This window comes from Megalops cyprinoides, chromosome 14, assembly GCF_013368585.1.
Source record: "Megalops cyprinoides isolate fMegCyp1 chromosome 14, fMegCyp1.pri, whole genome shotgun sequence".
In the NCBI taxonomy this organism is placed as follows: domain Eukaryota; kingdom Metazoa; phylum Chordata; class Actinopteri; order Elopiformes; family Megalopidae; genus Megalops; species Megalops cyprinoides.
The window spans coordinates 21047686-21191864 of NC_050596.1; the positions used below are offsets into that span (position 1 = coordinate 21047686).

Here is a 144179-nt window from a genome sequence, read left to right on the forward strand (position 1 = left end):
AATGCGTCACTCAGGGCTCGAGAAGTCCTTTTCAACCATCTCATCCCCAGCTGCAGCTGCGGGGCGATTAAAGAGAAAATCCGCTGTTTGATTTGAATGAGAGAGCTCGCTCGCGCCCTCTAACCACACCGGGGGGCTTAATTATGGAGGGCAGGGCAAATCTGGGCCTCATTCATGGGGCAGCTGTTGCACCCTGGGAGTTCCCTCTTTGAACAGGCCAAAAGGGAGGAGAGCAGGGCCGCGCAGAAAAGGTGCGATGGAAAGCAGATGTGACTTTGGCGCAGTTGCCTGATGGTATCTGTGGTGTTGAGTGAGAGAGGGAGGAAGGAAGGGGAGTGTGTGAGATAATGAAAGAGAGAGAGAGAGAGAGCAAGAGAGAGAGCAAGAGAGAGAGCAAGAGAGAGAGCAAGAGAGAGAGCAAGAGAGAGAGCAAGAGAGAGAGCAAGAGAGAGAGCAAGAGAGAGAGCAAGAGGGTAGCAGATGTCGTTCCTGTGTAGAGAGAGACAGAATTTGAGTGCCCCATCTTCACTTGCACTCCGGATATGGTCAAAGCAATGGGACAAAAAGAAAATAAAATTTTAGGATAGAAGGAAAGAGGGAGTCTGTTTTTTTCCTCTTTTTAAATGCCAGGTTACAAAATCCAGTCATAGAGATCAATAATCTGTTAACCAAACATTGCGTGCACTCAGCATCCCCTCAGAGATATGCCCCAAAGATACACAACATAAAATGTGTCGAGTATTGTGTATCTCCATTTTTTGTTTGGATTTAAAGCAATCCTGACACATAATGCTTCACCTTCACCATTTCCACCTTTTGGGTCCCCTACAGTACCTGTACCTTCGCCATGCAGTCTCACTCCCTACACCGTCATGCTGTGAATTAGCATCGACCCTGTGTCCTCTGTACCTGGGAACGTCCGTACCGGGGATTCATCATTAATTACCTGCAGCCTCAAATGCAGCCTCTGCGGTAATATCCCGTGATTAATAATACTGAGCCGTATTACCATCCCAGGGAGAGAGGAAACGCATTAACATAAATTAACATCATTTACCCCTCCATTCCGGGTGCAATTATCTTTTTTTCCATAAATCTTCATCCACTGTCCCTTGGTTGTAGAGGTACAGTGGGCCTGTGTTGATTTTATTCCCTCTCTGCTCTGAATGAATTCTAAGAGATTTGTTGCTCAGGCCAGCCAAAGCAATTTTGTCAGGGTGGTTTGTCCCAACAATCAGTCATCTCTGTTACAACAGTGGTTGATCCAGTGTCCTTCTTGTATACCATGTACAGAGCCTTTGTTATCAGCCTGGAAAAGTGAAGTGATCAGTGAGTTAGTTATTAAGGTGTGTCATTCAGCCCATTGACATTTGTTTTTAGTGCTTGGGTATGTCTGTGAAGGAGTTACAGTATTTTACCTCATTATTTATTTTACAGTACTTTACAGTACTTGTATATATCAGTAACAGACTTTAGTTTTCTGTAAACAGTGTTTAGTTAGACGTTCAAAGCATGGACATAGCATTTGAAATGTTAAATCAGTCCAAATACTTTTCTTTGGGTGGGGAAAAAAGTAAGAATCTAAGGTGCCCATTAAGAAAACAGGGTCAAACAAGCAGAACCAAAGTTTTGAGAAGTTCCTACTTTAAATGTACTCTAATTTCTACTCTAAATCAACCTGAACTATCTGACAGTAGAATTCAGCCCCGGCTGATGTACAGTGCCCTGCAGGCGGGGATGAAACGGTGATTAATTACTGTAATTACCAATGAAGAGTGATGATATGACTCTTTATTAGTTTAAAATCTCACAAAGCAGGAGGACGTCCTCTGCTCTCACGCTCGATTTAAAAAATGTTCATACTCCACGTGAGGTTTTCTTTTTCAGTGGCACAGAAAAGTCAATACACGATGGTGTACGGTGTAGAAAAAAATTACAGCGTAGAAATAATTACAGCTTACGCGATGCTCAAAGCGAGTCACGTTAAGACGTGGCTTGAGCGCAGCCGTCGTACAGTAGTCATTAGTTTGGGTTGCGTGTTTCTGTGGCTTCACTGCGTCGGCCGTGACATGCGAGCGTTCTCAGTAGATGACCAAAAACATAATCCACCCCTTCAGTCATTTGCTTAGAGCTCTCCTTTGAACTCTTACAGAGGAGGTGATTAGAACTTCTTAGTTCCACTTGTATAACCCGTCACATCCCATCGAGATCCCCTTGTGCAAAGCAGGAGCCCGTTTGCTGGGGGGACCATATCCCACGTGCGGAAGGAGAGGGGTATACATGTCTCCGCACTAATGGTTTGTCCATATCCACGGTGATGGAGATGGAAAAAGGCTTTCAGTGGAGCGATTACAGACGAATTCCATTTGTGGATGAGGCAGAGATCTCCTTTAAGGTGCCTTGCAGCTGACCTTCATCCCTCTTAATGCCTTGCATTGTACGCTTGCCCACAGATACGGCATGAAAGATGTACAGGTGATATTAATATTGCAGCATGTGAAATCTTTCTATATATACTGCTTTCATGGGGTCTTTCAGTCAATGTCCTCTTGGCAGAAAACATGGTGACATCTCTTGAATTCTGTTTGCAGTGTTTCTTACTACTGGTACAGCAGAGTAAAAAAGTCAGACCAATCCCATATAAAGCAACTTCATCTGGGGTGAATATGGCCAGGGTTTGTTGGGTTAAGCAGTGAGGAGTTTCATTTAAAGAACTTTTTTGGCTTAAATGATCAATGTCTTCAGGGAAATCAGCAGGGGTTGTAAGCAAGAGGCATTTGTCTGTGTTGTGTCAGCTCAGCTGACAAAGAAATGTCTGTCCTCACTTTCTGGTCACCCTCCCAAAACAAAAGCCAAGAAACAAACTGTGATTACTTGCCTCATGTACTGATGTACAGTGTAACCATCGACTAGTAAACAAGCCTTCTCTGAAAAATAAATTGCTTAAAGCTGAGGGTTCATTAAATTCAATCTGTCTGAACATTGTTCAGTCCATCTGTTTTTTTCCTATTTATTACACTGTGAATCTGAGTTGAACGTGGTAGTTTAGTGTTTACTAGTGCACATATATTTGCACATCTGGCATACAGTGATATAATGAGTACCTTTATACTGCAGGTACATTCCATCTAACCATCTAACCCATGATGTTTTCAACACACTGCTCTAACACTAGCTACAGTGTACAGTGGCATGCACCTCACACCCCCAAAAAAGGAGATTGGATGACAGGCCCTCGATTGGAGCTTCCATTCAGGGTTTTGAGTCTGCCATCATATGGCAGGTGTTTCAGGTAAGACCTGGCCAAATGTAAACAGGCCAATGGACTGATTTACATTGCAATTACAATGGCAGGTAGTAGTGCTCTGTGTGCGTGCTTGCGTGCGTGCGTGCGTAAGCATGCATGTGTGCCCAAGGGAACCAATCTGTCAACCCAAAGACATCCCATTAAGAGTCACAGTAAGGGTCCTGTTTGAAATGGGGTGGGAACGCAGGAGCAGTATATGAAAGGCAAATTCATACTCTCCCCACACCTTAATCCCCTGAGAGCCAGTGTCTTACAGCACAACGTATTAACACCACGGTTATCACACCAGGGCCACAAACAGCCCCTGATCACTCTCCACGGGGGGGCATTCATCAGTAAACATAACACCCCAAGGCACTCACTGATGATGCGTCAGACTCGGTGGACAAAAGTGACACCAGTAAAGGCTTACATTTCAAAGATGCCTAGGGCGGATCTATGACTTCAGTTGGAAGTACCAAATATTTATAAAGTAAATTTGCCTATTAAGGGTGCAGGTGGCTCCTGGGTACCTGTGACAGAACACCCCTTTAGGCCTCTTGCACTAAAGGGTGTTGTTTTATTTTTTTGTTTCTCTTCTTCACTCTTTTGTTTAACTCAAAGTGCCTTGTAAACCAAGGGCACTGAAAAGAACTTCTCTGTACAGTGTGTTTCTGTGACTGGGCAGGGCTGTGTTTTGCCTTGGGATTTCTGCCATGCTGATCTCTCTTTCTGGATAGAAACAAAGTCATGGTGGCTCTACCCTGCTGTAATCTTCTGTTTCCTGGAAACAGCAGTGTGGTGTACTGGTCAGGAGTAGGGCTTTCACAGGTTGCCAGTTCAATTCCCAGGCGGGGAACTACTGTTACACTAAAGTAAGGTACTCAACCCAAATTTCTCCAGTAACTGTCTAGCTGTAGAGGTCCCAAAGTGAGTTGTATCTTAAATTAAAAAGGAAAAAATGATCTCCTCCTTTTTGATTCCATTTTAAAACAAGTTGTAATTATGAACAACAGTGTGTATTTACACGTTACCCGTGGTTATCAGGATTGCATTCACCAAGTTAATCAATTTGCACTTCACCACAGATTTACAGAACAAGCCTAATTATCAACCTAACACCTCTAAGGAGTCAAACACTTTCAATTTATTGAAGTTTTAATCATGCATACTCTTAAACCATCTAAGAATTTCACATTATAGAGGATTAGTAGCAGTTGGAGACGCACTGCTCCACTAGAAATACCGTGATGGGTTTGACAAACAAAAAGCCTTTTGGGGAGAAAGGGCTCAGTCTAAAAGAAGAGACCAGAAAAACAAGTGGACTTGCCAATTCATTCCCCTTCGCACTCCAACGCTGAATCACCCACCGACTGGTAAACAACCAAGTTCTGAAAAACATACAAGAAGGCTGAGGATTCGTTCAGCACAAACAGTCAGGATGTTCTGTCTCTTCACTGGCATCAACAGGCTTAGCGCCATAAGCCATGTGAAGGTGCTCTGAATGTCAATGAACGGATATGAATTTCATTATAAAGCCTTATAGAGCACTTAATAATATTTGGCATGTCTACCTAAGCCCCTAGAAGTGTTATGCCATGTTTACATAAGTTTTCAAGATTGTGAGAGTGGAGTTTATTCATTTACACATGAGTGTGGTCTGAGGTGAGAAAATGGAAAAGAGCCTTGTTATCAGTCTAACACCTTTGCTTAAAAGCTCAAAAGCACATGGCAGTGGGAAACACGCACTTGATCTGTTCAGTTATCTCAAGAGTTCACTGTATATTGACTTACGTGTTAGAAATACGGAAAAGTGATCCCTGAGAAGTGGTGGGTTTGAAAAACAAAAGAAAAAAGAACCAAGGTAGATATGACAAAATGGTCTCTTTCCCAGTGAAGTGACCCAAACAAAATAGTTTTTGTCAACCTCCCGACCCCATTACGTTGACTCACCCAGCGACAGGTAAACAGCCCTTCTCAGAAAAACAGAATGCAAAAAAATGGAGGCTGTGCTAAATTCAAGTGGTACAACCTTTGACCAGCCTGTCTGGCCCCACAGATAGTGTTTTTCACAGTGAAACACAGCTGAACCAGTGAGCTTAGCACCCAAAGCTGTAAGTATCCAGACTGCATATTATGCAATCCTCTGGTCTTGATGGTATCGCTGCTGTTTTCTCTCTAAATATCTTTTAAGACATCACATCTCTCTAAGCCCTGTTGAGCACCTCTGTAATTCTATAGCCAAATTCCAAAAAACAAAGTAAAGCCCTTTGAAAAATTTTCTTTTATAAATTTAGCAGTTCACAGAGGCCATCTGAAGTGAAATGGTTCTCGTAAAAGCATACACTCAGGGAATGTTTTAGCTGGATGTACCAAGTTTTCATAAATCTGTGTTAAAAAACATGGTGTGAGTCTGGTAGACACAACAAAATACTCTACCTGGGGTTCATTTTCTCAGCAGCTTCACAGCAGAATAATGACCTGCTAAATGATGCCTGTAAGATATAATATTGATTACTGTGTCAAGAAAAGCCCTCCATATCTGGTCAGATAATCAGTTTGTTAAAATTTAGTCTACACTTTCACCAGTGTATCCTAAGCAAACATTTGGTTTCTGTTTTAACATATGTTTAATGGAGCATGTGCAAATAGCCAGATTCCATCCTGCAGCAGAATTATATCTGATAAACAGGTTGGTGAGTGAACAAATACCTTTATTTATTTATTTATTTATTTATTTTGTACCAAAGGGGACAAAAGGCAAAACTGCTTTGTGACGGTGCTAATATTCAATGTCCCTTCTGCAGCTGCATCCTCTAATATAAGGCTATGGTCCTCTTTTTAACAATTCCATCCTGACCATAGATATAGGTTATTCCCTTCAGGGAATGACATTTGATATGACCATGGTTCAAATTATTAATGTTCCTAATGCCTAGTTTGTTTTCCACTAGACACCAGTAACATTCAATAACTTGTCTCACAAGCCTAAAAATCTGCAACGGTCAGATAGTAAACCAATATTACTTCTTCCCCTGCTGCGGTTTTGTATTACAACCAGGAGAAAACTGGTGTTCATCCATGGGCTAGAAAAGTCAATAAATGCTTCATTTTAAGCCCTTTATAATTTGTATGTCTGTGCATCCAATATAGATGATGGTATAAATACATGTGCTGCTTAGCTTCCATGTGACGTACTCCAACAAGGAATGCATAGCCACTCCTGACACGCTGACAGCAGATAAAATGCGGTAGCGGCTGGGCCATGCCCCAGAGCTGAAGTGCTCTGAAGAGCAGCACGTGCTGACGCTGACAGATGCATGATATCGTATCAGTGACTCTTCCTGTTTTCGTTCAGTATCAGTCACATCTGAAAAACAGCCACGCTGTTCCCAGGACCACTGTGCAGGTCATAAGATCACATACGGTCATGCCATGTAAAACTCTGAGTACAAAGCAGCTTTAAACTTACCAGAAAAAAATAAATGTGTCCTTGCTTTCTCTTTCTCTTATACAGATCATAAACCCACACACAACCAATGGAGTGTAACTTAACAAAAATTATTTGAAAGAGGGAAAGAGTTCTTCAGTGAGGACGATCCAGTGCGGTGGTGTTACACTTCTACTTAGAGAGCTCCATTCCAACAACCAGAGGGACAGGGATCTCTGCCTGTAAACAAAGTGACATCAGCATAGATGGAAGGATCTTCAGCACAACTTTGATTGACCTGAAGCTGAAGGACTTAGAAAGTGTATCCATGTGGCAAAGCCTCCCTTAATAGAATTAAGTCCAGTGCAGCCAGGGAAAGACAGTCTTCGGCAGATAATTGACTTAATACTTAATGGCTCTGAGCCTTAAAAAGGGCCACTGATACTGTAGAGCAGCCAGCCGCGGTGCTGCTGTTTAAGGGAAAATGGAAATTGTCTCTGTGTTTAATGATTACAGGGCGCACACTGTAAAATGACAGCTGCCATGGCTTTCTGTTTTCTCACTGTGCTACTTTCCCTCTCCCTGCAATGTCTTTCTCATCGCTATCATTTTTCCATGTTACATCAAGTCATTTGCATGTGGTTAAAAAATAAAAGTGTCTGCAAACATCAAAATAGGGCTGTCAGCACTTCAGTCAACTGAAAACAACAGAGTGAGCTTAGGTAGTGCAGATGCCAACCTTTTTCACTCAGAAAGCCGTTGGGGCACGTTTGTTTTGGGGGCTGAACCATCACTTTTCCGTGCACACCTGACATGTTTCTCCAAAGTGCTTCACAGGAAAATTAAATGGCTTGCCTGATTTTGTTGGGCAACTAAAACTCTTAAATGTCTGTGCAGGATGCCGTTCTGCAATCTGTGGTCAGGAAATCAGAATTCTCTTTTTCATTGGTTCTCCTATATGTGCCTGCAGGAGAAGGCTCCCCAAATGAAAGAGTCATTGCCCCACCTCAGCCCCTAAGCCCTGGTAGCCACCGTACTTACCATGTCACAATATACATAGCAGCAATGTGGCATAGTGGTAAGGAGCAAGGTTTCGTAGGTGGGGCACTGCTGCTGTATCCTTGACCAAGGTACTCAAGCAGAACTGATTCCATAAATATCTGTTTGTGTCAATGCATGACAAGGACATTGATTTGGGCAAGGCCATCTTCCAGGCAAATAATGTAACATTGTGAATACATAACACCAGGTCCACATGCAGCCAACATGGAGGCTGGGTAATGAGAATCAGACATATCTTTGTTTGCCAAGTTCTCTACCAAAAACTTTATTTTTTGCACTGAAGCTCATTTGCGTGGAGGGGACGTGTTTCTTTCCCATGTCCTGTGAGCTGATGTACTGGGCAGGCTGATGAACAGAGGAGTGCTTTTAACCTGTCTTATCGAGGTTCAATATAAAAAAGCCCCTATTGTGAGTTGCACAGTGCTCCATGTGTTGTATTAGCTAGGCAAGGGATTCCATTTTCTTGGATGGGATTCTGTTTTGTTTCTTACGTAACTGCTGCATGCATAGACAGTGACTAAACGGACAGGTGATTGGATGATTGTATGCCAGCATCTTACAGTATTTGTCTTTGTGCGGTTAAATCTCTCTTGCATAGAGAGACAACCAGGGATTCGTGAGTGCTGAAAACTCTTTAATTGGGGCAGTGCAGAAGTCCCAGGCTAGTCTGAATCAAGTGTAACCTTTACCCTCTCTGCGCCGGTGGAGAGAGAGGGCAGACAGGGGAAAACAGATGCAGAGAATGGGTTGGGATTCTTTTCGCGTTTCTGACATTTGTTTTGAAGCCTGCTGTATTTGTTTATATGGTAGCTGTGTAATCAGCGACAGCCTAGGAGATGTGTAGGGATTAGCAGTTGGAGAGACTGCATTCCTAAAGGGAGTGGGGTGGGGTGGGGTGGGGTTCTGTAACACCGGCAAACGTGGGAGTGAAATGCGTCAGGGAAGAGCAATGTGACATTGTCTCAGATGCAACATACGTATTCGCTGTTACAGTTTGTACGCAAATGGCATGGTGTGGGGTGCTGTACCTGTAAAAACGGCTTTGTTAGTGTCTATGAAGACTGTCTGTATCTTCTGTTTATTGCACACTCAATGTCTTCTATAGGCTTAAGAGAAGTTTAATCCGGATGTTTGCCATGTATTCTATGATATCTACAATAGCAGAAAAATAAAATGATGTGGACATCTGCACATTTTAACCCTGTTACTTTTTCCCAACATAGGCTTCCTGTTTGGCTTTGCAGAGGAGAAAATAAACATCTCATCCTACACAGTGGACTGAAACCTGGTAACTAGAACATCAGCAACTAAGCCCAGGTAAACAAAGTTATTGAAGGAGAGAGGGTGCTGCGCTTTGTCGAGATCAGTGTGCCTTTTCCCTCACTCGTTTTGTTTTTCATAGGCAGCAACAAACCTGACAACACCTCTGCCTTTTGCTCCCCTCCACGGTTACCACGGCAACGACTGCAAACTTGTTCTGACTTGAGCATTCCTGAGGAGGTCTGGTTAAGAGGAAGAGTGTGTATAAGGAAGTGAGAGAGATAGAGTTGTATTGTACACTTTTGTTTTGGATTTAAAGACACATGTAAAGCTCAAAGTTTCCCCTTCACACTTGCACCTCTTGGATCCCCTACAATACCCCTGTCTCCCCCATGCAGTCTCACTTGCTACACCATCACACTGTGGAGAGGAGTCAACCCTGTGTGTTCTGTACCTAGGGACATCCCCTTCGGGGATTCGTCATTAATTACCTACTCAGCTTCTGCGGTAATGGCATGAGTACAAGTGAGAGAGAGGAATTATGGGTACATTTCAGGTGCAATGAAAGTTCATTCAACTGCCATCCTACCCCCCATCCCCCCCCCCCCCCCCCCCCACGAATGTATTTATTTATGCGAAGTATGTCCGAAGTATGTCACTACAACCCTTTTTCTCTGCCTGTTTTCACTACTCCTTGTTTGCTGACATGTCTTCTGTATCTATATTTCTTCTTCATGTTCTCTCTCTCCCTTACACCCAGCCTCTTTCTGGCACCCTCTCTCCCTCTTTCTCTCCTGCCGGCCATTGCAGATAAGACAGTTCTCTCCACTCAAAGGTCTCTTGTGTTTTGGCAAGTGCTACAATTGCTCACACATGCTCATTTAGCCAGGTCTCAGCTATTAATTCCTGAGACAAGTGTAGCAGGTAGACCTTAGATCGTTCTTGTGTTTGCTGTTTACTGATAGTGTTAAGGGAACAGGTTATAGCTTTAATTTTAAAAAATTAGCATCTTTTCTTAATCGTACAGAGAAACAATCGTTCATATCTTGTATACCCCTAGCATAAAACTCGTGACACCTACCCCTAGCACTTCCTTTCAGCCATGCACGCAACCACTGTTTTTTAAGTTCAACTACATAAGTGGATGTGGATGGACATGGACAAGCTTGTTCATACTGGCAGTTTCTAAACAAAAAACAGCTATTTTTAACCTCTCGTGAGATCATGCCTAATTTACTTGAGGTACTGTGACACACCAGCCTACACATCTGCTTATCAGTGCACTCAAGTGTTCACCTCACACCTTCAGGCTTAACAAACAAGGGTATTTTTTTACCGTTTACTTAAAACAGGAGTACTGTTGAATTGCACTGCCACCCCCTGGCGCTAATTTTAATTGCATTTTCTTTATTTATTTATTTTTCAGAAACATCTGTTTAATGTAATTCTGTAATACTGTTTACCTTAAGGGCTAAGTCATATGTCATAGTGTTTCCTAGGAACAGAAACATAGAAATTACCCCCCCCCCCCCATTCGCACACATATGTTGGAGTAGAACAAAGTAATGTGACATAAGCCATTGCTAAAGAGTTAAATCAATTAATATTGAATATCTTATTTTGATTTGGAGTTACTCTAATGAAACTTTTGTAATGGGGAGTCTTTATCGTTAATCATTAAAGGAAATTTTTCAATTTGAAGTTTTCAAATACAATTTAATGATATTTACAGATTTGGGTATAAGTTTCATACTGTTGGAAACGTAATTCTGCTGCACAATATTGAAAATACAATCAATGATATTAATGTTAAACAGAAAGCAACTGTTCATGTGTGTAGCAAGGTCAAATAAATATATAAATCTATAACTGAATAAAAGAAAAGGAATTTGATGTATGACATCACACATACATTTTAAAGGAAAAAAGGTTGTTGACATTAATACAAATGCTAATACTACAATTACTTGTGATGATGATGATGATGATGATGATGATGATGATGATGAAAATAATCATTGCCACATGACTCTGGGAGTGGGAGAGGATTATCTGTTTGTTTGAGCCAAGCCCCTTGTCTGAGCAGTCCTCCCTAGTCTGTTAATATTTTCCCATGTCTTACTGTGCTGTAGTGCCTGCTATTGCCAGCACTATCATTAGCCTGTAGCTAACTTCTACCACACTACCAAGCTGTCTACTTTACTAGCGAGAATGCTGACTAACCAGCAATATTTCATGCTCGCTTGATGTCTCCAGCAGTACCTACAAAATATGTTGCCTTTCTAGGAAAGGATTGTGCTGAAGTCCAAAGGAAACCAATTCGATATGGTCAGGCTGGTGATTTGCTCAAGCTACGTCTTCAAAACCTTGCCTGGAGCTGTTGCTGGTCTGCTCATGTTGTCCACTCTTGCTGGTGCTATTGATTAGTCCCAGTTTTAGTTGATGTGACCACATCTGTTTGACGTGGCAGGATTAATGTTTATTTCATTTTATTCTTGCACCTGAGGTGGAGCATCATTCACTGCACTGTTTTGTGGTTACCACGTGAATAAATTCCTTTGTGGTGAATAAGGTCCATATTGCGTTTATGTTTTGAGATTGGCTAAAAGTGCACAATTGATTGAATTGTGCCTTGCTAGCAGCAGGTAAAACCAAAAGGCCCCAACCACAAGAGGGCGCTCAGTCTCCCTTTAAAAACTCTAGTCATCCTGAATGTAACAATTCAAAAACTGCTCTAAGGGTTTTTAAGGTCACATAGTAGAACTTTTGTGAGTTTTTATCCTTAGTCACAAATTTTAGACTTTTTTTTAGACTTCCAGAAAATTTCTCAATATTTTCTCATGGTCTGTGATGGGATATTGGTATCACTGTTCATTAAATTGTGACAAAGCTTTTTTATTTGACGAACAAGGTGTCCTGTTGGAACAGAATTATCGGTTGAATAATTCTTGCTTCTGTCTTTGATTGGATTTAGGTTTCTGGACCATTGAATAAAATCCCAGAATTCCTGTGCTCTGAGAGAACCGCCAGACCCTTCAGACAGACAGACAGATAGATAGATTTTTACAAAGGCTCAGGAGAACCACATTCATATCACATAAGCTCTCAACGGAGAAGATCACAATATTGTCTTATACAGGAAAGGAAAACCATGCCCTGGAAAGCCCTGAAGCTAAAATGAAACATGGCTTTCTCAATGTCCTTCTAGGTGGGCCTAAATTTCCCCATTATCTGAATAGTACTGTGAACTTTACAATGAACTTTCCCAACCTTGACCATCCACCTTATCACATTCCTTGAGACTAGTATTCTGCAGTTCACACAAAAATAATACGTCATGCCACAGAACTACAGGAATGACAGTCTGTTCCCAACAATGGAACAGAACAGTAAACATTATGCTTGAGTAAGCAGATCAGATTGTATCCCTAATGAAGGCACAGAGGCCCAGCAGGTTGGTAGTCTGTTGGTGGTTTTAAATTATGTATATTATACTCCTGTGTACCTGCCAGTCAGTTGAATGTGACAAAAAAAAAGTTTTAAAATCTTTAAGCCTTACTTTATCTGTTGGAAAATAATCTGAATGATATTCACACAGAACACTTGTGAGAATCCAACTCTAGTCTGCTGCTGATTCAATAATGATAGATTACAGGTCTTACTACATGAGAATGCATGCACAGCCATTTATTTAATTACGTCTGTAAAGAAACAAAAAAGGATTTTTCCAAAAGGAAACTGTTCAGATTCCAGCTCTGCCAAATGTATGAATACAATAATAAAAAATAAAAAAAATAGCCACTCTGATTTACATTTTGTTTTTCCATCCTCTGAATTTCAGAAACCAGCACATCTTTTGTATTCGGGACTATAGTTTACTGATGTTTTTATTTTTACTGTCATTTACAGTATTGTTATCGTACTATTACTGTTATTTGTTTATTTATCCATAGGTCTGCACTACCCCTCCATAGGTATCTAAATACATTAATAAATTAGACTACTTCCATATCATTTAATCAAAAGCTTTAACTGGGAATCAAAATTCAGGGGCAAATGTCAGTTGTTAGCAATCAAGAAGATTCATTAGAGATATCGTTACACCATTCTAAGAAGAAGCGAACACAGGACTTCTACGACAAGGAAACAGTATCGTAAAACACAACAGAGAGCGTGCGGTGAACTTTCATTCCTCTGACAGTGTGACTACCGTAACATTTTTTAAACATGCGCATAAAGAGCGGTGGCTGTCTTGGCAAATCAAGGATAACAGGACCGTAAGTGAACGGGGCGTGCTGGACGGCAAATACCAGGGGGAGGAGAGAGCTTTGCAGCGAAACAGACGAGAAGATGGCTGGGAAGGCAGAACCTGAACGTCTGGTGTTTTACGTTAACGGGAAAAAAGTAAGTATTTTCTCCTAAACTGTACTTTTACTGAAACAAACTTATTGCAATTAGTAACCACGAGTGTGTGCAGTAATCAAGTGGTTGAGACTCAAACGGTTTGGAAGGAGGTGGTGTAGCTTGCTATGTCTACAAAATAAATAAATCAGCCACTAAATAAATAAATAAAACACTTCTGAACCGTTATGCAACATGTTCTCGGTATTTTCGATTGCTTCATGTCGCCATTGTTTTCATGACTGATTTGGAATTGATTGTATTCGTCGTTTTATTTCCTGTAAAAATGTAGGATCTGATAATTAACATCCATACGAATGGAATTGTGTTCAGTGACAGAATATTTGCTGTTAGCGCTTAGCGTTCCATATAAATCAGACACGAATAATTTTTTTTTTTGTTTGTCCTCTGACTTTATAGTGATTTTTTCACTCTGCTTTGTCTCTATGTCAGATTGTGGAGGAGAATGCGGATCCAGAAACTATGCTGCTGTCTTACCTCAGGGAAAAACGTATCCTCATTTGTTTGGGATAAATTTCACTTCAGGGAATGCATGCTCTACTGTCATACTAATACAATCTTGAGCACACGAGGTGCCTTCTACAGTTATTACGGGGAGTGCCATACTGTAGGTATTGATGGCCTCTGAGTAGGTATTCACGTATGGAGTTCTGCTGTCGAAGAATTGCATGTTTTATCAGGTGGTGCAGTGTCATGGAGCACATTGCAATCGACCTCTAAATGTGAAATTCATCTGAGCTGACTGGGCAGTAGACCTTGAGACTGATATACACTCTGGGGGCACAGCGGATATAGTCATAATTTAGGATGGTCTGAAAATTACCATGAGTGGCACTAGAAGAAGTTTTATAGAGCCCCACATACTTTGTCCAATACTGTCTGAAAACAATCACTGAAATGTAAACCTAATTTATCAGCTCTGCTCCTTCTTAATGTGAAATCTTCAAGTGGTTTACAGTGGGTGTTTCTTTTTTTTCCTGAGAAGAGTCTTAAGTTTGCTGTGTGACATGTATCTTTGCATGGCAGCAAAAGAGTGTTAAATTGTGCCATGGTCTAGCTTCTGGAAGACTCTCCCAGAGTTTGCAGCAAGCAGAACGGTCTGCAGAAAGCACTGTGCTTTTAGCAGGTACTGCAGGATGTCTCAGAGTGGAATTGCTTTGGTATATTTCAAACATGATTAACTGGTCTGTGTATAAAAGTTCACCAGATTACAGCTAAGAAAATAAATACTGCAATAGGAATGTTCCAGTTTAAGGTGTCCTTGACCCTCCTTCGCACCAGTTAGGCTGACCGGGACCAAGTATGGATGTGGAGGAGGAGGTTGTGGGGCCTGCACTGTGATGGTGTCCCGGTACCAGCCTTGGACCAAAAACATCATGTATCCTTTAATCACCAGCATCTGTGGGGTGATGTGTCAGGACATGTGTTAGATCAAAGCATAATATTCTCCATCTTTGAAGGAAAAATAATTAACTCATCAAGCTGTTCTAGATACATTTTCTTACATCACAGCAACGTGTTTGGTTTGTAATCTTGATAAGCAATCATTCCATTATGGGTTAAACTTTTCCCTTATTTCCTCAGACATGTAAATCATTACTCTAGCAATAAGTCTGAATACCAAAGCCACAGAACTGGAGGAGAGGTCAAAATAGATCTCCACTACTGCTCATTGACCTTACACAGTATCAGCACTGCACTGTGGTGGTTGTTGCACATTAAATTGTTAGACATTAAAGATGTGAATATGCTTTTGACCCATTTTCCTGCATTTACTTTGACCAGTAGGTGTGTCACTGTTATTGATGTTTGAGGTGGCTGTGCTGACATCACATATCTACCTGTCATTCCCTAAAATACCAAACCAAGGTATACCGTGCCTTACTGAAAACTATCATCTTAAAAACACTGGGGAGTGGGGTGGGTTATGGAGTGAAAGCCTAAGAAAAGTGTTTCATCAGACATTCTCATAAATTCCGTTTATAGATCAGGCTTGTATGCTACTTTTACTTGCCATGGGTTTGGTGCATTAACCTGAACACCCCCCTTCATACTGAATGGCATGATAAGTTAAACCTCTGTGGTAAGCTACAGATAATGTTTCAGAGAATGGCTCCCATTATCCAGAGGAGTTGTGATGCTAATTCTGCTTTTGATGTAGCAGTGACATCAAAGTAATGCTGAGCTGGACTTATGTGGGCTGCTCTAAAATGGACTGAGTTTCACTGATGTGGAATTTGGCTGGAATGGACTAGACTGGACTGGATAAGCCTGTTCAGTTTCCTTCACTTCACAGCCATTTTTCTGCCAATGCATGCCTGCTCCCGGTATGCCAGCTCCATGAGGCAGCGGTGACCACCGTGGAAGGCATCGGTAACACCCGGACCCGGATCCACCCCGTCCAGGTTGGCATTAGATGGCAACACTGGTGTGACATGGGCTCATACCCAGCCATATCTAGGAAGTGTTTTCACATTGTTGTTTCAGGTGCAGTTCCTGGTTGTGACCGGGAGTGGCACTGTTTTCACCCTTTTTTTGTTCATGTTTTGTTACTTCCCTGCTGTTGCAGGAACGCATAGCAAAAGCACACGGGTCTCAATGTGGGTTCTGCACCCCGGGGATGGTAATGTCCATGTACACCCTGCTCAGAAACCGCCCCCATCCAACCCTAGAGGATATCACTGAAGCTCTCGCAGGTACACCCCACCATAGGCCCATGCACGCTTCCAGCAGATGCCCCTCCAAGGTCACATCATAACCTTATTTTATCTGTCTTATTTGTTCAGGTAATCTGTGTCGATGCACTGGGTATCGCCCCATTATCGATGGCTGCAAAACATTCTGTGGGGTAAGAGTACCATTAAATATGATGCCCTGTAGGAGTAATATTAAATTAATGTTAAAATTAGGTTGTCACTTCTTTCTCATACATACATCCATATTCCATTATTTATATAATTAGTGTGGATATGAATAATAATAATAAAGAATTCATGGTCATAACCATTATGATTGTCTGGATTATGCACATTTTTGTACTAGGGCTTGTTGTAGAAGAAGTGTTGTACAAGAAGTGTAACTGCAAGTAATTGAAAAAAGGAGCACTTACCTGGAGTAAACATGAGATAATGAAGTTAGCAAGTGTAATACTATGGAAGAGACGCAGCCAAATTAAGTAAAAAGAAAACCAAGCTGTCCAGGCAGTTGGAGAATGAGTTGCAAAACATGCAACTATAAATCTCTTGTTTTTCCTCTTATCTTCAGAAAGGCCTGAGGTGAGTGTGTAGTCACATGTACATCAGCTATACATTGAGGTTGTGTTGAGTGAAATTGTAATTATCAGACAAACAAAAAGCCCTCAAATGAGATTACCTCATGTTATACGGTTTGACAGCCTTAGTATAAGCAAATTCACGTTGGCCTGAATACATATTTATAATACGATTAGATGTTTGGTGAAAGTGCAGTGAGAGCAACATTTCTGCAGTGGAACAAAGGCTGTCATTTCATTCCTTGCGTGAGCCAGACTGGTTAGATAATAGTTGAGCTCATAAATAGATTAAAGATAATAAAGTTGTTCCAAGCAGTAGGCTACTTGAAGTAATACTTTACAGTATAGAGTTAATATTTATCAAATATCCATATTGTTACCTTACACCTATATGTTGTCTTGGTAGATCTTTAAGACAAGACTGCTCCTGTGGTACCCTAACAGAAATTAATTTCTTAGAAAGGCCCTTTTGGTTGTTCTGTGAGATAATAAATCTCAGTTATTGTGTTTGTTTGACTGTACCAAGCATTGATGAGGCTCTTAAGTGCCAGTAACAGGGTCTGTGCGGAATGTCTTGTGTGGAATTTATTTAAGGTGGCAGTGTGGAGCAGTGGTAATGAGTAGGGCTTGTTACCAAAAGGTTGCTGGCTCAATTCCCCTTTAGGGCACTGCCATTGTAGGAAGGAAGGTATTTACCCCAAAACTGACTCAGTAAATATCCAGCGGTATAATGGATAATATGTAAAACTGTAACCTATGTCACTGCTCTGGGTAAGAAAGTCTACTAAATGACAATAATGTAATATACTTACTGACTTTTTTCCAGAATATGTAGCATTAAGTTCTTGACCCAATTAGTTAACGTAGTAAAAGTTAACAGCAAAATAAACTACCATAGCATTTAGGTCTCAGCACTGGGCTTCTAGACCGTACGCTCAAATTCCTGGCGGAATGAGACCCAGGAACGCATATTTCAAGTGACCTTTAATGAATTCATAGTTGTTCATAAACATTGATGCAGTTGGCTTTGATATAACCATATATTGCAGCATAAACAATATTACCTTTCATTTTTAACAGTTGGTCATTCAAAATCTGTTTTGACAAAACAAGTAAAGAATGGTTCATTGGACAATTTTCATTTCCCTCTCAGGCCTCTGACTGTTGCCAAAGCAATGGTAATGGGCTATGTTGTCTAAATGGGGACAAGACCGAGGAAGTTGAAGAAAATGTGAGTTAAGATGAACTTTTTTTTATCTGTTCTCATCTCTTGCTTTGATGATTGTCCATAGAATTGCCGTCGTTACTGACTTGGAGACCTTCAATGTAGCATAACAGTGTTAAGCTTCCCATGTCTGTTCTCTTTTTTTTTTGTTAGGCAGTTATATTCTTAATGATCCTAGCAGCTGAAATGTCAGTCTTGCCTACCAGCCATGTGTGTCAGATCTGCCTCATTCAGGCTGCTTTACACACTTCTTTTGACAGCTGTCCTTTTAATGGGGTGAAGTGTGCATGACATGCAGCACATGTTCATTCTGATGTGAAAGGTGAAGAGACCAATTGGCATTTTAACATGAATGTATGAATTTTGTAGTGAGATATTAATATATTAATAATAATAATAAATAATAATATTAATATTTCAGCCTCTCTGGTTCTTTTCCAGGGACATGCAGAGCTGTTTGACAGGGAGGACCTCTTACCTCTGGACTCCACTCAAGAGTTGATCTTTCCTCCAGAGCTCATTGTGAGATTTATTTCCTTGTTTTCTTTCTCTGAGTGACATATTAAACCAACAAGAGCAGGCAGAAGTCGCTGGGGCTGTGACTACTTTGGTGGATGCCCTTCACAGTGCGCTTTCACCACCTACTGGTAACACTAAGGTGCTGGTGCTACTGTAGTAAGCCACTAACTCAGTCAGTGAGTTGGGGAGTGACTGACTGAAACTCTTCAGTCATCTTTAGAGTTGAGTTATGAAGGCCAAAAAAAATTGCAAACCATCTATTGCTGATAAGGTTGACAGTGTTCTCAGGAGCTGGACAGAAATGTTTTGTGCTGGATCTCTTTATTGAGTTAAATCCCGCGTGCCAGCGTGAGATCTAACCACTCCTCCTATCCCTGCTAGATAATGGCAGAGACCCAGGAACGAAGGACTCAGACTTTCCGTGGAGAGAGGATCACATGGGTGTCGCCTGTGACCCTGGAGGAACTGGTCCAACTCAAGGCCAAACATCCCAGCGCCCCTTTAGTTATGGGAAACACTAACATTGGTAAGGACATGGTGAATGTCACAGATTCCCCCTTTCTGTTCTTGTTTGAAGAAAGAGTTTTTCAAAGGCGACATAATAATTTATCTTTCCCATAGTCTGTTAGTTTTGAACAAGCAATTTGAAAATGTCTTCTAAATTAATATTTGAGGTCAATAGAAAAATTGACCTCTTCATTCCTTTAAATCCCTTTTTAACTGTGTATTTTTGTGTTGCCATTTGCAAGGACCGGACATCAAATTCAAAGGCATCCTCCACCCTGTTATCATATCCCCCATCAGAGTCAGAGAGCTCTCTGAGGTTACCCAAACATCACGGGGTAAGAACTCCTTTTCCTCTGTTGCTTTGTCCCAGACTGGTTTCCACTGATCTCCAATCAGTTAACAGCACATCAATGCTGGAGACATTGTATTAGTAGTAATCAAGACACTGAACTCTCTATATTTAGATCTCTGTCACTGCCCTGTTGACTGTTGTTCTCTGGTGAGCCAGTACCAGAGTAACCAAAATACCGTACAGGGCTGCTGGTCTCTGAATAGTCATGAGCAGTTATAAGAGTGGCCATAACTATTTAGGAATGACTGAAAGGCAGCTTTTTGGGTTGGAATGAATGATGCTCTGGGATCTCATCTGAAATCATTTGAGAGCAAGGTAGCAGCTGTGGGATGTAGCATGTTTGACTCTAAATAGTCTTTAATTAGAATTCAGAATAGCCATTTTAGTACACAAGATAACCCATGTCTAAAAAATGGGTAATAAACATGTATGGCTCTAATTTATGTGACTCTTTAACAGGACCCTTAAACTGTAGTGACAGCAGCCACCCTGACCTTGGAGGGTCAGGTCCTCAGTTGAGTTATATCAAAGACCATTGAATTGGTATCCACTGCGGCAGTCAGAATTAAGGAACACACCCTTTGATTTAGGATTACATATATATCACGTCACTTCACACCACAGAAAATGGAATGTGTGATTTACACTGGTGTAATTCAGACTGATATATGCAACAGGTGTCTTGGGCAGATATGTACTACTGGAATCAATAACAGAGAAAACAAAACTCTGTGAGACCAGTTGATTAGAAATAATGAAGTAAAACATGTGAGTTCTGTAGCCGTGTGTACAGGATATGTGAGAGTCTGGTTGTCTGTTGCACAGGAGTGTGTATTGGAGCAGGTTGCAGTCTGTCTGCAGTGAAGGTTCTGTTGGAGGAGCTGGTCCAGCAGCTCCCTCTGGAGGAGACGGAAGTGTTCAGAGCCCTGCTCCAGCAGCTGGGGAACTTGGGGGGACAGCAGATTCGTAACGTGGCCGTAAGTCTGCTCTGTTTCTGAGAGTCTGCTGTATTGCTGAGAGTTTGCTGTGTTTCTAGGAGTGTCTGCTCCATTTCTGAGAGAAGGTGCTCTGTTTTGTAGTCTGCTCTGTTTTTAGGGGAGCATTCTGAGTTTGCTATATTTCTGAGATGTTGGAAATGTCAAGTGAAACTGAAGATGCAATATTAACTGGATGTTGAGAAACTCTGAAGTGCACAGAATTTCCCATAAACACGGTGTATGTTTACTGTGTGTAGGCTGGAAATAAGCTATTCGTGAGCTTTTTGTGTATGAAAGAGAAATTACATCAGAAGACTTACTCTGTGTGTCTGTGTTGTGTGTGTGTGTGTGTGTGTGCACGCATACACACGCATGTGCATGCGTGTATGTTCACGTGCATGTGTGCATGTGTTTGTATGCACATGGCTGCTTGAACATTTGTTAGTCTCTTGGAGGCAACATTGTCAGTGCCTATCCGAACTCGGACCTGAACCCTGTCCTCGCCGCTGGACACTGCACCCTCAGTGTTGTGTCAGAGGGTGAGTGACTTCGCACCTTTGGGTGTGTGTTCCATATATCTGGTGTTCAAGTTTCTGTAAAGCTCCGTCAAATCTCTTTTCAGCTGGCAAATAAGAGAGCATTCATCCACAGCAGAAACAGCTTGAATGGTCAGCAAAGTTATCACTTTACTTTAGTCTTCACATTGTGGCTGGAATGTGGTGGAATGCACCCCAGGGGAGACATTTTGGAAACAAGTGCATGCCAAGCCAGTGACGTTTCCAAAACAAAACACTTGGGGTTTTAGGGGATTTATTTTCAACATGTGTCCATAGATTCAAGATTATTTTTAACATTCTGTCATTTGCAACATTTTTAATGCTTGCTCCAAAAGCTAATATGCATTGTCTCTCTAACAGGAGGAAGGAAGGAGATTCCTGTGAATAAAGATTTCTTTGTTGGATTCGGCAAAACAGCTCTAAAGCCGGAGGAGATTGTCCTGTCTGTTTTCATTCCCTTTTCCAAACGAGTAAGATATGATTCTAAAAAAATCACAACGTGTTCATCACTGAAAATAATTTCAAGCTTCCTTGTTGCAATGAGGAAGTCTAGCAAAACACAGGGGCAGAAGTCAGGGAAGTGCTTTGCTATTGTTTGTGTGCAGCCAAAGAGAGAAAGACACTGGATGTTTTGTCTCCCTGCCACAGCTGAGTTGATCTAATTCAGTGTAAGACAAGCTGGATGGGGGTTTAATTTAAGCGTACAGTCTAAGGCAGGCATTGGCAACTGTGGTCCTGGAGTGCCGGAGATGTTTCTGGTTTTTTTTTCCATCCGAGCTCTTAACCACATAATTTTATTAGTTACTCTGCAATGTTAATGCAGATGACCATATGCTCAGGTCAGTTAACAATTTACCATTCAGACTGAATCACCTGCATTAATTTAACACGATCACTGATCCAATCAAGTCATTAAGAGTTTGTATGGATGAAAAACTGCAACCGTCTTTGACAGTGCTGGGCCAGGGTTGCCCATCTCTGGTAGAAGGAGAGAAACATTTTTGGCAGCATTGAGGCTGAAATGTTGATGTAATTTATCTAAACCTCATGAAGGTAATGAAATCTAGCCTGGTGTTACATCTGCACATCTGTACACATCTGTGCACACTGTGTGGGTAGACTGATTTCACGGTCAATTTGAGGACAAGTCAAGAGGTAGAGAGTGCATTGAAACAAATTACACAATCAATGTAAAAGGGCCCAATTAAGACATGACAGACTATGATGAGTGTAAATGCATTTGTCCGGGTGATATGATACATATTGTGTGAATTTTAAGGATGGAGTCTGATAGTTTTGGTCCTTGGCTCAGAACTCATTGTAAGCTGCTTGCTGTCTTTAAGGGGGAGTTTGTGAGAGCCTTTCGTCAGGCCCCCCGCAAGGAGAATGCACTGGCCACTGTGACCTCAGGCATTCGGGCCAAGTTCATTGTGGGCACCAGCAAGGTGGAAGACCTGAGTATCTACTTTGGCGGTCTGGGGCCATGCACTGTCGGGGCCACCAAAACCTGTCAGGAGCTGATTGGACGGTACTAACAGAAAGTTGCATATCAAAAGATTGAAATTGTTTTAGAATGATGGTGACACTATTTACACACTAATATTACCCATAACTACCTATTGTTAAGCAATCTCATACACATAGCAGCATTTCACTCTCTTTTGTTTTGCAGGCTCTGGAACGAGGAGACCCTGAACCATGCCTATAGGATCCTCCTGGAAGAGATTCCCCTTCCCCCCTCTGCCCCTGGTGGGAAGGTGGAGTTCCGCAGGGCCCTGACGCTCAGCTTCCTTTTCAAGTTCAACCTGGAGATGCAGAAGAAGCTTCGAGAGATGGTGTGTGTGTGTGTTGTTTGTGTGTGAGAGAGAGAGAATTTCTAATTTTTATTTTCAGATGTTTCTTTTAGCAGGGGTGGTATTGGGGCCATTCAACATTTATATCACTGTATTAGTGAAGAGCATCAAAATACGTTTGGATTTACTGTTCTCTGTTGTCAACTTTTAAACTGAGGGAAAGAAATGAGGGGTGAGAAGATGAGGTGAGAAGAACATAAAATCATTCACTGTGCATCCCATAGGTAAAAAAAAAGTTGCTGTATTACACATTCCCTTTTCTAGAATGTTTTTCTGGAGGACATACCTGGAGAAGTGTCAAGTGCTATGCGGCCCCTCCCCAGACAGCTACAGTCCAGTCTCCAGGAGTTCCAGGTCTGATAAAGCCTTCAATACCTCTTTTCCACTGTAGAGCTGGAACCAGGTTGGCTCACGCATTCTGTCCAGTTCCACTGTAAAGATGGAACCAGGTTCCATTATATTTATTGTGTTGACCTGTCAAGGAGCGTTAATGGTGAAAATACATTTTCAAGGTAGCTAAGGGCACTGTCAGCGAGCAACATACCAATAATGCTTTTGGAGGGATTGGGTCTAAACACTGAGAAGAGAAAGATGCAAGGAAGAAGAACCCTACAATCACAGTGTACAACCACAAGTAGTTAGCAGTAAGAGTAGTGTCCTCTTTTTTGTGGGAAATAATACTCCATCTTGGACTGTAGACAACATAGAGGCAGCCATCTCTGTCTGAGGTTGTGGATTTTAGCAGGACAAATCAAGTATGTGACAGTACCCTATGTTTGCTTTTCAGGAGGTGGCCCAGGGTCAGCATAGTCAGGATCCGGTGGGACGGCCAATCATGCACCGATCTGCCATCAGCCAGGCCACAGGGGAGGCAGTGTACTGTGACGACATCCCAAAATCCCAGGGGGAGCACTTCTTGGCAATAGTGACGAGCACAAGGGCTCATGCAAAGATCCTGTTAGTGCCCGAGATTCTATATCAGCTCTAGTTACATGTCTGTCTCTCTCTGTTAGACATCCCTTCATTGTAGGACCTCAGAAGTTACATTTGATTATTCATCTGTGCCAAGACTATTACTTGTTGAAGTTCCTGATAAATGTTCATTATTTCAGTATTAACACCCCCGGTTTCAGTATGACCCTCACTCTTTTTCTATAAATAGAGTCAGTGCAGTATGAAATTATTTTTCAAGCCTGTCACCAGATGAATATTCATGTTTTGACTGGACATTTTTTTTTGGGTTTAATGTTCCAAGTTGTGCTGTTTTAGGTCAAATGTCATTGCTGTTGTGTCCCTGAAGAAAAAATATTTTCCTTCACTTACTTCCTGAGCATAGAGTTTAACCTTATTCACTACAGTAACAATCTAGCTCAAAGGGTATCTGCCAAGCAGATGAATAACGTGGAGCTTAATGATATAGATATAGGTGTTGTAACAGAAACAGAAAGGCCAAACTGGACTACAGCCACTGATTGTTATGGTAAAAAAAAAAAAAAAAAAAAAACAACACATGGAAAGATAGTGGCTTCCTCCCCTTTTCTTGTAGCTCATCCGGTTTTGTTAGCCAGTGCTTATTATCTTATTCATACAGTCTTTTCTGGTAAGATATTACAGTATCTAGCTATAAGTGTGTTCATGAATATTGAAAACTCACGTAGAAATCTTCCACTAGTATTATTGATATTTCCTTATTATGTTTATTATCTTTTGGGCTTATTCATACAAATCCGGTCTCTCAAAACTGGAATTGTGTCCTGTTAGTGCTGCATTCCCTGCCAATTTACCCATTTACAGTGACCGCCGGCCAGATAAATGTCCTATTTCATGCCCAGACAATGCCAATTGGTACGCTGTCCAATTCACATGATCACAATTATTACGCGGCTCTCACCCCATCCTTCTGGCTTCTGTGTGGTAGTGTATCACTAGGGAAATTGCTCACTTTACCCCCAGCTGCAGTACATAGGAATAAGAATCAGCCTGAAGGAGCTGCCATCAGTCAGGAAATACCTTGTCACTCACCCTGCACTCTGTAAAGCTCAGCATTTGACCCATCACATTAACCACTTAGGGGAAAAACAATGATTCATTGATCAGTTCGTTAAAACTGGACAATGAGCAAAATTCAAACAGTGGGACCTTCGTTTTTCTCCCCCTGACAGAAACATAGATGCCAGTGAAGCTCTGAAACTGCCGGGGGTGGTCGACATTGTTACTGCCAAAGATATCCCGGGCAAGAAGTTCCGCACTTTCTCCGGCATCGACGAGGAGCTGCTGGCTGTGAAAGAAGTTAGTCTGACCATGTGACCTGAGTCTTGGCATTGCTTAGTCTACTCTTTCCAGCCCAAAAATCTCTCCGTCCTCCCTGACCTCCTGGCAGTTTTATAATCTGCAGCTCAACCTCGCTGTTTAATCACTCCTGCCAAGAAAAGCTAACCCATTGCTTTTTTCCAGAGGCTCATCTGCAGGCATGTGAGATGGATGTTGACACGTTCATGCTGTCTGCATCTTTCTCTTTATTATGAAAATGAAGTTATGGGAAATGGTGGTACATGACAGTACCTGTAATGAAATGTTTCATGGTGAGCAGTGTGCCCTGCAGCATTGCGTGATGCCTTTTGGTAGATGTAGTTTATCAGAGCTGGCTTCCTGTGGGCCATAGCCTGCCTGAGAATTGAATAATGACCGGTGTCTCCCTGTCCCTGTGCTCTTTAGGTGACGTGTGTGGGTCAGATGGTGTGTGCGATCATCGCAGACACCAAGCAGCATGCCAAAAGAGGGGCAGCTGCAGTCAAGATCACCTATGAGGATTTGCCGGACAGGGTCTTTACTGTGGAGGTCAGTGGGGCAGAGCTTCAGCTCAGCTTCAGAGACAAGGGATTTAGCCAGTTTCAATATACTGTATGTTCATTAGTTTGTAGGGTCAATATATTTGAACACACAACCAACAAATTATTTCTTCCAGATACAGATACTGCAGCCTCCTGCTGCTATGTCACGTGCATTATCTGAATTACTCCAAAATGTAACTGGTGTCTAACTGGACTCTAGGTTCAGAATTTTCTCCAAAGGAAAATATGTGTTTGGATATGAATCGGAATTATTGGATTACTGTGTTATGTTTAATGTGTTATGTTTCCATCTCTCTCTTTCTCTCTCTCTCTCTCTCTCTCTCTCTCTCTCTCTCTCTCTCTATTTTCTGTGTCTGTAGGAAGCCATAGAGAAAAAGTCTTACTTTGAGCCTCGGAGGGAAATAGAGAGTGGCTGTGTGACAGACGCCTTTGAGAAGGCTGACCACATACATGAGGGTTTGTGTACAATAATGTGGTTTGAGACATAGCATGTATATTTATTTCACACACTTCTATTACAAGACACATCTGAGGTACACACGCAGATCTGAGGTAATGTAAGTACCAAAAGTGTTTAATTGGCTGTGTCAAGCATTTATGAATGAGATTGTTATAACCATTGACTACTGCTTCAGTAATCCTGAGGACAGTCAACCCTCACCCAAACCGAGTTATACTATGTGAAACTACGATTGTGCCCACAAGTACAATTGTGCCCGCAGCTACTGTGTTTGGCATTCGACATTAAAAGCAGTGGATTGTGGGTAATGGCCGTGCATATGATGTTTCCTGTCCAATGTTCACTATTACCTCAGCAGCTTCACCCCAAAGAAACTGGGATGACCTCTGACTCCGTGAGCCGCATAACTTTTTAAGAGTCAATGGCTTGGCTGTTGCTTTGTCTATCCTAGTACACACTTGTCCTGGGCTTCCTTTTCAGAGAGTGCCTTTTCCTGTAAAGCATGTTTCAAGTTACTGTAGCATAATTTTGAGTTGGAATACTTTTTTGTTGCTGCTGTTCTCAAAGAACGGTCCTAGGTGCTCTTTAATAGCTTGATATGTCACTGTATGATTTGCTCCCCAGGGGAGATCCGGCTAGGTGGGCAGGAGCATTTCTACATGGAGACACAGACCGTGCTTGTTGTTCCATCTGGAGAGGAGAGAGAGATGAAGGTTTATCTGGCTACTCAACACCCCACCTATGCCCAGGTGATTAGTCCGCAGAGGAGTTAACTTCTCAGAATATCACTCCCCCACTGCTAAATTCTCAGAAGATCACTCCTCAACTGCCAAATTTTAACCTAAAGGCTTTCTCATAACGCCAGAAAGTTTTTTTGTTTCTTTCTAAAGTGCTGTCAGACCGAATGTGTTGTGGGTTAATTCAACCAAGACTTTAGACACTTCAGACACTTTAGACATTTCAAAGCCATGCCTTGCCATTATATCGTGACTGTAGTGTTCCTTTTTCCTTGTAGGAATCGATTGCCGAAACTCTGGGAATCCCCTCCAACCGCGTGTCCTGTCATGTGAAGAGATTAGGCGGAGGGTTTGGCGGCAAAGTTACAAAAGCTGCCATCTTGGCATCCATCACTGCTGTAGCAGCATGGAAGTATGTATGAAACAGCTGTGGCATGAAGTGAAAACACACTTATGTCCATGTTTAATTGTGACAAAATAGATGAGAGCAGATCTTGGGACGGTTTGTCCTCTCAGGGCTTCACAGTTGTCCTGAGATAACTGTACTTTAACAATTAATTACAGCTACAGAATGTTTTTTTTGCTGTCAGAATTCTGATCAGCTTTATCACCATAGCAACCCTAAGACCCATTTAGACCTTGCAACTGTTGGGATAAGAAGCTGTACCAGTTTGAAGGGGTGACTACCGTAGTCCTGGCACCAGCTGTGTCTTTCGGACAAAGGAGCTTAAAGTCCGACAATATTACTCATTTATATCCCGTATCCACCCCCCAAATACCCCATAATTGGTTGATGAATGCATGTATTTTTCCTATGAAAAGACTCATAATCTGTGCTGTGCCTCTTTAAACCTGTGCCTGGAAGGTAGCCATAACTGTGTCCTCAAATACTGCCCCCTATAGGACAGGAAAGTCAGTGCGCTGCGTATTGGAGAGGGGAGAGGACATGCTGATAACGGGGGCTCGGCATCCTGTCCTAGGAAAGTACAAGGTGGGTCCTCAGTTGTGACATAGCCAGGCCACATAGACATTGCATCATAGCATGTGATGCAGCAGTTACGAACTGGAGCATCACATGCTCCAACATCTCTTAAAACAGTTCTGTCAATGAGTATGAAAGTCAGGTAAATCAAGGTCAGTTTTTTTTTTTCTGTTTATCATATCATATATCAAGTTGGATGCAGAACTTGGAACAGTTTAACTTGTATGAGAAAACATGAATAAGTGACAGAGTTTAGTTGGATGTGCCAATCATGCAATAAGGGGAGGGGTTGTCTGGCTTCAGTTTCCAGTTGTTTGATATGGTATGGTACACTTTTCCTGAGTGTTATTTACATATAGAGCCATCCTAAATGTCTTTTTATAACAGTGTTTGCAATGCATTCATCATTCATTGAAGTCCTTGATGTTACTGGTTTTATGAGTATTTTGGTACAGCAAACCAAACACTTGCAAGGTTGCAGTTTGGCAGGACTTAAATTAGGTGTCCTTTTACTAGACGTTATGTGTTTGTGTTGAACATGTTCAGTAGTGCAACTGTATTTTTGGTTTTTTCAGGTGGGCTTCATGAATGACGGGAGCATAATAGCTGCGGACATTCAATATTATGCAAATGCTGGGAACACCGGTGATGAGTCCATTTTGGTAAGAGCAGTTTTATGAACAGTAGCACTTCTAGGATTACTCCAGTACTTTCTCTGCTTGAACAGAAGTATTTTTCACTTTGTTGTTAAAATGCATGTTGGGTGCATTGATGATCAAATACAATCCAGAGAAACTATTTGGAAGTCCCAGTCATACCTAAATTAGCCTTAAAAGGGTCATAAACTCGTTGAATGCATGGGCCAACCAAATGCATTATCTGGGTCAAATTTTCAGTGGACATTTTCATAAAGCCTCAGTTAATTTCAGTCTGGAATTATGTCCTAAATAACATGCTGAATGGGAAATGTAAGAACCACAGATCATTTTGACAGCCTACAGTAGGTATCCTTTTCTGTAAATCTGTTGTTTTTCCTTTTTATTCAAGTTTATTCTCTTCTGACAGTATATATGTATATATATATATATATCATACAAACTGTATGATGGCAGAAACCTTTTACTATGATATGTGTTTGTTTTTTTTGTTTGTTTGAAGGTGTGCATTCATTTACCTTGGTATTCATTTATTTTACGGTCCTCCACCAGGTGATTGAAAAGATTCTTCTCCACCTGGACAATGCTTACAACATTCCAAACCTTCGCGGTCGGTCTGCAGCCTGTAAGACAAACCTACCATCCAACACGGCCTTCCGTGGCTTTGGCGTGCCCCAGAGCATGCTGGTTACAGAGAACATGATCAACGACGTCGCCTTGGCACTGGGCCGCCCTGCTGAGGAGGTGAGGGGCACTCTGCATTTGGGAGTAACAGCCAATGTTCATTTAATGTTTAGGTCATTTACAGGAGTCCCTCGCCATTCACGAGGGACCCATTCCAGAGATGCCTGAGAATTTAGAAATCAGCAAGTAATGCTGTGGAATCTCACCTTCCAGAAACTTCAGTGATGAGGCAGAGTCAGAATGTTTATTCTGAAAGCTCTCAGGGGAAAAGTCATCCAACAGCTCACATAGAGAAGTCAGAGCAGTTCTACCTTTCATTAGAGTATATCACACTTTTTATGTCATTTCTAGGCAGTATTCTGGCAGGAAAGACATAATTGTGTTTTGAAACATTCAGTGGTTAACAGTTAAGTAAAAATGGGTTCAAATGGGAATAAGTTCTCCCCACATTCTTTTAAACTTGAGCCAGGTGAAATCATATCTATTGCTGGCCAGGCATGGCCTGTGTGCGCCTTAGACACAGACAGGCCAGAAACCAGTCAAGGCTGCGGAGCAGATATCTGCCTTACTCAAGCAAGATACAACATTTTAACTTTGCAGCGGAGTGTTTGCAAGGTGTTTTTTTAAAAAGTACATATTAGTGTATAACTTTTATACATGCAGGTAGAAACAAGGAGTACAAAATGACAGTACTAGACCCTGCCAGTAATAAAATCTTGCATGCCAAGGTGATTTATTCCCAGGACAAAACAACCACATTTTCGGTAGAAAAACAATGTTGCCTAGGAGCTCAGAGCTGGAAACGGGGAATGTTGTCTAGCATGAATATTTGAAACCACAATTCACAATTCTGCAGATGGAGAGGCTCTCCTGCAGTTGAAAGAGTAACAAAAACAAAACCTGAGTCTTTTGGAGTTGCACTCTAACTGACAGACAGTGACTGACAGACAAACGCACATGCACACTGTGGATTCTAGTGCTGCTTCCTCCATTTGGAGCCTGCAGCAACACTGAATGTGTTTTCATTTCTTCTCTGTGTCCGTTGGTCAAACTGTCTGTGAGTTAGCCTGTTGTTCTCTCTCTCTCTCACCTGCTGCAGATCCGTGAGATTAACATGTACAAGCAGGTGTCGCTGACCCACTACAAGCAGGAGTTTGACCCGGAGAACCTGCTGCGCTGCTGGAGCGAGTGCATGGAGAAATCTGCCTACCAGCACCGGCGCAAGGCTGTCACCCAGTTCAACCAGTGCAACCGGTGGAAGAAGAGGGGCATAGCCATCATCCCCATCAAGTACGGCATCGCTTTCGCAGAGGGCTTCCTCAATCAGGTGCATTTCCCAGTGATATTCATGACATTACATTATATTATTGGCATTTAGCAGAGGCTCTTATCCAGAGCGATTTAAATAGGTTACAATTTTAGACATATTACTCATTTATACAGCTGGATATTTACTGAGGCAATTCTGGGTTAAGTACCTTGCCCAAGGGTACAGCAGCAGTGCCCTAGCGGGGAATCAAACCAGCAACCTTGCGGTTATGAATCTTGCCTCTTACCACTATGCTGAACTGCTGCCTGTATTCAGCAAAATTCATGACTGTTATCAAGCAGGTGTGGTTGTATATGAAAATCATGTGAAGATGTTGATCTTTGTGCACCTAGATAAAAATGTGCTTTAGGTGCATGAAATAAAAAGATAAATGAGCAAAAAGGTAAACCATAAAAGTGGTTCGCCCATCAAAAACTGTTTATGCAACAAGCGATGTCTGGGAATTTCAGTGATAAGAAATGTTGCAAAAATAAAAAATGCAGATTTTACAGGTTCAGAAAAGGAAGTCCCAACCATGTGTGTTTTTGTATGTCACATATGTGTACTGAAGGCTGCAGCTTTGGTCCATATCTACACGGATGGTTCTGTGCTGGTGAGTCATGGAGGAGCTGAGATGGGTCAAGGGATCCATACCAAGATGCAGCAGGTACGGTGTGCTCGCTCTAATCTGTCCACTCTAATCCAGCACTATCAGCCTCCATCTACCCCTTGGAAGTCAACTTATGAAGTTTAACATGATTTGAATTCAAAATTGTGACAGAGATTGTCCCGCCTCCCCTTCCCACATTGCCTTGCGACAGGTGGCGTCCCGTGAACTCCGGATCCCAACCTCCCGGATCTACATCAATGAGACCAGCACCAATACTGTACCCAACACCTGCCCATCAGCAGCCTCCTTTGGCACCGACGCCAACGGGATGGCAGTCAAGGTATTGTCAGGGAGGAGAGGTGCCTGTGGGGGCAGGGCCTGAAGTGGGAATGGAGCATGTGGGCTGGACTGGTGCGGATTTCACTCTGTCGTTTAGTGCTCTGTTTTGTTGCCATGCAGTTTGCCTGTGAGACCCTGCGTCACAGGCTGGAGCCTGTCATCCGAGCAAACCCCAAAGGCACCTGGGAAAGCTGGGTATGGTAACCAGGCTGAATCTAGCATTGGGTGGAGTTTGGCACACTGTTATTCAAAATACCAATGTGTGCACCGCTTTAGAATGCATGTAGGCATTGAACACCTATACTTTATGAGCTCTGCTAGCCGCTGTTCTGAGTGCCTGTCTGTGGCCTGTCTTCTGTTGTCCCACAGGTTAAAACAGCCTTCTTCCAAAAGATCAGCCTCTCAGCAACTGGATACTACAGGTAGTCTGTGTCAAGGCGTTTAAGTGTAAATGAGTGCTCCATTTTCATTTTGTCAACAAAAGACGATTGCACCAGATGCTTATTTACGCAGAGTCCTCATGCATTTCAAAAATGCAAGGATCCTGACTCTGTGTTGTAGAAAGCTTGCTCGATGTACTGCATGAAGCTAGTTTAACCAAAAACTTTGAGTATTTGCATACTTGTGTACTTTTGACCTTGCATACAGACTGAAATCAGTGTTGCTCCACAGAGGTCATGACCTGTTCATGAACTGGCAGAAGCAAGAGGGACATCCCTATGCTTATTTCACCTATGGGGCCTGCTGCAGTGAGGTGGAGGTGGACCTCCTGACTGGAGACTACAGGGTAGTGTGTAGTCATCAATAGAATACTGGGCTTGTAATGTATGAGGTCACAGGTTCAAATCCCTTTTGGAACACTGTTGTTTGATCAAATCACTTAAAAGGCACCTGGAAAGGTTCTTTGAGAAAAAAAAATGGAAAAATGGAAAATTTTGTCAGATGATTCAAGCAATCAGTCACGTAAGACCTTTTACTTGGTCTGTGCTTGGTGTATCCAACCCGACACATTTCCTGAGGGTAATTTACTTATGCATGCTTTCTACATCCAGACATTTAAAATTGATTTTAAGCATGAATTACATATCTATGTTAAAAGGGAATGTGACAAAAAAACAGGGGCAGCTTCTCAGGAAAGAGGCCTGGGTGCCCTTTAGCCTGCCTCCTTCCTTCAGTAAAGTATTGAGTATCTAGCAGTATAAACAGTCAAAATGCTGTTTAAGCCATCCTGGATATAGGTTTGAGCTCAGCTAATAAAAATACAAAATTCGTTACACTCTAATAACACCATATATACATGAGTAAGTGGCCTTGGAAATCGGAACATTAATTGAGTTATTTGGTATGTGTCTATTCTTCCTGGTGTCCTGATTTGTCTTCATGTCCAGAATGTCAGGACTGACATTGTGATGGACATTGGGAGAAGTATTAACCCCTCCATTGACATCGGTCAGGTAAGCAAGCATTTCAGCAAATTGCATTCAAGTACTTTTTTAACAGATTCTTCCATTATAGACCTGTTGTGAATCTTAATTAATGATGAAGAAGAGTCCAATGTGAATAAACACTGTGTGGAGGAAGAGATGTTTTATTCAGCTCACGAATAAAGAATATATGTAAATGTGATATGTAAATGTGTAAGAACGACGTGACAACATCACCCTGAGAAATTTATTAATCGTTCTCTTCTGGTGTTCTGGCTGTTTTTTGTTGTTGTTGTGTCATTGTTCTTGTGGTTCATTATTGTGTTGACGTTGCTGTTGTGTTATGTTATGCATGTGGTGGTGTTGCTTTTGTGGCATGTCCTTGTGACGTTGTTGCCACTGTGTCTGTCAGATTGAGGGGGCATTCACTCAGGGCATGGGTCTCTACACCCTGGAGGAACTGAAATTCTCCCCCTCGGGCGTGCTGCACACCCGAGGCCCCGCCCAATACAAGATCCCCGCTGTGTGTGACGTTCCTCTCACGTTCAACGTCTACTTGTTGAAGGGGTCCAGCAACCCTCACGCCATCTACTCCTCCAAGGTGTGTGCGTGTGTCACATCTTCACTGTTGCAATGGAGCTTTAGGATGTGCCTTCAAAGAGAGTTACTCTTTTTGATTTCGTTTTACTGTCCTTTTAAATCCAGTGTTATAAAGTCATCGAATTAACTTTGATAGCTGTTCACTGACATGTGGTTTTGAAGCAAATGACCATGCACAACTTTTCCCCTGCACGTCTCAGTAGTGCATGATTCTGTCTCATGCTCCTTGTCAAATTCCCCATATGAGTTTATGGTCTTTTTCTGCTTATCTAATCTAGGTCATGTTAATATATAACCTCAGTGTTTTCCCACTTCAGAGATCAATTCAAACAGATTGATTAATCAGTAACCGTTTCCAGTTAGGTCACCGCATAATGGGATGCTGTTTGACTGCGTTTGGGAAACATTGGTACAATACTTTTATACTTGCAGTGTACATACTCTTACATTATTGAAGCACTTCAAGACAAGAGGCTTCCACAAGGATAGAAAAGCAGTCTCATCCGCACTTACTACGGGTGATGCCTTAAAACACTGCTATTAGCCTACAGAGCGGTGCAAGGAATGGTTCCTGCTTGTCTTCAACTGATAGTCAGACCAGACCCTACTGCTCCCCAACTGCCTCTTAGCTTAAGACCAATGAGGTCTCTGTTGTCCAGGTTTCTTCAAATAGTTATCAGCAGCATCTCAATAAATACTGCAACAGCTTGAGTCAGTCTCTGTAGAGTCTAAAAGTTGTAACCAGGACCTTGTGTCATGCCCTGCAGGGTATCGGGGAGCCCGTGGTATTCCTGGGGAGCTCCGTGTTCTTTGCTATCAAAGACGCGGTGGCAGCCGCACGCAGAGAGGCAGGGCTGAGCGGGCCCTTCATCCTGCACAGTCCTGCGACCCCAGAGAGGACCTTCATGGCCTGCGCCACCCCCTTTGCCCAGATGGTAGGTGCCGTGGTACTGGTGACACAGAGCACTGAGAGAAAAGTAAACACTAACAGTAACAGGCACTCTTCAGGGACTGTGGCTGCTTGGGTGGATACCCTTATTAGTGTCTTTCCATTTTTTATTTATTCTTGTGTACAAAACAGGGCAGTAACACAAAAAATGACATAATATAGCCTAGAGCATAACGAGGTAAACAGTAATGCTCTGAAACAAAATGCAAGAGAAATAAAAAACTGATCAATATATGAGGGAGATCAAAGGGACAAATAGATGAATGAAGCAGGTACACAATAATTACTGATGCTGTTGGATCTGCAGATAAATATAACAGATGTCATAGGTGAGGAACGAAACACAGAAGTTGTAGCAATTCTTACTGTTAAGATGTATTCCATCTGTGCTTGTTTGTGCTGTTCCAGGTACCAGCAAGTAAGCCAGGATCCTACCAGCCATGGGCCATCAATGTGTGACAAGGTCCATAATTACAGTCACAGTGCAGTAATCTGCCAGTCAACAGCTTTGGAATTTTAACATACATCACTGCTATAAATTGCCTTTCATTTTAAATTTTGCTTATCTGTAGTCACTGCATTGATGTAGTCTTTAGGTGAACAGAAGTTTGTTTACTTTGCAGAAGGATCCCAATGAATTGATTGAAGACTGAAACACAAACCTGGAAAGTCTGTAAAACTGTCATCCTAAATGTTGCTTGACTGTCTTATCTGGTATTCCTAAAAACAGCATGAACATAAACTATACTATTGTACTGTAGTTTGATCATCAGAATCAAAACAAAACTGATGTCTGTGTTATAACTATTATGAATATATAACCTATATGAAGGCCTAATCAATAAAGTTTTTCAATGAATGTGGAAGCTACTGACCCTAATGTTGAGAATCAAGTATAATGGATTATTTCAAACACATTTTCCCCCTCAGCAATTAAAACTGTATTTTATAAGCAATTACACTCAGTTCCAACTTTTTTACATTCAGATTTTATTGAACTTGTGGAAAAACAACAACAAGGCCAAACAGAGTCACAATTTCCATGAAATAAGTCACAAACTGTATTAAGGTATCAGTGCTAGTGCTATGCTTAGTGGGTATTGTCAATGTGTTCATATAAGGTACATGGTGGTATATGTGGTAAATTTTGATCCAGAAGTCCTTATAGACATGCCTCATTCAGCTGCCTCATCAAGCGCTGCTGCAAAGGTTTGTAAGGCTGTTTTGCGTTGGAGAGGAAATGGCTTGTCCCGAATCTCATACAGCTTTTGTGCAAGGCTAGCCAGCCTTTTTCTGTACTCCAGCTTTTTGTAATTCGCTTCAGGGACACCCTCAAAGCCATAAATGGCACCCCACCAAGCAGCAGCAATGACTGCAGTGGAGTCACTGTCTCCGCCATGGAAAAAGGCATGATGGGCCAGCTCAACCCAGGAGCTACCTGCGATCAGGAGTGCATCATAGGCAATCATGGGGGCATCGTGCCCACTGCTGCCCGCTATGCCGCTGTAGCTGAGGGACTTGTAGAACACGTCTCTCTCCTTCACTCCGTAGCTCTCAGGAAACTGTGGCTTGCTCTTTCCATCCAGTATCCCCCTCAGCTGCAGATAGTTTCTCCATGCAGTCTCAAAGTAGTCCCTGCAGCCATGGAAACAGAGTAGGTCAAACCTACTTTCTCACTAGCCTTACCCCCTCATCTTCCGGCCATGAAATATTTCATTTAAGATTCTGTGTATTGCCTGGTGCTGATGTCATGACCTATGATGGTGCTGAATTGTTCACCATTAATGGTTGTCCAGTTGCCCAGGGCCAATCAGACTTCAACTGCTCCTGACCAATAACTTGCCAGCAGTGACAGTGTTGCGGGGAGGGATGGGGGGCCTACATCGACTGGCTAGTGTCACACTTCTGTGAGGTATAGTTTTTTTCTGCCCTGTGTGCATCTCGCAGCTGCTTACCTGGGTCAAGCACCTTTCTCTACTGAGTCACTAGGGAAAAACCTCTCTCCGTTCATCAGTGATATCTACTACAACACTGCATCACTCATTTTTTACTTTGAGGTTAAGTGACATACATAAAGTTACAGGTGTTACAAGCCCCCTAGTTAGTTTTACAGCTAGCTCTTAAATAACATTGAACTAGCTCTGCTGGTTAATATAGCCAGCTTGTTACCTAATCATTACATCACTAGGCAGCCAGCTAGCTAGCTGTGTGTTACATCTAGCAAATTTTATTATTATTTTTTTAATCACAGGTGATGACTTTCAGCGAAAAGACATTAGGATGTACAACTGTGAAGTTGGATCTTCTAAAAACAAATGGAACCAATGTCACTGCCTGATCTGAATAATTTACCGTAGCGCGACGCAAAACAGCCAGCTGTTGCTATTGCTACATTTTCTCTCGGAAAAGGTGCAGTTTTTAACAGGTGTTTATTTTTGGCACCAACTGAAGCAGCACAAACTGAAGAGTCTCCAGTTTGGAACCAGATGTTGATTTGTTACAGTTACAGAAAACAGCACCTAGAAAGTCACGACAACCCTGGGAAGTCCAGTGAACCTCTGCACCAGGAGAATCATTCACAAAGGAAAGCAAACACACAGGCAATCAAACCTACGACAACAGTAATTTTTAGGCACGTTATATTACAGATAGACTATGCCATATCTGGGCAAATACAGAAAAAAATCTTAATGTTGAACCTTGATACTGTGGCTGTGATAGTTTAGCAAGACTGTTCTCCTGTTTATTTGTGCTCAGATGTTATCATTTAATGAGTCTCTCCCTCGGCCCACCTATTTACACTTTGTGCAAAGTATGTTTATAAAGGCCATGAAACAAAAACAAGCTCTCACCACTTCTCCAGGTTTTCTTCAACACAGTGTTCTGACTGCTTGATGTACTCCTTGGCCTTTTCCAATATATCGAGGAGGCCACGGCCCCACTCCAGCGGGGGCTTACCCCTCACAGCGTAGGCGGTGAAGAGGGCAGCAGCTAGGGCACCGAGATAGCCAGTGGGGTGGTGGTGGGTAATGCGTCCGCTCTCCACACTCACTGCTACCAGCAGGTCCTCCTGACTTGGCTCGGGGAACCTAAGGCCCACACACATGGCCCGCATGGCTGCCCCGCAGCCTCCGCCCCTGTGGTTGAAGGGGATCTTCCAGCCCCCCTCCACTTTTGGTCTCAGCAAATGCACAGAATTCATACAAGTTACCCCTACAAAAAGGGAGAGTTAGTGCAGCTGTTAAGGTTGGCAGAACTGAAAGAACGCAGTGTGAGACCTGAGAACCATTCAGAAAGAGACAGCAAAAGTAAAGGCACTGGCACATACACTACATGGACAAAAGTATTGACCTGACCATTACACCAACAGGGACTGTAATGACATTGTATTCAAATATATATATATATACTTTAATATGGAGTTGGCCCCCCTTTTGCAGCTCTTCTCTCTTCTTGGAAGGCTTTCCACAAGATTTTGGAGTGTTTCTGTGGGAATTTGTGCCCATTCATTCTGTAGAGCATTTATGAGGTCAGGCACTGACACTGTTGGACGAGAAGGCCTGGCTCGCAATCTACGTTCCAGTTCATCCCAAAGGTGCTCGATGGGGTTGAGGTCAGGGCTCTGTGCGGGCCAGTCAAGTTCTTCCACACCGAACTCATCAAACCATGTCTTTATAGTCCTTGCTTTGTGCACTGGGGCACAGTCATGTCGGTATAGAAAAGGGCCTTCCCCAAACTGTTGCCACAAAGTTGGAAGCATAGCACTGTCCAAAATGTCTTGGTATGCTGAAGCATTAAGATTGCCCTTCACTGGAGATAAGGGGCCTAGCCCAAACCCTGAAAAACAGGTGTGGCCACATACTTTTGTCCATATAGTGTACATACCCTAGGAATTCTTAAAGGAGGAACATGTCAGATCAGGTAGCATTTTGCACCTTCTGAAATGCTGCAAAGGTCTCAATCATGTGAATCAGTAGCACTAAGAAAAAGGCAGTACCTGGAGCCCTGCCATCCATGTCCCGCATGGAATCTTTGTATTTTTGGGCCAACATCTGGAACAGCTCGGAGATACTCGCCCCTTTCTTCATCTCTACCACTGCCTCCGCTGTGGCCAGGTGCATGACCGTGTCATCACTCACACAGAGTTTTGTGACGTTCAGTGACGTCAGGCCACCCATCAGAGCCAGCTCCTTATGGATCGTCTCCCCACTATTACAGAACTCCCAATCTCCATTGTGGTAACCCATGGCATCACCAGCTCCACTAAGAACCATGGAGGCCACATACCTTTGCTCCATCTCAGCCATAAAAAGTCAAATTTCTGTCAAAATAGGGATCTGAAAAGAGACAATATAATAGTTTCAGCCACTTCTGTAAACACCAACAGTGTACAGTTACTCAGCTACAAGAGCAAGCCAGGTTGTCTTCAGTCCTCAATTTAGCTTAATCCTCTGTAGAGCTGCCCGTAGAGCTGTCACTCCAACACACCAACGCCGGAAGTGAACGAGTGGCAAAGGATGGCGTGCCGTCTTGCCTTTGGCGGTTCGGGAACAGAATTCATTAAATATATCTGTTTTAATACATCTGACTCCAATTTTGTAATTGTTAACCTATTTTAATTTAGTAACCGGATTACTCAAATGCGCAGGAGGTCATGCTAACGAGTCTGCCCAAGCTGTACCAGTTTCCCCCCTATATACCTGGCCATAGAACGTGGTATCTGGACTTTGGTGCTGTTACAAAACATGATAACCTCTGAAACAACAGTGTAGTCACGATTCAGCAATTATAAATACTGCAAGTCTTGCGATAATCAGGGGGGTACGAAGGGGTACTAGCACGTGAGGAACACAAAGATAAGTGCATTCTTCACTGTCCACTTTTGCACCACATGCACCACTTTATTATGAATCCATCGTACCTCCCTGCTACATGTACCATTGACATGTGTGTGAAATTAGTTTTCAAATGACACAAAAAATGATTAGGTTGCACATGAGAATGACCATATTCCATATTCCATACTATTCCATACTGTCTGCTGCCTTGTTTAGAGTCCAGGATGCAGCTGCCCTTATATTGTTCTTCCTTTTAATTTTCCTGCCATATTTTGCTACCAACAATAATCTGAAGTTTAGTCTTATATTCTTACTTTTTTTCATTTTTTAGTCTATTTCCGTGTGTTTATCTTTTGATAAAATGCAAATGAGCTGTGCAAAGTGGATGGTGGCACAATCTCTCTCTACTGAATTTGCTTGGCCTGTGTACTGTGTCCCAACAGATGGCGTACCTTGACGGTTGTTTACACGTGTGTATCATATGCAAAATCTTTTATTTTCTCCTTGCTCTGATTTTTTTTTTCTTTTCTTTCTTAAAAAACTCAATATTCCATATGTGGAAACCAATGATCGGACTAACTGTGTCTGTGAACAGTTTTGAAACGAATCTAAAAAAGGAAGAAATGCACATATTTCGATGATGGAAAAGTAACTTGAATAAGAATGCTGTTGCTGCCCGATAGGCAGTTTGAGGGTTTTTCATAAACATATCAGGATTTTTGTCATGTGTAGTTTCACTATATGTTATCAAGACATGTTAATTTCAATATTCAGTTTAATTTCAATATTCATCAGCTTAGATTCCATAATGTCTGCTCTACTTCAATAATGGGAAGTCATTTTCATTACATTACCAACATTTGTTGGCATAGTTTTTTTAGACAGGGAACTGCCGTGTGAATCTGACAACCCTGCTGATAAAACCTGACAATCGATTGCACGTGCCTGACCTACGACACGCCCATCGTGACGTTACCGTGTACATTTTGCATTATAGGCTACTTTTACATTTTATATTTTAGTTTTACATTACAGCTTACATTTTACAATTTTCCACTTCAGCTGACGGCCGACATTTACAGTGTCATCAACTCCAACTGAAATATTTTACAACAGGCCAGCCTCACGTTTTCAGAGACAGTCGTCAGTCTACACACAAAGCTCATTCGATCTGCTTCGTTTGTTCCCTCGCAAACGAAGGAGTGGCAGGGAAGTGAAGTTGGTTTTATGTTGGACATTCACTACATACTCGCGTTCGATTTTAAGGGACCATCATCAAACTACCGATTTTTATATTTCTATATTTTTTATTATACACAAAATTCAAAGATGATCTTGGTTTCGGAGCTCTCTCACATGGATGGAAAGGTATTGAATTTTATGCATAATAAAAATTCACTTAAAATAGAAATACTTATGTTTGTCAAAATTCATTGGGTGTAGTAAGAGCTATATTGAATGTTCTTTAAAATACACCTAATTTCAGATCTCTATCTCATATGGATGGCTGAGCTATTGAATTTTGTGGATAATGGAAATAACTTAAAAATATGAATGTATATTTTTATCAAAATCCTTTTGGTGCAGTAAGAACAACATTGAGTGTTCTTTAAAATACTCTTGGTTTAAGATCTCTGTTTCATATGGATGGAAGATATTGCATTTTGTGTATAATAAAAATTCCTTAAAAATATACATGCTTCTTTTTTCAAAATCTATTATCCGTAGTATCAGCCATATTGTGTTCTTTAAAATATACCCACACACCCAAGACTGAACTTCGGTTGAGATGATCATCCGTAAAATGCCCAATATTATCGCTAGCCCAATTTAAATGAGCAGCACTTTTACGATGCTCCCTAAAGGAAATGAAGGAAGGAAGGAAATGATGCTAATCACCGCACAAATCAGAAAATGATCAAAATCGTAAATTCCCTGATGTAGTTAAGAACAGGAACGTTTGATTATTTCGATTATAGCAACTGTTTTTAAAAGTGTGATGACAATCAAAAAGCGAGTGTGTGACTAATGTCCAATATAAAACAAACTTTACTTCACTACGAGTGGCCTGGTCAAATCGTCAGAGTTTACAAGGCATTCAAGACGCTGAGCTAACCTGTTTATCTTAACAGCTAACTAACCACACTGAGACAAGCTTTACACGAGATGAAATGGCTGAACTTACCAAAACGTGTCACGAATCGAAACTGAACTGTGTTCCAAGGGAAAAACATCCAAAGGCAGCATTTATATACGTGATTATCATATCATATCAATAATTTGTGTTTAAAGTTTAACTGTAAAAGCAGCCTACTGTAATAACATCTTCATAGTACACATGCTGCTCCTCTCGTCTCTTTCCGGTAATTTAGTATAAAAATACTTAGGCTGGGTACTTAGGGTTAGGCTGCATGCCGCCACCTGCTGTAAAGGAGTGTAAACTGGGCTGAAGCGAGGAGGTGATGAACTAGCTTGCCCCAATCCTGCCGAATCAACCAGGTTTAAAATTCGTTTATACTTCTCGGTACCCTTTTGTACCTACTAACACTTTCAAACTGAAGCCTGTCTTTCGACCAATGTTTACACCTGTCTTTACAATACCTGCGTTTCCAGAACACAATACACAAACACAAATCAGACGTTTCCTAAATCCATTGTTTTGCCTTTTGTTGTAGTTGCTGAATGAGTGTTGGAATGAGACATTTACATTACGTTTACATTTTTGTCTTTTAGCAGTCTTGTCAAGATCACCTTACAAAGTGTGAGTACAAAGTGCATTGAATTCACTGTCTTGGCAATAACCAGGACACTGTGTGAAGTAAAATAACTGCAACAACACCACAGTTAGTGAATTTTGACTAAACTGCATTTGTTCTTAGTATTCTTTTTAAGATGCCTACCTCACTTTGAGAAAGTTGTTGTAAATAATTATGGTAAATGTCGTAAACAATTATAAAAACATTATAGAACAGCTTATGTGGTATGACCACCCTTGGCTTTCAAAACATCACTGATTCGCTTAGGTATATTTGTGCACAATTTTGTAAGGTACTTGGCAGGTAGGTTTTTCCAAGCATCTTGGAGAACTTGCCACAGTTCTTCTATGAATTTTGGCTGTTTCAATTCTTTCTGTCTCTCCATGTAATCCCAGACTGACTTGATGATGTTGAGATCAGGGCTTTGTGGGGACCACACCATCTGTTGCAGGACTCCTTGTTCCTCTTTTTGGTGAAGATAGTTTCTTATCACACTGTGTGTTTGGGGTCATTATCATACTGCAGAATGAATTTAGGACCAATCAGATGCCTCCCTGATGGCATTGTATGATGGAAAAGAATCTGCTTGTATTTCTCAGCATTGAGGAGGCCACTAATTATGACCAAATCCCCAACTCCATTTGCAGCAATGCAGCCCCAAACCTGCAAGGAAACTCCACCATGCTTTACTGTTGCCTGCAGACACTCATCCTTGTAGCATTCTCCAGCCCTTCAACGAACGAACTGCCTTCTTCTAGAGCCAAATATTTCAAATTTGGACTCATCGGTCCAGAGCACCTGCTGCCATTGTGCTGCATCTCAGGTCTTGTGCTTTCATGCATAGATGAGTTGTTTGGCTTTGTTTCCACATCTGAGGAATGGCTTTTTGGCTGCAAGTCTTTCCTTGAGACCACTTCTGACCAGACTTCTCCAGACTGTTAGATGGGTGTACCAGGTTCCCTGTGGTTGCTGCCAGCTCTGAGCTGATGGCACTGCTTGGCAGCTTCCGATTGTGGAGGGACGTCAACTTGATGTGCCTTTCATCTGCTGAACTAAGTTTCCTTGGCTGACCACTGTGTTTCTGGTCCTTAACCTTGCCTGTTTCTTTGTGCTTCTTCAGAAGAGCTTGGATAGCACATCTGGAAACATCTGTCTGCCTCGAAATTTCTGCCTGTGACAGACCTTGCTGATGCAGGATGACCACCTTGTGTCGTGTTTCTATGGTCACTCTTGTCATGGTGTAAGATTAGAAATCTGTTCTGCAACCTAACCTTTTCAGTATGGCTGATCCTCACCCAGTTTTATTCCCTCTACACAGGTGTTTCTGTTTCAGTTAATAATTGTGATTAAACCTGCGTATGTTGCTAATGATTACCACCTGTTTTGTTTAGTTGTTTGGTGTAGTTGTTTTATCATGCATTGGAGTATATGCCTACGAAAAAGGTTTGGAGGGTCTGGAAGGTTTTGTGTTAGTTTGCCACGTTCTTTCTTTATTTAGTCTTAGTCTTAGTGGCACATTACATCACTATTTTTAAAAGAAATGTTCGTAAATCTAAAATATGATATTTGTTATTGACCCACTAATGGAGAAGATAGAAAAGAACTACTTTAAGACAAATGTTTTGTGAAAAAGCTTACATATATATATATATATATATATATATATATATATAATGTGTGTGTGTGTGTGTGTATACTGTATGTATATATGTGTGTATATATATATATACACACACACACATATATATATAGAGGTGCCATGTGGTCCAGGTGTCAAGGCACTTGTCTCTTGTGAAAGCTGAGCCAACAACCCAGGTTCAGTCCCAACTGGATCATTAGCCAACAGTGATGCAGGAATGGAGCCAGTCTGTAGAGGTGGTGTGTTGGCAGGGTCCCATCTTGTCATTGCTCTCAGGCACCTACTAGTTGCTTAAATGGAGTGAAGGTGAGGGTTTAAAACCTGCAGCAGGCCTGTGTTACATGATGCATGATGCATATGAACACACTTTCAGTATATTGTGTACAAAGAAAGGTTTTTTTTTTTAAATGAAAGAAAATATTAAACAGATGAAGGATAATAAAATGCAAGACAGTAGAATGAAAGGGGCTCAGAGCTGATGCATGCCTTTCTTGACGTTGATAAAAAAAAATTTTGTAGTCGATATGTGCATCACATAGAATCTGTCATAGATACAATCCACTAAAAAGGAGCAAGCTGCTCAAAATCAATGTCATGAAGCTCACTTTACCCCCCTTTCAAAGATACAAAATGAATGCCTGAGTTGCATTGAGATCCCCATTCATGCGTTTTTTTTTTTTAATGTGAGCAGGATTCGCACTTTACTGAACACACATCTCTGGATAAATGGGTGAAGGCAGACTGTGTGAACTGAGGGCAGAGCACACACACTGTTGATGATTTAATTCATTGGCAGCATCCACATAGACATTGACCAGTCTGAGAAACATCTTTTTTCTAGTACCTACTTCTCACTTTACAGTGGAAAATGACAACTGCACTTGTTGCACAAATCTTGTTTTTCAAGGTTTGGATCAGTTTGAAGACAATACACGTTTCATTTAGTCCTTATTCCATTAATGCCAAAAGCAATGTGAGAGAGACAATTCAGGTCAAACACTTGTATTTAAAAGAGCTGAAACCTGCATTTTGTTGATTTATTATTTATTTATTTATATATGTATTTGTGTCAGAGTCAAAATACAATGTGCAGAAGCAAGCAAAAGTAAGAGATGTTTGCATGGAACACAATTGGAATGATGCTGGAATGATCAATAGCAAATGGCCAAAAAATGCAAACAAGCCTCAAACCACAGGCTAATCAATTTGGGTTTGACAAAGTTAAATGTCCTGCTTCAAATGGGTCACCATCCGGTTGCTGCCATCTCTGAATCACACGTTGATGGCCCACGGTTTGAAAGTTCCTGGCTCTGGAGTTGGAACCTTGGAGAGAAAGGACATAAAAAAGAACCTCAGCCAGTCAATAAAGCGCAGTAAGGCTGATGACTGATAACACCTCTGAGTACAGAATTATTACAGAGTTTTTAAAAAATGACAGTTGAAACATTTAATGAAAAGTCATAGAATGGAGGATAGATCAGAGTATGGGATTTAAGAACCAAATCACTCTCAGTATATTATATTTTTACACTGTCCTGTTTCAAAAGAGCCAGTGTGCCCGGTTTAAAAAGGGCCAAGGTTGCTTACCCCTAAAACAGGGTTTACAGTATGTTGTCTGTTGTTACTCATACATACACAGGTGTACTCTTAAAGCTTGCTATGGCCTTTTTTTGTTGTTGCTGAAAAATAAACAGGGTGGGGATTTGCAAATTTAGAGTAAATGCATAGAGATGAAAATTAGACAGTATCGATTATTTTGTGAAAATGTGCAAATGAGTAAAGTTAATGCCCCTTATGTGGAAAGTTTATACATTATTTGTATGTTCAAGCTTATTTGTGCATTGAAGGAAAACACTTACCCTGGGTTTTAATTGCTTAATTTAGAATTACTTAAGATGCCTTTAGAAGACTGCCCAAAAGACTAATCACAGAAATCTCTTTTGACCAGGGCTTGTGGTTCAAGTGTCAGGTGCTGTTGGTGGGGCAGTGGGCAGACGTACCATCTGGGTGAAGCGGTCCACGCAGGCCATGCGTATCCTCTCAGCGGTTGCCGGGGCATTCAGGGGGAAGCTGCTGCTCAGCCCGCTCTCTCTGCGGGCCGCCGCAATCGCCTCTTTGATAGCAAAGAAGATGGTACAGCCGAAGAACACAGGGGGCTCCCCAATCCCCTACAGGAACACAATCTCAGCATCAATATCCACCTCTTTAAAAGGTTAGCTATTGGTCCCATGTTACGCCTTAGAAAAATGACTCATAGTTCTGCTGCAAGGTATTCGGTTGCATGAAAGAATACAGACCAGCTTTACAAAGCTGATTCATAAATGCTTGATACAGTCACTCAGACACTTGCCCTGGGTTCTGTCCTATCATAGGATCATGCTGGGTTCCTTTTTACCCCTTCATGCAACCTTATTCTTGAGTGTTAACAGAGCAGTACAGTGTGATGAGTGTAATCCCTTGATACACTCACCTACGTATCTTTACACAAGTCCCACCAAGCAACAGCATTTAACGTGTGCCTGTTGGAACATAGGCAGGAACTAGGGCTATACTATATTCAACAGAAGCACCTTGATGACTGAGGCACATAGGAGCTCTCCTAGGGTCCTTTTAAAAGGTTGTTCATATCTTGCATTTACAGAGAAAGCAACATACAGACAAACTGGAATTCAAAAACATTGAGGGCATACTATAATTATACAGGCAAATTCCATTCCTATTCAATGTAAATTAATTTTTTAAGAGCCATTGTGGATAATTGTAGAATAAAATGCATATAAAATATCATAAAAGTAGTAGAATCAATATTATCATATATTGTTTGAATATGTTATATAATGCTTAAATATATTAAAGCACAGAAGTGCTCCGAATTTCCAGTTCCCTTTGGTCAGAGCTTACCTTGGAGGAGTAGATGGCATGGGGGTTCTGTGCGTTGGCCAGCAGGTGGATATTCATCTGGGGCGGGATGTCACACAGTGCTGGGATCTTGTACTGGGATGGCCCACGGGTCATCAGGCTGCCCTCAGGGGAGAACTGCAGCTCTTCGGTGGTGTAGAGGCCAATACCCTGTACAAAGCCACCCTCAATCTGAAAGCACACACATGAGGAGACTGTCCTTTTCAAGCCTTTTTTAAAAAAAATATTTGCCAAAGAAACATTTGAGGAATATTTGCAGAGCTACTTCCACGTGACTCCAATACTCCTGTCTTTTGTCATTTGATCTTGTGGCAGTTGGTATTATTGCTATATTACCTCTATAATTAAAAGCTAAATTGCAGCAGTAATGTAATGAACAGAATAAAAAAACAAACAATGACGACCCAATGTAGCAAATGTGATCCGATAGGCATAGCCCTATATAACATTTATATAATGAATTACTGTATATATCTTTTGTCTTAAGGCATATATGACTGCTGACACACCTGTCCCACATCAAGAGCTGGATTGAGGCTTCTCCCGACATCCATCACAATGTCAGTTCTTATGTTCTGCAACATAAATGGATACAGTTCACGGTACAGGTAAATGGGGAATACGGGACTACTATGATCTTTTCTCAGGTACATAGACTGGTGTAATACTTTATGGTCTCCTGTCAAACAGTCGATTTCCACTTCTGAGCAGCAAGCCCCAAAGGTGAAGTAGAAGTAGGCTCTCCCCTCGCTGTTCTCCCAGTCCACGTTTGTGTAAGGGCCCCTGCAATCAACATCACAATGGTACAATCCAAATTCCTGCTCCCCACGATTCTGTAATGACTATAAAAAGAATGTGCTGTGTTGCATCCTTTATTCTCCATTACAGGGTAATGCAAGGTCACTTACATGAAGAAGCCAGTCGCTGACAGGCTTATTCGCTGACAATAGGCCTCAACAATCTGTTGAAAAAAGAAGAAAGAAACTGTTGAAAGAAAGCACGTCCCCTAGTGTGTGTTTATGATGACAAAGCTGTATTTGGTGATCACGCAACTTGAGAATCGCTAATACCCAGGGCTAGTGATACACCAGAATTTAAACACCAGAGCCACACAGCCACACTCCGAGAATAGCTGTGTGTAATTACCAGTCGGGCCCATGTGTGTTTGGGATACTCTTTGATGACCGGCTCCAGTCGTTTCATGAGCTTTTCACAGGCGTCCTAAAATAAAGTGTCACCATTGTAAATATAACCATAAGAAATAAACAAAAAAGAAACAAAAATAATCAAAAGAAGAATTGATACAGTCTACTGCATTGCTTTTCTCTTTTTACGTCTCCCACCTCCCTCTTGTGACGGGTTAAAACACCCCATTTGCAATGTCAGGTAAGAGAAGCATCGAGAAAAGCAACAAGACCAATCTGTCAACACATTACATGCAGTGTGGCGGTGGATATGTGTGAACAGGAAGTGAGTTGTTCTTCAGGGGTACCACCTTCACAGCCATGCCCACAGCGTCCGTGCCGTAGGAGGCAGCAGATGGGGCAGCATTGGGGACATTCCCTGTGCACGTCTCTTTAATGTGGATTAAGGACATGGGCACCTTCAAGATGCGACTGGCAATCTGCATTAGACGGAGAAGAGGAAATTTCACACGTCTTTTTACCATCATTTTCACATTTGAAAATTTGTTCTTGTCCCTTTCAAATCATGCATAGCAAAACAGTGTATAAAATGCCTTTAGTACTGCCAAACGAAATGTAAATGTAAGTTATAGAAATGACCAAGATTGTCCTTACAATATAATAATGGATGGATGTTACAATAACTTGCAATCCTGATCGAAATTTATGCTGATCCAAATATATGCTGATTATAATCAATAACACAAATTATACACAAATTATATATCTACATTTTGGTGAGTTTCGCATGTTACAATTTGTTTTCCTGCCAACACAAATTGTATGAAAAATGTACTGTGTTTTAAATGCACACAACCAGCAATAGTAACAGACCCTGCACTGTGCTGGACAAAGCTGGATTGCTCACCTGCATAGCCTTTGTGTTCAGGCCCTGGCCCATCTCAGTGCCCCCGTGAGACACCAGCACTGAGCCATCCTTGAAGATGTTTACCAGTGCTGCACCCTGTGGGAGAGAAAGATGTTTGTTGTTAGCTAGGTCCTAAGTAGGTCCTGAGCTGAGAGGAGCAGTGTGACCTACTGTTCCCTGAAAGGGTAACTGGTTAGGGTCAGTAAAATTATGTGGTATCTATGTAAGTACTCGAAACTGATCCCTAGAGAATGTGATGGTTACCTATGCCAAGCAGACATCACGTACATGGCTAATTCAAGACCCATGTAGAAATTTGTGGTATGTGCAGTCAAGTACTTCCTCTAGTTGTAAATGCCTCGGCTGGTGTCACAACAGTAGGTGTCTTACAAAGCACTTGAAAAAAAAGCCTTTTAACCACATTAACACAAACATAATGGATAGAAAATGGCCACATCTGCATCACATTATAAAATAGCATTGAAAGTGGCAGAAGGGAGTAGTGTCTAAGGTCCTAGAAATGTTACAAATGGTTGCAGGTTCAAGTTCTACCATGGAGCTCTGCTGGTGTGACTTAAAACAAGGTTTGTAACCAGCATTGAATATTCTTAAATTCAGAAATTATTTAGCTGTCTAAGTGGATAATAATATAGTCATACTAATGAAAGAAGCATGATTTTTTACCTGGTTGTAGAACCACTTGGAGAATCCAACGCCAAATTTGATTGGCACAGCAGAAATTCCCCTCTTCTTCCAGCGGTTGTTGGCATTGAACTGGGCGATGGCCAGGCGGCGGTTGTTGTAGGCTGACTTTTCCAGACACTCCTCCCAGCAACGCACCATGTCACGGGGGGAGAAGATCTGTTTGTGGTGGCTGTAGGATGGCTCCTCCCTGTACATGTTAATGTCCCTCACCTACAGAGAAAGAGAGATTCAGGTTATACACTCCATTCAGCAGAAACTGGGCCTGCAGACATAGTGGCACATTGCACCCTGGACAAAGACATATTGTGTAAATTTCACCTAGGACCTTGAAACTGTGCCAAACAGATCAGCGTGAAACAGGGGTGTCTGTGCTCTGTTTAAGTTCCCTCTCTCATCTTTCACCTTTTCGGGTGGTAGGCCACACTTGATCGCCACCTCGTGAAGTACGCTCTCGATCATGGTCAGGCCCTGGGGACCTCCAAAGCCTCGGAACGCTGTGTAGGACGGCAGGTAGGTCTTGCACACCAGACCTCGCCCACGCAAGTTGGGGATCTTGTAGCCGTTGTCCAGGTGGAGCAGGGCTTTCTCCATTATCTGAACATAAAGGTCAGAAGTATCAAGTAATATGGTATATCTATCAACCTATCCATCTATTGCTGTATTTATATGACTGTTGAACTTACAAATGGAGACTCGTCCAAAGTGCACCCTCCGTTGCTGTACAAAGTCATGTCCACTGCCAATACTGTGCCATCATTCATAAATCCCACCTGAAACAAGACAGGGATTCGTTAAGAAAAAGGTAAAGATTAATAGAGTCTAAGCACTCCAAATCCCAGAAAGCCTTGCAGCTCCAACCTTGTACTTTCCCAGGAAAGGGTGTCGGCCGCTAGTAATCAACATGTCATCCCCACGGTCTAGAACACAGCGTACCGCACGCCCAGTCCTACAACAATGCAGACAAACATAAGTAAGCAGGAAATGCACAGCCTGTTTTCGGAGCCCAAAGGCAAATACTAAAGACTCACAAAAATGGCGCAGTGGAGCCAGACCAGTGTAGGGACATTTGCAGATTAGAACCTTTGGGGTAGCACTATTGTTAAGCAAAATACTTCAAGGACCTGAAATCTTAATTAAAATACCTAGCTGAATAAATATTTAATATGTAAAATGTAAGGTATGTAATTAAACCCTTGATAAGGGTGTCTCATGTAATGTTATGTAATATTCAGAGGTTTACTGAAGAAAATCACATCAGGTACCAAGCTTTTCCACTGGGAGGCACTGTTTCCCACAGAGTATAAATTGCATTTGGCCCCTGTGCCAAAGCTCACTGTGTTTCTTGTGACCAGAGCTGACTCAGATTGTGTTAAAAGACAAAAAAATAATTATAGTGTTAGTAATTTTAGCAAACATGTTTATTTATTTTACTTCTCATTAAGATTGGTATTATAGAGAAATACGGACACAAATAAGGAACTTGCCAGAAACATCATGGGTGCTGATTGGTCAGACTCTTACTTGTGTGCGGCAGTGGCCGTTATGGCGGAGAGGGAAGCGATTTTCATGACTTTGCCTCCAAAGCCACCTCCCAGTCTCTTCACGTGACAGGTGATCTTGTTGGAATCAACACCCAGCGTTATACCTACCACCTCCTGGTGAGAAACAACCAGAACAAAGTGAAAACATTATCTGATATGTTACCTGTTAACCTAAAGACCGGATAGCCTATGCCAGTACCGCAACACTGAGAAGTTAAAGCAAAAGGGCTAATACAGCTAAAAATTGTGGTCTCACAGATTTTTCTGTTCACACTGTAATATAATCTAGCTATCTAACTGAATATTTCTTATCAACAGATACAGTTGTATAATAATAATTTAAATTGATACTGCTATACCTTTTGTTCAATACTAATTTTCAGTGCAGTTTCTTTAAAAAGGGTGCGACAACAATTGCCTCTTATACCTGACTGAAAACTGCCATTTGAGGAAGGTATACAGAATCCTGCTAACATTTCAGTTCTTTATGACTTCTCCCTTGAGTAGATCTGACCTACGATAGGACCTGACCTGAGTGAAAGCTGCATGCTGGCTGGATGCGTACAGGTCCATCTCCCCATCCTCTCCTCGGGGGATAGCAATGACCCCCTGTGTTTCCATGTAGAAGTGCTCTTGACCCCCCATGTAGATCTCACCTGCGCCAAAAACCAAGAGGGACCCCAACCAGTTATGGACAACCCGGGACATCTGAGGCATCAATCTGGCAAAGTGGTTATCAGGGCATACAATCAGGAATTTACAATGGTAAATATGTGACCCTGCTATTAAACTACCCATGACCAGGAATCCTTCAGTAAATATTCAGATGTATATGTATATTTATACATTGTAACTTCATAAGAGATGTCAGTTCAGTAGACTCATAACAATAAACAAGGACCTACATAATGCGGGCTAAACCTGACTCCATCCAAATCAATGAAAGGCAGCAAAGGAAGTTAGTGGTTGGATGAACTGTTCTAAGCATTTCTGCTGTATAAATCAGCCATCAGCTTACCCTGTGTTTGGTACATTCCACTAAACACTTAGCCTGGCATATGTTTGAAAATACTTCTTGATTACTTCAGGAGGATGTCAAAATTCAAAATTAATTTCACGCTCCATTTTCAATCTACATTACAATTCTTGATGAGACCACAAATAATTATCTAGAGAACATCCTTAAGCAATATTTAAGAAATTCATCCTTTGTTCACTTGAATGCACAGCTCTGCTGATATATTATCTTCTGTCTAACCTTCAAGAATGCGGTCCACTTTCTCAAAGGCCTCTTCCACATTGCCCCTCTCCAGTTTCCTCTTTGGGTTGAAGAAAGACTCATGCTGAATAGCCTCCTGAATCATGGCCAAAAGACAACAAAGGACTACTTGAGTATTAAGTTGTGGTATTTTTACTGGTAGTAGCTGGATGTACAGTATTGCAGATATAATAACTGGACTTACAACTGCTACAAAAATCTCTGTGTTCTGAAAGAGTGAAGAGTAAAATGGCTATGCAAAAACTGTGGATTTAAAGTTGAGGAAACAGATGATGGTTATTTGATATCAATAGGTTGACGCACTGGACCATAACAACAACAAAGGTTCAACAGTGATATTAAGATGAAGACTGTGCTGTGCATGCTTCCATAATACTGTATGTGATTGCAACCAAGAAACCATCAAACTTTTTAAGGTAGAGACTGTGAATCAATAGAGCCCAATATCTAGAGCCGCTCCTGCAACATCATCACTACTGATAGAAGGTCTGTGTAAATGGATTACGTGCAAAGGCACATAGGTGACAGGTGTGTACCTCAATGGTGAAGAAGACTGGGGACAGGTCCTCGTAGGTGATTTGGACTTTCTCCGCCGCCCTTTTGGCCTGCTCCCTGGTTTCTGCCACAACTGCACCAATGATCTGCCCCACACAGATGGCCTACACAGGGAAATAGGTGGAGAAAGGAAAGTTAGTGGTGAAATGGAGACACATCTGTGTGTAGATACTAAAGGACACCTATGACTTTTTTCTGAAAATGATCATGTAACAGGTATGCTTAATTGGAGCTGAAATTTAAATTACATGTTCTCTGAAAAAAGTCAATGGATATTTAATAAAATTACCCAAGGAATAGTGTATGGTTGGGTGTACTAAAGATAGACTTAGTCAATGGCCCTTAAAATGTATCAGAATGAATTTATACATGCTTGGTACATCTCACTGTTCACAGTCCCTTGATTTCACATTCAAACAAAACAATCTTTTGAATCTTTTGTATTTTACTGGCTATAATTGAACATTGGCTTTCAGCTGACTTTTTCATGAACTCAAAGAAGTTATGTTGTTTTGTGCTTCACTTCCAAAAAGAAATGACCTTGTTCCTGTCCAACTTCTGCCAGACACGAAACGATTTGTTCATATGGACAGGGAGTGTGCATCACAACACCAGAGACTCATTCCAGAGTGAGTGTTTGAAAATATCACCAAGAACAGATCGCTGTCTCTTTTCTGTCTAAGCTGATGAATCATCTTCTCCCACTGAATTCACTGTTCATGCTTCATGGTGTATGGCATTGCACTGGAGATTTGTTAAATACAGAGCGCCCACAGGCATCAGTGCTGTACCGAGTGTGTTTCTGCATGTGCATGCGCATATTTCCGTGTGTATGCATGCCATATGGAGTCCTGGTAATATGTGCATGTTCTGTATTTCACTGTTAGTGATGGTTACATGTATCTGTACAGCCTGGTACTTGTAATTCTTGGCAATTGTTCAAATACAATAAAAATTTCAATCCATATATATATATATATATATATATTTTTTTTTTTTTTAATATACAATAAATATATTTTATTTATTATATATCCATGCATATTGGGTAGGGTATGTGTCCCATGTGTAGGAAATGTGTTTTTTTTCCTTGTCCAGGGACTCATAGCTAAAAGTACCATACCAGGGAAAGTGTTTCTCATATCTGAGAAATTCCAAATACAAGGTTTGTATATATGGCCTCATTTAATCTCACTTAAATGCAAGGGCTTAGTGTGTTTGAAAGGGAAGAGGAAACATTGAGGTTTGGGCTGCCTTTAAAGCGCATCTGGAAAGGATTTTCAGTGAACACAGTGTCTTGTGCCATGCAATGATACAATGTGGGCCCTGAACCCAACAGCTATTTTTTTTTTCAAAATTCTGATTCTATCATTTAACAAACAACCAGCCTTATCAAGAACTGAACAGACTTAATTCAAGACTTGCAACTGCTTTGCTGACCTTTTTGCTCCTTTGCAGTAAAACATCATTACTGCAGGAGACTCTTGCTTAATGACTCAGCCAGGCAGTCGGTAAGTGAGTGAGTCAGACCGCTTCGCAGTTAAGAAGTGCCACTCGCCTGCCAGACTGTGAAACAGCTGTAGCTTGAGCACTTATGGCAAGTAGATATCAGGCCTAATGGTCACTGCTTACACACTAGCCCATACAAGAGGATCATGGGTGGGGAGGCAGTGCCATACCTCCTCCTCGGCAAAGAGCTCCTCGGGGTCATTGAACCACAGCCTCCGGTTCTGACCAGGGACGTCACGAGCCGACACGAAGGTGATCACTCCGGGCATGCCCAGAGCCTCAGAGTCATCAATGGAGCTGTGATTTACACCCAGAAATTAAAATGACAAGACACGTCAATGATCCACTGTAAAACACAGGCATCGCTTAAAGATGAGGTCAGTCCCTTTTATGCTCTTGTTCTTTTATGCTCCTTTTATGAACCAAAAAGAGCTGAACATTTTAATGGGTTAGACCTGAGGCCTTCATTCATTATGTGCAATAGATTACATGCAGGGGTGACACTCACATGATTTTGGCATGTGCTCTGGTGCTGGTCACCATGAACAAGAAGAGCTCATCTTGGGTGGTGGGCAGGTCATCGTAGTATTTCGCCTCTCCTGTGGCCTGCTGGAATGAGGAATGGTGCACTTTGGGACGGCCCACTGGGTCTTCAGGGGACTGGCTCTCAGAAACCAGCTGAAGAGGGAGCCAACACATGTGGTAAGGTGAAACTCTAAGAAGAACTCTGACCTGGTCATATGAGTTTTTTTCTAAAAACTGTCTGCAACCTCCACACTAAGCCTATTTTTATGAACAATAAATTTATTTGGGACAAAATGATATTGTGGGTGGTGGAAGGGCGTTTGGATCAACACACCTGATAAGATTGGTGTCCCTGTGGCACCTCATTCTTGAAAGGTTTCAGTGCGCTGAGGTACTCCAGGGGCAGGTCACTGACCCCAACACCCTGCAGGATAAATACAGAGCTACAGTCACCTTCACACACTGGCTTTGGCAGGCACATCAGACACGCATTGTTCTTGTCATTTATGTGAACAGGATCACATGTTCAGAGTTAACTTTCACAGTGAAAGTGTTTGGTTTGGACTTACAAAGCAGTTATAAAATCAGCCCTACAAGGGCCATTTGCTTGGCACTTTCCTTGAAATGTGCACCCAACTGCTACTTTTACTAAGGCTAATTTTCAACTTCTTGCCAGTGTATTTACAGTTTATGTCAAGATTAAATTCCATATGAATCTTACATGATGATTGTAAAGTAATGTAACCCTTGATGTCCTTTAGGGCCCTGATTGGCCTTACACTTCCTGTGTCCCTGCTTATCACCATACCCTCTGTCTCAGCTCCTGTAGGACCTGCATGTAGAACTTGAAGAGGAAGCTAAGGATCAGGGTCTTGCGGAATTCCACCCTCCCACCATGAGCAGAGGGAGACAGGGCAACCTCATCTCCAAGCAACTGGCATGCCTCCCCCAGTAGATCCTCGTCCCAAGCCCTGAGGGACCAAATGCAGGTGTTTTGATGGAATGTATGTAATGTAACAAACGTCCTCACCCAGGCATAGGCATTAACATAGCAATCAGCAGTAAAGCATCACATAAATAGGCATGCTAGGGGAGGCAGTGCAGCATAGTGGTTAAGGAATAGGACTCGTAACTGAAAGGTTGCTGGTTCAATTCCCTGCTGGGGCACTGCTGCTGTACCCTTGGGCAAGGTGTTGAACCCACAATCGATTCAGTAAACATCTAGCTCTAAAAATGGATCGTAAAAAACTGTAACTAATATAAGTTGCTCTGGATAAGAGTGTATGCTAAATGCCAATAATGTAATGTAATAATCCCTCAGGCACAAACCCAGGCATTACTTGGGATGGCACAGGACAGCATCACAACGTGTTAAATAAACATGATCATCCTGGTACTTTCAGTAACTCAACAGTGAGCAGCAAAGTGTTACAATGTGTTCCATAAACACAATATCCTGATGATTATCACTTACAGTAAGTCAGTGATAAGCAGCAAAGCATGACAACATGTTTAATAACAATGATCAATGAGTCGCTTACAGTAACTCATGGTAATGCAGCACAGCATCACAATATATTTTTAGAACATAATCTCCAAGTCCCTTACAGCAAGTCACTCTCTTTTTCAAAACAGACAAGGTCCAAAGTAAAAGCAACACTTTCATAAAGCATACAATACACAGTGAGGGTGATGGTAGCTCATGCTTCAAGGATAGGAGAGATAAGCTGTTATCTGGATTCATTTTTGGCATTAAAATCCAAAGCATGCACTGGAAGATAATCATTTTACTTATTTAATCAGGAAGTAAAATCATTTATAAACATTTCAAAATCTTTCTAATGCATTGTGTTTGTTGGTGTCTTTTGTGTTCCAGGACCTTTTGGCCTTGTAATGAAAGGCTCCCCTTCCATACTGCCAACACGAATAATAATCCTTCATCCATTCATCCATTCAGTAATCCATTTATGGCTCCTTTTTTATGGAATTTGTGTAGCATATCCTCCTCAAATGCAAAGCAGAGATGTTCCCTCTGGGACTTCCTGAATCCAGCGCTCTATCCTCCGCTCCACACCACAGAATAAATCTCTCTTTCTACTTTTATCTCTAGCATCAGATCTGCATGTCATCATGAGCAAACACTTCCTGGAGATGTTACTGTATTTCTCATTCGCAAATGCAATCAATCAAGATACTGGGATGGAAAATAAATCCAACATTTTGAAAGCAGGAGGGGTTTCTCTGCTGAGTTTTGCTGATGTCATTTCTGTTGTTATAAGGACCAAAATTTCAAGTGCCATTATCAGTAAGTCTGCAGCCATCAGTTGATACACTGATACACATTGGTAGGAAGAGAAATTTTGTGAGAATGGGGGGGCTCATACCGGCCAATGAGCTCCTCACAAGTGTGTCTGGTCCTGACCAGCGTGGGTCCCACACCTCCATAGTAGATGTTCAGGGACTTCACCACATCCGTGTCTTCCCTGAACACTACTTTCATCCCGGCATTGACGATAGAGAAGGCAAACTCCCTGCGCTGGGCCTGACGGAAGGCGGAGACAAACTCCCACTGTGGGAACACAAGACAAAAGGGAGATGTCACAGCACGCTCCTCAGGGGATCCCCATTTTAAAAGGCATCTTGGCTGTTCTATATAAGAAAAAAAAAAAAACAAAACTCTGGGAACATCTTGGCAGGATGTTCCAAACTTTCATAAATTAGTCCCATGAGGGCAAGTTATATTGTGTGTGCTTAGCATGTTCAGCTAAGCACTTGTCCTGGGCTTCAACTTCCAATGTCTTACTGATTTTATCTAATTTCAAGTTCCTGTTAGATATACATATAACAAGAAGGTTAAGCCACACACATTTCCAAATGACCAACCCTCGAAGGCTTTTAATAGTTTCATTGTTTGAAATGTTTAGTCAACTGTTGTGTTGAGTGAGCCCTTGATCCTCATTATCATGTAGTAATGTACCCTTTCTGGTCAAGTTTAAAATAGAATTCTGGGTAAAGCCCACCCTGTGACTACCGTACATCATATAATATGACCTAGGTCTGGCAGAATAAAGCATGAGTGGAGAAATATAGGTAAAAAGACCATATAACGGTGGTATATTGTACAGTATACCATGGATATGCAAGAATAACATGATGTTTGTCTCACTGGTTTGGAGTGGGGGATGTGGACAGAGAGGAGGACTTCATCGGGCCTAAGACAGGTCTTCCCCAAGCCTGTGAAGAACTCCTCATTCAGAGGGACCTCTCTTGTCCCACCTGCAAATGGCGGAGGACACACAGTTATACACAAAATAAACCCACAATAAGGAGAGTTCCTGGCGAGAAAGCAAGCCAAGGAATGCTGTCATTGGAGGACAAGTTAAAACAGCACGGAAAAATGCTGAACACTGTGTGAGCCTTGATACAAATGCACAGAAGTGAAATCTGTGTGTGTGATACCAATTTAATAAGCACACAAGCTGTGAGGTGTTGCACAATGGAATGTGAACAATGGTGCACTCTGAGGGACAAAAATATGCAAGTCATGTACCCAGTGCATTGATTCATTCCCAGGTTAGCCACAGCTGATTGTGCGGAGTGAGGTGATTACATTACCTTTAGAAATGACCAGCAGGCTACAGTCCGCAGCAGCCAGGATGCTGTTGAGATCGTACTTAGGGTTGGCACTCAATATGTTGCCCCCGATGGTCTGGTAATAACAGTGTGAGAGATATCAATAACTTATGAGACTAATGGGGTTATTATGATTATTTCATGAGCCCATGCCCATCCTGATTAATTTTTTAATCACTGCATGTCAACCTCTCAGATGATGGTCATTAAGTAAGCATTGGTTCATAGTTTCAGATCAGCTTTCTCAGACAGATCTTGGCCTGTTCTCGTAATCTATGACTATGACCCTTTTGAGGAGGGCTTCTCAGCTGGAAAACTAACTGAAGGTCAGTAGTCAGCATGGCCTGTTATTTTTACATTATACAATAGTGCATATTGGGTACCAGAATCCCTCTGATAACATTCCTAGGACAGATATAAATTTCATTATTTATTTAGCTGATGCCATTTTCTGAGGTGACATGCATAGCATTCATTTTGACCATTATCAGTTTTGTTCTGCTGGATGCTTGCTGAAGCAATGCCCTGAATTCCTCATGTTGTCACATGACTGAGCGATGAAGCGGGAGACAGAGGAGTGTGTCACTGAACTCACCGCCATGTTGCGGATTTGTTTCCCGGCCAAGCAGCGGAGGGTCTGCAGCAGGGCCTGGTAAACCTTACTCTTCTCCTGATCCAGCTCCTGCACCGCCCTCTCCAGCTCGTCCTTCACTGTGGACAGGCTGCAAGCTGCCCCCACGGTCACACCTGCACATGATGACACAAGACGGCAATAAGGTCACTGGGCGTGCCAATCACATAACGTGTGGACAAGTCAATCTCATTTATGACCTTAATTATGGTCTTGCATATATGTTGCTGTTATGAATAACAGGGCCTTTTGAAGGGAAGACATACTGTAGATAAGTGGACCCCTGAAATTATTCCAATTGGTTTGACTTTGTTCTCTGGAAAAAAAAAGTTGTTAGTATTTCATTAACAAACCCAGGTAATGTGCTTGTTCAAAGTAGCAATCATGCATTAATTAGATGCCCTTAATTTGGCAGCATTAAAAATGCTTTGTACGTCCAAAAAACAGTGTTTCTGGGTTTATTCCTTCTTAATGCCTGAATTTCAGTTCCCTTAGCCAGATTTGTTAGTACTGCATTTATGTCCCTTTTGTTTTGGCCTAAACTGACAAAAGACACATGGAAATGATATCTAAAGCTCATATCTCAGAACTGGAAAATATCAAGCCCTCTATGATTTTAAAAAGTCTTTCTCAGATTTAGCTCATGTAATGAGGCAGTGAGAGGGAGAGAGAGAAAAAAACGACAATGTTACATAACATGCTTTTTGCATACAGCCTGAAATATGCGTCAGACATGTTCCACCTACACATTCTGGACAAGCCACAGCAGTGCTGAAAGGGGAGGGGAGGGCCGCTGACGTTAGCATGCAAAATCTGTCAGCAAGCCATGTACAACCAGCACTGAGAGCAGACTGAGCAGGGGAGACAAACCGACAAGTCTTTGCCTGTGCACAATCTGTAACGCAAAACTCTTTGAATATATTTTCTAATGAGCACTGAACAACACTAAAAAGAAGGGAAACTGGATAGTTGTTAAATGGAAAAAACCAAACCTTGGACTTAATGAGACAATCCTTGGGACAGCGCTGAATTTCTCATCATAAGGGTCAAGTAATGCAATGCTGCGTCCTTGTGTACTGGATGCCCTGTTCAGATTCTTACATATACAGTGATATGTGAATTGCCTTGCAGTGAGTCATAGAGCTGACGCCTAAACTCACCGCTCTTTCCCCTCTTTATTGCGCGCAGTTCCAGAACTCTCCCAGGCGAGATGACCACTGAGTGATGCACCCCCTTCAGCATCATATTAGGGCCTTTGGACGTAAAACGTGGACACAAATGGATGAGTAGATAATACTTTTCAAGCCTTATCGCTGTTGAACTGGCTGGTGATACATCTCAATTACATTCATCTAGACATGTGGAGCCTCACATTGGATGCTGAAGTTTCCATGGAAAGAAGAGGAAACAACTTTGTTGCTGTGCAAGGATCATCTGAGCAGATTTTGCTTTTTTTCAATTCACTGGTGGTGCAAGGGGAGAAAGACACTTGACTGAGACAGTAGTTTCTTTATACTGGAAGGGGCAAAATGGAAGCTCTATTCACGCACCCACAGTCGTGTTTCCCACCACCAACGGTGCGTCAGGGTGTGCCGCTTTGAGCTCCAACAGGTCAGACAGGTCCCCTGGGGAGATCCATGTGACCCTGTCGCTTTGGAAATACAGACGGCTGCCATCTTTTCTCTGTGCCATGAGCTGTTGAACAGAAACAGATAAGGGGATGTCTTTGACTCCAGGTCGCCAAGACAAGCTAATATGTGAACAATGAGGAATACTGGATTTCGGGAAGATTGCTCACCATCAGCTCAGGGGGAAAAATTAGGTCCTGGGAGGGGTCGTGGGGCAAGACATCGTCCAGGCAGAATAACTCATCTGAAATCTGTGGTAGCAGGAGAATCACAGGTCTCATGAGAATACTTACAGCACATTTTTAAAATGTACTTAGGGATAAGGAGTGACTGGAAGAGGCAAGAATGCCATAGCTTAGCATTTGCATTTTTCCATTCATCAAACGTCCCTACCCACCTTTTGATTTACAAACAACGTTTTATCAAAAACCTTAAAAGTCACTACAGGCTCTTATCGAAAAATTATCAGTAGTGTGACTCCAACAGTTTGACTCTAACTCTAAAATTGTACAAGTACATCTAATTAGTGTTCACTGAAAAGATCCATGAACATTTGATAACAGATTCCAGGGAAAGTCCTACCAAACACACACTAAATCAAGAGCCCTTACATGGCTGATTTGTATATGTTCAAATCCAGGTATTGTCATGCCTGAGTTTTATTTTCTCGCACAGCTGCTCTTTGTGCCTTTGAGACATGAGAGGATGACCAAAGTCTGACTCACGTCGGCATCCTCGCCCTCGTCCTGGTGCGTAGTGCCGTTCTCCATGCAGCACTTTTTGACTCCCTCCCCATTCTGGCAGCAGTCTGAAGCCTGGGGGATAAACATTTGCGGAGAGTAGGGAGGGAGGTGGGGCATCGTAATCGAAAAGAAAAGTACAAACAAAACTGCATTACACGTCAACCACAGCTGAAAAAGCAAACAGTCGATCGAGAGCCATGCGGCTCACATCAGGGTTACGCAAGCAAACTTGATGTCACTCACACCGCAGAATGTCTTGAACCCATCAATGATTGGTCTGTAACCGGTACAGCGGCAGAGGTTCCCTAGAGGAAAAAGAGAAGGAGATGAGAGTTTCCACAAAGACAATTTACAGTGTCCGTTTCAAAGATGACTGTAATCGGGCACCCATCCCAGATAGAAAATGAGGATTTGGCTGACATCATTTCCACTTAGAGGAAATCATCCCAAAAACATCTGATACAAAGCCTATTGGCTATTGGTAGATCTTAGCAAGTGGGTGGGTTAAACAGTTATGTTTTATGTTTATGTTTTTCCTTTTCAGGAATAATGTGTGTGTGGTGTCAAGATGTTGTCACTAGCTTTCTGCTAATGTCTCTGTTGTTGCCCCTGGTGTTCAACAGCGATGAGTGAGATGATGGCTTCTACATTGCATTACATTCATTTAGCAGACACTCTCATCCAGAGAGACTTCCAGCACAAGATAACTTGTCTAACCATCCAAAGTATATGAGCAACAGTGCTAGAATTGATTAAAAGCAGACCAGCAAGTGTAAGCACAGCAACATCTTACCCCCCAGGGCCTCCTGGATGTCCTCTACAGTGGGCTGGGGGCGGTTCCTGAGCAGGGTGTACATGGACATCACCATCCCCGGGGTGCAGAACCCACACTGAGATCCGTGTGCCTTAGCTATGCGCTCCTGAAGCAACATGAAAGCATGTGAGTATCCAGCCACAGAGAGGATGCTGGGGCACACAGCTGCACCCAGGCCCACCCCCCTCTTCCCTTACCTGCACTGGATGTAGTTTGGTCTTAGTGCTGCCGATCCCTTCCACTGTCACCACAGCCATGCCGTGCAGGGTACAGATGGGCAGCAGGCAGGCGTTCACTGAGTAGTGACTGGGGGACACAGTCAAGGAAGTGCAGTAGTCAATAAGAAATAGTATAAACATGAACCGGAAAGAATGGGGACAGTGCAGCATAGTGGTTAAGGAGCAAAAAAAAAAAACTGTAAACAATGTAAGTCCCTCTGAATAAGAGTGTCTGCTTGGTGCCAATAATGTAATTTAATGTAAGACTCTGAACAGTTCTTCGTGCGGTCTTCATATTCTCTCCATATGTCCTCTCTCTCCCATTTTCCAAAGTTGTTGGTTAAATGGTGAAGGATACAGAACTGTGTCCTGGAGTGGGTCATACCGGGACACCATCACGGTGCAGGCCCCACACCCCCCACTTCCACAGCCATACTTGGTACCGGTGAGGCGCACTGTACAGAAGGAGTGTTAACATGACACAGCAGGTCACCCATCATAAGGCACGATATACCCAGAGCTAGAATTCTGCCCAGCTTAGCACGAGTTCAACAAAAAATTACAGTTCTTTTTCAAATTCAAGCTGTAATCATGCATATTCAGGAAGGTATCATAGTGAAGCGCTGACCCAACCCTGACCCAACCCTTTAATTTCATGTCTGCCATGTATTTTAACATGGATCGATAATCGATCACCAAGGAACTCGTTTCCCAACATTTTTGCCAGCAGGCAAAGACGCCCGGCTATGATCTGCCATAACGTCATCTGTCACACCCTGAAAAGTCTTGTGATCTCCTGTCTGTAATAACACAAAGATTGATGTTTACACAAGCCTCAGTGCTCGCACGCCTTTATTGTGCTCAATCGGTTTGCTGAGGCTTGTTTGTTCTGTGTCCTCCTCTGTGGCCTTGCAGCTCTGTGTGTCTCTGTCTCTATGCGCTCCTTGTTCATTTTATCTGAATAGAACAGTTCTTGGCCCGCTCTTACTATCATGGTGTTCAACACAGCTAAAAACGTCACGCACCCTATTTTCTGTCAAAATCTGTTTGGTTGAAAAACTAAAACTTCTTTCTAATTTACATGGAGGTGTTAACACTCTGCTTGTTTAGTGTGTAGAGTGTAACCCAGGTGAAACAAAATCAGTATGTTGACTTCAATCTTGGATACGTGAAATTTATATTACTCTTCTGCGTTGAAATATAGACTCTTCCACAGAAACAGATTGGGCCTTTAAGGCGACCTTGTATTACCATGAAGAGGATCTGAACCATGACACCATCTGACGTGTATGAGCCTTGATAATTTTTATTTTTTTCACACTTTGCTTCAAGTGATGTGAATGTCACCAAAATGACTGAATGTGAAATAATCTTGCTGTAAAATAGAAAATGGCAGTAAAAAATATAATGTTTTCACCGTTTTTACACAGACCTTGAAAATGTACACAAAGAGCAGTTAACGGTGGCAGGATTCACAGCACAGCTGCTTGCCTTTGTGTTTGTTCTGTAACTAAGCTGAACCTTGCATCGTGTATCATGTGATCCTTACCAACTGGCTGAAACTAGGTGAGACAAAACAAACTGTTCTGCTGTGAGAGATTCTCATGCCAATTCAGCAGTCTTTGTTATTGTTAACTTTTTTCACTGGCTTGCAGCAATAAATAATAATAATGAAAAACCAGATGATTTTGAATTGTATTTCCTTTTCCTTTCCCAATAACTGCAAGCCTGGACTGGCCTGAGCACAGAAAACATCAAGATGCTTCTGTTTATGAATTGGTACCTTTCCTCCTGAGATAGTTGAGGAGCATTTCTTCAGGGTCTGCATTCTTTTCAGTGATCTGCAATGCAAACAAAATCACCAGCACTTAAAGGCACCTGGGATGTTCACAGAAAATCAAACCCAGGAAAAATGTTTGGTTATACATATCAAGCATTTGTGCATCAGCAATGTAAGGACCACTATTCTGCAGCGTGCTTGGTAAATCCAAAGACAACATTTTCTCAAGGGTTAGCTTTGTGACTTTTCAAGGAGACTTTAAATTAATTTCAAGGTCTAATTAGATGTACATCTTAATGATAATTGTAATGTAAAGCTCTGAAAAACAAACTTGCATGTCTGTTAAAGTGCTCTCATTCTCTTTTGCACAGCTGGTGTCATGCTGCTTTGCCCTGGCTAAGATTTACAGGGAAAGCATTAAGAATCATTTCTGACATAACTTTCCACAGAAACATTATTCTCCCAATCAGTTATGCAAAAGGCTGGCGTGCTGCACATTGCTGCCTACCACACGCCACTTCACTTATTCACTCAGTACATTAGTTAACTGTATGAGACAGACTGTATTTACTGCATGGCAAATTTACATGGAGCATTAAACTGTTTAAGGACACCTGAATTGTATTCTACTATTCATGGTTCACACACATGGCTAATAATGTGTTTGTGGTTTTGATGTGTGGCTGTGAAAATGTGTCATTAGGATGTGAGATTATTTTTCTGGTTCATCCAGGAAAATTGCTTATCATACTCTGGAAAGCACAGGGAAGAATAGCTTTGGTTACAAAGGAGTTCCTCCATTAAAAAAAAAGAAAACCTCTATGATTATATTTTAATGAGTGTTGGCTGTTGGTGAAACATGGTTCTGCGATCCACCCTGGCTCTGAAGAGCTGGAGGGGACAGCGTGAGGAAAATGCTAATGTGGACGGCGAAGGAAATTAAATGAATGCCCTGCTGAGGCAGCCAGTGCACATTTCCTTCACAGCACAAAGACCCGTGGAAGCAGCTCTGCATCGGAGAGGGTGGCTGAAGGCACAAGGCGTCGGCTGACCGCAGATGAGTTTCTGCCACATTGCTACACAAACTCAAGAGCCTTTTCACAAACAGTCACTGTGCGACAAATAACACGTTACTGATTGGAGTAGGAGGGAGAGGTGGGAGGAACCAGGACAATAGCTCCTTTGTTCCAGGAAACTGTGACCACAGGCATGTGTAGCATCAGGAGACATCAAACATGGCAGAAATTATATGTGATATTTAAAGTTGTGGGGAAGGGGGTGACTTTATTAAAATGGTGTCCGCATCAAATGCAGAGCATTATGTGTGACAGACTGGGGCCCTTGGTCAAATGCAGATCTACAGACAGCAAAGCATACGGAAGTGAGCAGCTGACCGTCATGTGCTATGACATTGCGGTCAATGACGGAGCCGCTGTGGGATAAGATCAAGCATGTGGCACAGGACTGGACAGTTCCTTGGTGAGCTGCACTGGGTGTGAACTTATATGCATTCTCCAGAGATTGTCTTATCTTACCATGGCTGGTGACATGGGAGGAAGCGCACATTTGTCAATGAAATGGAGGCAATCAGCTCACATGAAACTGATCCGAAAACAGATAATGTCTAAAAGCAGAAGTACCTAAATAATGCTTTGGATGAACTGGCAGTTGCCTTAGCAACAAAAGGGAGCATTGCACGTAAATAAAAACTCAGATACCATCTTAATTTAGAGCTATATGACGTGATTATTTTTCTTGAATACTTTACCTTTTCTCACTACACCATTGAGTACAAAACATACAGAATTGTGCTTTTTTTAAAATCTAACAACCATCAAGCAATAATTGTAAGAGACTATCCAAAGATAAAAGAAGATGTCTCACAATTGTGTCTTGAGGATTCTTCTGGCATGGGCATTTGATACTTTGACAATTGAGCTAGTATGACCATCTTCTGATTTATGTCATTTATCACACCGTGAATCGCATAGGAAAGGTCTATATGATTCATGGTTCAAAATTGCATCTGAACTCTACTTGTCACTGGTGATATACCATGTTGGCCAATTTGGCTGTGTTTTGGCACAAAGTACCGTCTGCGTTCACCCTTTAATGTGATTTTTTTTAAAAAATGACAAAAATCCTCCACTAAATTGATTGTTCAGTCAGTGAGATTAAAAATCTGAATCTGGAAAAAATCTGAACCATTACATGCCTATGGCATGTTTGATGTTCTAAACTAGAAGATTACATCCCCTGTGCCAACTCTGTCATATCTACTTTTAAGGCAGTGGTGATTTGCGTGATCAAAAGGCACTGAAATGTAGGCCATACAGTTCTTCATCAAGGATTTGGAAATTCTCAATCTTAAGTGAATTCACAGCACTCTGTTTTACATAACTGAATTTGTCATTAGTATCCAATTCACAGTCAGAGCTGAGAGCAGACAGCTTGGAACACAGCTTGTTATCTGTCACGTTGAAACAAATCTGTGTTAAATGCTCCCCCCACATACAATAAGTGAAATCACTCAATTTATGGCATAAATATAAATCATAGATAACAAGGGTATTTCACAGACATTTATGAATGCTGACCCCAACAAATGAAAACAATGAATGACAAAATGTAGGATGTTTTATAACAGCACTCAAGGAAAAATCTGAAATATCACCTATCCATGCCCATTTATTTTGTTTAATCCTTCATTATATACTACATTCAGCGCTGACTCCTATATTCTGATCTTAGAAATGGGTAGAATCCTTACCTTCTTCCCATTAATGAAGAAAATCAGCTCACTGCACTTGATGTGAGAGGACATTACGGAGACACTCGGACTGACCACAGTTCAAGGGTTCGCTCAGCTTTATTCCTGAGCCACTTCCACAGAATTGGGGTTGAATAACATTGAGATGGCCTGTTGTCACATGCCAGGACCCTGACAATCGGTTTCACACAAGAAGCACATAGAATCTATCACGATGTGACACCCATTATCGCCTTCTCACTGGCTCAGGCAAGGCCTTAAACTGGCACTCTCTATGATTTTATTCTCCACTTATGTGGATGGTTTTGAGACTCTCAACTTTACACTGGCATTATAGATTAATTTAACAACCCCCCCCCCCCCCCCTCCAATATATATATATATATATATATATATATATATATATATATATATATAAATGTGTGTGCGTTAGATTCAGCAGAGATGTCAGGTCACTGTTTAGTTTTCTTAACAATAAAAAAGAGTCACAATTACTGTGTATATATTTGCTAACAACAGTGTGACAATTAAATAATAGTTGTCATTGTTTTGGGTCAATGACAATTAAACATGCACATTTTCAGTTGTTAATTATTCAGTTCTTGAATCAGAGAACTAGCTGTAGAGATTCTGTTAATTTGAATGAATTCATAATACGTAACATCTTGCAACTCCGTTTTCCACTTGTGTAGCCACTCAGATGAAATTCAGAATCTCTTATTTCAATAGATGAATTGGCATCTTGTCAAACAGCCAACCATCTTATAACAATCAATCATGGCAATCTGGTACAAATCCTAATAATTTTCAAATGCAACGACGACTACATTTTAACTTAAAACTTTTAACTTAAAAACGCAACAGCAATGAGGAAAAAGGAAACCTTAGACAAGGCGTGGATTTCACAAGATGGTTGCTTAAACGACATTATGCTCAATCGTGCACATTTTGAACAGGGCGTGAAGGCGGAATTACACCGGAATTCCGCATTTCTACTTTTCCCATCTGTCCAAAATTTAAATTGCGTTGGAACTAACTTGATTTGAAAGCCAATATGTATGGTGTAAATGCAACTGGAATGGACCAGATCGCACTGGCGTGGACCTGGAGTTTTGTTATTATTATTATTCATCAGACATCCACTCCAGATATCCAGCTATGTCCAGTAGGCTATTACAAAGCATCACATGTAGCTACGAAGCTAGTGATGCTCGCTAACTATAGTAGAAACAGATCTCAAGATTTAAAAAAGATATTCAGTCCACAGACGCCCAAACAGCGTTCCAAAACTACTTCTGTAACTGAGCTACAGTCAGATAAAGATCAGTGTTTGAATGCCTCGGAACAAGGAAAGGAAATGAACCATTTGTATGGAGGGGGTGCCCAGCTACTGTATGGCCTTACACCCCACTGAAAAAACTGGAACTAAAATCACATAAGAGCAAAAAGTGCGCATATTTAAAAAATTACCCGAAAAAAACAAATGCTTGCCGTCTGTAAGCGAAGTTGGTCATTTAAATGGAGAGTAAACTGTACTCGAACAATGGTCTCAACCCGATGTGAACACAACTGGGGACATAACAACTATGAAAAAAAGAAAGGGGGGTTTCTACTTTGATGATTTCTTAAAACGTGAATAGAACAATCGTGTGAGCATGAACTTTTAAAACAATTACAATACAACGAATATTCTCTGTGTGTTTTTCCAGGGGGTGAATTATTCCTTTTAAATATTTAACTGTGATTTTTTCCTAGACCCCCTCATTCCCTCCATAAGTGTAAAGACCCAAATTTTATCAGGCTGGCGCCGCCGCACTTAGTAATATTTTATTCTGAGAGATTTTTTTGTTGGAGCAGAGGTTTAGAATCGTGTCGCAGTCAGTCCTGGTTCGCCAACTGTTTTTGATCTGAATTAATTTCGGTGAGTTCAACGTCATACATATTGCTTTGCTCCTGCTTATACCTTTACGTTTGTCTAAGTTTTTCCTTCACTGCTGCGTCGTTTTTTTCTTTTCTTTTTTTTTAACCATACCTCCTTTAACTAGGCAGCTAACTGATTGGGAATGCATAGCTGGCAGGCTAGCTAACTAGTGAACTTTTATGGCCCGGCAAGCTAGTGAGCTAATTTAAAGTCAATCGTGTAGTTATAGCTACTTAGCTAGCTGTGTCACTGTTGCTCTGTGCCTGTTCAGGAAACGTGACCGTAAAGCGAATCCCCCAGTCCGACCGCCAGATGTATTTTCGGCCTTTTAAGGGAGACTTCATGTGAACCAGCCGGCTTGCTCTTGCTCAATGCCACATTGTAGCTATTAGGCCTAGCCTCGCGGCGAACGGTGTCGTCGAGCTGTGGAGTACAGTAGCCTATTATTCCGGGTTGAACCTAGTGTGTGATGTTAGCATAGATAGCTAGCCATTTATATATATTTAAAAAACAGTTTGGTGACTTCACAGTACATTAAGCATGATGTCTGCCTTGAAAGAAAGAAACGTTAGCCGTTTGCAACGTTTTGGTTGACGATCATTTAAATACCCAGTGATAGCGATGGATTTAATAATGGTCAACGTGGACATGTCCCTTTGTGCGTGGGCATGCCTTTTGCTAGATGGTCAGGACCTGTTGAAGTCGTTATTTGACAAAGACACCTTGGTCATTTTATAAACGGCATGAGGTGGCTTCAGATTTTTATGACATTCGGTGTTGTGGTGATCTATTTGATATTGTTTGCGCTGTATTTCTTAAAAACCGATTAGAAAGACGTGTGTCGGAAACAATGCCGCGAGTAGACCTCCTCCGAGACTGCGCAGTCTGGGCAAGCGTTGATAATTCGGTGGGCCTCTGTGTCTGGTTTAGATGGATGCATACGTTAGAATGATTCTCGTTTTTGCTGAACTTGTCGTGTGTGTTCAGCTTGAAGGATTTCTTAAGGGCAAGTGTGTTTTTGAAAATAAGTGTTAGATCTTTGACATTTATCTTTAAGTGGGTGAGCGTGACCGACCGGAAGCATTGGCTTTCTGGGCAACGTAGTGCGAACAGCATGTGCGGTGTTGAACAAGCTAGCTAGCGAACATTTTCTGGACGACTGAAAGTTCCGTAATGTTTTTTAACTTTTTTTTATCATTTTATCGCTCATGTGGTTGTCTCGTGTAACATTGGTTACACTGCAAGGTGTCACAGATTATCGATTATTTGCGCGAGTAGGTGCGTGGCATTCTGTTTGAACCTAAATTACTACCTGTATTTTAATCCATATTAACGCATGTTTCTTTCTTTTGTCACAGGGTGTCTTTTATGAATAATCAAAAGCAGCAAAAGCCAACGCTAACCGGCCAGCGTTTTAAAACTAGGAAAAGAGGTAGCTATGCCCGTTTCTTCGACACGCTTTCTACTGTTGCATTTGGAAGTCGGCTGAATGTTTCTTTGCCTTCTTAAAAAATTCCTTCTACAGATGAAAAGGAGAGATTTGACCCTAGTCAGTTTCAGGAAAGTATCGTTCAAGGTCTGAATCAAACTGGCACTGATCTGGAAGCAGTAGCGAAGTTCCTTGATGCCTCTGGCGCCAAGCTCGACTACCGTCGCTATGCAGAGACACTCTTCGACATCCTGGTGGCTGGCGGAATGCTGGGTGAGAGCCGAACCTCCAGATTCACGGTGTTCTTTTTTTATTTAAGAATCTCCCTTGTAAAGACTCATAAATTCTTCCCTCTTGTAGCCCCAGGTGGTACTCTTTCTGATGACATGACCCGCACGGAGTTCTGTCTCTTCACCGCACAGGAAGACCTGGAGACCATGCAAGCGTATGCTCAGGTGGGCTTCTTTCATTAACGCATTCATCCTGCAGTACATCCCAGGCAAATGGGATCTTCTGTAGGCAAAGGCATACATGTTGATCAGGCCTAGGAGGAAGCCAAAAAGAAAGGTGATCAAAATGGTAAAAAAGCAGCAGTGGACATGGTGGTTTCCTGCCATGTTGGCCTGGAGAATTTCATGGGATGCCCCTCACCTTGTTTAATCATTGTCTTTGAAAAACAAATAATGCTTACTTTCCTTGATTAGCCTTAATTTTGTTTTTAATTAAATGTTCTGTGTTTGAAGTGGATGTATTTGGGATCTGCTCAGCAGTTTGCTCTGTTTAAATGTACAGTACAGTGTAAAACCTCACACGGTAGTTCTGAATGAGATATTTCATGCTGCACTTGGAAGTAATTATTTATCCAGCTTGTGCTTATGTATCTAAACCATACGTTTACCAAAATAGCTTTGATTCTGACCTACTGTTCAACCTCCCAGGTTTTTAACAAACTTATCAGGCGTTACAAGTACCTGGAGAAAGGGTTCGAAGAGGAGATCAAGAAGGTGAGTCTTGAAGAAATCTAATTTTGTTAATTCAAAACACCTGTTACATTCAGTCATTGTGTTCACTTGCATAGCAAATGCTCTTATCCAGGGCAGATTGCATACTATTTTCATGCACTGTGTACATCTGGATATTTTTGAAGACGCTTCAGGGTAAGTACCTTGCTTAAAGATGCAATGGTAGTGGTCTGCCTAGAGATTAAATCTGCACCCTTGAGCCCTTTTCCACAACCACCACACTGTGCAGTCGCCCATTACTTACATTTACATAATCCACAACAGATCAAAATGGTGAAAGGTTTCACTAAGTCTGTTGTAACTCATTTGTGACTTGCTCATGGCAGTTGAGAACTTCACTTTCATTTCCTCTGTCAGAATGTAACGGAAATAAACTTGAATGAGGAAAGTGAAGACAGCTGTTGACTTTGAAAATAGGGGGTGGCAGTTTGGGTTTGGTAGTTGGGGGAGATTAGTTTGTGATAAGATTACCCCCAGGAGGCCTGCTAAAATGACTTCTAGGAGTAAAAAAATAAAGTCTTACCTCAAAGTAGGAAATGGGAGGTATTTATGAAGCTTCCTACTCTCAGTTGGGAGGAACGCCATTTCCTATGAGTAGATTTCAGTTAATTTAACGTGAAGTGCTAGAAATGAATGGTAGCGATGATGATTTTCAATTCATTCCATATATTGACAAAATGGCCCATAAATGCCCAAAAACACCGAATAGAAATCTCAAGTATGCCAACATGAGTTTGCAGCTTGTAGGTGTTGTGCAGAAATGTGACCTTATCAATCCTATAGATGACACAGTTGATTTGAGAAATATTGTTAAATTTATGGGTTTAATACATTACCATTTAAATACTGAAATTTAGCAATGAATGACAGTGTTAGCCATCTGTGTATACCTAAGCTGTACACCAGCAAGCCTTTGTGGGGAATGGAAGCATCAGCTGTGGTTTTTTGAGGTATCTCCTAACAGTAGGCGATATCTGAAACTGTTTACAAATAACCACTTTTTCCTTCAGGAAGAAACACAAAGTTAATATTACTTCTGTTAAATCTAAGTGGTGGTGTTTTGCACATTGCCTTAATGTAGCCACCTGCTTATGATGCCCTGAGTAAGTGTCTGTTTAAGCAATTGTGCCATTTGCTAGTTGAGGTAATGACCTGTCTGTCTTTCCCCCTTGCAGTTGCTGCTGTTTTTAAAGGGTTTCACTGAGTCGGAGCGCAACAAGCTGGCCATGCTGACTGGCATTCTTCTGGCCAATGGGAACATATCTGCCTCCATTCTGAGCAGTCTATTCAACGAGAACCTCGTCAAAGAAGGTGACTAGCATTGCTTTCATTCGACCATGACCCAGTTAATTAATATCCTTAAGTGGCTCTAAAACCCCATTGTCACCATGTAGTTAGTAGCAGAATCAGTAACGCTGATGTGTGAGCTCAGCCCCTTAGCATTACTGATGCTGACCTCATTACAAGCAAGCTCTGGGTAGGGTCAGCAAGGTGTGATATGAGAGTTGTCACCAAAACGGTGCACAAGATGGATATGGAAGGGAGAAAGAAGCAGACCGCAAACAAGTCTTTAGATTTGCACATTGGAAGTTTCTCTGGATAAGTGCATCTGCTAAATGACAAAATGTAAATCTGCTTTTTATGCAATTTGTGGAAAAGGGTGTATACTCATTTTCACGCTGCAAGAACAGCACCATCAAGTTGATTGAATTTCTGAGGCCTTTGGTTTTGAATATTTCCCCACAAAACATGATGTGCCTTCCAGCTTATAGACCTCTCCCTCAAACCTGTCTAGTCAGATTGTGAACAGGCAATGCAGGTCTTTGTCCAAATATTCCAGGGAAATAAATTGCATTTTCTTCCAATTTTCTAGGTGTCTCTGCAGCCTTCGCCGTGAAACTGTTCAAATCATGGATCAATGAGAAGGATATTAACTCTGTCGCCGCCAGCCTCCGCAAAGTTGGCATGGACAACAGGCTGATGGTAACCCTTGAGTTTTCTTATAGAATTTATGGAAGTGGAACCCTGGATTTTTAGAAATTAGTATTGAACATTAGTTTTGAATATTTGAATGTTGTTTTTTTTTTTTTTTTTTAAACACTCAAAAGGATTCAAATTAGTGTTTCTTTGGCAATCCCAAATACTCATGAAGTGACCCTGACATTGCTTCCTTATCCAGCAAATACTTTTCTGGATTTAATACTCCTCTAGCTATACCACACTACATGCCTTTTAGACATCTGTAGATTCCCCTTACTCTCCACCAAAGGGTTTTTTTTTCCCCCTCCTTGTTGTAGGAGCTGTTCCCCGCCAACAAGCGAAGCTGTGAGCACTTCTCCAAGTACTTCACCGATGCGGGGCTGAAAGAGCTGTCAGACTTTGCCCGAAATCAACAGACCATCGGGGCTCGTAAGGAGCTGCAGAAGGAGCTTCAGGAGCAGATGTCCCGCGGGGATCCGTTCAAAGATGTGCGTGCGCGCTGCCTCTTCATGGCCCCATGACAGCCCCTTAACACACACTTAAAAATAACTCCCAATATCTATCATATAAGTAGTCTATAAAATGCACCCCTGTTTATTTCTGCAATGAAAGCCTCAGACTATCAGTTTGTGCCCAGAACATCTTTTGTCATTTCAGTTTGTCATTTTTGATTTACATAAAGAGGTGAAGCACATGAGCTGTTAAACATAACCCCCCCCCCCCCCAAGTTGGAATGTGTCAGAGGGGCATGTGGTGTAATTTGACTGCATCGTCTGCACAGATCATCGCCTACGTGAAGGAGGAGATGAAGAAGACCAACATCTCGGAGCAGACGATGATCGGTATCGTGTGGACCAGTGTGATGAGCTCAGTGGAGTGGAACAAGAAGGAGGAGCTGGTCACAGAACAAGCCATCAAACACTTGAAGGTGAAGACCACGGCTTGGATAGAGCTTCAGACAATTCTCACAGACTTGGCTTTTTGAGCCCAATTTCAAAAGCAGTTGATGTCGGGTGTTCAGTGCTAAAAGCATCCAAACTGTTTATGACCACAATGACAAATTATTTTTAAAGTAATGTTGCAGGAATTTTACCTGCAGCATAAGCAATCCTCAGACTTTAAATTCATTTTTAAGGGAAAGTCATTGAAAATGAGTTATTCTGGACTTTTTTTTTTTTTTTTTCTTTTGGCACTTTGATCCCCCCGTATGCAACCTCATTTTTAGAATTGCCAGTTGTTTCATGCAGAAAGTCTGCATCTGTGTAGGGCAGTATGGGCAGTGGTCTACACCAGTACCTAGGCTAGGTTGTAAATTCATAATGCAGAGTACAGAATGTTACTCCATGTTAAATTTCTCTGTTACGTACCTAAGACCCTCCCTCTCTGTGTGTCTCAGCAATACAGCCCCCTCCTGAAAGCCTTCACCTCCCAGGGGCTCTCAGAGCTTACCCTGCTACTCAAGATCCAGGAGTACTGCTACGACAACATTCACTTCATGAAGGCTTTCCAGAAGATTGTGGTGCTGCTTTATAAAGGTTTGTTCCCCCGCCTACCACAGCTAGTGGTCAAACGGACTGTGTACATCAGATGTGAGGGGAGCTGAACTCTAAATTGCACCCATTGCATCCTTATCCCAGAAATCAGAACTTGTTGTCCATGGCTAGAATAGCTCAGGTTTCTAAAATACACCTGTCTTCATCTGTCCTCCTTGTACAGCGGATGTTTTGAGCGAGGAGGCCATCCTTAAGTGGTACAGCGAAGCCCACATGGCCAAAGGAAAGAGCGTGTTCCTTGAGCAGATGAAGAAGTTTGTTGAGTGGCTCAAGAACGCCGAAGAAGGTAAGCACCTGGCACTTGGCACTCAGCACCCTTGCTTTGTGGGAGTGACTTCATGTGACATGTCTCCAGTCTGTGAACAAGACTGTAGTTCCAAGAATAATTCAGTTTTTCCGCTCTGTGCAGGTGTGGTTAATGGGTCAAAGATTCATCGTTACTTTTTACATAGTTTAAGAAGTTGTTTTTTCCCACCTTATTTTTGATGTTAAATTTGTAAACCAAAGCTTGTCACAGGTTTGACACCCCCCCCCCCCCCAATCCTCCCCCTTCTTTCCGTGAATACAAAATAATACCAAGTGCTTGAGAACAATAAGTATTTTGTACATACCTTAATTCGCCGCACACTTAAAATTGGTGAGGGTTGCCCTATTGATCTCAGATCTACTGACATACTGCCAGTATGTGGGTGTCTCCCCCACCCAAGGTGAAATGGCAGTTTTTATTTAGGGGTGAGTGGGTAGAAGTGTGCACATGTGTGATCTGGATTCAACCTGTTTTTCAGAATCAGAGTCTGACGAGGAAGAAGCGGACTGAGGGCTCGAGCTAAGATGTGCGTTTTAAATAAAGTAGCAGCAGGAGTAGTAGAATGTTTTGTTACAGAAGTGCTTGTCTTTCTAGTTTTCTTTCTTTTTTTTCCTATTCTACCTCCTGTATTTTTTCAGCCGTAACATTTAGATGTAATTTAAGGGCTTTGACATCCCGGTTATTTTAACTCCCCTTTTCTAAACTAATAAAAGTTTACACTTCACATGGCACCTATGGGTGAATCTGTGAATCCGGCCTCCCTAATCACTATATTTGAAAATCCTTACAAATTGACCCTGGACTTGAATATTTTTTTTTCTCCACTATGGTCCCTATTTAACACTTCACTTTGATTTCCAAGTCAAGTATTCCATTCAATTTCAGACACCACTGTTACCCTCAAAATGGCCATTTTTTTTTAATGAGTTGGTCAGCCTTTTGGACACTGATTTGAGTATGCCTTTCTCCAACTTTAATACAAAACATTCGAAATGCATTTGAAGTTATTGCCTTTTTTGCCAAAGGAGTAAGCCCTGCCTTTTTTTTTTTTCTTTTCTTAAAATGTTGGTTCTTTCGCCAGTTTTTAGGTATTCGCTCTGTTTTGACGAAACCATGAAAAGATAATGTGGTGGTCTGACGAGGCGGCGCTGGAGGAGCGTCACTTTTGAGGGACTGTAATTTTGACAACGTCCTTAAGATGCAGTGCCAGCTCATTTGGTTAATGTTGATTCCTTTTTTCTTTACCCTAATATATGAATTTGACTTTTTAAAATAATAAAGAGAATTAAAGGTATGGGTTCTGTTTTTCCTTTTTTCCCTTTCCCCTTGTTATAAGCCATGCACGTGTTTAAAAGAATCAATACAATAGTTGGTGTTGTGTGTAGTTACAATCTATCTCACTATGTTCAGAAACTAGTGTAGTTTTTGGGGATATGCAGCACATTGTCTTAATGCCAGATTGAGCTTGGGTTTGATTGTGGGTCTGGAGGGGCCTTTGAGTAACTGGCAGAAAGTTGGAGTACCTGTTCACATTGGAAAGAGACCATTGGGAAAGAGGGTCATATCAGAGGCCTTTGGAAATCAAAAGAACTTGTAAGTCTTGAGTGAAATCAACGGAACAGTATCCAAAAAGAAGAGATCTGTGTTATCAGCTAAAACCCTCAACAGTCTGCAGGTCAGACATGTTTCCATGTGTACGAATGATGACCATACAGCATTCTTATGGCTTATGGCATCACTGTGGACAGTACGGTATGAATTGTTTTGATTTGAAATGGATAGTAAGTTAAAGATGACATTGACTATCCATTTTTGTTTTTGAGGAATTTGTCGCCATCTTGTGGCAAATATTTTTGCAAGTATTTCAGACTCCCCTGGCTCTGCTGTAGGGTCTGTCTTGACGCCACCATGCACATACAGGGCGAAACTTAAAATTGAAGGCATGTTCATGGTTTAAGGTGCAGTTGACTAGTAGTCCTTTTAAAAATGATCATGTTTACTAGTCCCCAGATAACTTGAATAACTAGTTTATGGAGGTTGTTGTAACCTTTTGTTCTCATTCTGTGTGTTGAAAGATGTCTTGATAATTCCTGGTACATGCGATGCAATCTTTTCTCATTTATGTGCTTTTATGGTATTTTTTTATTTTTTGAAGCAGAGTTGGTCAGTTTTTTGAAGCAGAGTTTTGCAGCTGTACCCTTAAGCAAGATACTTCAGCACAGTAATATATGCTACTGTACTAACAAAGTATGCTACTATTCAGTCATTACCATAATATGCTACATTCAGACTGCAGGCTTTAATTCTCGATTGTTGCACAGATAGTTTTTTTTTTTTTATACCTCTTATATATTGCAGTCTCATTTGTTTTCGTGGGTTTCTTTCAAGCAGTCGATCATAGTTCTGCAGCTGTACCCTTAGAGCATACTTCAGCACACTAATATATGCTACTGTATTAAAGTGTGTCATGCTACAGTCACACTACAGACTTTAATTCTCAGTTCTGAATTGTTTGTCCGACTGCTCATATTCGTTTTTAAAATCGGCCCAAACCAAATATCAGTGTTAACAAACCGTTCTGAAATCTCACGTCCATAGAAACTACAACAATGACGCAATGAGTGTTTAGTTACATAGAATTATAACGATGAGGGTTACTTATCACATGTTGAGTGACGTAAAATCAGCATGCTCCGAGTATCACACAGGTCTGAAAAGATGTGACTCCGTTTTTTTTTTTTTTGCTGTGCACACCGTTGTAAAAACATCCATGTTGGGTCACATGAGGGAAAGGACCAGAATTGCGCCACGTTTTGGCAACAGTCTGAACATAGCCTTAGTTTGCTTACTCCTTTGTTAGTAGAATTTATTGACAGTCCCTAATTGAGACAATATTTTTAGTCAGACTGACCGTTACACAGTGTTCCCTCAGAAGGTCAAAGTTAACCAGCTTGTATCTGACAAATGTATTTCTTTTTCATAACTCACCTGGGTGCGTTGGATGATGTTTGAAAACATTGCTACAAATATTTGAGATCGTGCAGAATGGAAGACCTGCCAACATGTGCAAAGTTAAAGTACAATCTAAACAACATGATTACAACATGAGACTAAGCTAAATACTGTTTGATCAAATTGTGTTGTTTATAACTACCAGTTAATGTAAACCTTCCGCTCCATTTCACTTGGTCATTTTAGGAGTAATTCCTATATGCTAAATCCTAATCTGAAGAGAAAAAAAATTGTATCTTTTGGAAACATTGTCCAATGTGTCGTACTTAGATTAACTGAGTTTTTTATTATTATTGTATTACAACATTTAGTTGTTCCCAACTTCCAGTTGCTATGAATGTATTGATGGCAAGGTCGGCAGTGTAGCATAGTGGTTAAAGGAACAGGACTTCAGCTCCCCGTCGGGACACTGCTGCTGTAGCCTTGGGCAAGGTACTTAACCCACAATTGCCTCAGTAAATATCCAACTGTAACTTGATGTAACTTGCATTGGGCAAGAGTGTCTGCTGAATGCCAATAATGTAATGTAATACTGGTAGAGAGTAAACTTCTGGTGACATCTGCTGACACTAGTAATAGGTGAGCCAGTGTGAGCTCTGTCCAGCCAATAACACTTGTACAAAGCTTGTCATTATATTAAAATACTTTCAAGACCTAATGTACACAGATTTGGATAAAATGAAGAAATTTTATCATGGAGACTATAAGTTAAAACATTTAGTCTTTAAATGTCACTTCCTTTGTGTGTGTAAGTGATTAGTGTAGTATGGAATAGTGAATTAAATGTATTAAAATACAAGATTTGCATAGGGCAATGGCTGTAGTTTAGTTTTGCCATATATTGTATGAATTTGTCAACCTACCCAATTAAGTCCTTAATTGGGAAACATTTGAAACGTTGTCAGAAAGACTACTGAAACAGAATGTAGAATATGTGAATGTGAATCTTTAGTGATAGCCCTTGTCATGAAGGCAAAGTCAGCCACCTCTATAGCTCTGTACTCAAAAAACAGACCAATGCAAGCATACAAGAAGCTCTGTGAAGTTGTAGGGAGTTATTTTGTACATAGGTGTAAAGTAAAGCACTTTTTAGGACATCCTGTCATGCCTTTTAAGGCCAAGTCTTTGTATTTTTTTATTTATTTATTAAATTTCAAATAAAAAATGTTAGAAAGCTAAAGCCAATTTACACTTGGCTTTAGTTGGTTTGGTTTTAGGTTTTCTCCTAATTGTGAGTCTGGTCCCATGAGGAAGTGCAGTGGTTGTGAGATTGGAAGCAGTGGGATGACACTCAAACACATTTTCAAGTGTTGATAGGTCAGCAGCAGTCTGACATAATGTGTATGTAAGCATAGAACACTCCCAGTTACATTTTTACAAGGAAATTAGACAAACACAGAATTGTCCTCATTAGAAGCAAGCTATTCTAATTGGCTGAGGTCATTTTCAAATTAAATATTAAATATAAATGTTGCAACTTGCATTGTAGCATGTTGTTGCTTGATATGAATTATTAACTAAATGCAAAACCAAAGAATGATAGTATGCCTGCTCTGCCATGACTAAACACTAGAGGTCACCTGTTCACTTCAGTATAAAACTGAAACATGCATCAGACCCTTATTCCTAGGGTAGATAATGCATTTTTTATTCATTTTAAAACTACCTGTCTCTAAAAACAACTTCCAATACACAAATAGCCATGTTTCAAATACCTAAAAAAAATTGAGAATGGAATATTTGGCAGTTTTCTCAAATGTACTTTTCTGTTTTTCAGTTATATGCAGAAAATCAAAAAAAAAATCAGCATGGCTGTGGTAACAACACCACAGTGCTGGGAAAAACAGCACATGCTTAAATAATTTTAATGATGTGACGGTAAATATTGTTTGGTAAAGAAAACAAATGGTCTTCATTCAGGTAAAGTGGATATTTTGCCCACTAAATGTGACATATTTCCATATTAGTGTTGTAATGTGATATTTTCTATTAAATCTTAGATGCAGACTGGGTTGTGTAATGATATCAATGCAAGCACCATGGGAAGCAGTTGTCAGAATGAGTCAACTATCACCATCTTTTTGTTCCAGCACTGCAAAGTATAAATTCTACTGAAAATCACATTTAATTATTTTTAGTGTGGTTTACTTTTATACCATTTTCTTTGGAGAAAACATTTTTAGTAACTTCAGGAAAACACAAGGTCCATAATCAGCTGTAGGCACTTTGCATTTCACTCTGATTTATATTTCATATTTATATATATTTTTCCCTTCTGTAGAACAGTACTGAACATTCATGACTTGATCAAGGTTTCTGTGGGTTGAGTACAAACCTGAGGATAAAAGAAAAATGTACATTATCCACAGGCAATCGGAATAAAGTCAAGAAAACACTTGGATAAATATACAATAGTTCTACAAAGTAAGTACACAGACTTTTTTTAAATCAATAGTTTGTAAGTCAATTTCATACAAACAAGAGGATCAGGCTTCTTGCTGCTTCTAACTTACAACAAATATTGGTGGCAAAAAAGTATCAAAGTTCGGTTTTGTATTACAGTACTGTTAAAACCCGCAAACAAAAAAACAAAATAACCCCAAAAAACTCTTTTTGTTAGTATAATGCCATTGCACGAGAACAACTCGCACATTTTCTTAAGATAACAGTGCATTGGTTATTTTATGCAGAGAAGCCATGATCTTGTTCCTGAAGTTAAATGTTCTGCAACATTTTCCTAGGATGGTAATTATGGTTCAGTCAAGCCTGACATGAGAATGAGTGAGAGACATTGAATCGCCACGTCATTGAGTGCTGGCCATTAACAATAGCAATTATGAGCAAGGATATTCATAGTGTCCTCTATCGCAGAAGCATTCATACCTTCACACACAAAAGAGTGAGCTGCTAACATGTCTTCATGGACAAAGCCATTTATGTATGCAAGCTTTCGCTATTGCTCTTATCTGCATGGTGCAACTCAACTGTAAAATTATAAGCAGACATTTTTGGTCTTGGCAGAAGAAGCCTTGTGTTTTTCCTCCTCTGTATAAGATGAGCTCTTTGAAAGGATGGGCACATGCTTTCATGGGCACAAGGACTCTAGGGGAGGCTTGTGAGCTTAAAACAGAAGGCTGTATACCTTAAAACTTCTAATTGTCTTGAACCTGCTTTCCAATGTATTGTGTAAACAAGTGTGTCAGTTTGAATTACCCATCAACAGCTCCTTTTTCCTTAATTGCATCGAATGCAAGATTTTAGACTCCCTGTAACAAGCTCACACTCCTTCCCTGCTGGAAACCCCGCAAGGAACAGCTGATTGATCACAGTGTGCGGTAAAGCGGATTGACTGTTTCACTCCAGTTGCCTGGACTGGAAGTGAAAAATTAAAGGGGGAGTGTGGGGTTTGCTGGTGTTGGCATCAACCTGCAGGCTGGCTCCTGATGGTGGGGGTTGGCCCAGTGATATGGCTGGAGGCTGTGTGGAGCATTGCGACCTTGAAGTTGCTGAGTGCTGTCACCATGTTTGCGGACGCAAGAAGAAGTGTGCTGTTGGTCCTGTTGGATTTCTGTGCTTTGTCTTACAAAAATCATTCTGCAGCATGGCCCAAGTGATTTTTCTGTTTTTTTTTTTTTTTTCACTTCACACATCTTCTATGTTCGGACAGGAATGCTGACTTGAGACGAATCTGAAGCAATCACTCAAGCACAGCTAACAGGTATTGTTCATACTACAAGTTCGACGGTGCACCGCAGTGAAGGAATTGACAATTGGAGGATGGTCACTGATGGAAGCCAAATGACTTGCAGGTGCCTGACAATTTGCTAGAGGGTGCCACAGTGGCCAGGTAAGCAGACACCAGACAAAAACAACCCTGCCCCAAAGGAAAGAAACCACTTATTCTGCCACTACAGACTCCTGGTCCTTCTCGGCTAATGATGCAGCTCAGACTCGAACCCAGGTCAGCCAGCACAGAACAAGTGCCTGTATCAGCAGGGAATCCCAGGGTAGGAGGATTTGAGGGGTCTAAAGGTACCCGCAGCTCCTACCCTGCCACACTTTGTTTCAGAGTCTGCAGAATGAGGGAGACTAACTTCTACTATTTGGTATATGTGGCCTTTAACCTCTCCATACCTGCACATGTAAAAAAGGTCCTCTACTGTGGAGACTTTTTGTCACTCTGGTGACAGTATGGCCCCTGTTCTATTATTCTCATCTCTTCAGTTTTCACTTCATTCAAGTCATGCATTTGCCTTTGGGCAAACTGTAATACAATGCAGCTAAAGCCATGAACACATATAAAACAGGCATACATACAATCTCACACATGACACATATGTGAGTGCTTGTCCAATTCCAAATACCACCATGAATAATGTATTTTCTTGGTTACAAAGTAATAATTTAGATGTGGCAACTGTATTTAATATTGTATGTGTCTGTGTGTTGATAAATGTGACACAGAAAAATCATTATCACATCTGTGTGAATATCCCAGGTTAGTATGTATGTACTATTCCATGAGCTGGAGAACTTTCATTTCCACACATATCATATTTGAATCAAACCAGGCAAGGAATTCTTACTTACTAAAATGCATTGCACTAAATTCATAAGTAAGAGGACAACTGGTGTTATTGTACTCATAAGTCACTATGGTGGCAATTGCATAAAGAAACATGAATCACCCCAAAGGTAAGGTTTGGGGTGGACTCCACACCAAACACTAATTTGCTGAAGGGCTTCCACCATTTACAGCTTCCTAGAAAAAACTGTTCCCCTAATTTTAAGTACTAAAGATCTCTGCTTCCGTTAGAAATTCTGGTAAGCACATCAGCCAGTACTTTTGGATTAGACACCATTGTCCAGGTCACATATTACATGCCAATTTACACACCTGATAGTTTTAAAATAGAAGAGCCAGGTTAAGTATCTTAAGGGTACCCACACTTAGTGATGGGCATTGTGACTATTTTTACTGACTGAATCATGTCAGTTGGGTACAAGTATCTGGTTCACTGAGTCAGTGATTCGTTCAGAAAGGTAGCAAACAAGTTTGCTATTCCTTAGTGAGTCAGTGAACTTCATCAGGCCCAGATTTGTTTAGTGCTCATGGGTATTTACATTCAATGACTCTACTAGTTCTGATGAGCTGCCTACAACCCACCCCAATGTAACTTCTCTTTAACTCACGGTCATTATTGGTTTTGTAGATTACAAAGGGCTGACTTAGGAACCATCCCCAATATGTTTTGGGCAACAACTAACTGGTGAGTCAAATGAAAGAAACTATTAGCTCTGATTTCTTCTTTTTGGAGAAGTGACCCAGTGCTTATACTACGCTTAAAAGACTTGTTCAAAAAGAGTCATTCGTCGCAAATTACACCCCGCTACCTCTTTTTACTATGGATTGACCAGCCTAAGCTACCGGTATCGTGCACGTCCACATGCCAAGTGTTGGCCTGGCGGCCGTGACAGTGTAGCGGTGAGCTGGAAATGGGTTATGAACTGGGTAATTATTCGTTTGTGCTCTCCCGTTTTTGTTCTCCGGCACCAAAATAGCAGCTGCGGATCCTTAAGATCCTTTGAAGCTGCGCCCCTTCAACCATTAACTCATTGCTATCGTTTTGTGTTTGCTCAGGTGTCCTCCTTTGTATCTTACTCCTCTTGTGTATATGGCAATTTTGAGCTCTCTGATATTTCCTTTTCTACTTTACAAGCAACTTGCGGGCTGCGTTTAAATAAATGCAGCTTATCAGACAATGTCTGATACCAGTGAATATGGCACATTGTGCAGACAAGCCTCTCGTTGCTTACTTAAATATAATACCTCTATAGTGACGCCTACTGAATAGTGGAATAGGGTTAGTTCGGAGCCCGGTAAAATTAGAGTGAATATTGTATAAAAGAACATAGTCAGGCGCAGACAGAAAATACAATAGAACACGGTCAGACACAGACAGAAAATACTAAGTACGTATAAATTAAGGCATCACCTCTTGCTCTCAGACAGCCAAAACAGTCTATCGCTTCAATTGCGCTGGTAAATCTCTTATCTGTTGTGACAGGTGGGTAAATATTTGCCTTCCTTCATAAAACGTTACCAGTCGACTTCAGGGACAAACGAATGGCTGATAAATGAGACTGTGAGATTTCGACAATCTCTTAACACCCACAGGAAAGCAATCAGGTAATTAACTACCCAAATTTATTTATATATTTACTCAGACCGGGGATAATATCAAAGCTTTGAGTCAAGCGCTGATTTTAAATGACCAGCTCTGGCTCCCATACTGGCTCTGGTAATTATTTAGATTTAATTACTCGAAAGACTGTAAGTGCCACCGCACCGTGTAAAAAAATTGATGTGAAACGAGTTCTCAAATATAAGCAAACATTTTTTAAAAAGTAAGTTAAATCCCTCGACTACTTTGAGCTATATTTTCAACAGTTATATGTTCTATCGCCACATACTTACACAAGATAGTTGGTAAACTAGCATTAGTCAGTACTCAGTGTCTCCTTATCACTTGTCTCAATTCCGTTTACATGTCTATTACAGACGCGTACTGCACACCTGACAAAGTTTGAAATAATACAAAATTCTTAGTAACTAGCCACTAGATGGCAGTATGTCACTTATGAAATGTGCAGCGTGGATCACTTCGGGTATTAAAAGAAAAACATATATATTTTTTTATTGGTAAAATGTAACCTTCAGATGGCACAGTTGCAATTTGTCTTTTTGTATTATTTTTCATATACGTTCCATAAGTTCCAAATGCTCAAGAAGTACAAATATGCCGTTTGCAGGTACTTAATTTTCAAAATAACAGCAGAGACAAGATGAATGTGTGGCACCAAATGACTTAAAATATAATGAGAACACTCACGCACATACACCGAAACCCCACTTTCCAAAAAAAAAAATAAATAAAAGTATGGTCTAGTATGCTGTCAAACTCAGCTGACAGCTGGTGAAAAATGAACAAGAGAGTCTTATTTTTAAACATTAAAGTGATAATATCGGTTTATCTCAAGTGGAAAACCCTGAGGAGTACAGCTCTACCTGCGCCCTCCGATCAAATAACTGACACAGTCGTTCCATGGGAGCTTTCAGACTGAAGCCTCTGACAAGTTGTCTATGCAAGAACCTTGGACAACCTTGAAGTGACATGCTGCATTTTGTCAGCTTCTAAGGTTTTATATATATATATATATATATATATATATATATATATATATATATATATATATATATATATATATACAGATGATATGCCAACACAGAGGCATACCTGTGGTTCACCAGTAGGTGATTGTGATAGAATGATTTCTGGACAGATCTGAGGTAGTTCTTGTCCATTCTTGGCTTTAAGAAAGAAGTTGACTGAAAAACATAGCTTTACAAATAAATATAAATCACAGATGCAGATATGGATTGACAGACAGATACTAGATTTATCTACTAAATCTAACAGCTGTTCCCAGATCATTGCCACACCACTAGGCACTTGCTGGGTACAGTTAGTGCAAACAAATAGTTGTTTTCAGCAGACCTGAATGTATAGGTTGCCACAAACACACTCTCACCCTTGCTTTGTACAGCTTTTCCCCATCATACATTTCTCAATGCATTGCTTGCTGCGCTGCAAACTAGTTCTGCTTCACACTGAGGAGAGGAAAGGCTGGGTACTCCTGCATTAACTAGCAGAGGAGAGAAGGTGTGTAATATGTGCTCCTGGGTTCTGCTGCTGTCGACAGCATAAACTGACTGAGGTGCTGCTGCAAACCTGTCATGCACCTGTCATTGGCAAGTCTCTGGGAAGCTGTCACGCAGCCGGTTCGCCCCTGTGTTCAGCGTGCTGTGTCGATCTACCGCGTAACAAGGTAGAGTGACGTGTGACACCGAGCCTGCAAGCTCAACAAGCTACATCTGTCTGTACATGCGCATAGTAGTCATCATGAAAGAGCTTTTTAAACATTGGGCTTTTTCACTCACACCTCTCTGTAAAACGACACCAAAATGCGCTCAGGAGAGGGAATATGCCATATTAGGGACTGCTGTTTTTTTTTTTTTTTTTTTTCCAAGAATACACTGGGGAACTGCTGTGTTGTAGAATATTAGGAAGGTTTTTGTGAGGTACTGACTGAATCTCCTCATTGATGAGATTCTTTTGATATCATGTTGTACATGATACAGTAGAAACACAACTGCACACAATCATGTTAAGTGTGGTCCCTACTCCTACTAACAATAGCTGGGAATTAGTTGATGGCAGATGCCACTGAGTACTGTAGCTAGCAATCCCATTTGCGCATTTACATTACCGAACGAACAAAAAGTCTCAGTTCTATGAGAGAACGAGCAACTCTCCCACTGTGACCTGAGAGCAGCACCGTCCACACACAAACAAAATGGACTTCTGTTCCATTTTTAGTGGCACAGTCACCTTGAAACCAGCTGAGGATAGGGGAAGGTTTCAATACAATACCACAAAAAGAATTGAAATTTCGGTCATTTCAGGGTGGTGGCTGTGATTTGATGAATAAATTAATTGAAGGATCGCCTACTTCATGCCACTCAAAGGCCATTCCTCAGTGACAGGAAGAGCAGCACCAAAAAGGATATCTGAGCAAAACCAGCCATACTGTGGATGCGTCTTTCAATATTATTAACATATTCTTTCTTCTACACACCTGTGCAAATGTTTTCTTTACTAGAGGTAATTGGGAATAAGTGCAGTAATAGCATTATATCTAGTGAAAACGGGCTTTGTTTCTAATCAGATGCTGAGGGGAGAAGTTGCAGGTTTCGTAGACAGAGCAATTCCATGGTCGGAACAGAAAACTGAATGGTGTCCTGCATGCCCATCAAATTCAGGACCATGTTATCCTACCTTAAACTCCAGCCCCCTCTGTTAAATTTCTGGGTCTCAGGTTTCTCTCAGTTAATTATCTGACAAAACTGCAAAGCCGGCGCAGCAGGCCTCCCTTAACCTTCGCTTTTGGAGCATTCAGCAACCTTGGTTTACGGCCTAAGGGACCATCTTGACCGCCCCACAAAGCTACATTAATTGCTCCCCAAAGCTGCAAACAAACATGCTTACTGCTGATCTCCCAAAGCAGCACATCCACGGAGAGTAGGAAACCGCAAGTTCCACTGACCATTAGAGATTCTCGAAGCGTCATTCAAAGATCTGACAAGGAGAGCAAAGGTGTCAGAACTGAGCCAGGAACGTTGCCACCGCACGGCTCTCCGCTGTGTGTCATAGTCAGCCGCTACTGTCACCTGTCTCTGCGTCTCTGCCCCCCCCTCCTGCAGCCCTCTGACAGCCTGTCTGCTAATTGGAGACCTGCGATGTTTGAGTGGCATCAGTCTCCGGAGCACTATTTTTGAGTATTGCTTTAATTTCCACAAAGACTTTTCTTTAAGTTCCTATATAGGAGTGAATGAATGCAAGGCTTTAATTAGAGTTGACAGGTATGCTCTTTGGGCTGTTGACATGAATAGTTTTTCCTTATTTTTTTTCCTTCATGTTAAATTAATTTTAAAATAAGTACAGTACAAAATACCTTGAAAATCAATGTAGGCATTCAATAAATTTGAAAGAATAGAGTTGAAAGGAGTGACAGGTTTGCAGTCTCATGAGGATATTGTGCATGTGGCCTAGAGATCAAATATGGTTTGATTAAGCACATGGTATGTCTGTGAAAAGGAGTGAAAGTTCACATAACCCACACACATACATGCATACACACTCGCCTTTGTGTCCTTGTGTGTATGAGAGGGAATGGTGAGAATGTAAAGACTGTAATTTCAGCATCGATGATGCAAAATACAATAATGCTCAAAACGAAACAGTTTCTGAACAGTAACTGAACAGTAAATATAAATGTTGAGTTCATGGTTTCATGTATTGTTTTCTTACATGTAAAGATAAAATCATACACACCTGTGGAATCGGTGGTCACTATCCATTTATCATTTATATCTGCCTGTGAATATTAGAATAATCAAACTTGTTCACATAGTTTCAGATACATGGAGGTTGCCATGGAAACCACAACATTACATGGTAGGGAGGCACTGCAAGGAAAGTTCACCCAGCGAACTGAAGTTTTCTAACTAGTTACACTCTGCTGTCATGGACAGCTCATCTAAAAAAAGGTGAGTGGCGTCTCTGTTAAGGGCGAGTGTATGATGCCCAAGTTCATCAAATATTTCGTACAGGAAGTGTAGCACAGGGTGCCTTTTTATGATGGGTATAACAAATGGTCTTCCATTGTTATGTCTCTTGAACTTGGATACCATCATTCTATGCTGTCACAGGCTAATATTGGGTATGATTGGTCTTGTTACCTTGTACTGTGGTGTTTACACAATATCATGTCTTATTTCATGTACAAACGGTAGAGAGAAAGTCCTCTATCGAAGACAGTAAAGTCTAACTGAATCAACAGTTAGATATGTAGACAAAATGTGTGAAAAGGTGGGGGGGGACTCAATCAAAACACTATGGAGCTTTATGGTTAACTGTGAGTATTAATTTTAAAAGAATGTTACATTTTAAAAAGTGGCAGGAAATTGATGCACAATTATTTTTAGATTCTACAGCTGTGGATTTTTTCTCCCTCAAACAGCGCCCATAAGATCAGGTATCAGTGGGCTCAGTCAGACAGCAAGGATGAAACATTCTAGGTAAACAACAGACTGCAGGTAAGACTTATCGATATGGACATGGTTCAGAAGAGAGGGAAGAGCCACGCTAGTATTATCGACAATTCATTTCAAATGACTGCAAACACAATGCTTACTACCATTGTGTCATCATGGCCTCTTGAGCATGTTATTCCAAGTGTGTTCTAACCACAAGCAGTTTCTGAAGCAGCATACTGTGAAACCGCTGGCCTTGAGGTGAAATTTCCTCCTTAAAAAAACTGCAGGAGGTAGGATCCCATCAATCCGGTAAACATTTCCATCTGAACTGCAAGCCTCTTGAGTGACATAATGCTGGAAATCAAATTACATTACTGCTGCAATCAGTGGAATTGACGAAGCCTTTAATGCCAATCTGGCTTCGAAAGCCTGTCCAAACACCACTGTAAAAACACCCACTGCGGGCCCCCCACTTCCATATCACCTAAAAACACAGTGTCGCCGATGCCCATAAGTGCTTACAACACTGCAATTATGTAATGAAACAATCATTTTCAATCAAGGAGGCCAAGACACTTCAGAGATTATGGAGAAGTGAAAGGATTATGACAGGATTTATTTTGGTATCTCAGAAATGTTGCAGATTTTTCTATTGAAGAAAACCCTTTCTGCCAGTAGAATTACAAAATTCTTTTAGCGCATCTTTGTGAATTTTTCATACTCATGCATGATTTTTAAAATTTTTATATTTTTTCATTTTCCTGCTGTTTAGTAGTCGCCAATTATGCACTGCAATTAATTATACAACCGCTGAACCCACATAGCAGCACAATGGGAGGCACCTGAAAACTTCTCTAACCCATGCATTCTAACTGTAAGGATTTTTCACACTATAAGTCCCACAGTGCACCAGGAGGCAAATGGATAGGATACCACACTAATGCTATCATCTAATAGCATCAGGACGACAGGCATATACAACCAAGTAACACACAGGAGCAAACACATGTCTCGTGCTGACAGCAAAGCTTCAACAGGACCTTGGCAGACTTACTAAACCCTATCCCTGGCAGAACTAAGTCAGTCTGGTCAGCTGATGCGGCCTAGTCATTGTCAACAAATTTCATGGCCGTAACCTGGGTTTGGGGGGGGGGGGGGGTGCATTGTTGTTTAGGTTTTGTCAATGTTGTTGTCCGGTGGGGGGGAGGGGGGGGTGATGGGGGGGTTTAGGTTTTGTTAAAATTACACATATAACCATTACATACAGTACATATACATACACACACACAAAATGCCTTTTTGGCATTTCTGCCCTTCTCTGTGCTGCTTGTTTTCTGTTGGGATAGGCATTGTTAAATTAGATCCATTATCAATGTGTTGATACTGTAAGGTAGGTGTGGAGCTTTCATATTAATATGCATTGCTGATGAATTACAAATCATAAGAACATTATCTAGAGCATCAAAATACATAGGTCTACGGTATGAAGCATGATAATTAAGCTAAAGTGATTTGTAACCTTAGCTAGCTATAGAAATAAAAGAAAAATGCTTGAGAGTAGCACCATTACAAGCTAATGTCATTATACACCTATATTCATTTCCAGATTTGGCTTTGAAATGTTTCGTAGGCCTACTATTATTGATACCGTCGCCTACATAAGCTGTTTTTTAATCAATGGCGTTGTGCGAAACGTTAGCTAGCCTACTAATATGAAAGAAATAGCCTAGCCTTCATCATGGCCAGAGTATGCATATTTAACATGTTTCATACAATTGCCTTTACTCCAGACGCTGTACCAGGTTACTGTACAGATAATGGCATAATGATCATTGCTTTGTCTTACCGAATGGTATGCTGCCAGTTCACACATAAGCCACCTGCTGCTGCCAATGTGTGTAAATTCCATTTGCTGCTGTCAGTGGAAGTGCTGATGATGCAAGGGGCTGTGCATGACAATTCTAATCTGAATTAAGCATGCACTCGTCTCGGAGGAGAAATTGTATTTAGCTTCAAATTTTATTTTTAGCTCTAATAAAATTACAGAGGTCTGGACCTAGGTGACCTCATAGCTGGTTACGGGCATAGCTGTAGAGTTCGGTGTGAACCACTCAGGACCCCCTCACATGTATGCTTATTAAAGTGTGCAAGGCAAACAATATCATTCAATGTTTTCTACACCAAATTACATCAAGATTATCGCAAACGATTTTACAGGCCCGTACAATATATTCTATACAAGTATATACTATCTATATATTTATGAAATGCATTAATCATTAAATTACAGAGAATAGTTTAATTGACAATTTCAAATAAAATGCAAATCACATTGAAGAATATCTGATAAGGGTTTACAGGGTTTAATAAACAAATACTGAATGTATTAACTGATTAGCATCAATACCTTTGAAGTGTTTTACAAGTAAGCCTCCCAATTAATGCTTTTAATTAATTTCAGTATCTTTGTCTCACACATTTCGATTTATTTTGAATTGATGTTAAGGATTACTGTTAACTTTCCAAAATAATACAATTTGCTGACTGAAAGTGCCAGCCCTATTTAAAAATCATAAAATGGGAATTTTACCAGGTTTCCATTTGACTTTCTATTATTTGTTGTATAACTGGAAATAATTAAGTAGTAGAAATGCATTTGTTACTTTTAACTGTGTTTGATTTATGTCTGATTGTTTACATTAATCTTTTCAGAATGGCCCTGTACTGCATGAATGTCAGTGAAAAGAAATAGTAGCAAAGTGTAGCAAAAGTCCAGCTGCTTCTCTTGGTTTACTGAAGAATGTTTAACTGCCAGTTCTAGAAGGGTGATTAATTGGACTTAGCACCACAGTCCTACCTTTATTTACAGACCATGATCCTCATATTTAAATGGTGCTGGGCACGCCCGCTCTGACTGCCACTGGACAATTCCCAGTTGGTCCAATTACCACACTGTGGCTCGAATGCATGGCTTAAACAAGTGGAATTTCGGGGGTCTGTTGGCTAATGTTTGCTATGGCGGGCACGTCCAAATCTGGTCTTATTAAGGTGGGCTTGGAGAGGAATTCGGCAGGAGCACTGTGTTTCTAAGGGAAGCACTAAAATTTCATTGCTTATTAATCTGCATGCACTGAAACTGTAAGTCTCTCTGTCTTCCCCCGACATGTCCTGCAAGCCTCCACAAAACTATCCCAATGGAATCGGCAGCAGGCAGTGGGTTTGGGCCGATAAACCTAATTCTCCAAGAGGGAAGCCTGCACAAACAGAGGTTTATGTGTCTCTTTTGACACTGTTGCCAAATGCATGGGTCCCTGAGCTGACCATCATTTACACACACACTTGATGGAGGGCGCCTCTGAAAGGACATGTCCGAGACTCCCTGTTCTCTCCAAGTCAGAGTCAGCCTTCGGCTCCTGTGAGACATGGGATTGGTTCTGTTCCAGGCTCCCTGGGAATGCTGGAGGAAAATTCTGAATCGAAGTAGCAGCCAATGCACTTGGAATTTTTCTCAGACGTTTCTGGCCCCAGCTGAAGGAACAGCCTTAGGAATGGTGGTGTCGTTCGGTGACTGACTGGCTACTGCAGTCACCATGTTTTACCAATAGTGGTCAGCAGAGTAGTTCCAGCCAACATAAACAGCACCTGTTCAGTCACGCGAATAAAGGTAGGAGGAGCTGCTAAGTAGGTCCACTGATCTGTACATCATCTGGATAGGCTGATGATGAATGCAAATGGTTTGATTAATACATTCAAGGACTATAAAGTGGGGCTGCATGCTGCATGATTTAAAAGGAGAGAAAAGACTCCTTAAGATGGGGAGAAAAAAAGAGTTGACAAGCACCACCAATGTTAACTTGTGGTTGGGGTTTGTATGCTTTTAGTCATATATGTTTTGTGTTGCCCGGGGCACCATCCAAATTGCACCAAACTGTAAACAACCATGTGGAATATGAGGAAATATGTGATTATTGACAGTGCATGAGTAAGGATTCCATAACTGCTCAGTTTCTCAGTTAAATCAGGACATACATTATGTCGATCCCTCCCCTCTTTTCATTGTAATAAAAGGCCCACTAGATTATGACATTAAATCATAGCACCAGTGCAGGCAGTTATTGCACATTCCTTGGCTTTTACATTCTCTTCACGAACCTATGCTGGCAACATGATTAGCTTTTTAAAAAAAAAAAAAAAAAAATCAGAGGTTATTTATTGATTCATGTATCGATTCATTCAGACACATGGTACTAGTTAGTTGTACCATTTACATACATGCTTCTCAAGGGCACTCCATTCCCTGACCATAATGTTTTATTGTCCTCGGTACCTAACAGGAGGTCTGATCCTTTTACCTCAAAACAAGAAATACCTAAAGGCTGTTTTTTACCCTCTGAAAATGAAAACGCAAGAGTATGAGCTGAATATTAGGATATTGAATTAGGTATTGGTTTATCCTTCTAGAGTTGATGATTATGAATTTCTTCTCGAAGTACTTTTGCACCTTTTCCTACTTGTGGATGTTTTGGACTCCCCTCAGCTTTAGACAGATTACTCTGGATCAGTAATAGCTATTTTATTGAGGTAAATATCAGGTAACATAATTCTTGCTTGTTGAAAAAAATGTGTTTACTTCCCCCCCAAAACTGAATGTATCAATTCAGTTATCTCTACAGAGACTAATAGTATAGATAGTTCAGGTTGTCTACATATAAAGCAGATGGACACCACATCACTTTGTAATGTTAAAAAGTATCAGTTGAGTACTTAGCAAAAATATGCTCTTATAAAAAGAAACAGGGGTAGCAAATATTTAAAAAATAACTAAATAAATATGAAAAAAAATAAACACCAAACAAAAAAAGTCACCTTGCACATACAGTCAAAACCTAGGTCAAACTACTTCATTGCTCTTCAGGCACACACCTATATTTAACTACCTTTATATAACTACCTATATATATATGCCTAAATGCTAAAAGAGCATTGTTTTTAATCTTAAAAGATTAGCTTCATTGTGTCTGTACAATTGAAAAGGCAGGAAAAGTACACCAATATCAAAACAAAAAAAATTATGCTGGACCTTTATGTACACTAGAAGTGAGTTATATACATGTATTAAATGACAAAATTTGATCTGTTAGATTTCCTGTGCTCAGGCTGAAAGTGTAAATTCCTTCAAGCCCTTCCTTTTTGCTTCCACTGCAACAGGAGGCCAAGGACCTGTATCTTTAATATCATTAATTTTTTTTTACATTTTTTACAGGCACTGCACAAATTGTGGCTAACGCCTTCAACAGTAACATGAAAGGGTGAGAGTAGCTGTTGAAAAAGTAAACAAAGTTTACTTTTTCAAAGCTTAAATGTCATTGGAAACAGTACCCTGGGCCGTCTTTTGATGTGTCCGGCCAAAGGCGCACCAAACTGCCCATAACTCATGCCGTCCTCGAGTTTGCGGGATAATTAATGCCTCCGTCTTGACACACATTTCCCAAAAGGGCCACTAGAGGATGCACTCTGGTCGAGTGGAATTAGCTGCTGGAGAAGAGTGGGGACACAAACGAGATAAAATGCACAGGAAGTGAAGTGAAATGATAAAACGAAGAGTAATTTGCCACGTTCTCCTGAAAACAACTATAAGGCAAATATGTAACAAGCATATGATTGTTTTCGAAGTGTTTTATAGCAAGTAACAATACATAAAATCAGTTAATACTGGGTGTGTTTTTTTTCTCATTTCACATGCATATCTGTTGTGGAAAAAAAAAAAGATGAGAAAACCCACCTTAGGAGTTGTTGTTCCTCTTCTAAGTACACCAGCTGTGATTCACCTAGGATGCCATCCTATACTCCTCACTGTTTCAAGATCTGATGCAATGACCACCACTAACGTCACAGTCAAACCAAGCCCCACAGGGAAAACCATTAACATAGATGACTACAGAGATTACTTTTGACACAAGTGCATGTTGTGCAATGACGCGGTCATCATTGGCACTAAAGTGCAGCAGTCTTGCTAAGCTCTTCATCCCCACTCTCTTATTCCCCCATTTTACAAGTTTACACACCCTTATTCACTGCAATTTGCCACTGCCAGACCTCCCGGCTGCATTCGGTAACAGAGTGCAGTCTCATCACAGCAGGGATCACAGACAAGAGCAAACACTGGGGTCTATAGGGAAGGCCTCTATTCATTAAAGTTCTACATTCTGTAAAACCATTATTACATGGAAAATTAGGTGACTGAATTTATAGGCTAAATGCGAATTTTTAAAATAATAAAATAGTTTTCTTTGTTGTTTTAGAATTCATAGTGAAATGATATTTACAGTTTTTTTTCTTTGATTGTCAGTGGTATTGACTGATTAGTTATTCCACCATTCATAAACCACTGTATTATGCAAATGTTTGATACATGCCTTTATCCAGGGGGACTGAATCACACCACCTATAAGTCCACCATGTGTGAATGGTATTTAGGCTACACAGGCTAAATATGACAATTGTTACAGCAACTGTGACAGCTACTTGCAAACAATGTTGGACAAGCTGGAACTTTGCAACTGGCCAAAACATGACTGGCCAAGACACTGCTCTCAGAGTATGTCATGCTGACTGTCAGTCCAAACCTGCATGTTGTTTGGGGGCCTTTAGGGAATATTGAAAATTATGAGGCAGGGTGCAATTAACAAAGATGCCAGTAAAATGTGTAGCACACAACCTGTTTGAACTTAATTTATTTTTCCTGAAAAAAGAGACCCTCTGAAAAAAACCTCTATGGCCATACTTAAGCACACACCAAGTCAGCAGACAACAGACAACAGACAAGGTTGAATTTTAAGCACGCATGCCTCACACATTTGTATGTTGTGGTTAGAAACCAGTGTAATTTTCTAGTTTTTGCATTCATTCTGTGTCTCACAAGAACATACCTGGAGGTCTTGATTTCCCACCTGTGTACGGTGAAATGCTCCCAGCGTAGGAAACCTAAAGTGTTGAAAGAGTTTGAGGCTACATATCATCCACCAACCATCTGGAAGAAGTGACAGCTACACCCAAACATAGACAGTTTATAATGAACATGACACAAAGCTGCAAAAACCAATCCAGCAGACACAAAAAAACAGCAGTGCTCGAGAGTTTGAGTCAGACAAGGACAGCTTTTAATTTTTGGACAATTATGTCATGTTGATCAGATTTTCTCTTTAAGGATCTGCTCTGTGCAGCCACTGTGGTTTCGAGAAGCTTCCCTGTGCTGACTTACAGCCGAGAAAGTGCAAAACTGTCAAACTGGGTTTCAATACGTGCTTTTAATGGGTGTAAATTAAATGTAATTTGAACGTCTTGTCAGTGTGGATAACAGTTCAAAGTATCAAAAAGGTGTAAAAATGTGTATAAGATCCACGTTAAGTGGAAGCACTGTATGCACATCAAATCCAACACTTTTCCTGCGTTTCGCTTTCCAGTTTCTCACAGACACACGCCGGACCCCTTTTAACAGGCAAGAGCTGGAGCTGCATTGCCACAGAGAGCGCTTTTAGAAACCTTTCAGTCAAATCCCCTCGGACGAGCCCATTATTAAAGGCCAGATTTTTCTAACTGCGGCAGGACTGTGGCGGGACTCTTTGCTTTGACAAAGCGCACTGATAATTTACAAATGAAATCTGACTTTGGATCGTCAGAATATTTTAACCAGACTCCCCTGAGCCTGATTTAATGGCTGCACAACTCTGGAATGAAACAACACAGAGGGGATATAAATAAGTTTCTGAAAACAGCATTCTGCTTTAATTGACTCACTTATACCATACACCGTGCACTCGAGGGATGTGAGTTTTACAATTGGCCTTTACAAAAACGCTCGCTTTTCAAGAGACGCTCATGGGATGACTATATTTCACCATGCGCATATTAAACAGCTCAGAGGGTTTCTTGATAATGTGAACAAACACATATTGCGTCAATGGAGCCTGTTATTAGCAAATAAAGGAATCCAAAGACTACCAACAATGAGCACTTTCCACTGTTCGGAAACGAATGGTGACTTTCTGCTTGAAACCGTCATGTATACATATTGCACAGACACAATTCATGTTTTCAAGACATGAAACAAAACATATTATTTCATTATAACCCGCTCTCCTCATTTATAATTATGAAGAAGACTGAAAGTTTTTGGGTAATTTAAAAAATAATTTACAAATGAAGACCTTGGCGTATATTCACTGGATTTCTGCAACAAAAGGCCCAATATTTTTAATATTATTTGAATAGTGTGTGTTAATTATTTGAAAATAAACATACAAGACAAATGAAGAGTAGAAAGTATCACACATCAGATATTAGAAAATTTCACACAGCAAATAATTTACAATTGCCACTCACAAACAGCAGTAGGACAATAAAATTATTGGAGTTTATGGGCAATGGTCTGTGTTTAAAGAAATAGATTTTTGTGTGCATCATGTAATCTTATATGAGCAGCTGCAATATTTGGTACGCCTCACCAACTGCATAAACAGTTTTTCTGAAGCTAATACAATAATGGGAGTTATCTGTAAAGTTAATAGTATCAAATGTTTGTTTGTACTGTCACAGCAAGAATTCCTGCTGATATTTACAGAACACAAGAGTCCGAGCCCTGAAAAAATCAGTTCAGATCGTGTCTAGGGAACAGAATTTCTCAGCGGAGCACAGAAAAACAGTGTCTTTATCTACTCTCTTTTAAGGAAACCCTTTGAAATGGTCACATAACAGTACAAGGTTCCTGTAGAGGGGAAATGCAATGTCTGAATCAGAGAGAAAGCGGCATATTGGTTTATTTAGAACAATAAAGCATCTTCACACTTTATTTCAAAGCATGCTGAGAAAATGTTTTTCGAAAATCATCACAATGGCACTAAAAGTGTGGATTTTCTGAGGCATGTTACTTACTGATTAATCTGCGATGAACGGAGTATTCTTCCATCTGAAAACAATCTAAAAGTCTGGGATAAAATTTTATTTTAATCATAATTACAGTAGAAGCACATGCACATTATATAGATGGTGGTGAATCAAATCAAATGCCATACACCTGTGCTTTTAATGACATTGAATGAAACTGATGAACCATACAAACCAAGCAGTATCAATCACAGCTAAAACATCAGAGCTTACTTATATATTTAGATGATTGTTTGTGGCTAAAATGGAAGACATATGAAAACATGAATGCACACAGTAACAGTATTATGTTTTTCTCCTATCTTACTAAAGCCTCTGATGAGAGTAAACATCTCTCTAAGTCCTGTATAGAAGCCACCTAGATGACAATGCAACTGAAAGATGGGTACAATGTCCCAGAAAGCCTGGGAAAATAACTAACCTTACCAATGTGGAAATTCAGATCTCTTCACTACAATGCCATGAACAGCACATTGCAACTAAATTACTGTACTCAACATGCTATCATCACTGCAAACACAGACAGAATTTGCTTCATAAATAACTTCATGTTGAATCATCTCAATTATCTTTTGTTACAGTCTGCCAGAGGTTTATGTTTGGATACCGCTGTGCTTGTGTATGTGTGTGTGTGTGTGTGTGTGTGTCTTTGTTTGTGAAGAATGGATGGTTACTCTGTTGGTGACCAGTTAATGATGCAGCAGACCTGGTCACTGGTCCAGACCATCAGTCTCAACTAAAGCAAAGCTGGGACAGTAAACCACTCTTTCCCAATCCTGATTTATCACCCCATCTCAAACCATGTTTCCCAGTCCTGACCCCGGGGGCCCCATGGACAACTGAGGTCTGAATTACTGAAGTTTTGACTGAGCCCTTAATTGATCGCTCCCCTGGATTCGACAGCTAACTGCTAGAAGTCCTTGGAAGAAGAAATGTGTTGCTGGAGGTGGTTTTGTGCCAATGAAAAAGACAGCTTACTAATGTTAATTTATGCCCTTTAAATAAATTAGTGCTGCAGATTAGAATTCAATTTAAGGGATTAATATTGATTAGCTGTTCAATTGATTAATTGTTCTAGGCCCTATAAAGAACTTAATTAAGATGAGTTGGAGCATAATTCATTATAAACAGTAAACCCACAAGAGCAGTATTGGGAAACATCGTCTTAATGTGAACCAAGGGGTGTTTTCTGACAAACATTATGATCTAGACGTTCACATAATAAAATTCGTTTAACTTATGTATATCTAATTGAAGATTGAAATAAATGTTTGGTTCATATGAAAGTTGGTATGTATTTGAAAATGAACTCCCGAGAAGGATTTTAATTGGATGTACCAAGTACACATCTAGTGCTTACCCCTTGCCAGGCTTTTTTTATGTCCAACCAGCCATCTTCCTTGTTTCTCTTTCCCCATAGAATAACTCTGGGTGCCTTCTAAACCATAAGTCAACAGTGCCTGGGCTGGAAAGACCTGCAATGGCCACTTAATATGCTCTTTCCCGCTATTCATTTTAAGGCAGCGCAGTACACGCTGGTGAGTCAATCAGCTGTGTTTGCTTTGTGGTTTGTGCTCAGCTTGCCTCTTTAAATTGAAAACCTCTCATGTATGAAATATGTATACAGCAGTAGCTAATAGCTTGAGTTGCTAAGTCTAATTTCTCATGATTGACTTCTGCAAATACTGATTGCCTCCAGGCTTTCAGAGGCATGCATAATCTCAGACACACTAAATATTTTGATGGATACATGAGGAAAAAAAAGTTACGAAAAAGTCTGTTTAAACATATCTATTTTCGGATCACATCAAATAGCTGTTTATGATTTTGCAATGTTAAGTAATGCACAACTATAAATGATTGCACAGAGAGAATGAATTTTGTTTGGTTCGGACATGTATGACAGTCCAGTAGCATGAAGTTGGTTAAAAAATGATGAAAGCAGTTGCAAAACATTCAATAAAAATAATGAGGATGTTTTATACATAATTTTATGCATTACATTTCTCAGTGAGGCTATGCTTTAAGCACAAAAAGTAATGTACTGAAATATCTATTACGGCATTATGAAAAAAATATGATTAGAAATGGAGGGGTTTTATGGATGACTGGATTCTCGATAGGAGACTGATATTTTCCTGTTATAAATATCAGTCTGATTATATTTAATCATTAATAAACATTTACATACCATAAAATAGTCTCAAGGAGATGACAATTACTAACATGACAGTTATCATTTCCCATCTAACTAGATCTTGAATGAGTTCAAAGTTATGGAAGATAAACCCTACAGAAGTGTTGGATGTATCAAAGGTACTTTTACAAGTTTGATTATAAATACGGTGACCAAACCTACCACTTTCACAGGGTTCCGTAGAGGATTCAACAATTTCATTAAATGGTCTATGGAAAACTTCATAGGAGTCAATCACATGACATTGTAATGGAAGCACTTTGGAACTTTACCGCATTTATTTTCAGGCTCAAAGGAGTCTGGGTAAGAACCGAGGACATCTTTATTGCCTTCACAAGACCACAGCACACTGCTGTTAACATAATCTTCTCATCAACCCCTGGTCACCTATTACAATCACAGGCTTAATAAATTCAGTCATGTGGAGTGTGCTCTTGCACTTAATGAAAAATAGCTTTATTATATGCTCAGTGTACAATCTGAATATTCCTATGTGTTTTTTTTCCTTGTTCTAAATTAAGATTTTATGGCTGCACATGCTTGGAGATTTACTAATGGCCATTATTGGTGTAATAGAGTCTAATAAATTGTGGCATGGAACTGGGACAAAATAAATAAAGGTAATAAATCCTCTTTATGGTCAATCACAGATTTAACTAGGAGTAAAGTACTGAAACAATGTCCTAATAGCATGGGCAGAATATTTTCCAAAATGATGAATTACTGAATCATATTTTATTTGGTACAGGTAGACATGTGCAAAGTGCTTCATATTCAATGCCAGTAAAACCTAACTTTGAAGCAACAGTGGGAGGGCCCTAAAATAAGACCTTGAACAATGTTTGGGGAGGTGAAGTGTCTAGGTGCAGTTTAAATGCACTAAAGAAAAGCAATGAAAAACAACCGTACCTAACGTCTCGGTTTTAACAATTGGTGCACTGGGGGTATACAGTCTTCTATAAAGCCGACGCTCCTGGACTGCTCAAGCAGTGTGTGCTGTGTTTTCAGTCTGGGCTTGTGCCAACTGCACAGAGGGTGGGGAAGATGGACACACCACTGATCTTATCACTTGGCTGTTGCACTGCAGTGTAAAAGGGATAGATGCAATTTAAACTGTTTTTTTCTGCCTTTGCAAAACCCTCCCTTATGCAAAACCTGTTTGGAATCTCCAACGGTACATTAGGCTCATCTTACAGCAGCAACCACCACAGTCATGCAGGAGTGCTGAAGTTACTTTTTACAGTGATGGTGTATATATATATATATATATATTTTTTTTTGCTAACATTCCCTAATTAAGGTTAGGGCATTGGACCTGTATCTAAAAAGTTCAAATTAGGTAGGATTTTTTTCTGTTCCACCTCTTGGGATATACACTTACCCTGAATTCATTCACAAATATCCAGATGTTTAAATGGATAAAATGCAATATGACAAGACAAACAAAACATTTTCTCTAAGAGAGGGAGAACAACATTGGAAAAAGACTATAGGCATCCTTTTCTTTCTCAAGATTGTTTTTTGAAGAGATACTTCTGCACTTGCACGTGCAGAGTGCCATGCTACCCATTGCCACAATAGCGGGCTTTTGACCCGGCACATTCTGCACCATTCTGACATTTCTGCAGACATGTGGCTAGGAACAAAGAGGAATTGGAAAGTCAGTCTGAACACATTGCTCTGTGAGATTATGGCAGTAGAGTGTGGCAAGTAAGGCAATGTGTCATGTGTTTTACCACATGAGAGCTTTCTGAGATGTGGGCTTTTCAGAGCATAAGATGTGCAACAGTATCTGTATATTTTACATGCTTTATAAGATAATCAATTTTTTACATGTAACCTTGAGGGTTTATATTCAATACTCCTATGAGGTCAGCAGTATGCAATAGTGGTTTAGTAACTAGACATAACCAGACAGCTGCACATTTGAATCCAACTTTTTAAAAACTTTTCACAACCTGTAAGCAAGGCCCTTAACCTCATCTGCCTTGGTGAAATACCCATCTCTATATATAAAAATGCATAAAAACATCAGTGATGTACAGTCCTACATAACTGTCTGCGACAGCAGGGGTCATTTCATTTTCAGTTCAGTTAATTCAGTTAATTAATTGAAAAATATTTCTGTCAAGGTTGCATCTGATAATATAAGGAAATCTAACTTTCAGTACAGTATGGAAAAATGCTCTTTTAATCAAAACCCTTGCATCTTAAATCAGACAGATACACTTCTTCATACTCAATGATGTAACATGTGTATACATATAAACATAAATTTGGTTTATTTCTAAACCAAAAATGACCCTTTAAGTCAAAATTACGAGTTGTAAAAGGCCAAAAAGGTGTACTATATTACAAAATACATACCCTCATACTGGTCAACTTGTTAAGGTTCAAAGGTTCTCACACAGCCATATAGCTACTCCAAGAGAAGATTTCCTGGCTTTAATATCTGGGTTGACTTTGTTATTTGTATACCTTTAAATCTTAGGCAATGTTAGCAGTGCTCTTTCTTGACATTTTCAGAAACTCAGCATAACAAATTACTAGGGATGGAACGATCGATCCGCTGTAGATCGGAATCGGACGATTTCCGTTCTAAATATGTGATTGGCGATCGGCCGATCTTCCGTTCATTGGGCCGATACTGAGACCCACTCTATGACGCAAAATATGTGAGCCAAATTTCGCCACGAGGGTTGGAATGGAAAAAAAATGTCGTCGATCTGGCAGTTTTTTAAAATATATGACACAGATCAAAGTAATGCCATTTGCAATGTTTGTAAAACTAACGTATCTCGTGGGGGAAGCAAGACAAAAAATTACAATACAACTAACTTGATATGACATTTAAGAGCACATCACCCAACCGAGTACAGGTATTATCAGAAGGTAGCGGAGCTAGTGAAGAGAGATAAAGCTACACCGACATTAAGACAACCACCAGCGCAGGAGACATTGCAGAGATACCAAAAGTACAGCAGCAATAGCCTGAAAGCAAAAGGTACCACAACCAAAATAATGGAATTTATAGCACTAGATAACTAGCCATTTTCGGTTGTCGGGGATGCAGGTTTCAGTCGCTTAATATCTCATCTAGAGCCACGCTATGCCATTCCTGGTAGGAAATTCTTTTCAGATGTTGCCCTTCCTGATCTCTATCATTTCTTCCACTGATAATAATTTGCTGCATATTCAGGCTGTTTTGTGTCTGATATAAGTTGAGGGCTATTACATTTGGTCACACTCATCTTCATTAGATAACTGTTAGACTGCAGCTACTGCCTGTTCCTTGATGTAAGTTTGTTGCAACAAATCGTTGTCTTACTTTACTTGTTTAATTCAAGATGTTTGTCATTTTAACCAGTTACAAATATGCTGCACATTTAGCATTTTTTAGGCTATTTTTGTGTCAATAGCTATTGCTATTCCGGGGGATCGGGATCGAGATCGGCCAAATCTGCTCACAGAAAATCGGCAATCAGGATCGGCTTCACAAAACATAGATCGGTCCATCACTACTAGTTACTATAAGCAAACTGCTAGAAGTCACTAGTAACTAACTGCTAGATCAAATCCAGTCAGTCTAGTCTAGATCCAGCCAGAGTCCTTCAGAACATCTGGCTCAGGCTCCAGATTCACAATAAGCCAATACCTGCTGTGTACAAATCCAAAATGATACAAGCCAGAGGCGGTGAAGCTCTGGCATTATATTTCCACTTTCAGTCCAGTGCTAGGCTGCCTTTGGCAGACTTCTTTCTAAACACGGTTCCTACGGACCAGCGTTGGCCCAGGTCCACATATGTTATAAGCTTCTGGGCCAGTTAGCTCTACAGTTAATGAAAGCTACAAGTACTGTTTAAAAGAAGCATTTTTTTCTGTTTATATCATGCAAATGCACATAATGCAAAGGTTTTTGAATCCAAAAATGCCTGCAAAACAGAAGGATGTATATCATTTCATTTAAAAACCACACACTGTAACAGTCCCCCCAGATGCATACTTATTCACTATACACAGCAACAGCTATGGAAGCAATCTGGATCACATGACCAAGACACCGAAATGCTAACAGACCTGGTCAGGAACTCCTTCAACTCCAGCCACATTGGTAACTATTTCATATTTAATGACAAATACTACCTGCAGATGCAGTGAATGGCACAACGTCCCACCCTTCTTTGACATCTGTATGGCAGAGTGACACATAACAGCTTTGTAAAAATGTCCTTGGCAGTCCCTTGAAATACTGCAGGTATATGGATGGATGAATCTTTGGAATTGGGCACCATGATCCATCCCTATTCACTGAATTTATACTCATTTTGAATTCCCATCAAGCATCCATAAAGGTTCACAACACATTTTATAACCATATGGACTTTCTTGACAGCAGTATTTTTCTCCCCACTTCACAGCAATAACAAAAATAACATTTCACTTAGCCACATTTCAGAGCCACAGACAGTAACGCTCTCCTCTACAAATGCATCATCCCAAACGTACACTCAAGGCATAGTTAAACCACAATTCCTCCATTTTCACATTTATCCTCATCACAAGAACACTTTCACAAAGCAAGAAGTGCCCTGTTCAACAATCTGAACAGAGGATGCTCTGATATTTGAGGTACATTAAAGCTAACAAGGGCCTTAACTCGCCACCAGCAAACACAATCAATACCAAACAGCTGACACTCATTTAAACATCACAGCAGTAAACTACATACTAACAGTCCAAACAACAACTGCATGTTCCACCCCTCCAGAATTTCAAGTTCATCTCAGCTTTTGGATAGAAATCTGAACCTGAAGGATTTCTTGGTTAGATTCAGGTTCACCGAGCACCTCAAGCAAATCCCTTTCAACTGTCCTACTTCCTACACAAACAGAACATCAACAATCTCCACAGTAACACATCAGCACCAATCTAGCAGAACATGCCTACTACCACAACTTATGTAGCCTGTGCACTAATATGCAATTTGTGTGATGCATTTTTCTTTGGGGAAACTCAACACAATATAGACAAATAGACTAAAACCAAATTTAGATAATATTAGATGTTTATAAATAAGATTTAACCTATGTAAGTTGCTCTGGATAAGAGCATCTGCAAAATGCCAATAATGTAATGTAATGTAGATTGGCCCACCATAATAGACAACTGATTACACACTTTCAGGAAACCACATGTTTCACACTTGTCTCAGAATATCAGGCCTGGATACCAATCCACAGTGGACAGTGAAACATTGAAGGGCTGTGGAATACAAATGGATCCACAGTTTTAGAACAACTACACCTGCCTGGGGCCTCATTTATTAGGATGTGCATAGATTTCATACTGAAGTTGATCATACAGATCCTGCTGAGTGAGATGTAGGTAAGATTAAATATATTATTGTTGATACAAAACATATTTTATATTATTGGATAAAAGTAAAATATATCAAAACTCCAGGCAATGTCCGATACTGCTGTTCTTGAGGTAAAGTCTTGTCAAGAGTATAATTTGACATTTTGACAATTCATCTATTTGGCAAATTCATGGTGAACATGTTAATTTTCTAAATGTGTTCAATGAATAGATGAGTGAATCAGTGACTGCCAAAGCAGTGCATATTTATAAAACTTGAGGCGATGCATTACAATCACCAAATTGCACCTCTCCAATTTAAACCTCTTGTAAACACCACCACTCATTATTACCGAATGCAAGTCCTTGGCACCAACAGCAACATATTCCCACTCACACTCACCATATGTAATTTCCAGCACGGAAGCAGATCCACCATTCCCTAGGTCCTGCCTCCAACCCACAATATCTGTCGACTCCCCCTTCCACCCATATGGCTCAATTTACACTACAATATGGCGAGTATCAAGAGATTAATGAAACATCATTATCCGGTCACACGCGTGCCGGCTTTCTCGGATGGACATGTGTGCAGAAAATAAGGATGATTGCGACAATGGTAATGAATATTATAGAGACAAGGACAGGGCGTGGCTAAACTTCACCCTTGTGCAGCGCCCCCCAGTGGACCTTTGCCCCCCCCCCACCAGGACAAACCTGGTCATTGTGCAAGCAGCAAGCATTATTCTCACAGGAAGGCCGGTCTGTACAGGCAGCTGAAGTAGAGTCACGGAGCAGGGCCATCTCAAAGGGCAATAGATTGAAGCAGTGGCCATGATGGCAGGATCTGTGATTGATATATAATAGCCTTATGCCGTGCTTCCAGGAGGGATAAATTGTGAGAAAAAGACTGTGAGCTGAAGAGTTACTTAGAGTAATCCTTCCATGATTGGCCACATTGGAAACATGCTGTGTGCCTGATGGATTCTCGCAGATCAAACGTGTCTCAACTGAGCTGCCTGTCGATCTTGACGATATTTATCTTATACTCCTAAATGACAAAATCATCAGACTGTTGAACGTGAAACCTATTGCTCTGCCCACTGGCTCGGCGTCTCTCGTTTATCAGAAGGGGTAAATGAAAAATGGAGCTGAATGTGCTAAGAATTAACATTCACTCTTCTGACCCTGGGCGCCAGGGAAGCTCTGTTGGCACAAACACAATCGCACAAACACGCGAGCACATCGCTGCCTCATTCCAAACAGACACATCGCAAACAGCGCATCACACACAGAAGCAGAACAGCCTTGGAGATATAAATATCCATCAATGGCACCAGTGGGGAGCACCATCAAACATGATTCTGGGAAGCGGTCCTCTCATAAGGACACACAGAGAATTGAAAGATCTCAGGTAATGGATGCACCCTGGGGAGAGGAGAACTGTGACAAGCCTTGCATCTGAAAACAGACTCCGCCGACAAGTGCCACGCACTGATGCCTCCATTGCAGGCGTAACCGTGACGATTGGTCCCGCAGGGGAATCTGCCTGTCTCCCAGAGCACATTACCCGTCCCGTGGGAGGGGCCTGTCCAGCCGGGGCCGGCATGTGCGTTCGTTGGGAGGTGCGTGCGATCTCAGTTGTGACAGCGCCTGTTTACAACACTAGGGAACAAGGGAACACAGAGCCCCCATTATGACAGGTTTGAAAAGTGCACCCCCCATTGGTTCTAACGTGGAGTCATGATTTCATTAGATCGGTGGTGGCCACCAGAGATCCAAGGGATCTTCTCCTCACTTCGTATCTTAATTACTTAATTGTACCCGATGATTGGATGGGAGTATTTCTCAGACTGCTCCAGGCATCATGTGGCTGCTCGTTGAGAGGTATCTCTAAAACCAAAGACTGCTGCATTATGGGATTGCTGAGGTAGGAGGGGAGGGTCTAATTTTGTGGTCTAGGCCTACTGAGGCTGCAAAGAGGCATGTGCTTTGGCCCACACAGATACCTCCAAATTAGCAGGGATGACAGCACAGGGCTAGAGAGTACAAAAGAGTTAATGTGAGATACTGAAAACCATATACCAGCACAGACTGCTGCTATACTTACATATCACTGAGGATTTCTACAATTCCCTAATGTTATTATGTAAAATTTTTTGAAACATGTGACTATTATTATATGCTCAGTTACATTACACTATATGTTGTAATATATGCTCATCTATGACAACATACTATAAATAGTTTACATTTCTCCCCATTACCCACGTTTATGGCTTGAGGCTTAATAAACCAAGCTAAGTACAGTGTAAAACCACAGGGCCTCACTGGATTTGAACCTGCAACCCACTGGTAAGTCCATTCCCATGACAACTGTACCTTGTGGCCTCTAGGTGGCAGTAGAGTTTTACGTCTGTGTGACACAGCAAGCGAAAGGAGTGAGGGGGACACAGCAAATGAAGGCAGAGGGCATTGTTAAGGCCGGGCATGGCTGAGCTCCGACAGTCTGCCAGCTCTGTCACACCCTCCTACGCACCTGCTATTGAAACATACTCATCTCCTCCCACTGTCTCTCTCTCCCTCTTTCTCCGTTTCTCTCCTCTTGACAGTTCACCTCAACCCGCACTCAAAAACTCCCACCACATCTGTCTTTCAGGGGAACTTGTTTCGTAAGGGTGATGGTTTGGTTTGCAGAGGAGCCGCTCTCCCAATGACAGGCTCATTTCTGCCTGAACACTTGCGTTCTAACGAATGCTAACGAGCTCGGAGTCAGGTTTACCAGCCTCACACCACTCTTCCCTTGCGATAGCCCCCGGTGTAGTTGCAAACGTCAGGGTGAAAAACTTGCCTCCGTTCACGCAGTGAAGTCTTGTAGATTGCAGAATGGATCAAGAGTTTGTATTTATATGCTTGATTACTGCCTCTACTTCATACAAAATAAGACATGCTGTAAGAATGCAAGTGAGGTATTGGTAAGTGTGTGTTACACTTAGTGTGTTACACCGTTAGTGCCTGGTGTACCCAATTTTCATATACCATGTTCCTGCTACATGACTGCCTGCTCACAACCGCAAAGGCAAACTGCAATATAAATCATCCCAATCCCATAAATCCCAATTACAATGGAATAAACAGACCTTCAACCTCTCTCTCCCTCTCTGCTTTTAAAACTTTCAAACTGACTTGATGAGTTCAAAATCTTTAAGAGAACAGTCTTAATGGAATCTGTAAAACCATATTATTACACTCTGTTGAGCATCCAGAGCAACTTAGATACTTTATAAAGGTATAAAAGGTAAAATAAAGCTATTTACTGGGACAATTTGGGTAAAGCACCATGCCCAAGGGTACAAATATAGCGGCCCTTCTTGGAATCAAATTTGGCCCTATGGGTTACAAGACCTGCTCCACTACACCAGGGCTTGGGGGCGGGGGGAGGGGGGGGGTTGTGGGGGTTCTCTCTGATTTAGAGTAGGATCAGAGTGGAAGTCTGTGGAGTCTATGTTCAGAGTTGGGGGCAGAGGTTCCTGGCCATGTTTGCAGTGACACTATTGTGTTTCCCCCTTCCTCCTGCTGCCTGACATGGCGTGGCTTTGCAGATGTGTGAAGTGGTATTGCATGGCTGAGCATGTCAAGGGTCTGTCCAATCAACAGGAGGTACTGTCAAGGTGCTACCCTCGGGCCATCAGGTCAAAGGAAGTGACATCGACATGACGGTCATCTGAGAGGACAAGGACTGCAATAACCACGGGGACTGCAAAAGTGTGACAGTGAAGTCTCTCTATCTGATGACGAGTCCTTGTGCAGGAACGATGGGGGACCATGTGACCCTGTTATTCGTCCTCGTTACGGGTGAAGGGAGGCGCCTCCCTTCCTGCCCTGAGGGAAGAACAGGTAAGTAGAGCTGAGGGGCCCCGCTGTGACTGTAAGGAATCCAGACGAATCTGGACACTCCTAGCTGGGGACAAGGTGAAGGGTTCCAGTGAAGACAGGACTGGCTTGATCATGGTCAATTAACCCAAAAAACAGCACCACTGTGTTTAATGTGCTAAAAGTTGACGGGGTGTTGATTTGCGCTAGATGAAAATTTATCACCGTGATTAAGGATTGTGGAACATTTTCACGCCCTTTTTCACAGAATAAACCGCATACTAAAATATACGCAAGGCAGCAGATGCGTGAAACTCTCTCGAGCTATGCGCACTTGTAATACAGATTTCCAGACTTTTGGGGGATGTTGTTGTGGCTCAAGGTCTGTAAAAACAGTTCCTCAAAGTCTTGGATGAAAAACTGCTCCAACTACTTTAAACACTATGTGAAAAGAGGTTTTTTTTTGAGTCTGCAAAACAACAATCCCTTAATCTCCCGAAATTCTCGTCTTGTTCTAATCCACGCCTGGAGTCACTGGAAAGAAATGGCTTTTGTTGGGTGCAGGGTGGGTAAACACTTTGAGATGAAGACAGACGTGACAATGGTACACAGCTGCCACTCAAGGAGCTCTGATTTAATACTCCCTGCTGATGTGAGACAGAGTATGGCAATGACAAGCATTAAAGGAACACTCAAAGCACAAACTAAAAGTTAAATGTAAGTTTTGGAGGAGGCTGGGGGGTGTACTTTGAGGTTATATCATCAAAAGTTTTCTTGATTCTCGAAGATATATGAATGTGGTAATAAAATGTCTCTTTGGTTTGATATTAGATGTGCGTGCATTCTTTCCTCCAAACCAGCAAAAGTCACGATACAATGGGTGTACTTTTCCGCCACGTATATAGTTTCATAAGAGTGATAAACACACATGCAGTTTGTAAGAGTGACTGCAGAAATAAATCTCAAATCTGGAATTAATCTCAGAATTGTCATCACAGGCCCTTTGCATCATGATAAAGAATGCACAACAAAAAGAAAATAGCAAATAGCCCTAAGAAAGAACAGAGGACATCACATCTAAGATTAAATGCATATTAAAGTTGGGTCAGCATGTTCTCTGCACCTTCGGATTGCTGCAATTACGCCATGACTAGGGGAGAGGGAGAGACGCACTCCCTTTTGAATAAAACATCTGAACTTCTCCATTTCAGATTATGACAAATAAACCAATATTTTAGTAGCACCACTTTATCATTTGGAATTATGTGCTGTGGATTTAGATACAGGGACACGTAGTCCCAGAAGGAAATGACAGCATAAAATGCAATGCTGATAGCTGCCTCTGAAGCTATGAAGACAAAATATGAAATCTTGATTGAAAAAGACATCGTCACTGAGAGAACGAAAAAAAAAATGAACATGCGACACCCTACATTACATTGAAACAGTCTTATAATAATCACAATAGAGTACAAAAAAAGGTTGAGCTAGGTGCGTACTCAATTTTTTGGCATTATGGATTATGGTACATCAAATGTCTCCTGCAGCTATTTTCCATTCCAGTCATACTTCAGTTAAATGAACAGCAGTGCTTTCAGACTATATAATTATCGAGTACAGGGATGGAGGAAGAACACATATCTCCTTGAATGAACCTGAGTAAGGTCGGCTTTTTCTAAGAGTTGCTTATCAAGCATATCAAGGACTTGCTTCTTCTCAGGGACTAGAAACTGTTCTTCTGTCCTTTCTCTTTTCTCTTAATTAGTTAAGGTTTGCAGCTCCACAAAATGTACCTGAATTAAAACACAGAATGGAAATCAACTAAGCAAAGCATTGGCTGTAGTTAAACTGGTTATCGGCAATTTTTTTATATTTGCCAAAATATTGAATGAGTGCTGGAATCATGTCTCATGATCAGATGAAATAAAAACTGAGCTGCACATTCTCATCAGTGTTATTTATATTTGGCAAATAAAGTCAATGCTTATTATGAGAAAGCACCAAGCCCACAGTGAAATATGGTGGAGGGGTTGATATTTGAAACTAGAGGGTCTGGAAATAATTGGTAAAATAGAGGCAGTTATAAAGTCCAACAAATACCAAGACGTTGTGTCCAAAAACCTAGTTCCTTCTAAGAAGCAGCTCAAATCAACCCATCTATTCACCAAAAGGCTAAATGAGCACATATCTTCTCAACTGATACTCTCAACCCATCATTGGACCACAATCCAATTTAATATTTGCGATTCAAACCCAAGATAGCAGTCGACAGATTAAACAAATGAAAAAAGATCTGATTGATCTAGAGCAATTCTGCCCAGAGGAATGATCAAAATCCAACCCAGAAGTACTAGAATCTCATACAACACTGTGAAACACTCTCTTAAACACTAATTACAGAGATGTGAGCAAATATCACCTTTATTTTTTTTTTCTGGAATAAAATCCATGTTTTGTCATCAATCTGTGCAATGCTAGATTAGCTATCAAGTTTGAATGATTTTATAGCAGTAGGAAAATGATCCAATGTGTACATTTTTTCCTTTATAGCACATTTTTATTTATGTTTCATGAAATAAATATGAATAAATTCAGAAGCCACTGTATATAAATGTAAAGTTCTCCAGCACAATAAGGAGATGTCTTTGATGTCACGGGCGAGAGAAAGCGCAATTTTTATTCCAAACACAAAGATAAAGCTAAAATCTTGCTTGAATCACAGACAGAAAGGGGAGATTTTAGTTGCATTGTGGGGGGAAAACAGAGGTTCTTACTTGCAACACCAAGAAAGATGAGTTCTTCTGACATGAAGATAATGCTGAGATTGCACTTGCCACACAGAGAGAAAGTGGAGATCTTACTGTGGCTAAAAGAAAAGCAGAGATCTTTAATACAGCAGTTGCAACAAAGAGATAAAATTGAGTTCTCCCTTGACACATACACAGAAAGCAAAGATCTTACTCTCAACATACAGAAAAAGCAGAGATCTTACAGTTGATACAACACACAGATGAAACTGTGTTCTCACTTGCCGCTAAGAGAGAAAGCTGAGTTCTTACTTGCTTTGGATAATTTTGTGCATGTGCATGGTACACTGAACCCAAAGTTAATTGAGCAGATGACTGTCACAATCAAACCAGAGGAAGGACCGTGTAAGGCAAAATAACACTACATGCATGTTGCATTCATTTTATTACATATTTGCTTGCTTTATGGATTTGAAATTGCAATCTCCTGATTACAAGAACATTTTCATAACCAGTGCACATTACATGACTATACTGCTTCCCAGGAATCTAATTATTCATATTTACTTTCCTTGCATGTAAATTAGGCTTAAACTTGGAGCTGTAGTTACTAATTACTAAGCAATGTTAATTAAAATAAGGACCCTTTAATGACTGATTATGTTCATGGCACTTTATGACACCCCATCCCACCAATGTAATGATGGAGAAGGAAAAAAAAATAAATAAAAAAAAGTGTTTTGCCCCTCTAAGCACTTTTGTTTTGTGAGAGCTAATTAAGTAGCCTTCAAATGAAACCAGGGGCGAGAATGATTGAGATCGAGTTGAGGTTACCCGCCGAGAAAATGAAGGGGCGCCCAGAACTCCAACTGTGCCCCGCTCTTTCGCCTCCGGCGCGACCTCTACCCAAAGTCCCGCTGGTTCAGCATTCCCATCTGCTCCAAAGATTCCCTTCTCCTCAACCTACTCCGGACAGGGCCAGAGAGAGATCGGGCAAATTGCCCCATTAGTCAAAAATCAGGAGGTGCCCGTTACACCAGGGTGTACTGACCATATTTTATTTGATTATTTGGAGTGCTGTCAAAGAAAGTAGTCAGAAACTGTCCTAGCATGATTACTTTGTCCTTCTCCTTCCTCATGATATCAGAAAAAGATGTGCTTGGTCGTCCGTCCTTCCTGCAGTGAATAATTTTTCAGCTCCGCAAGCTGAATTAAAGCCTATTTTGGGAGAGAAATATGCACTGTATTTCAAACTCAGTAATTTGCCTAATAAACAGGTGTGGGCTCTGAAGTGTGGCAATTAGTGTGCCTGCAATGTGGAGGTGCACTTATTAGGGGAGAACACACACACACATGCACGCACCGACACTTTGCTTTTATGGCGAGGGAAAGGAGCGCCTTTCCCAGTGAGACAACATCCTGGCAGCTGTCTTTTATTAAAAAGAGATTTACTGGCCTCATGATTGCACGTTTCGAGGGTTATTGCCCGTGATTTTTTTTTGTCCCATTTCGGCAAGGTCGGCGCAAATCTTTCAGCCACTGGGCATATTTATGGGTTGACGAGAGGTGGATGAGGTGGTGGTGGGGGGGGGGGGGGTGACATATCGTGTAATCTGCATTTCCTTCTTGTCCCCACCCGTGAATACAATGACAGACGACCAATGAGGACGAGAGAGCGCATTAGCATTTTCTGCCGATGCGAACAATGTGTTTCGCAGGAGATGGCCTGATTGCAGGATGTGTTATTAAACTCCCTTCAGCAGCGGCCGAGTATGATTCGATCTGTACAATAGCAAAGGCAGACGCACTTGCTAAACCCACACTTATTTGGCCTGAACCTCAGCGAATACTTTAGAATTATCCCTCTTGGAAAGAAACACAGCAAATGAGAGAGCAACTATGTTTTTACACATCAGGCTGTCACAGGTCTCCATCTTAACAATGCTGAATTGAATCTGAGGTGACCTGATCTCTCTCTCTCTCTCTCATTAAACTGTATGACTTTATTTTCAATTGAATTTCAGCTGTGTTGGTGTCTCCCTCAGCAGAAAGAGCAGAGTCCACAGAGGAATAGCTGGCGTTGCTTCACTTTGCAACAGCGCAAACTGGAATTAATGGCCACCTTCATACATTCTGTAACCTAAAAGCCTGTAATTTCTGCAATCACTCTGTGCATACCTTCTGTCCGTGACATTTCAAAACATAACATTCTAAGTGAAATTAGTGCGCTGAAAGGTGTACTTGAAATTCCGTTTGATATAAGGATAATACAAGGCTAGGTACTTAAGATTGTTCTTTCTTTTGGGAGTGACGTTATAATCTATCATCTGTACCACGAATTACGTTTATTTCACACTCTTTAGAAACAATCCTTATAGCCATCAATAAAAAGAACATTGAGGATTCTTTTTTCAAAGATTAAAAAAGGTAGAGTAAAGATTGAGAAGTTTTATGGTTGAGTAGGAGGAATATAGCTCTTTAAAGTCATAGAGGGAAATAGCAACCTTCTTCACCATCTTCATAATCTCCTATCTCTAAGTGCCTGCTAAGACATGATTTGTACAGCACATATGTTGACATTTAAAGTGAGGGCTTTCATTAAATCTCATCCCACCCCCAAAATGAAGTCTGAAATAAAATGGCTTTGGCAGCACTAAATCCTTGCCCTAGTCATTTAACCAAGCAACTACCTTGATGTCAAAGGCAGTGTCAAGGTGAGGTTTACAGGCCCAAACCCACTACCCAAGTTTCTGAGGGCTTCTGAGGGTGTGTTTTATCCCACACACGGAAACAGGTGACAGTCAACTTGCATAAATGCCACTCAAAGTTGGCCAGCAATGCTCAAAACAACATTCACAGCACAATGCTGATTTTTTTTTTTTTTTGAGTAGATTAAACTGTAAAGTCTGGCCATGCTAAGAGCAATGCAGTGCTGCAGGGACACTGCAAAATTCTTAATCACGCAACAGGGAGCACTTCTGTCCTTTGAGTAACCTTATTACATTGAGGCTAATGTTGGGGAAACAGAGACAGCTATGGCTAATTAACTACAGTAAGCTCAGTCTAAACATTAAGAGCTAGGCTAGATGCATAAAACAATAGCATGCTACACTTTGGCACAGTGGTTGTTAAAGCCACAGAGAGAAGCTGCTTTTGAGGCACACCAAAGAGGCGAAGAGATTAAAAACAGCTCTGGAGAAAATATATTGCAGTGATATCATGCAGTAAAATAAAACAAATACAAAGCAAACTGTCCTTCAGCTCCACTGGTGTGTTTTTTGGCTCACAGCAAATGCATTCCTGGCCCTCCCTTATCCATTTTGAAAATATGGTATAGAAATAATGACAACACCGGGCACAGTGACCACCCACGGACACATCTTGGCTGTCTGGGGGGGGGGGCGTCTGGGCCTGATGCGCTCCATGCACGTCAGTGGCAGATGCCTGCTGAGAGACAGAGAGGGAAAAGCAGAGAGATGGAGAGGTAGATACAGAGAGAGGGAGAGACAAAGAGAGTGAGTGGGAAAGATAGAGGGGCAGGTGGGAGAGAGAATTACAAATTACAGAGCACATTTAACTACTATCAGAACCTTAGACAAAATTACACATTGGCAAATTATTTCTTCACTATCAGATATGGTAAAGAGACAAATCCTGACCAAGTACAGGCTTGGTGACCACAGCCTAGCTGTAGACAAAGGCAGACAAAAGGAAAGGCATTATAAAACATGGGTACCAAAAGGTGGCTACGTTGTCACTGTGAGATAGATGATGTAGAAACAGAGATGCACTTTCTCCTACACTGTATCAAATTCAAAACAATCAGGGGAAAGTACTTTGAATATTTTGAAATATACCTCTGCAACTTTAGCTGCATGGTAAACATCTCATCTCATCGAGGGTCACTGGGTAGGTGGCATCTGCCCAGAAACATAAAAAATGCGTATTTCTTGTTCTATATTTTATTTAAATATATTTTATTTATGACAAATCTGTTCCTGCTTTAGTACTTAATTGTTTTTAGGAGATTTATAGTAGTTTTGCATAATTTTGCCATAGACAAAGAGAGGGGTAGTGGGAGAAGGGGAGAGAAAAAAGGGGGGACTGAGACAGAGGGAGAGATGAAGAGGGAAGAGAGGGGCAGCAGGTGGGCCCCATTACTCATTGGGTGTTTGAAAATCACATGACCAGACAGACTGGGGCCCCACATACACACGCACCAATGTTGAGAGGCAGTAGTAACACCCTGCCATGTGGAGTGGGACAGACCCACAGGGGTCCAGAAGATAAATAAGCCAGTAATGGGTCTCTTAATAAAAAAAAAAAAACGATACATGGTCACACAAAATACTGTTGTGAAGGTGATTCATTACTATATTGCCTATATAAGGCACCTGCACATCATTTGCCAAGAAATCATCATGGCAATTACAATGTAAAGTTTTGCTGTAACCGGTTTTGTGTGTTTGATTTTGTGTGTTCTGGCTTTTTTCTGTAAGTGGAGCTTGTGACTGAATTAATGGAAAATCATCACTGCATTCAGTTTTTGCTTCACACTGCCAACGAGGGAGAGACACTTTTCGACCACCTGGTGGTGGTCACACCATTCTCCAGCACAGGCAGATCTCTGAACGTGGAAGAGATATTGTTCTTTTTTTTTCTTGCTCCATATATCCATGTTTTGCTCTCTCTCCTCAAGATGCACTGAGCAATAAAACATCCCTTTCCAGCTGAAAATGAAAAGCATGTCTCAGCCATTGAAAATCAAACATTGTAAAGTTGTACAGAGAGGGAAAAACTAAAGAAAACAAAAAAAAACATGGCTACATGTCTTGTGTGGTGCTTTGACTGGAGCCCAGTAGAGAGGAGATGGAGGAAAAAAACAAGCACTATTCCCTTGTGTCTGAGGATTTTTCTAACAGCTTTTCAGAGGGGGGGAGGGCTATTGGGGAGTGTTTCTCACTCACCGCTCCCTGACAGATAGATTTGTGAGCGACAGAATTGAAGTAAAGTGTTGCCCACGTAGTCAGAGAGAGGCGGTGATTGATGACGGAGGACTGCGAGAACGGCAACTCAAATAAACCCGAAAAGAATGCGTCTTTGGAGGCCCAAGTGTGAAACCGAAACGAGCAAAGCGGCAAATCAGTCAGCTGAAACTCATCACTTAAAACAAAAGGGAGCCCAGTGGAGGTCTGAAGTCCACAAGGCTGCCAACGAGTGCAAGCATGTGACGTGGCCGTGTGAGAACAAGTTCTCATTTATGCCAGTCTGGGCAGCATGGGTTAGGTTAGGAGCACATCAATTTCTCAGGCTCAACATAACATCTTCCCTTCAAACAAGGGCCTGCAAAATATGTTTCCATACAGACAGTCTGAGTCTCCTTGGAATAGGAGTCTGGTGGAATGCACAAAACTAGAATGACCAATTAACAAGACATGTTGTTGTTAAAAAGATCTAGCTGTAGGGCTCTGGCTGGTCATGCTTTGCAAAGGTTTTGCAGTCCATGTATTGTGGGATTAAGTGGGCAAAACCTTGAATCCCTTATATATATTGAACACCTGATCCTTAACAGCATTCATGGACATGTTTGATGTTTAACAACAGCAAGTAATCACAGATGAGCTCACCTGATCAGAGATCCTTTGTCCACTTTCTGACTTGTGACATTCCCCACCTCAGCCCTTGGTAGCAGATTGCTGTATTCTGTATTCTGCTGCCCATACAGTCTTACCCCTCCAACTGCACACTTCAGCTCTCCAGCTCTGTCAGTCAGCTGTCTGCAGAGACCTACACCTGAGCACTGCTGCTGTCAGCAGAAGGTATAAAAAAAAAAAAAAAAAAAAAGAGCTGGCTCTTGCTTGCACTTTATAAATTAACTCTGTTGAAAAGAAAAGTGAACGGGACTGGAACTTACAATCTGCTTCCCACTGGGCGTGCGTGTATACTCATCAAACTTCACACAGACGTGATCTGAGAGTTGAGCAGCATTATGTCGTTGTAATCATGAAGATAAAACTCATTTCCACCGTGGTCCATTTCCATTGTGCGTCTGGGTTGCCGTGGGCCCGGATTACACTCTGTCCTGGGTGCCTTCCCGCTAATAGGAAATGACAAACCAGGTCCAGATGCCATCTTTTAATCGAGCCACGGGGGCAGCCCGTGATCACCAACCTTCTCAATTACAAACTGCTGACGAGGCAAAGATCTAAGTTGGTGCCGCCCCCTCAGCTCCTTCAAAGAGCTCTCCTCCATTTGTTTTCTGTTTTGATTTAAAGTAACTTCAAATAAACCAAATGCATTTACCAGAGCAACCGCTGAAGCAAGGGGCTTGTATGCCATAAAAACTGGCAGCACTGGATCAACAGGAATACACAGTGTAATAACTCCATATCCATGCATACCAAATCCATATAGCTGACAGTAGTTATCCATCTGAGTCTTCTCATCTCCCTTCATGCTCCCCACCCCTGAAAGACTGCTGATGAGGGGGACTCCTGGTAAACAGGTTGCCTTCTCACATCCATTCCAGCTCTTTCAGCTATCATACATTTCCATCTGTCAAAAAGACAGGGGTGAAAATATTCAGTCGTTATGACATTTCGTCCACCATCATTTTCATAGGTCAGAAAAATCATTGTTCCATCAGTAGAAAATAGTGCCAGTGGAAAGACAGCATGATACAGACATATTTTACAAACCCTTGGTAATTCCTCTAAATTTACATGCTCTACAGTGATTATTTCAGTTAGATTGCTCCCCTAACTTTCATGAAATTTCATGAAACGAAAGAGTGCACCATGACTCTCAAATGCATTAAATAATTCAACAACAATAAATGAAACTCTTCATTTCAGAGCATTAACTTAGAAAATTAATTTTGAACATCGGTATTTGAATACTAAGGGGAAGTGAAATGCAAATGATTTGGAAAGTCCAGATTTTGTCCATCAAAATGACAGATGAGTTTAAAACATTTTCCATGAAAGCTTACAAAATTCAGTAAATGGTGGGTAATTGTCAGTTAACAGAAACAAGATTCAAAATGTCTTGACTCAATTCAAACAGGAAGAGAGTATGTATATACATGCACACTTATTCCTGTATAATACGCACATATAAATGGTGATATCTTATTTCTCCCAACACACAATCTATAGAGTGAAGGCCCGTACATTCCATTGGCTTTAAGTTCTACAGCTTTATCTTGTTTCTGTGCCTGAATTGAAGCCTGTTTTAGACATGAATTATTTTAAGCACACCGTTTCTCTGGGAAACTTAAAGAGTGATGTGATGGTAGCAGAGAAGCAGCAAATTACAGGCTCTGCAGGTCTGTGCAATCATCTAGGAGAGGGTTTATTCCTGTGAATCAACAGGCATTTATTACACTGCCTTTGCAATTTTAATGTGCATTTTCATTTGTTCCTTGTAGAAATCAACATTTTCAGTGTTGTAGGCAGCAATTGAGTGGGGTGAACTTACTGAATGCCACATGTGGAAACCCCGAACAGAAAACAATGCAGAAGCTAACATGCACCCATGCAAGCTTGGCCAGCCTTCTTCCCTGCAGACATTCAGTAATATAAAGCATAAGGTCAGGATGGGTTTATTCAAATCCATCCCCGGAAAAAGACCATATTTATCTCAGACAAAATTGAGCCATATAAGAAAACACAGCTTTGATCGACACACATATCAAAACCCTTCCATGCCCAGCCTGCTTCAGTCTTACCATTTGTGTCTGCTGAAATCTATGAAAGGTAGTCATGATCATAGGGAAGTTAATTAGAAAGTTATGGTTCAGTTGAGAGAGAGATTGCTGTCTCTCTCTCTGTTTCTATTATACATAATACCGTGTTTGATTGGGATCCTGAGGTGATGTGTCAAGGATATCGAAAGCTGTCTACAGAAGACTGCAAAACCTGTGTGGTAGAGCCAAGCTGTATGAAAAGTAAAATGAATGAATAAATAAATAAATAATCATTTTTATTCAATCCTACGATGAGTGTTTCACTCAAAAACAAAAAGTTTGTTATTTTACTATTTTAGTCCAGGATTCTTACTTCAAAAACATCCCTCCAAAGTAAAGCTTACATAATACCATCAGCAGCAGATAAGAAGTCCCTTTACAAACAAGCCAGACTCACATATGCATGGTGAATGCTCAGGGTTTGGAGATTATGAATGCTAATGGTCTAACCTTGGTGGTTATACAATAACCCAGCTCTACAGTGTAACCACTCAGTTCAGTATGGCTTATATAATGTGAATAATAAAGGTCAGATTTCTATTCATTAAAAATCAATTTAAGAGAACCCCAACACATGTATTTGTTATACAGTGTTGTAATTCAGTCTGAGACGCGTACATCCACAGTGCAGCAAGAATCCCAGTGTGTTACACCATCCTCCTTTCAAGCATGATGCAGCATTGTACAGCACAGCTCAGCATAGGTCAACAAGCCATAAAAAATGCGGGAAAAAAAGCTTTCATCCGCTCTGGTGGGAGAGAGGGGATGCTGAGGTGTGGTTATGATTGGAAAATGGTTGGCAGTTAGCTGAGTCCCATGCTGCTCTGGTTATTAAAACAGGGGGAAAAAATGCACGGCACATCTCATTAGCCGTGACCTGGCTTGACAGTAATAAAGAGGAACTGACGAAATGCTGATAATTACTCTTTCTAGACACACGCACCTCGTAATGTGGGAGAGAATATTAGATGCAGGTCGGCCCTAATGACAGTCAGCGGACTGGTAGCAGATGCTTGTCCTCCCATCTGGAGGAGGGAGCCGGGGTACCGCGGGCATCCATCTTTCGATTAACTGTGACTCACGTTGAAAATAAGGCGAACTTTGTCACATAGAGGTGCACTTGCTGTATGTTGAGATCAGAGCGATTTGCCTGTTTATTTCTCAACAACTGGCTGTATCTTAATGTGCTTGTGCAAAATCAACTCTTGAAAAGACAGTCTAATCTTGCAAGCTACTTAAAACATTGAATAAAAGAGTTATTTTCAGAACGTGATGTCTATTTCAGGCTGTGTTTGTACTCTTTTAGCTTTGTTGTCAAGAATGTAAACAATATTCCCTAAAATGGAGAAAGGTCAAGTTTGCCACAGAGACAGAATTTCACAAATATTTAATTCCACTTCCATCATCATTTTACCTGCTGAAGTGTTATTTATATGAGAATCCTAGTAATTATCCATAACTGTTCTTAATGTAGCTTCCTCATTAACACCAATATCCATCTCTGTCATTTTCCACACATTTTTCTTTCACTAGTCATCAGATTCTATAGAAACCTAGCAAGTTATTCCCAATACCATAGCTGCATATGCTTGCACTTCTCACTACTCTTGCCCACGATAGGAAGCTTTAACTATTTATAGTAGCTGTATGTTTGTGCATAAGATACTGAATAATTCATAATCTGTCCAAACAGTGGAAGATTAAGTCTTCAAAAATCATAAAGAGGGGCAAAAAACACCCAAAGGAATAAGTGCTTTTTATTGTCTCCTCTGAACCACACATTTCTGAAATAAAAAAAGCTCCTCAATCCTGTGTTTTCAAAGCCATGAGCGCTCATTGAAGCAAATAACATAGCACTGCTGAACATTACACATGATAAGTCCTCTTAGAGAAAAATCATGTCTGCAGCTAAAGCATTAATGGATATTAATTAATTAAATATATTTACTATTTAATATTTAACATTAATTAATAATTAATCGAGCATTGGAGGTGTGTCCTGATGGAGAACATGTGATTATGGTCGGATCAGGGTGCTGGCCTCAAGCCCCATGTACTGTGGGAAGGTTCAAATGTGCAGCAGGGACGTGCTGCATAACAGGAAAGAGCATGGCTGAGCGTTAAGGTCCTGCCACAACAAACCGGTATACAAAGTATAGGGGATTGATTGAAGGGTCAGGGAAAGTAGGGACCTGGCTGATTGGGAAAAAGATGGGATAAAGGGAGAAAAGAAAGTACAAATCCACCCACCCACCTCACCGCACCATGCAGCATTGACTTCCCTTGAAATCTTTGTGCTGGTGTGAATTTTACCAACCGTCAGCAGGGGCCCTCCAACCTCATTAACATTACTCACAGCTTCAGTTGCTAGGTCCCAAGACCCAGTTCACCAGAGACAGAGGTGTGCTAATGCTCCTGCGCTGTCCCCCGCTGTAGGAGCCTTGTGACAGGAATCTGCATGTGTAGCCGAGAGATGACGAACGTGCAGTTCCCCATTGATCTGTTAAGGAAGGACCAAAAGGACAGGGACAAAGTAAAAAGGCTTAGAATGTGGCAGTAGATCTCAAATTATGTGTGCAGCAACTGAATCAGAGACTCCTAAAGGCGCGCACACATACACACACGCACACACACACACACACACACACACACAAACACAGGCTAGAAACAAAACAGCGGACAGAGATGAACAGACCCAATTACGATCTAACTGGGGCCACACCCATAACAAGGCCTGTTCTATTTTCTCTCACAGAGAAGAAAAATCTGAAGGAGATCAATTCAGACGCAACACTGTAAAAAACAAAAACAGATTCACCAACAGCAACTGGTTGAAATAAGACATGACATTCAATGACCTGAGAGAGAATCGGATTGAATAACAGTTACCACATGAAGCTGGAGAAATGGAAAAAAGGATGTGGTTTAAATCCTTCCAAAACAAAACCACTGTGATAAATTCATGTGGAATCAGTCTATTGACACCATTTTGTTCCCTTGCTTGTCAGTGACTTATCTTTGGAATCGCAGTTCTTTTCCACTCTGCCATATGTTACCATGCACATAAGTAGATTCAAAATTAGAAATCCAACTAGACTGATGGGTAACTATTGCACACTCTCTGGACAAAAAAGAAAAACCTTATTTGATCATTAGATATTCATTTTTAATTGAATATGAAACATTTAAAATGAAGCTCTACTGACCAAATAAGGTCTGTCTTTTTTCCATAGAGTGTCCCACAGTTAGCCTTAATTTCAGTCTAATTAATATTTGCTTGTCTTATCTGTGTAAATGGCTGTGTGGTGTAGTGGACAGGGAAACGGGCTTGTCGTGAGAAGGATACAGGTTTGGATCCCAGAGGTCGTGCTGCAGCTCTAACAATGGGTATGTTAAAGTAAGCAAGGAAAGTTGCCACGATAAAAGAATTTGCTTAAATATGTGAACAATCTACTGTCTAAACACTGTATTGAAAGGAGAATAAATATCTTCGTAATTTATTATTGCTCAAACAGAAAAGCAGACATTGCCTATTCCTTCGCAATCAAGTTTTAAAAGAGTCTTTTTGCATGTCTATCCATGAAAAAAATATCTCACCATATTGCTAGAAGTTCAACAGAGAGACTGTACAGTACAGCATAAATTCTTCATTACAGTTAGTGGAATGAGCAATAGTTTGACTTTGCTTTCAATACCTAGTTCAAATACTGTAACACCTTTGTACTGGTAGAGAGATAGAAAATTACACTGAGAGACTTCAAACGGTTGTATAACAAAGGTAGCTGTAGGAGGAAAGGGACTGGTCTCTGTGATGAATGGAAAACTAATGAAAACAATGAAAAATACATGCGTGTGTATGTCTCTGGCTTTCATTTACGGAGAATGTGAATTTGGAAGCACTCAGATCACCCAGCAGGCGAGAGCTGGTTGGACTCTCTGACGGCAAAGCACATCCCATCTATACTGCATGTCTTCTAAAGAAAAAAAAAACAGATGGAGACAGAGAGAGGGCACTTATTAATGTATGGTGCATTTTTGATACATCTATGGACATTCCTCGGCAATTGCAATAGTACCGGATTTTCTCCATTCCATCAAAGCTCCAAGGACTTTTTCCACAGGCACTGGAGAAGCAACCTTTCGAATTTCCTGAGTGACTCCCCACGAGCACAGAAACGGCAACGTTGATATCAACCTGTTTGTAAAGGAGAAACCAGCTTACTTCTATTTCCAACTGCCGTGGGAGAAACAGGGAACATAGGTTGAATAAAAGAGGAAAAAATAAGCAAACAAAAGAAGAGAATCCATCCCATCCACTAGCAACACCTGCTAAAGTCATCCCAGAGACTATTTTACTAAGATCTGAAGTTCTGACACATTTCTGGGAGTGGCCCCTGTACAGCACAAATGCTCTCCAAGATCTCCTCTAAAAACCTCTACAGCCAGCTGTTATGAAATACACTCCAGTGTTTGCCCCAGGATAGTCACTCCTGCTTGGTCCATCTTGGACGCAGAGGATACACCGCTTTTTGTGTACATTGGAAGGAGTCATGAAAAATCGAGGACAAAGCGTGGGGTAATTTCATTTGTGCTGCTGTCAGACCCGCCGCCTTTGTGAAATGACCTTTAACAGACAGAGTCTGAAGTGCAAGGATTTGCGGTACTCGTTCAGGCTATGGAGCAAGGGGGCCATCTTTCATCACATGAAAGTGAAAGAGAGAAAGGGAGTGATGGAGAGAGCGGGTCGCTCCACCATCAAACCATAATATCGAGCACGGTCTCTATGGTATTCACATTTTCAAGTCCTATTGTAACCCAAACCCAAATCTCAAACCAGAAACCACTATAATATGGGCATAGTGGTGATTGATTATTTCAGATTATACTGAAATCATAAGGAGATGTTCTTATCAAGCATAACTTATGCAAGTGGATATTTTATTGAACTCTGGTTAAGAACCAAGGGTGCATCAGAAATGCCTCAGCGGGGATTTGAATCTGCAATTCTTCTCTTTAGCCATATTACCATACTATTGTCAAAATACTTATTGCCTCTTATACTAATGGCTACTAAGGGGAAGTTATTTGAAATACGTTGCTCTCATGTTTTCGCTTTTAAGAAAATTCACACAGCCCTCTTCGTTTCAGCCTGAGTGAATGCAAATTCCTTTCAAATATTGTGCAAAACATGCAGTGCTCCCTTGTATTCAATCACACTGCCCAAGATCCCCATATCAATTACAAAAGAAATCCAACATCATATTTAAAATAAAACCTTTGCAAATGCATAGCACTGAAGAAAAAGGGCCCTGTGTAAATAAACTAGTTTTCCAATCCTTTGGTTCTAAAGCTTGGAATCCTTGCTCGCGGCCTGTGAGCTTTTCCACACGATTCCCAGATTAACATTACGAGCAGAGGTAACCCTCATATCATCCTTTAAGTGAGAGACTCTTTATTTTCGAGGCAGATCTGACTTTGCGATAACCTTGACGCGCGCCCCCACGGCTTGCCCCAACTCAGAGATTTATGCTAATGAGTCCCTCCATCACAAGCTCCTCGCCGCTCATTCTTTTTACTCCGGTAAACACGCGGTGATGCCGTGCGCACTGGGGCCCGCCGCGAGGTGATGTATACAGAGCGAAGAACAAGGTCAGGAACAGGAAGAAACTCCGAATTGTCTCACGCGTGAGCAAATGCGCTTTTTTTAACGAGTTTGCCAGAGCGAATGTATCTCCCAGTGTTTCTCTCAAATGTTTCCCTGCGTGTAAAAAGTTAATGAGATCCAGCATTTTTAAAGAGCTTTAAAGTAAGTTCTGACTGTGTGTCTGTGTGTGTGTGTGTGTGTCTATCCGTGTGTCTGAATTCTGTAAGTGCTCACAGTATTTATAATTCCAGCCACCAGCCTAAAATGTGTCAGGGTCACACAAATGAGAATTTCACCACCGTGATTGCAGAATGTCTCAGTAAGGTTAACATTCATATCTGCATGGTATTTTAGAGCTTTTTAAAGCACCATTGACCTTTCCCATAAATGTGATGCATGTCACATTCATTTACATTGTGAGCTCCCGTCCACTTTAAAACTATGAAGAGGACTTTCATTAGCCTGCAGCTGTAAAATACTTAAATAAATAAAATCTGACATTAAAGCAACAGTTCAGTAATATGTGGTCTAAGAGTGATATTTGTATATTTACATAATGTTAAAAACACTCTAGAATCCATTATTCACCTACTGTTTGTTAGCCTCACTTTGCCAAATTTCAACTTTCCCAATTCTCTTTCTGGTCCTCTCAGTTGAGATCATTGAAAATTTGGTTTGATTATACTTTGCACATCTTTTGGGGAGTGATGGAAGCAGCTTAAATATACACAATTAATATCTGAGACTTTGTTTTGTTGTAGTATTAAGCCAAAATATCTTTCACTCCATAAGGTACACATCATTGCTCACTCACTAGATTTATGGAACCACATTCATAGATCTGTGGCCATTTCACTAGATTTCCTAAACTTTCCCTCATTTTGGAATAACTACCGCTTAATGATGGGCTCTAAACCTTTTATTTTCTCCTTTTAGTGTAGCAGGCCTGTCTATACTTTGAATGCTATAATGATGGTTATGTGCTCATTTCAAGGCTTGAAAGAGACATACTCTCTACCTGGGTTGGCTAATTTTTTTTTAGATCTTGGGCCAACCTTTGCTTTAAAGATGTATGGAGAACCCATTTCTGTTTCTCTTAAGAATGGTTTTTGGTGTATTCGTTTTTCCTCAGTTTCTTTATTGTAATCATATGGGCACTTATTTACTGACATTATTGATCTGTTCTCGTTTGAAGAATCTGTCATGTCTGTCATCAGTTTGTTTGTGCTGTTCCCTAGCATTTTGTATTTTATGTTGAATAAAATTCTCTAAAAATGAAACAAAAAATTAAAGAGATTTAGAGAACTGAAAAAAAAGATTTGGGTAGTGATACAATAATGCTGTCAGTGAAGGTACTCTCTTCAGCTCAGCACACTGAGAAACATACATACAGCTAGTGAGGGGGTTGTCATTCGCCATTAAATCCACAATCTTGGCCACAATGCTGCCAGGTGGAGGGGAAGCGTAACCCACAGCATGAAGTTCAGGAAGATGGCTTCAGTTAGCTCATATTCTTCTAGCTACTGCCATTCAGTGTGTGTACTTCACAAAGTGCTTGGGAAAAAAAGGTTACAAGTTTTAACATCCACCTGTCTGTTCATGCATGACTGGACAGTTGGATCAAGATGAAAATCATTATCTCCAGACTAGAATTTCACAGGGTCGAGGAGATAGAACACATAAAATCCATAAAATAACAATATCTTAGCTTCTCTTTACTGTTCTGAAGATGAAATAAAATTAGTCACCAAATACAGAGCTTTTGGGTTTTTTATATAAAAAAATGAATGCCAGAACTTATATGAATTTCATAAATGGAAGTCATTGTAAAATGGTGGCTGCCCATATTTATGTTTCAAAAAAACTTCTGTATATTATCACTGACAAAACTGGTAATCCAGTTCTTTTCTGCATGCACCACAATCCCATTTTGGCGCATGGGTGCACAATCGATTTGAGCCAAGAGTTATCTAAGGCTACTTGATAAATATTAGACTCCATTAATTTATGTATTATGTGGGGAGGAAATAAATCAAAGCTATCAACACCCATTGTGTCAAGTTCTTTGAGGAGGAGGAGGAAAAAAAAAAAGATTGTACGAGCAATTTTCTGCAGTTGAATTGCTCAGCACTGCAGGCACCAAAAGCCCAGAGGATAGGTGGGGAGTAGGAAGCAATGCTGATATATCACAGAGAACAGAAACGGTAGTTTTAATTGAAAGTGCACAGCGCTCAGGGGCCAAAGAATTCATTCAGATCATGGGAAGAGAGAGTTGCAGCCAGCCTGATAATCATTTCCTTAAAAGCTGGTAAACTACTGGCTCACAACAGGGCTTCAACATCAACTGCCTGAAATGTCATCAGGACGCTGTGGGGGAAGAGTAAATGCATCTTTTAATATACCCACTGCCTGCTCTGAAGGAAAAGTGCTGATTACTCCAATGAAAAACACATAAATCTTCCCTTCTTTTGTCACTTGACATCATTAAATTTAAGAGGACAAACAAAAATATCAAAAATTGGGCAAAGCATTTGCAATGTTTGTCTAAATTAATTTCCATGGGAAAGTTTTTGTTGGACTGGTCCAAGGCATAAGCAGCATAGGGCGTTATCTAGGGCAACAGCCATTACCATCATTTTTAATTTCATCAGATTTTCCAGTAAGCTACCATGTGTCTGCAAAACTGTAAATTCAGTGGAAGAGCAAAGGGTTATATATAAAAGTTTTCTAGGACTCTTAAAAAACAGCAGGGTAGTGGCTCTGTATACACAATGCATTTACCAGTGCATGGTATAAACAGTAATTAGCAATTGCCTTTCGTAGCATATCTGCTGCATGGCTCACAGCGTGAATTTGAAATGACTGACAAAGGCTCCTTCTTAAGAACCCCAGTTTCCCAGATTCTTCATGCTGCCTACACCAAACAGAGATATTAGGGAAGAGGGGGCACCAATGACACAAATATTGATGATGGGGGTTCCATTCTGACTTCCGCAGGAAATAAAAAAAAATAGAGAACATAACAGCACTATTGTTTCACCAAAAAAAGACAACTGAATGAGCAAAAGGGGATTTGCCACAACACATTGTGGAAATCTCTTTAAAATGCAACTTAATACAAAAAGTCATTCAAACAGCAAAAATCCAATGCTTTCTGAAATATTCATGAAATTCCTGGAATTAGTTATAATTACTTTCACTTCATAGTGTACTATTTAAAAGTGAAAGAAATCAACTGTGAACCAATTTTAAAAATCAATCAATATTTTTTTTTTTGTTCTCCTCACACAGACTTACGACAAACCCCATAAGGATGTGCTGGCAGATGAAATATGTCCGTTTTGAATGATACCATAATGCTGATTTCTCACCCTGAATTGGCAGTCTGTCAAGTCTGCACAAGTCAGATTGATGCAAAGGGGACTTAAGACACGCTGGCTGCTGCAGTCGCGGGCCTGTGTGTCACGTAGGTCACTGTTCTCTGGGTCCGTGATCTGGACAGCCTGACCTTTCATTCCGAAAGAGAGGGTTTTTCATCAACGGCTCGTTTTCGCAGGCTGACACAAAGAGATCAAAGCCCTTGAGACTAATAAGGTTCATTCTTCCCCCCGGCATCCGAGATGAGGCTCACTCGGACGCAATAATGCCATGGTGATTGAATTCTTATGTTCCTACATGCAGGAATCAGGGATTATTTGTCTCAAGTTTTTATTTCTTCTGACTGTGCGATGCACATTCTTTCAAACAACAGGAATACCGGTTTAATAACTGTGGAGGCAAACAGATTCCTTAAATTTAGAAGTGAATCATCACTGTAAATTAACATTTAACCACGAAATAGCAAACTGTCAGGGAACACAGTTTTTTCCAACTGATTAATACAGACATATTAATCTGGTTGACTCCACTAAGGTAGGACTAGAAGTGTCCACTTTGACATTCAACAAAATAAAACCACACATGTAGAGATAAATGTATGGAATAGGTGTTTCACTGAGTGACCTTTCCCCAAGCCATAGTGAGAGTCTGATCCAAAAAGGTGAACATCTACTTGGCCTTGTCTTGCCATGGCATGTAGCAAAGAGTACCCATGGCACAGTAAGCACCCTAAAATAAGCTCCAACCAACGTCTCCAAGTGCACTGTTGCTGAAAAGCAGATTTAACACATGAAAAAACTGGCATTATGTTAGCGTAGCGAATATCAATCACAACCAGTGTTAGTACGATGTGGATTAGGCTACTTCTCAATGCAGGAAAACTACAAAGGAAAGATTCTGAAAATATAGGACTACATGGCTTCCTATTACCAACCAAAGATTTTAAATTCCACAATCCAAGGGTATTGTTGTATAATGTAAATGCCACGATTGCCTTTGTCCTTGACTTTAAACGCATGCAAATAAAAATTCAAGCAGAGACAACACTGCACCACACAAATCACTGGGCACAAAGTTAAACTGAAAAGTCACTCTCAAGTGCATCGCAAATACAGTGAACACACTTCATAAAAGCTGCCATAAATCGTTAAACATTTGCAAAGCTGCATTTTGACCTTGCTTAAGTCTGCTACACATTCATGAAAACAGATGTTATTGAGCGATTAGCGAATATAAAAGACATTTCATGTAATTGGTAGTTTTTCACTATAGAGAATGTGAATAGCTCCGTGACAGGGGCTTCCTTTGCATTTTCGGCATTGTTTGAAAAAGACATCATTTAAATCAAAGTTCCACTGGCAGTGAGAAATTATTGTCTACTGCCCATATTAGGAGAGATTAATATCTAACGTTATCAGAGGTGCTCTGGCTCACCTTAAATCAGTGCTTTTTTGCATTTGACCATTCCTTTCAACCATAATTTATGAATTATCAAGGCTTCCTGCAGCTTCTGTGTTCCTGCAGCTTCTGTGCATGCACTAGCTCCAAGTGGTGCAACTGTATTAAGTGGCTCACCTGCTTGTCATTCTCTTTGTTGCCGCTCCTTGTTATCATTTTGAGTGCTTGTGGAGACTTCAGGCATCATTTGAAATGATACTTTTAACATAGTACTTAGCTAATTTACTCTTTTTTTAGTACAAAATACAAACAATGCAAAGACTGTGCATCACACAGCACTGCACTAGTTTTTCTGCAGACAAAAAAACAACATCACCAAAGAGGTCCTGCACATAAACAGAAATCACATCAGGCACAATTTTATCCCAGCATCCCTACACCCACCATCACCCTGGGTCTGACTCCCTTGCGATTTCAGTTCCTTGCATTTATTGCGATTCACACACACTGCTGTATGAGTAGAAAGAAGGGTGCAGGACGCAGATGCAGACCACACGCATTCTGGACAGCGATATAAAATGCCAAACAGCAATGCAAGCCCCCTGCTTTGCAATCACGGCGAGTAGAGTGGACGCATGCAACCAGCAGGTGGCAAAGGGAGCACAAGCGTGAGATTTTACGCAGCGTGAAACACCACGCGCTGTTTACCCACCTTGGCTGGGCAGCAGAACAGAACACGGCCAAATAAAACACTCGCTGGAACTCCACCACGCTGGCTGCCTGAAAGTGTGTCAATAAACATCGGACGCCAAAGCTCTGCCCGCGTTTGGTCTCCACAAAACACGGTCTGCGGGTGCCAATCAGATGACAGAAGGTGCAGTTGTCGACAATGTCTGGGTAATTGAACATTTAAAACACAATGGCAAACGTTCAAGTTTGTCTTATTTATTTATTTAACGTAACCTTGCAATGTGTTCTGGCAAAATGTTCTTTTTCATTTCACTGCAAAATGTGTGCATGGACAAAAGAAAAGTTGGCTCGGCTATTCTGTAATTCAGCAGGCTACCTAAGATAATTAAACATGTGTTCAAGGCTAATACTCTCAGCCACTTAAGAGGCTACCTTGAATGTAAAATCCCTGTTTTGAAAGAACAAAGAGCATTCACATTCATTGTCACTGGGTTACAAACAACTTTCCAGCATTATTATTGAAGTTAAGGCCATTTCAATATTTGAATGTGCCATTTAAACAGACAAATCAATTAATAAGCTAAAATCAATAATTTTACTGTATAATATTTATGAAACATTAATAAAAGATTCAGCAAGAAAGCAATAGTTCAACTGGAGACCAGCCAGTACTGATACAAAATTAACAGACTATATTCAACATTTTGTATTTATATAATTGCATTTAATTATAAGTTAGATGCCCTCAGTCTCACCCTATCAGACCCAGTAACAGAAGATAAAAGACTGCTTTCTAAATGTATTTTATGACACCATTCAGGAGTAGATAATGTCTTCACACCTGGTGATTATGTACCTGACAAAGTGCTACAAAGATGCACAGGCTTCACAAGGTGTGTGTATGCTGGCTGAATTGAAAAGAAACACATTTTAGCCCTGTGCAGGACTGCTTTTTCAATCCAGCTCAAGCCCACTCCTGCGACATTTCATCCCACTCACACCTGCACCCACGCAACCTTGCACCACCCACATGGAGCAATCTCACCCTGCGCCCCCCCAGCACCCATGCTGTTCTGTGCCTGACCACAGTAATAGATCCCAATCCCACAAAGCTAAAGGTTATGTTTGCTATTTCTATCCATAATGCCTCTCAGATGCGATGGCTGTCCAACCACAAGGATACTGTGAAGTTTTGTTGTTCGGTTGAACACATCTGTAGCCCTGCAGCTAATATCTCATGTAGTCTGAAAGGGTGAGAAGTCCCCAGCAGTGCACAAAGGACTAACACTGAGTAAAAAGTAAGAGGCTACAGCAGCCAAGTTAGCCAATTATTACTTCCAGTAATCATTTTGAAAAGACAGTTAGCTCAACTTCAACCATTAAAGGAGATTCAAATGATCAAGAATAAATGGTAACTTTTTGAAACTCTAAGTAATGATATCTCAACATATTTGCAATAAACTGTATGCATGACACTGTATTTTTCATACAGACATTTCCTATCTTTCACAGATCCACATACAGCTCCATGGATGCCTGATATTGCAGCTCCTTGCTTCATGCCCTCATGGCTATCTCCTCTGCCAGGGGTATCCTCCATCTTGATCCTGACAGGCACACTCAGAACACACGTGTAGCATCCTCTTTGCAGGTGACACTTTCTAAAATGATTGGTTCTTGTACACACTGGCCTGCTCTTGTGGTGTGCCAGCTTGAAAGAACTCATGACCCCACCCGCTGGTCCTCTTCATTGTTGTCCAATGGGATATCTTCTAATAAAACTCAACTGAAATGCCCCAAATGTTGAACAATATTAAAGGCTACACCTTTAAATTCTATGCTGCTGCATGGTTAGACTGGTTGAGTCATATGCCTGCAAGAATCAACACTGTATTTTTGTCAGTCAAGAGAATCAGCACTGATTGAGTAATATTTCATAGGCTTGTGCAACTAGAGACCAAAACTTGTAGAACATGGAGTGTATTCATTTTTGCCAACAGGGGGCACTGACAGGCAGAGGTGCAAGCAATTTCTATGGGATTCATTACAGTGGATGGGGCGGGTGAGTGGGTCAGTTCTCCAGGGTTATCAGAACAACAGTAATCAAGAGGGGAAGAAAATAATAATGTAAATGGGTCATATCCTCGGCGGAGATATTATTCACAGATGAGTCAAAGTCCTTGTTCATAGGGGTGATAAGAATACAGAAATGCATGTGCTGCACAATTAAATGCAAGTCTTCCCGAATATAATTCACTGATGGAATATAGGGACACAAAGGCAAAACAAAGGCAGGAGATGGATTTCCGCCCAGGAAGCTAATAATGATCTCCAGTGAACCTCAGCCAGGAAATTGAAACCCAGTGTTAGTTCATGATCTGTTGGGCAATTATGTGGATTTATTCACCCACCCCTCTTTCGTGGCCCTCATTTGGGATCGCTGTATGGCTTTTATAAATCACGGCGCACGGAAAGGTCGTACACGAGGGCCCACCGATAAACAACGCTCAGAGCCGCACCGGTGTTAATCTGATTGGTAATTTGTGTTAAACCGCATTCACCGCCCCAGGAACCCACGGGAGTTCCAAGCACCTCAACACGCAGCCGAGCTCGCTGTTGATTCCATTGCTAATCAGCTTCCCAATCCATACCTTTGGCTGTGAGCCAGGCATTGGCATACCCGCTTAGAAAGCATCGCAGGGAAATGAAGGTGGGCTGTTGGAATCAAGGGCACATTAACCCATTGTGACACCCCTCAAATGCAAAGCAGCTATGCTCAGTTTAGTATTTTCAGAATGGTGACAGCTAAGAACAGCTTGAATACTTCAAAGCATAACACACACACACACACACACACACAATACATCTGCTCAGTTTCCAGAGATAACTGATGCCTGTTCCAGAGTGCCTCCTATTGCAAGTTGTATTTAACCACAGGAAACAAGTTTCGGAATGTGTGAAAGTTTCTCAGTTGAAAATTTCATTAAGAGCTGCATTTCTAGAATAAACACTGAGAGCAGAGATGCCATGATACTGAAGCTAAGATAACAAAAGGCAGCAAAATAAGTTTGATCAATCATGGCATAGTTGCACTGCCACCTTGAAAGCCATCCATTTAGTTCAGGCATGGCAACATGTTCTTCTGCAGACCAACAGGATTTAAATTACACCAATTTTTATCATCTCTGTGGGAAAACAATGTGCCTGTGAGATTATACACAAATCGACCTTATCAGATACAGACTAATAAGAGAGCTTATTGGTTGGAAAACATAACCAAAGACAATACTTCATCAATGAAAGATTGCATATTTTGTATAAAATTATAAGTAATCATCTAGGATATGACCTCATTTTGTAGGAATACACACTAAAAATACCAATATCATAGTCCAGTCTCATATGAAATGCATAGTTTTTTGAAATCTACAGAATGGAATCATTCAGGCTCTAGATATTATCTCCAGTATATTCCAAACCTATTTTCTTACAAACCCAACAATCCTCAGCTTGGTAGTTCCATGATTTTAAGTTCTATACCAGAACAACAAAACCTTTCTCAGGCAAGTGAGATAAAAAGAGATTTGAAGGAATAATTTCCATGCTCATCTAACAGTTGAACCTTTCTGGTCTGGTTGCAGGTCCATGTAAAATTGTATTCAATGAATGCATTATTACAAATAAAACTAAGGTTATAGAAATCGGAGAGGTAGGTTCTAACAGTAGTAAAGATAGGCCTCTAACTAAAATATCTTACTTCAGTGAAGGTAAAAATGAACATCCTTATGCAAGTAAACTGCAGTTCTCCACATTAAACTTGAAAAGACATTAAACCTAAAGACTGATCATGAATACCCTCTGTTTGCTGCTTGTAGACTAGATTCAAACATTTGTAGCTTGACCTGTGTGGTGATAATTGGTAATTTTACTTTTACGCTGTGTTACTGGTTTTAAAACTCACTTCAGCTTTACAACAAAAAAATAAAAACAGTCACTTGGTGGAAGAACCAAAGTTAGAGCATCTCTTTTGTTTTTCCACCCCTTCATATCACAGACTATTTGTAACCTGCACAACCGCTCTATTTGGTTGGTGTGGAAGGAGAATGTGATGTCATTAGGAAGGGACAGAGTCTTTGCCCTGCTCAGAAGATTAAACATTCATTTGCACACAAAATGTCCTCACCTCTCAGAGCCAAAACACATCAGCTGCAGAAGGAGCCCGTTTACGGCACAGCAGTTGTAGTGCTGCAATGGCTTTGATTTAGACGCAAATTAATTTGAATTAGACAGCACATCCTCGTGGTGGGCTTGCTGTGTGGCCATGCGTGACCAAGCATGGCACTGCTTTGGTATCGTTAATCAGTCCCTCTCAGGAGAACACTTTCCCTCTGCCATATCTAGACCATGTAGCTTTGGGGACTGTACCGTGCCCTGGCAGAGACTCCCAGCGGTCTTTGAGGCTCCTGTGGGATCCTGTGACACATTCGCATTTCCGGTCCCTGCACTCTCCCCTGGGGCTGCACGTGCATCCTGAGCTGACGCAGATGAAGAGGAAGACAGAAGTGCGATCCACGATATCGCACAGGGAGACAGAAACAGGCTCACTCACCACGTGAAGAGATGCACTGTATCCTTACTCACATCATCAGAAATATCTCATTATCTCTTCTGCCACTGTGGGAGGCGTGGTGTCAAAGAACCTCGTCTCCGGTGGTGTCCTACCACCAAAAAAAAAAAAAGGAAAGAAAGTAAATGAGAAATATGTTTCAGACAGTGAGCTATCACGTTAGCCTTTGAATTAATCCCTGAGATATCATATCTGCCAAGGATTTAGGATTTGATAAAGGTTAGCCTTTCAATTAGACTTTTTTTCCACCCCAGCTGATACAAAAGGTAACTCAAGGTTATATGCAGGAGCAGCAATTTAATTCCTATCAGTATTTCAAAATTAAAAAAAAAAAAAAAAATGACGACCAGTTCTCTCAGCTTGATATATTCATGTCTGTTCCTGAAAGATCTCTTAGAAAAGAGCATGCTGGCAGAGTATTTATAAAATACATGCTTTATGATGACATTATACTGGACAGAATAGCAGTGTAGTATTTCATGAATTCTTAAAAAGAATTATCCAGCAACTCTTTGGCCTTGATTTATGACTGCCCTATTCATTGATAGCTCATACTCAGCTATACTTTTACATATTGGGGATAGAGACCAGACTCTGTCCCATAGGTTCAGTCCTGCTCTCTAATTGTTTCCTTGATGACAAAAAATGGGGTTGTTTGAACTATAGGGGGCCCACTTGTTTCGGTGCAGTTGAGGGCACCAGATGCTGCTGGACCCCATGCTGGGGCCCCTGATGGGACAATGCACCCTCATGTGCACCCTGGATTGGTGATCTGGTTCCGGCCAGGCACAAATCAAATGGGCGTGATCAAACGACTTGTGTGGGTGCAGCACTTTAAAAAGCCATTTACCCCCCTGGATAAAATCCCTCTAATGAGCCAGCTTCATCTGAAATGCCAATACCTCTGTCTACCCGGGGCAAAGCAGTCACTTTCAATCACTTTCTTATTTTCTGTTTTCGCAGGTTTTCTCACCAAGAAAATTTGCATTCAGGCGTGTGTGGTTACTTGTGCACACAACAGACTGAAATACCTGTTGAATAATTCAGCTCTCATAAGAGGCCACTCTTCTCATTCTCTTCTTTAATCCAAATTAATCCTTTTCTACTGTTCGAACAGTAATCGCACTTGTTAGTAATCTTTGGAGCACAACAGTTCTACATTCCCATGGATGAAAACAGCCTTTCATACTAAAACAGGGTTCACATCATCTTGTACCACCTGAAAAAAATGCCAATGACATAATCTATGCAGTGAGCATGACAATAAGCAGGTTTGCTGCTGTCCAGTAAGGATCATGGAAATGCCAACAGTATTTTTTACCACACCGTATGCAAATTAGACTCAGCTCAAAGTGATGTCCCTCCACCAAGATGTTGTGAAATTCACAGAATGGGAAACATTTAATTGCTTAGCAACTGTGTACCAATTCTTAAGCGAAGACTCCACAACACAATCATAAATATGCGCTTGTTTGTTAAAACAAGCAGAGCCTGGGGCACAAATAAAGATCAGTTAATTAAACACCTAAGACTGCAGCTTTCAAGCAATCATCTCAGTTTTACTACAAAGCTTGTTCAAATAGCCCAAGCTCCCAAAATGAAGCACACTTATAAAAAGAATGTCAGAATTATGCTTAAAAAGTTACTTTTTCTATAGTCTACTGTAGAATACAGCAGCCTCTGGCCAATTTCTCATTAACATGAAATAGTAATAAGAATGATAATTAATTAACACCATTTATTATTTCTAATGAAAAGTTTATTTTGGTGGAATTTATGATTACAATATTACTGAAAGGGTGTGCACAGACCTGCACTGAACCCTATCATATACAAGATATTTAGCTATAATAATAGTGTACGTGTTGGTTAGCATTAGCACCATCTGCCTTCAAATCTCTGATGTTTGTGAATGCTTTTGGAAGTGGTAACTTCAAAATAAAAAGTCTGCTATTTCAATTAATTGGTATTAAAAAAAAACATCATTCCACATGAGGGTTTGAAAACTTTCCTCCTTTTCAGGTCTGTCTGACGCATTCATTATGGATGTGTGGGTGTTTTGCTCTAATTAGCGGCAGAGAAATAAAAGAAAGGTGGAACAGCGGGTTAGTCAAAACTCGACTGCATATTGACCTCTAAGAAAGAAGCAAATAAGGGAACATTATTGGTTACTGAGTTGTTAGAAGTCCTACTTGAAAAAGGAACTTGAACTCCTTGGCCCAGGGGACAATATAATGAACACGGCTGACGAGGTAAAAAATGCAAATCAGTTTTTGGAAGTCTTGAAAACGAAGGAAAGATGTTACTTTTAAACAGGGAAAATTCTCTAACATCTGCATTTTTTCTTTCCTGCTAGGTAATCCAGTTCAGGCTAATCAGCAGGAAAATCTTTGGTCTGTGTGGATGTTCGACTACCTGCACACAGGAAATGTAAGTCCAAAGCTAACCAAGGGATGCTACAAGGTTTGCTTGACCCCTGGGCCTTCTAGCACTCTCTGAGAAGACAGTGAATGACAAACATCATTCAGCAAAGAAAAGGAGCAAGCATTTTTAAATTGGGTATTTCTTTTCCTGCAAATTTCTTTATTGTGATATATAGACAGCAGCCATTGTCTTTTATATCCACTTTTATCTGCACATTATTGAATGCCATTAAGTGTGTGACTTACTAAATGGAGATGAAACTCAAATGCAAAGGAAATTTGTTTGCACAGCAGACAATAAAGAAATAAGGAATAATAAGGAATACAATAAGGAATATCTGCTCTTATACATGTTCCTATGTCTTGAAACATGAGCAAGCACATAATCCACCGAAATATCAAGGGTATTCAAACAAAATAAGTCTGACATTTTGGCAGAATGTATCCAACTTCAAATGGGTCACATACAATAATTAATTAACAATTAAGAGCATATCCATTTAGTTAATATTCTCAAAAAACATCAGCACAAGATTCTTGTTTGATTTAAAATTATATTTACATAGATAATATATTCCCTTCCTCTCCTCATTAAATCCATAATTAAATCATAATTTCACCTGAACAAGTGAATTTTATTCTTTAGGTTCTGTGACTGACACCACATCAATGGAAAGCATGTATCTACCACAGAGCCTGAGTTCTGAGAGGGAAGACGATTTCTCTGTGGTCACATCAAAGAGATATTAACGTGTAGAAAAACCACCTTTTCACAAAATGCACTATTTGAATACACTTTCAAAATTAATGGTAAGTGGGCTTTGTATAAGACATCCCTTTGGGGATTAAGTTCATTTTGGTAGCTCCCTGTTTTAATCAAATAGGCCACACATGACAACAGAGTGCCACAGAAAGCAGCAGGGAGAATAGAGATACACACAGACGCACTGTCATGACATACCTCCTACAAGCAAAATGCTTACATAGAGGGGTTTTTTTGAATCAGTGCTACACAGATGGCAGCACAGATTCAGAGATCTTTATGTGATCTGCATGGCTTGTAACATTCACTGAGCCCACTATAACAGCCAATCCACATTCTGTTATATTATCATGGCAAGGGTACTGCAAGATAAAATTAATGAAAAAGCAAAACAATCACCAACACAATGACATTTAGATCCTATGATCTTTTCAGTAATGTTCTCCTTCCCTGGTTTAATAGATCGTCCAGTATAAAAGTACCTTAACGCTTGAGCTAACAGAAGCTGTCCCGGGATGATGGTATTTCTGGAGGATGCAGGTGGTGTTGCAGCTTACTGCTGCGATGGAGGACGGTCATGGCTCAGGGGTAGCTCCTTCCTGTCTCACAGGATGTACAAAAACAGCTGGAATGAAACTTGTACATTAAAAGGCACATCTAAGTTGGTTCAATGCAAAACTTGTGCTTGTTTTATGCACCTTTTACTAGTCCTTATGCTTCATCGGGCTGAGGGTGAAGTGAACCAGTAAGGGGCAAGGTCGAAGAAGGACTGGGTCCTTATACCTTGTGACAGATACAGGGAGTTATATGTATTGCTCCACATTTTTGGTTGCCATTTTCGAAAGGCACTTTCTCCCTTAGTCGAAATGTTAATTGCTAAACTACTTTATTTCTTACTTAAAATAATAAGTCAGAAAGTCTCTACCCTGCAGAGACTCTAGCATTGCTTAGCAATTACTTATGCTGCATGCTTTACATCAGCTATACCGAGAGACTGCACACTTGCCTGCACTTAATTGCAACGCAATGTAGAACAAACAAGGTTGGATCTGAAGAGTTCAGCAATTTTAAATAATTTTATATGTACAATTAATGATGTACTTTTATATTATTTAATCTTTATACAAGCTTAAGAAATGGTTTATATATATTAAAAATAGATCTGTTCATAATTTCAAACTTTTCGATAGGAACTATGCAAGCCTCTGCTAATACCCAGAGGGCTATGAGTGATTTCTTTTTCTGTGCAGAGCACTGGTGTTTGACTACCCAGGGTGCCAGTCTGCTAGTTCACATTACCCTTTCTGGCAAAACGGGGGGCTGACTGTAATGGAGCCATAAGGAAATGATTTACAGTCCGTATGAATGGCGGGGAGCAGGACTTCCCCTGGTAGATGAGACTCTTGCCAAATGCTGTGGGCAGGAGGGCAATGACGTCCTCTGTGTTGAAAAAGCCCTCTCTCCAGTGTCACCAACTGCTCATCTTTCAAAGAGGAAATGCATTTCAACTCACTCAAAGCAAAAGCAACAGTCCAGTTCACATCATCTGTTGTTCAAGTCCTCTCCTCACTTTGATCACTGTACCTGCAGAAGTGTTTGACCTCCTGCAGCTGTGCCACCATGTTCAGACACAACATGTCATCAGACCAGCTCAGCACCACTTCTCAGGAACAGATCTCGGCTGACTCAATCAGAGGAAGGCTCACGCGTCTGAGTGTCTGTCCCCAGAGCCTTGATGCCACAGACAGAATGAAATGTGTGAGGAATTCCAGGAAAACAAAGACAAACAAGTCTGTTAAGCCTGTTTATTTGCTCCAGCTAAATATGCCCCCCCCCACCTTGAAGTGTAATGCTGCCTTAACTTTTGCATTCAATATGAGGGATACTGCACCATTGTAGTTATATTGAACGTCTCTTTTTACCATTCCACACCATATGAACCTCAACAAGGGGCCAGTCAGGGACAGATCTCGGCTCCACTGTTCAAGTGTCAACCAGTCCGTCTTAACATCACTGTGACCTTACTGTGGCTACCAGGTTGAAGCAAACTCTACCACCTCCACCGGGGTGAATAGCTGCAGGGTGTGTGGCTGTCCCTTATCCCCTCAACACCACTGACACCACTCTGCCCAGACATCCCTCCTCTGCAGGTGGAATCAAGGTGGAGAACACTACTCTTACAGCACTAAAAAAAATAAATTTTGAATGCATGCCATATGTTTCTACAATCGAGTACCTGGATTTCAGTGTACTTCATAATTCTACTTTAAAATTAAAATAAAACTGTCAGTCACATACTTAATGACATTCTAGATGACCTATCTAGAAAGTCATTAATTACAGCTATAAAGGCTGTTTCATTGGCTATTAGCCAGCAGCCCCAGGGTGACCAATGACTAACAATATAATGGAGGAGACAACTGCTGGAGAGGAGAGGAGAGATTGAGATGACTGGTATCTTTAGGTGCTGTTTGAAATGTTCTCTTTTCAGACTTCAAAGGGCTCATAGCAGTTAGTCTTTGTTTGACTTTACTCTTCTGCATTATGCAGCTCCCACCTGTTTTGCCATTTTTGTGATGCTCCAGCTAACCTTGTCAAGGAAAAAATGCATTCAGATGCTTACACAGAATTCTAACAGAATGCAGGTTTGGCTCATTATGGCTGTATCTTCATTTTCCACATAGACATTTGATTACAATAACCCACACTATTTATATATATATAAATAGTGTGGGTAAAATACATAAATACATATATATATATATATATATATATATGTGTGTGTGTGTGTGTGTGTGTGCACGCGTGAAGTATATATACAGTAGCATTGATAAGTTATTTCAGGTTTTTCAAAATAAAAGTATGACAGTTTCAATGTGTCAATACAGTTTTGTTCTTGTCATCCAGCAATTTATTGAGCTATGCTTTCCATTTCCCATCAGTAGAGATGACGTGAAATGGCACAAGAGCTCTTCTGCGCCTGTCAGGCTGTCCAATAACTTGTTGTTCTCTTCTTGACAACAGGCGTGCGGATACGATAAATCTGGGAACAACTGTTGTCCAAAACGGATCGCTTACAATCTGGGAAGGCTCTGGCATGCTGTGTAATCAGACCAAAAATCCCATCGCAAAATAAATCAATTCATGATGGTGCTTTAAGCTTATGTAGCTGCCTATTTCTCAAGCCAACAGAGGAGACTGTCATTCTGCGAGCGGCATGTGTGAAATGGGAGGTGGAGATGTCCAGAATAATGGGTGGTGCCTCTGTCGTTTTCCAATAATCACAAAGGAGAAACAAAATGACAGGCAACAAAATAATAGACAACTTGCCACATACAGGTTATTTGAAGCAATCTTTCTCCGAGAAGCTGTACCAAATCGCACCATTGTTTCCTGCACCGAGCATTGATTCTCAATTATTCACACCGCAGAGACAGCCGTGCATCAGAGCCAAAAATTGATATTGTTATAAGACGTCGTTATTTCATTTGACAGTGAATTGCAGCTGACACAGTTGTCGTTTAGGCAGGCAAACATTGCTGGGGTGCTGTCACACGTGAGCATTCTGTGAGGTGCATAAACCAGGAGTTAACTCTGTGGTGAGGAGAGTGATCATGGTCCAATGGCTGGAGAATCTGTTCTGTTCCTCCTTGTTCCAGATACTTTCTAAAAAAATGTTTGTGTGCCATGTTATACCTTAATACCTTTCAAAACGTTTGTTTACCGTTCTTGTACTGTCATCCAATGAACCCTCTCTTGTTTTTGTTTCACAGTTTAGTCTTATGCCTTAATAGCAGGTAGTACAGTTGATTAAGACCTCCTCCAGCAGAGCAGCTTTTTTCTTTTCATTTTCTCCTACCTGCATGCTCTCCCCTTGCTATTTAGTTTACTAGCTGTTTTCATTCAACACACGCAAATCATCCATTCAGTTGCCGCAGGTGTCCAGCTGAATTGCGGTGAGGAATATTCAAATTAGCATTCTACAGCTGACATCATTACAATGGTTGTTATTGTCAAATATGTCCAAGTGATAAAGACTGCATGCATGATTGCCAGAGCTGTCCTTCATTAGCAGCTACAAGTGTACCCCTCAAAAATTTACAAAAAAATGTCCAATTTCAAGTATGCCTCAAAAAAACAATTTAATAAATAGTACAACGAAAGGTACACCATCCTTATTTATGCATATGGGAGAGAAAGACAAAGCTCCATGCCGAGATCCATAATGAAATCATTCTCATCTTTTGCCATTATGCCTTTCAATTCCCTGGACATCAACAAAGCTAGTCTGATTTTTCAAGTGATGGTGCAGAACGACTATGCATCCTATCCTAGTACCCTTAATCTCATATCATTAAGGAGAATTACTAAATCCTCACAAGCAATCAAAAGACATAATGCAAATGCTTGAGACATTAAATATAATGGCAGTTATTTTCAGTGCAGTTAACATAAATTTAGCCCGACCTAAGTAAAAGTAAATTAAAAGTAAAAGGAATTGAGAACATAAGGAGTCCCTTACGCAAAAATGAAGACCATTTTAAATCAAGTATAATATTTTGGTTAATTTTCATTGTCATACGCAAGAAGAATGAGCATAGATATCCTCCTCTATTCAGGGGGTAAACCAAAGCCTACTTTAGGTGTGCCACAAGGGGCTTAACATCAGTTGAATAGTTTGCAATAAAATGCATCAGATTTGCTTTCATGTCATTCAATGTTTCTGCATCTGAGAGTACGCACTGAGGGTACACATGGCTGCCACATGGTAGACAAGAAGAGGCTGTTTGGAGGCTGAGGGCTTAAATGTCAACATACAGGGTCAACAGACCCTTAGGTAAACAATATCACCTGTGCAGCCCTAATACATTCTAGTAGTTTTCTTGAACAACCATGACCAGTGCAGCCACTGAATCAGTATATGTGTCGTCAGGATCCAAGGTCATGTATATTTGCCAAGTCAGCATTTGAGGATGAAATGGAGCAGGAAATGAAGGACACAAAACATTTTAAAACACTAATACCCCACACCATCACCTTTATACCTAGACATATACAGAAGGTAAGGTTAAACTGTTAAAACTAACACACCATCAGCTAACCCTTTCTATAGTAAAGTCTTCACAGAAAAAGGGTCGCTGAAGGCAATGATGCATGGCAGACCCTGTGCACGTCTAACTGCTAAAACAGGACCCGAAATAGAATGACTTTTAAGGTAACCTTTTTATAAAACCTTTTTTAATCCCATGTCATTTTCTGAGAGAGTTCAGCTGTGGAGTCCTTCTCTCTCTCGCTCTCTCTCGCTCCCTCCCTTGCATTATGTAAAATAAACTGGGCCACATGATTGTGGAGTCTCTCTCTCTGTCTTTATGTAAAATAAACTGACAGTTTTACTGCTAATTATATCAGAATGTGAGACAAATCCTAATGGGTAATTCTGTAGTTTCAATTCTTACTTCTGCTCAACGAAATAATAAAAAGAGACTGCATTGTAGGCATTTTGTAGGCACATGCACAATGAAGTTACAACATGAAAACAGTGTAATAGCTCCTGCAAATGTAATATGCCAAACTGTGCATGACAGGGCATAGTACTGTGAGAGATGACATCTGTCTAGGACCAGATAGAAAGTGTCTTGGATCACACAG

The 144179-nt window shown here is 40.9% G+C and overlaps 4 protein-coding genes across 4 annotated transcripts; 2 read left to right on the top strand and 2 right to left on the bottom strand.

The window, feature by feature from the left end:
* The first annotated feature begins 13388 nt into the window (after nt 1-13388).
* On the top strand, nt 13389-35247 carry aox6 (aldehyde oxidase 6). Its single transcript, XM_036545193.1, has 35 exons — nt 13389-13442; nt 13893-13950; nt 14742-14838; nt 15757-15865; nt 16030-16156; nt 16247-16308; nt 17885-17962; nt 18398-18478; nt 18857-19001; nt 19225-19317; nt 20160-20311; nt 20757-20850; nt 21229-21338; nt 22212-22396; nt 22541-22703; nt 22986-23075; nt 23509-23678; nt 24884-25010; nt 25437-25559; nt 25933-26029; nt 26658-26782; nt 27049-27182; nt 27674-27761; nt 28328-28414; nt 28961-29152; nt 30192-30419; nt 30973-31068; nt 31223-31351; nt 31471-31545; nt 31720-31772; nt 32023-32137; nt 32739-32804; nt 33187-33375; nt 34142-34309; nt 34732-35247. Exons 1-35 carry the CDS (start codon nt 13389-13391, stop codon nt 34780-34782), a joined length of 4011 nt encoding a protein of 1336 aa, XP_036401086.1. The 3' UTR covers nt 34783-35247.
* Nucleotides 35248-35342: 95 nt separating this feature from the next.
* Nucleotides 35343-41510, bottom strand: LOC118789154 (protein ADP-ribosylarginine hydrolase-like). Its single transcript, XM_036545482.1, has 4 exons — nt 41347-41510; nt 38321-38660; nt 37176-37536; nt 35343-35958 (listed from the first exon to the last, which is right to left on the bottom strand). The coding sequence occupies exons 2-4, from the start codon at nt 38628-38630 to the stop codon at nt 35499-35501; spliced, it is 1131 nt and encodes a 376-aa protein (XP_036401375.1). The 5' UTR covers nt 38631-38660; nt 41347-41510; the 3' UTR covers nt 35343-35498.
* A 3120-nt stretch (nt 41511-44630) lies between these two features.
* Nucleotides 44631-66912, bottom strand: aox5 (aldehyde oxidase 5). The gene is made up of 35 exons (XM_036545639.1): nt 66859-66912; nt 64092-64149; nt 62667-62763; nt 62288-62396; nt 62070-62196; nt 61520-61581; nt 61259-61348; nt 60704-60784; nt 60456-60600; nt 60066-60158; nt 58870-59021; nt 58257-58350; nt 57808-57917; nt 57026-57210; nt 55450-55612; nt 54976-55065; nt 54625-54794; nt 54287-54413; nt 52589-52711; nt 52032-52128; nt 51305-51429; nt 50754-50887; nt 50091-50178; nt 49916-50002; nt 49635-49826; nt 49212-49442; nt 48528-48623; nt 47971-48099; nt 47622-47696; nt 47384-47436; nt 47144-47258; nt 46985-47050; nt 46458-46646; nt 45557-45724; nt 44631-44879 (listed from the first exon to the last, which is right to left on the bottom strand). Exons 1-35 carry the CDS (start codon nt 66910-66912, stop codon nt 44829-44831), a joined length of 4026 nt encoding a protein of 1341 aa, XP_036401532.1. The 3' UTR covers nt 44631-44828.
* Nucleotides 66913-68677: 1765 nt separating this feature from the next.
* LOC118788815 (basic leucine zipper and W2 domain-containing protein 1-A-like) lies at nt 68678-76323 on the top strand. Its single transcript, XM_036544921.1, has 12 exons — nt 68678-68779; nt 70138-70211; nt 70305-70481; nt 70569-70663; nt 71147-71212; nt 72406-72541; nt 73104-73213; nt 73528-73698; nt 73992-74138; nt 74607-74745; nt 74927-75049; nt 75549-76323. Exons 2-12 carry the CDS (start codon nt 70148-70150, stop codon nt 75578-75580), a joined length of 1260 nt encoding a protein of 419 aa, XP_036400814.1. The 5' UTR covers nt 68678-68779; nt 70138-70147; the 3' UTR covers nt 75581-76323.
* Nucleotides 76324-144179: the final 67856 nt, after the last annotated feature.

What these genes read in the sequence shown, in the direction of transcription:
- aox6 (XM_036545193.1), top strand. Translation starts at nt 13,389, where the DNA reads ATGGCTGGGAAGGCAGAACCTGAACGTCTGGTGTTTTACGTTAACGGG. An exon ending in CCCGGATCCACCCCGTCCAG is followed by an intron (nt 15,866 to 16,029) that starts GTTGGCATTAGA and finishes CTGCTGTTGCAG; the next exon opens with GAACGCATAGCAAAAGCACA. An exon ending in TATGGGAAACACTAACATTG is followed by an intron (nt 19,002 to 19,224) that starts GTAAGGACATGG and finishes GCCATTTGCAAG; the next exon opens with GACCGGACATCAAATTCAAA.
- aox5 (XM_036545639.1), bottom strand. Translation starts at nt 66,912, where the DNA reads ATGTCCTCTCACATCAAGTGCAGTGAGCTGATTTTCTTCATTAATGGG. An exon ending in GTGGCCTACCACCCGAAAAG is followed by an intron (nt 49,443 to 49,634) that starts GTGAAAGATGAG and finishes CTTTCTCTGTAG; the next exon opens with GTGAGGGACATTAACATGTA. An exon ending in AACACACATGGGCCCGACTG is followed by an intron (nt 47,437 to 47,621) that starts GTAATTACACAC and finishes TTTTTTCAACAG; the next exon opens with ATTGTTGAGGCCTATTGTCA.
- LOC118788815 (XM_036544921.1), top strand. Translation starts at nt 70,148, where the DNA reads ATGAATAATCAAAAGCAGCAAAAGCCAACGCTAACCGGCCAGCGTTTT. An exon ending in GGTGGCTGGCGGAATGCTGG is followed by an intron (nt 70,482 to 70,568) that starts GTGAGAGCCGAA and finishes TCCCTCTTGTAG; the next exon opens with CCCCAGGTGGTACTCTTTCT. An exon ending in TGTGGTGCTGCTTTATAAAG is followed by an intron (nt 74,746 to 74,926) that starts GTTTGTTCCCCC and finishes CTCCTTGTACAG; the next exon opens with CGGATGTTTTGAGCGAGGAG.
- LOC118789154 (XM_036545482.1), bottom strand. Translation starts at nt 38,630, where the DNA reads ATGGCTGAGATGGAGCAAAGGTATGTGGCCTCCATGGTTCTTAGTGGA. An exon ending in CATGGATGGCAGGGCTCCAG is followed by an intron (nt 37,537 to 38,320) that starts GTACTGCCTTTT and finishes CCCTTTTTGTAG; the next exon opens with GGGTAACTTGTATGAATTCT. An exon ending in GAAGAAAACCTGGAGAAGTG is followed by an intron (nt 35,959 to 37,175) that starts GTGAGAGCTTGT and finishes CCATGGCTGCAG; the next exon opens with GGACTACTTTGAGACTGCAT.